At 45.4% G+C, this 121,896-nt stretch overlaps 2 protein-coding genes and 1 non-coding gene across 6 annotated transcripts; 2 read left to right on the top strand and 1 right to left on the bottom strand.

Annotated features, from left to right (window-relative positions):
* The first annotated feature begins 23,583 nt into the window (after nucleotides 1-23,583).
* Nucleotides 23,584-85,979, top strand: LOC129540089 (two pore channel protein 2-like). Of its 4 annotated transcripts, XR_016038664.1 has the most exons (21): nucleotides 23,584-23,838; nucleotides 33,680-33,768; nucleotides 34,755-34,869; nucleotides 37,397-37,525; nucleotides 46,952-47,068; nucleotides 47,884-48,002; nucleotides 48,974-49,075; nucleotides 50,997-51,123; nucleotides 55,879-56,080; nucleotides 63,054-63,198; nucleotides 65,223-65,408; nucleotides 66,726-66,787; nucleotides 68,240-68,327; nucleotides 69,724-69,793; nucleotides 71,077-71,296; nucleotides 71,503-71,593; nucleotides 75,025-75,138; nucleotides 75,368-75,492; nucleotides 79,664-80,867; nucleotides 82,368-83,066; nucleotides 85,588-85,979. XR_016038664.1 is itself a non-coding variant. In XM_088841685.1 (19 exons), the coding sequence occupies exons 1-19, from the start codon at nucleotides 23,764-23,766 to the stop codon at nucleotides 79,792-79,794; spliced, it is 2,307 nt and encodes a 768-aa protein (XP_088697811.1). In that variant the 5' UTR covers nucleotides 23,584-23,763; the 3' UTR covers nucleotides 79,795-82,342. The 4 variants fall into 4 exon arrangements, 1 of the variants encoding a protein (XP_088697811.1); XR_016038663.1 differs by lacking the exon at nucleotides 85,588-85,979 and having other exon boundaries at nucleotides 82,368-83,819; XR_016038665.1 differs by lacking the exons at nucleotides 82,368-83,066; nucleotides 85,588-85,979 and having other exon boundaries at nucleotides 79,664-80,038; nucleotides 80,413-82,343.
* On the top strand, nucleotides 74,317-74,425 carry LOC129540185 (U6 spliceosomal RNA). Its single transcript, XR_008682633.1, has one exon. It is a non-coding gene; the product is annotated as a U6 spliceosomal RNA (small nuclear RNA).
* A 134-nt stretch (nucleotides 85,980-86,113) lies between the features above and the next one.
* Nucleotides 86,114-121,643, bottom strand: BUB1 (BUB1 mitotic checkpoint serine/threonine kinase). Its single transcript, XM_055400581.2, has 25 exons — nucleotides 121,530-121,643; nucleotides 117,003-117,062; nucleotides 116,787-116,925; nucleotides 115,528-115,724; nucleotides 114,545-114,588; nucleotides 113,774-113,874; nucleotides 112,257-112,309; nucleotides 111,979-112,163; nucleotides 110,625-110,773; nucleotides 108,433-108,689; nucleotides 106,309-106,367; nucleotides 104,706-104,834; nucleotides 104,503-104,607; nucleotides 103,553-103,652; nucleotides 102,594-102,675; nucleotides 101,504-101,678; nucleotides 96,523-96,610; nucleotides 94,893-95,128; nucleotides 93,533-93,676; nucleotides 90,943-91,058; nucleotides 88,274-88,435; nucleotides 87,948-88,105; nucleotides 87,671-87,845; nucleotides 86,840-86,946; nucleotides 86,114-86,468 (listed from the first exon to the last, which is right to left on the bottom strand). The coding sequence occupies exons 1-25, from the start codon at nucleotides 121,553-121,555 to the stop codon at nucleotides 86,273-86,275; spliced, it is 3,243 nt and encodes a 1,080-aa protein (XP_055256556.2). The 5' UTR covers nucleotides 121,556-121,643; the 3' UTR covers nucleotides 86,114-86,272.
* Between the last annotated feature and the right edge of the window lie 253 nt (nucleotides 121,644-121,896).

A 121,896-nucleotide genomic window follows, 5' to 3' on the forward strand; every position in this document is an offset into this window, starting at 1 on the left:
TTGGAATCTTAGCCACTGGACCACCAGGGAAGTCCCTAAATTGGTTAAAAAATTCAAAAACTGGTTCTTCAGTCATGCTAATCACATAGGCGGCTTTGCTGTTCCGTCGCTAGCTGTGTCTGATTCTTTGGGACCCCATGGACCGCAGCACACCAGGCTCCTGTGTCCTTCATTGTTCCCCAGAGTTTGCTCAACTTCATGTCCATTGAGTCAGTGACGTTATCTAACCATCTCGTCTTCTGCCATCCCCTTCTTTTGCCTTCAATCTTTTCTAGCATCAGGGTCTTTTCCAGTGAGTTGGCTGTTCACAACAGGTGGCCTAAGTATTGGAACTGCAGCTTCAGCATCACTCCTTCCAGTGGACATTCAGGGTTGATTTCCTTTCTGAATGACTGGTTTGATCTCCTTGCAGAGCAAGGGACTGAGGAAGCCATAATTCAAACAGACAGATGCTCATTGTTTATTGCGCTCACTAGGCAGGGTGCTACCTGAGAACGTTTCCAGGTGCATTCTTCCTGCTTGGTGTACTTTCCCCCTCAACACCTTCAGGACTAGCTCCTTCACCTCCTTTAGGTTTTTGTCAACTGTCACTTTCTCAGTGGGACCTATTTAAAAGTCACAAGCCCAACAAATTCCTGCTCTCTGGTACTCTGCTCTCTGTTTCCCTGCTTTGTTCTCCTGTTCCATCCTTACCGCCATCCACATGCTGTAGAATGTATTGGGTTAGCCAAAAATTTCACTCAGGGTTTCCATAATATGTTACCAAAAATCCAAACAAACTTTTTGGCCAACCCAACACTTACTTAATACAAAAACTGTTTATCTCCAGCTCCCCTGCTGCTATGTAAGCTACTTAAGAGTGGGGTTTTTTTGTCTTTTTGTCTCAGTTGTATATTGATGAGTCCCAAGTGCCTACAGTAATGGCTGGCATGTGGCGTTAGTTGCTCAGTCATGTCTGACTCTTTGCAACCCCGTGGACTGTAGCCAGCCAGCCTCCTCCATCCATGGGATTCTCCAGGCAAGTATACTGGAGTGGGTAGTCGTTCCCTTCTCCAGTAGATCTTCCTGACCCAGGGATCAAACCTGGGTCTCCGTCATTGCCAGTGGATTTTTTAGTATTAGAGGTTTGCACGTAACAGACAGTCAGTAAACATTTGGTGTTGAGTGATAGGCAGGGAGTGGTTACAAGAGGTTTATTTGTGGGTGATTGAACTAAATCTTAAGTGGGATAGATAAGTAGGATAATCCAAAGAAAAAACTTAATTTCCCTGAATCTTCATTTTCTCAGTTGTAAAATGAGGAGTTTGGTGTGATTCAATAGCTCTGAGGCATGTTTAAAAGCCAGTTTTGGCAGCCTGACATTGTGTAGTTGGGCCACTGCTGACACTGCAATTTGAACTTCACTTGGAATCCATGCCTCATCCCTAAGTGGCCCTTGGGTTAAAAATAAGCCAGATCATGTACATGGGAGCCTTGAATACGGGAGACTCTTAGACACATAGACCTGGCAGAGACCACGGAAAATGCCCTTGTTTTATTTTCATTTTTAAAAATATTTATTTTTTTATTTGGCCGTGCAGGGTTTTAGTGTGGCACGTGGGATCCTTGATCTTCATTGAGGCATGCAGAATCTTAGTTACAGCATGTGGGATTTAGTTCCCTGACCAGGCTCCCTGCATTGGGAATGCAGAGTCTTAGCCACTGGACCACTAGGGAAGTCCCCAAATCCTCTTGTTTTAGCAGGAGGTGACTCGGGGCAGAAGGATGAATAGAGCTGATGGGGAGGAGTTCAGAGGTATAAGGTTTAAATCCCTCTTAAAAAGCTAGTGTGCCCCTGCCTTGAAATTTTGTATTTTCCCCCCGGGTACATTGTTTCAGTGGGGGATTTTAGTAGACTTGATAATGGTCAACTGGTTTTGAGGTGATGATTACCTTACTGGGGATTTACAGGCTGAATAGTCAAGTGTAATGAGTTGAAGGATTACAAGAGTGTATTTTGAATGATACATTAACTACCACTGTTGAGTTTGCATTCCGAAGTGCTTGCCAAGCGAAAGATACTCCCATTTACAGTATTAGACTTGCATTTGTTGTAAGTTCATTTAATGTACGTATGCAAATGGAATTGGTTTCCTCTACAGCTCTTTCTGTCGTTACCTGTACGTTCGGTATCATCCCAAGAAATCGCTGCAAATCCCACGTCATGAAAGTGTTTCCCTATGTTTTCCTCTAAGAATTGTATAGTTTTAGCTCTTATATTTAGGTCTTTGGTTCATTTTTGAGTTACTTTTTGTGTATGGTATAAGGTAAAGTTACCACCTCATTCATGTAGATGTCCAGTTGTCCCAACATCATCTGTTGAGGAGACTGTCTTTTCCCCATTGAATGGTCTTGGCGTCCTTGCTGAACATCAGCTGATGGTATGCGTTAGGGTTTATTTGAGGCTGTCTGTTCTGTTCCATTGATCTATGTGTCTGTTCTTATGCCAGCACCACACTGTTTCACGACTGTGGTTTTGCAGTAAGTTTAGTAATCAGGTCCATACCATTTCTGTCCTTTATCGAGCCCATCTTTGCACGAAATGTTCCCTTGGTATCTCTAATTTTCTTGAAAAGATCTCTTGTTTTTCCTATTCTGTTGTTTTCCTCTATTTCTTTGCACTGATCACTGAGGAAGGCTTTCTTATCTCTCCTTGCTATTCTTTGGAACTCTGCATTCAGATGCTTATATCTTTCCTTTCTCCTTTGCTTCTCACTTCGCTTCTTTTCATAGCTATTTGTAAGGCCTCCTCAGACTGCCATTTTGTTTTTTTCCATTTCTTTTCCATGGGGATGGTCTTGGTCCCTGTCTCCTGTACAATGTCACAAACCTCCGTCCAGAGTTCATCAGGCACTCTATCTATCAGATCTAGTCCCTTAAATCTATTCCTCACTTCCACTGTATAATCATAAGGGATTTGATTTAGGTCATATCTGAATGGTCTAGTGGTTTTCCCCACTTTCTTCAATTTAAGTCTGCATTTGGCAATAAGGAGTTCATGATCTGAGCCACAGTCAGCTCCTGGTCTTGTTTTTGCTAACTGTATAGAGCTTCTCCATCTTTGGCTGCAAAGAATATAATCAATCTGATTTCGGTGTTGACCATCTGGTGATGTCCATGTGTAGAGTCTTCTCTTGTGTTGTTGGAAGAGGGTGTTTGCTATGACCAGTGTGTTCTCTTGACAAAACTCTATTAGCCTTTGCCCTGATTCATTCCGTGCTCCAAGGCCAAATTTGCCTGTTACTCCAGGTGTTTCTTGACTTCCAACTTTTGCATTCCAGTCCCCTATAATGAAAAGGACATCTTTTTTGGGTGTTAGTTCTAAAAGGTCTTGTAGGTCTTCATAGAACCGTTCAACTTCGGCTTCTTCAGCGTTACTGGTTGGGGCATAGGCCTGGATTACTGTAATATTGAATGGTTTGCCTTGGAAACGAACGGAAATCATTCTGTCGCTTTTAAGATTGCATCCAAGTACTGCATTTCAGACTCTTTTGTTGACCATGATGGCTACTCCATTGGCAAGAATACACAGAAGAACTGTACAAAAAAGATCTTCACGACCAAGATAGTCACGATAACGTGATCACTGACCTAGAGCCAGACATCTTGGAATGTGAAGTCAAGTGGGCCTTAGAAAGCATCACTACAAACAAAGCTAGTGGAGGTGATGGAATTCCAGTTGAGCTATTTCAAATCTTGAAAGATGATGCTGTGACAGTGCTGCACTTAATATGCCAGCAAATTTGGAAAACTCAGCAGTGGCCACAGGACTGGAAAAGGTCAGTCTTCATTCCAATCCCAAAGAAAGGGAATGCCAAAGAATGCTCAAACTACTGCACAATTGCATTCATCTCACACGCTGGCAAAGTGATGCTCAAAATTCTCCAAGCCAGGCTTCAGCAATATGTGAACCGTGAACTTCCAGATGTTCAAGCAGGTTTTAGAAAAGGCAGAGGCACCAGAGATCAAATTGCCAACATCTGCTGGATCATGAAGAAAGCAAGAGAGTTGCAGAAGAGCATCTATTTCTGCTTCATTGACTATGCCAAAGCCTTTGACTGTGTGGATCACAGAAAACTGTGGAGAATTCTGAAAGAGATGGGAATCCCAGACCACCTGACCTGCCTCTTGAGAAACCTGTATGCAGGTCAGGAAGCAACAGTCAGAACTGGTCATGGAACAACAGACTGGTTCCAAATAGGAAAAGGAGTGCGTCAAGGCTGTATATTGTCACCTTGCTTATTTAACTTATATGCAGAGTACATCATGAGGAACGCTGGGCTGGAAGAAGCACAAGCTGGAATCAAGATTGCTGGGAGAAATATCAATAATCTCAGATATGCTGATGACACCACCCTTATGGCAGAAAGTGAAGAGGAACTAAAAAGCCTCTTGGTGAAAGTGAAAGAGGAGAGTGAAAAAGTTGGCTTCAAGCTCAACATTCAGAAAACTAACATCATGGCATCTGGTCCCATCACTTCATGGGAAATAGATGGAAAAACAGTGGAAACATAGTCAGACTTTACTTTTTTGAGCACCAAAATCACTGCAGATGCTGATTGCAGCCATGAAATTAAAAGATGCTTACTCCTTGGAAGGAAAGTTATGACCAGCCTAGATAGCCTATTAAAAAGCAGAGACATTACTTTGCCAACCAAGGTCCGTCTAGTCAAGGCTATGGTTTTTCCTGTGGTCATGTATGGATGTGAGAGTTGGACTGTGAAGAAAGCTGATCGCCGAAGAATTGATGCTTTTGAACTGTGGTGCTGGAGAAGACTCTTGAGAGTCCCTTGGACTGCAAGGAGATCCAACCAGTCCATTCTAAGGGAGATCAATCCTGGGTGTTCATTGGAAGGACTGATGCTAAAGCTGAAACTCCAATACTTTGGCCACCTCATGGGAAGAGTTGACTCACTGAAAAAGACTCTGGTGCTGGGAAGTGTTGAGGGCGGGAGGAGAAGGGGACGACCGAGGATGAGATGGCTGGATGGCATCACCGACTCTGTGGACTTGAGTCTGAGTGAACTCCGGGAGTTGGTGATGGACAGGGAGGCCTGGCGTGCTGTGATTCATGGGGTCGCGGAGAGTCGGACACGACTGAGCGACTGAACTGAACTGAACTGAACTTAGTAATCAGGAAGTGTCAGTCCTCCAACTCTGTTCTTTCCTATTTTTGTAAATTTTATTTTATCACAAACATTCTCGTGTGAAGTGGTGGTTTAGTTGCTAAGTTGTGCCTGACTCTTACGACCCCATGGAGTGTAGCTTGCCATGCTCCTGCACTGCAGGTAGATTCTTTATGAACAGAGCCACCAGGGAAGCCCTGGTGGTGAAGTGGTGTGTCACTGTGATTTTCAAATTGCTTTTTCCTAATGATGAGTGATGTTGAGTATCTTTTCATGTGTTTACTGGTCCCTAGTATATCTTCTTTGGAGAAATGTCATTTCCCCACTTTAAAAACTGGGTTGCTTTGTGCCCTGGTTACTTTTATTTAAATTCTGTGTATGTATTTTAATATTGCAAACAGTTACTACTGTTGTTTTACACAACCAATATTCATTAAGATTCACCCACATTTTTATTGGGGTCAATAAACTGCTTTTTATTGCTCTTCATACCTCCTTGTATCTCTGTGCTTCCATGTAGAATTATTTTCATTCTACCTAAAAACTCCACTTAATATATTCTGTAGCAAATCTTCTGCTAAAGAAATTTCTCAATTGTAATTTGCCTAATTATCCTTATTTCACTTTTGCTTTGGAATGATAATTTTCCGGGCATAGAATTCTAGGTTATGGGTTATTTTTCTTTGTTACTTTGAAGGTGTCATTACATTTTCTTCGGGCTAAGAAGTCAACCATAAGTTTTGCTTTTGTGTCTTTCATGGTAGCATGAATTTTTACTTTTCTTCTGGCCAATTTTAGTATTTTCTCCTTTGATTTTTGGTAATTTGATATGCTCTTCTTAAGTGAGTTTTCTGTGACTTCTTGTTGTTTGTCTTGTTTTGGCAGTACCACAAAGCGTACAGGATCATAGTTCCCTACTACGGATTGAACCAGTACTCTTTGCAATGAAAGCACAGAGTCCTAACCACTGGGCCACCAGGGAATTCCCTAAAAAAAGTTCTTGATAATTTGAATCTTTGGACAATGTCATAATCCAGAGAGAATTTATCTTGCTTCCATGGCAGAACTTATTATTCCCTTTTCCACCTTTATTAGTTTATTAATCATGCATTCTTTTACTTTTGATTCATGGACCTAACATTCCAGGTTCCTATGAAATATTGCTCTTTACAGCATCAGACCTTGGTTCTATCACCAGTCACATGCACAACTGGGTATTTTTTTGCTTTGGCTGCATCCCTTCATTCTTTCTGGAGTTATTTCTCCACTGATCTCCTGTAGCATACTGGGCACCTACCGACCTGGGGAGTTCATCTTTCAGTATCCTATTATTTTGCCTTTTGATACTGTTCATGGGGATTTCAAGGCAAGAATACTGAAGTGGTTTGCCATTCCCTTCTCCAGTGGACCGCTTTCTGTCAGACCTCTCCACCATGACCTGCCCGTCTTGGGTGGCCCCACACGGCATGGCTTAGTTTCATTGAGTTAGACAGGGCTGTGGTCCGTGTGATCAGATCGACTAGTTTTCTGTGATTATGGTTTCAGTGCGTCTGCACTCTGATGCCCTCTTGCAACACCTACCGTCTTACTTGGGTTTCTCCTACCTTGGACGTGGGGTGTCTCTTCACGACTGCTCCAGCAAAGCACAGCCACTGCTCCTTACCTTGGAGGACGTTGCCCCTCCTGACTTTGAACACGGAGTAGCTCCTCTCGGCCTTCCAGCACCCGCACAGCTGCCGATCCTTGGACGTGGGGTTGTTCCTCTTGGCCACCGCCCCTGACCATGAAGAGATTGCTGTGTGATCTTCCACTCTCCTCAGAGGGTGAGAAAAAAGAATCAGTTCTACCCGAGCTCCTCTCTTGGTGAGCTTCTTGCTCTGGGACTGGCCCATATAAGCTGTCCATAGAGCCTTCCTTGTCCTGAAGATCCCGGATGAGCCCCCAAGATGATAGCTTATGGTGAACGATGTCAAATCCCTGATCTCTGAAGAAGAAGATTTAGCTTTGGGATCAGGGACCAGGCTTGATCACTCAGAGCTTTTGTGTGGCAGAAGTTTTATTACAGTGAAAAAGTTTCAGAGAAAGCTTCTGACCTAGACATCAGAAGGGGGACGCATCCGCTGGATCATCGGAAAAGCAAGAGAGTTCCAGAAAAACATCTATTTCTGCTTCACTGACTATGCCAAAGCCTTTGACTGTCTGGATCACAATAAACTGGAAAATTCTGAAAGAGATGCAGGTCAGGAAGCAACAGTTAGAACTGGGCATGAAACAGATGGTTCCAAGTAGGAAAAGGAGTCCGTCAAGGCTGTATATTGTCACCCTGCATATTTAACTTCTATGCAGAGTACATCATGAGGAACGCTGGGCTGGAAGAAGCACAAGCTGGAATCAAGATTGGTGGGAGAAATATCAATAACCTCAGATATGCAGATGACACCACCCTTATAGCAAGAAAGTGAAGAGGAACTAAAGAGCCTCTTGAGGAAAATGAAAGAAGAGAGTGAAAAAGTTGGCTTCAAGCTCAACATTCAGAAAACTAAGATCATGGCATCTGGTCCCATCACTTCATGGGAAATAGATGAAGAAACTGTGGAAACAGTATCAGACTTTATTTTTTGGGGCTCCAAAATCACTGTGGATGCTTATTGCAGCCATGAAATTAAAAGACGCTTACTCCTTGGAAGGAAAATTATGACCAACCTAGACAGCATATTAAAAAGCAGAGACATTACTTTGCCAACCAAGGTCCGTCTGGTCAAGGCTATAGTTTTTCCCGTGGTCATGTATGGATGTGAGAGTTGGACTGTGAAGAAAGCTGATCGCCGAAGAATTGATGCTTTTGAACTGTGGTGCTGGAGAAGACTCTTGAGAGTCCCTTGGACTGCAAGGAGATCCAACCAGCCCATCCTAAAGGAGATCAGTCCTGGGTGTTCATTGGAAGGACTGATGCTAAAGCTGAAACTCCAATACTTTGGCCACCTCATGGGAAGAGTTGACTCACTGGAAAAGACTCTGATGCTGGGAGGGATTGGGGGCAGGAGGAGAAGGGGACGACCGAGAATGAGATGGCTGGATGGCATCACTGACTCAATGGACGTGATTTTGAGTGAACTCCAGGAGTTGGTGATGGACAGGGAGGCTTGGCGTGCTGTGATTCATGGGGTCGCAGAGAGTTGGACACGACTGAGTGACTGAACTGAACTGAACTTACTTTTGATATTTTCCCTAGACATTACAACATTCATCTCTGACTTACTAAAGACTAACATAACTGTGTCCCATTAGGGACTGAGTGAAATAGAAGGTAGGCTTCAGTCCTTATAAAGTGGATCTATATCTACTTCATACTTCGTTATAGACCGTATACCTTTAGGGTCCATCCTGAAAGCCTGAGGTGTTCTTCATTTGGCAGGTCCTGACCCCGAGTGTTTGCTGGTGCACACGTTCTTAGTCGCCTCAGTCGTGTCCGACTCTTTGAGACCCCATGGACTGTAGTCCGCCAGGACCTTCTGTCCATGGGAATCTCCAGGCAAGAATACTGGAGTCGGTTGCCATGCCCTGCTCTAGGCGATCTTCCCAACCCAGGGATCAAACCCTTGTCTCTTCTGTCTCCTGCATTGGCAGGCGGGTTCTTTACCACTAGCGCCACCTGGGAAGCGTGTTTGATCTCCCAGCTCTGACACATCACCAGCTCTACCTTCAGCGCTCTTGGCTCAGCCTGTCAGTCCCCACTTGCCAAATGGCAAATGCCTTGAAGGGAGAAGTGAAGCCAAGTTCAAGCTCACTCTCTAGGTTCCTTTTTTCCAGGATACTTGCTCCCTGAGGTTCCATGCAGCTCCTTGCTGCCTTAGATTAAAAAAAAAAATTTTTTTTTGTCAGGATTTTCTAGTTATTCTCCGTGGGAAGTCTGCCTGAAACAAACCATGGCCAGAAGCAAAGTGACATATTAAAATCTGACATATTAAAATCAAATTACCATACCAATCCCTCAGGGATTCATTGGAATTCAAATACTACCATCTATCATCCACTCAAAAACTACGTGAACAAGCCCTTCAGTAACAGTGTCTTCCCAGATATTATCTTATTTCAATATGTATTTTTATGCTTATACGTAATTTGTTCCTATGTCCCCCATACATGGGGCTTCCCTGGTGACTCTGTAGCCCGCCTGCCAATGCAGGAAACACGTGTTCAAACCCTGGATTGAGAAGATCCCCTGGAGAAGGAAATGGAAACCCACGCCAGTATTCTTGCCTAGAGAATCCCATGGATAGAGGAGCCTGGCGTAATATACAGTCCATGGGGTCCCAAAGAGTCAGATACAGTTTAGGGACTTAACAGCAGCAGCAGCTGCTGCTACATGATAGGTGAATACATTTAATTTCCTATAAGAAATGTATTCTAACAAATGTAATTTTCAAAAAATTTTCAGTATATTCTAACAAATGTGTTTCCAAATATAATTTCCAAACTCACTTCCAAAATCAGCTATATTTACTCATTCTGTAAATTGTATTTGTTAGCATAGAACAAATAATATATATTGTATATATATTTATGATATTTTGCTCGGTCACCCATCAGACTCTTCTGTCCATGGAATTTTTCAGGCAAGAATACTGGAGTGGGTTAGTATTCTGTTCTCCAGGGGATCTTCCAGACCCAGGGATTGAACTCCCATCTATTGCATTGGCAGGCGGATTCTTTACCACTGTGCCCCCTGGGAAGACTCGCATACACCTACTTGCTTGCTATCAGCCTAGATCAGTTTAACGCAACCTCAGACCTACTGTTATTTTACCCATCAACACTTTGGTATAAGGACTCTGAAAAATAATCTAAACACCATTGTCACATCTAAAAATTTAATAATGCCTTTATATTACTAAATATCTAGTCAGTTCAAATGTCTGTTTCATCATTTTCTTTCTCAATTTACTTGTTAAAGAAATCAGGTGATTTATAGAAATATCCTGATATTAATACAGAAATATTAATAAAATCAGAATTTTATTAGTCACATCCCTTTGGTGTCATTAAACACATTCCTTAGTTCTTTATGCAGACATAATGTGTTTTATTGTACTTCCCTTTATTTTGCTTTGCAGAAATTGCATTTTTTACAAGTGGAAGGTTTCTGGCAACTCTGCATTGACAGATGATGGTTGTTATTTTTCAGCAATATCACATTTTAAAACTAAGGTATGTACATTTTTTAAGGAAATAATGCTATTGGACACTTAATAGATTACAGAATAAACATAAGTGAGAAACCGAAAAATTCATGTGACTTGCTTTATTGCAATAGTCACTTTATTGAGGGGTCTGGAGCCAAATCTGCCGTATTGAACTATGCCTGTATTCCTCAAAACTGATAGTCTGAGCTAGAGTTTTGGTCGTATTTAGATTCTAGTTTTAGACAAGAGTATGCCATAGGCGATCAGCTTTCTTCACAGTCCAACTCTCACATCCATACATGACCACGGGAAAAACCATTGCCTTCACTAGACGGACCTTGGTTGGCAAAGTAATGTCTCTGCTTTTTAATATACTATCAAGGTTGGTCATAACTTTCCTTCCAAGGAGCAAGCGTCTTTTAATTTCATGGCTGCAATCAGCATCTGCAGTGATTTTGGAGCCCAAAAAAATAAAGTCTGACACTGTTTCCACTGTTTTTCCATCTATTTCCCATGAAGTGATGGGACCAGATGCCATGATCTTTGTTTTCTGAATGTTGAGCTTCAATCCAACCTTTTCACTCTCCTCTTTCACTTTCATCAAGAGGCTTTTGAGTTCCTCTTCACTTTCTGCCAGAAAGCTGATCGCCGAAGAATCAATGCTTTTGAACTGTGGTGTTGGAGAAGACTCTTGAGAGTCCCTTGGACTGCAAGGAGATCCAACCAGTCCATTCTAAAGGAGATCAATCCTGGGTGTTCATTGGAAGGACTGATGCTAAAGCTGAAACTGCAATACTTTGGCCACCTCATGCGACGAGTTGACTCACTGGAAAAGACTCTGATGCTGGGAAAGGTTGGGGGCGGGAGGAGAAGGGGACGACGGAGAATGAGATGGCTGGATGGCATCACTGACTCTGTGGACATGAGTTTGAGTGTACTCAGGGAGTTGGTGATGGACAGGGAGGCCTGGCGTGCTGTGATTCATGGGGTCGCGGAGAGTCGGACACGACTGAGCGACTGAACTGAACTGAAATGCCATAGGCAGTGTTGTGTTCTCCTATAAGGATGCAAAAGACATCTCTTCTCTCTCTCTGTTTACATTAGAAGTGTGGATAATCATTGCCTGAATTCATTGACTCAACATGGGTTGCAAATGGTCATATTTTAATTCTACAGTTCTTCATTATTCAGCTGGAATACTTCAAAAAAGAGAAGCTTCCCATCAGCCACTCTTTTAAAAAATTTTTATTTTTGGTTGTGCTGGGTCTTTGTTGCTGCACGTGGGCCCTCTCTAGCTGCGGCCCGAGGGCTTCTCATTGTGCTGGCTTCTCTTGTGGAGCAGGGTGGCTAGGCGCACGAGCTTCAGTAGTTGTGGCCACAGGCTTAGTTGTTCCGCGGTGCGCGGTATCTTCCTGGGCCAGGGATTGAACCTGCATCCCCTGCATCGGCAGGCAGATTCTTAACCACTGGACCACCAGGGAAGTCCTCTGTCATTCACTCTTAATTACTCTGAGTATCATTTGACTGAGAAAGGTGAGACAGGTACTTGCATCTTCCCCTCTGTTCACCAGTTTTCTAAATAATGATTTAGTTTCCTAGCATTCTGTAGCTATCTTTTAAAAGGATCATTAGAAGCGCAGAGATTTTAACACACATAATATGTTTCTATCTATTGCATTGTATTCCTTATTAGTGTTCAGATCATTCCATTGTCGGCCAGTGGAAACTCTTCAGTCACCTGTGCTCATTGCCATGCATCACAGCCAGGAGGCCACCGTCCAGGACTCCACCAAATCAGATGACTGGAAGCTCTGCGTCGTAGAGCACTGTTCCATGGACTCTGTCCTGTGCACTCTGCCCTTGGCTGGTTTTCATCTGTATCCTTTCTTGTAATAAACCATAACTATGAGCGTAACAGCTTTCAATGAGTTCTGTGAGTCTCTACAGCAAATTATTGGTGGCCTTGGGAATGCCCCAAATTTGTGATTGGTGTCGGAAATGATGGCAGTCATGTGGGGACTCTCTCCTAGACTTGGAAATTTGGCTCACTTCTCATACCAAGAAACTAAGGAGAGAACTCCTTTTTTTAATATAAAGAAGTTGTTCTTTGTTGTTTTTCTTTTTTACAATTTATTTATTTATTGGGAGAAGGCAATGGCAAGCCACTCCAGTACTCTTGCCTAGAAAATCCCATGGATGGAGGAGCCTGGTAGGCTGCAGTCCATGGGGTCGCTAAGGGTCGGACACGACTGAGTGACTTCACTTTCACACATTGGAGAAGGAAATGGGAGCCCGCTCCGGTGTTCTTGCCTGGAGAATTCCAGGGACAGGGGAGCCTGGTGAGCTTCCATCTATGGGGTCGCACAGAGTCGGACACGACTGAAGTGACTTAGCAGCAGCAGCAGCATTTATTTATTGTGGCCATGCGGCATGTGGGATCATAGTTCCCAGGCCAGAGATTGAACCCGTGCCCCACCCACAGTGGAAGCTCAGAGTCTTAACTGCTGGACTGCCAGGGAAACCCTTCAGTTCAGTTCAATCACTCAGTCATGTCCAACTCTTTGTGACCCCATGAATCACAGCACCCCAGGCCTCCCTATCCATCACCAACTCCCGGAGTTCACTCAAACTCATGTCCATCGAGTCGGTGATGCCATCCAGCCATCTCATTCTCGGTCGTCCCCATCTCCTCCTGCCCCCAATCCCTCCCAGCATCAGAGACTTTTCCAGTGAGTCAACTCTTCTCATGAATTGGCCAAAGTATTGGAGTTTCAGCTTTAGCATCAGTCCTTCCAATGAACACCCAGGATCCATCTCCTTTAGGATGGACTGGTTGGATCTCCTTGCAGTCCAAGGGACTCTCAAGAGTCTTCTCCAACACCACAGTTCAAAAGCATCAATTCTTCGGCAATCAGCTTTCTTCACAGTCTAACTCTCACATCCAAACATAACCACTGGAAAAACTATAGCCTTGACCAGACGGACCTTGGTTGGCAAAGTAATGTCTCTGCTTTTTAATATGCTGTCTAGGTTGGTCATAGATTTTCTTGCAAGGAGTAAGCGTCTTTTAATTTCATGGCTGTAATAAGCATCCACAGTGATTTTGGAGCCCCCCTAAAATAAAGTCTGACACTATTTCCACTGTTTCCCCATCTATTTCCCATGAAGTGATGGGACCAGATGCCATGATCTTAGTTTTCTGAAAGTTGAGCTTCAAGCCAACTTTTTCACTCTCTTCTTTCACTTTCATCAAGAGGCGTTTTAGTTCCTCTTCACTTTCTGCCATAAGGGTGGTGTCATCTGCATATCTGAGGTTATTGACATTTCTCCAGGCAATCTTGATTCCAGCTTGTGCTTCTTCCAGCCCACCATTCCTCATGATGTACTCTGCATATAAGTTAAATAATCAGGGTGACAATATACAACCTTGACGTACTCCTTTTCCTATTTGGAACCAGTCTGTTGTTCCATGTCCAGTTCTAACTGGTGCTTCCTGACCTGCATACAGGTGTCTCAAGAGGCATCTCTTTCAGAATTTTCCAAAGTTTATTGTGATCCACACAGTCAAAGGCTTTGGCAAAGTCAATGAAGCAGAAATAGATGTTTTTCTAGAACTCTCTTGCTTTTTTGATGATCCAGTAGATGTTGGCAATTTGATCTCTGGTGCCTCTGCCTTTTCTAAAACCTGCTTGAACATCTGGGAGTTCATGGTTCACATATTGCTGAAGCCTGGCTTGGAGAATTTTGAGCATCACTTTACTAGCGTGTGAAATGAGTGCAATTGTGCGGTAGTTTGAGCATTCTTTGGCGTTGCCTGTCTTTGGGATTGGAATGAAAACTGGCCTTTTCCAGTCCTGTGGCCACTGCTGAGTTTTCCAAATTTGCTGGCATATTGAGTGCAGCACTTTCACAGCATCATCTTTCAAGATTTGAAATAGCTCAACTGGAATTCCATCACCTCCACTAGCTTTGCTCATAGTGATGCTTTGTAAGGCTCACTTGACTTCACATTCCAAGATGTCTGGCTCTAGGTCAGTGATCACGCCATCGTGATTATCTGGGTCATGAAGATCTTTTTTGTACAGTTCTTCTGTGCATTCTTGCCACCTCTTCTTAATATCTTCTGCTTCTGTTAGGTCCACACCATTTCTGTCCTTTATCGAGCCCATCTTTGCATGAAATATTCCCTTGGTATCTCTAATTTTCTTGAAGATATCTCTTGTCTTTCCCATTCTGTTGTTTTCCTCTATTTCTTTGCACTGATCACTGAGGAAGGCTTTCTTATCTCTCCTTGCTATTCTTTGGAACTCTGCATTAAGATGCTTATATCTTTCCTTTTCTCCTTTGCTTTTCGCTTCTCTTCTTTTCACAGCTATTTGTAAGGCCTCCTCAGACAGCCATTTTGCTTTTTTGCATTTCTTTTCCATGGGGATGGTCTTGGTCCCTGTCTCCTGTTCAATGTCATGAACCTCCGTCCAGAGTTCATCAGGCACTCTGTCTATCAGATCTAGTCCCTTAAATCTATTTCTCACTTCCACTGTATAATCATAAGGGATTTGATGGAGAGCTCTGACAGAATGTGGTCCAGTGGAGAAGGGAATGGCAAACCACTTCAGTATTCTTGCCTTGAGAACCCCATGAACAGTATCAAAAAGCAAAATGACAGGATACTGAGTAAGGAATTACCCAGGTCGGTAGGTGCCCAGTATGCTACTGGAGATCAGTGGAGGAATAACCCCAGAAAGAATGAAGGGATGGAGCCAAAGCAAAAACAATACCCAGTTGTGGATGTGACTGGTGATAGAAGCAAGGTCCAATTCTGTAAAGAGCAATATTGCATAGGAACCTGGAATGTTAGGTCCATGAATCAAGGCAAATTGGAAGTGGTCAAACAGGAGATGGCAAGAGTGAATTTAGACATTCCAGGAATCAGTGAACTAAAATGGACTGGAATGGGTGAATTTAACTCAGATGACCATTATATCTACTACTGTGGGCAGGAATCCCTTAGAAGAAATGGAGTAGCCATCATGGTCAACCAAAGAGTCCGAAATGCAGTACTTGGATGCAATCTCAAAAACGACAGAATGATCTCTGTTCATTTCCAAGGCAAACCATTCAATAATACAGTAATCCAAGCCTATGCTGCAACCAGTAATACTGAAAAAGCCGAAGTTGAACGGTTCTTTGAAGACCTACAAAACCTTTTAGAACTAACACCCAAAAAAGATGTCCTTTTCATTATAGGGGACTGGAATGCAAAAGTAGAAAGTCAAGAAACACCTGGAGTAACAGGCAAATTTGGCCTTGGAGCACAGAATGAAGCAGGGCAAAGGCTAATCGAGTTTTGCCAAGAGAACGCACTGGTCATAGCAAACACCCTCTTCCAACAACACAAGAGAAAACTCTACACATGGAATCACCAGGTGGTCAACACCGAAATCAGATTGATTATATTCTTTGCAGCCAAAGATGGAGAAGCTCTATACAGTTAGCAAAAACAAGACCAGGAGCTGACTGTGGCTCAGATCATGAACTCCTTATTGCCAAATTCAGACTTAAATTGAAGAAAGTAGGGAAGACCTTAGAGAACTACTTTTTTCAAAAGCAGCTGCTGCTGCTAAGTTGCTTCAGTCGAGCCCACCAGGCTCCCCCGTTCCTGGAATTCTCCAGGCAAGAATGCTGGAGTGGGTTGCCATTTCCTTCTCCAATGCATGAAAGTGAAAAGTGAAAGTGAATTTGCTCAGTCATGTCTGACTCTTAGCGACCCCATGGACTGCAGCCCACCAGGCTCCTCTGTCCATGGGATTTTCCAGGCAAGAGTACTGGAGTGGGTTGCCATTGTCTTCTCTGTTTCAAAATCAGAGACTTCACCAAAGAAGAAATGACTCCAACAAAATAGAACTATAAACAGCTTTTATGTGGAATCATCCACAGTGATGCTTCATTTCATCCACTGCTTTAATAACTCAGTTTTGCTTATAAAATTCTCAACTTGGAACAGATCAGCAGTTTATGCTGAGAACTATTTTTGGACTCCCATGTGGCTGCAGAGGATACCTAGGTAGTTCAGACTGGAGTTCTGGCCCTGAGCCTTCAGCCAGGGGAGCGGGGAGGGGGAAACAAGCCATCACCCCCAGTGAAGACACAGGGAAGATGCCAAACGGAGCTGTGGGTTTCCCACGGGGCACAGGGGAGGGGCCAGGGAGCCCTGAGAAAACTATGTCGTCTGGGAACTGAAAGCACGAATAACCTCCTATATCCTCTTTTCTGTGGTTAGTTGCAAGGTCTTCATGGAAGCCATTCCACACTACTTCCAGAAATTTCCATTCAACACACACTTATTGAAAACCTTTTATTTTCCAGATACTGTATCAGATGCTTTGAGAACTGTCTGTGGACAAGATCAAGATTTCTACCCTTGCGGACATTACATTACAGCATAGATAATAAACAATAAACGTCAGAGATGAGAAATTGTGTCCTAAGGTTGAAGATGATAGGGCAATGCAAGAAAGTAAGAGATGAGGAAGCGGGTCAGAAGGACAGGAGTGGGTAGAAGAATTAAGTGGGGTAGTCAGGGTCCCTGAGAAGGTGGGAGCTGAGCAAACACTTGAAGGGGCAGGGAGCTAGGCAGGTGGGTGCGGGGCAAAGAACCATCTGGGCTGAAGGAATGGGCGGAGCAAAGACCCAGAGGAATGTTTGGGAAACGGAATGGAAGCCAGCGAGGCTGGAGCAGAGCATGTGTGGAGGAGGAGATGGGTGGAGTCAAAGACAGCAGGATGGCAGCTGGGTTGTGCTGCCAGAGAAATACGTTCGAGAAGGGTTTTTGTTGTTGTTGTTGCTCTTTACAAATTATTTATTTACTTTGGCTGCATAGCATGTGGAACATTAATTCCCAGGACCAGGGATCGAACACACAGCCCCTGCACTGGAAGTGCAGAGTCTCAGCCACTGGACCACCAGGGGAGTCCTGTTTGAGGTTTGCCCCCTGCTGTCCCCGGTGGCTCAGTCGGTAGAGAATCCACCTGCCAATGCAGGAGACGTGGGTTGGATCCCTGGTCGGGAAGATCCCCTTGAGAAGAAAATGGCAGCCCACTCCAGTATTCTTGCCTGAAAAATTACATAGACAGAGGAGCCTGGTGGGGCTACAGTCCCTGGGGTCACAAAGAGTTGGATACAACTTAGCAACTAAACCACCACCACCTGCCTGTCACCCATGACCCCCTGTCAACCATGTGTCCTAACTGGCTGCCTTGCAGTGTTCAAAGTACTTGTACAAATCTCATGGGATTCTAGGGGATAATGGGCAGATTCTTTGGTTAGGCAGAATCAGGCAGACTTCTTTGGTAAAATATGAACTCTTTTCATTTTCTCAGCTGAGATTCCCCAGGAGCTCTTTCTGGGCAGAGTGGGGTGAGTGGGGTGGAATCCACAATGCCAGTAGCTCCAGGTTCGTGATCCTGGTGCTACACTTCCAAGCTCTGTGACCTCAGACAGCCTGATTCTCCTCTCTGAGCTTCTGTTTTCTCAATTCTAGAGCAGGGTGCCAGCACGCTTGGTTGCCTGGTTGTGTCCAGCTCTCTGTGATCCCATGGACTGCAGCCTGCCAGGCTCCTCTCTCCATGGAATTCTCCAGGTAAGAATACAGGAGTGGGTTGGTATTCTGCTTTCCAGGGGGTCTTCCTGACCCAGGGATCGAACTCACGTCTTGTGCATTGGCAGGCGAATTCTTTACAACTGAGCCACCAGGGAAGTGTAATCAATACCTGTATGGACCTAATTATGTCCCCCGCCACTCCAAATTCATATGCTGAAGAGCTAACCCCCCTCGGCACCTCAAAATGTGAAGTTTATTTTTTTACTGCATGATCTTTTACAGCATATGAGCTTCTTTCCAGTTGAGGCACACAGGCTTAGTTGCCCTGCAGTTTATGAGATCTTAGTTCCTAACCTGGGGCGGAACTCACATCCCCTGCATTTGGAGGCAGATTCTTAACCACTAGACCACCAGGGAAGTTCCAGAGTTAGGGTTTTTTTTTTTTTACAAAGGTAATTAAGTTAAAATGAAATCATTTTGGGTGGTTATTTGCCAAGCTTCTCATACAGTGTCTGAAAAATAAAAGGTTTTCAGTAAGTATTTGTTGAATGGAAATTTCTGGAAGTGGGGTGGGATGGTTTCCATCAACAGCTTGCAAGTAATCATTGTGGTCTTATAAGAGAGGAAAATTTGGACATGGACGGGCAGAGAGGGAACCTATGTCAAGACACAAGGAGGAGAAGGTGGCCATCTACAAGCCAAAGGGAGAAGCCTCAGAAGAGACCAACCTGCCAACACCTTGAGCTTGAAGTTCTAGCCTCAAGGACAGTGGGAAAACAAATTTCTATTGTTGAAGTTCCCCACCTCCCCAGTCTGTGGCACTTCTATGGTCACTCTGGTAAACCAATTCAGTACTCCAAAAGGCTAACGCGGTGTGCTTTGTTTCAGCTGGCCTCTAAAAGCAGTGCTTTCTAAACTGAATTCCTTCTTACCCTGCAAAGGTATGTTCTCCCTACTAGCAGAGATGCTGCCAGGAACAGGCATTTCAGACATCATCATCAGTTTTAATCTTTTCTATTACAGGAAATATTTTTTCATGAAACAGGCAAGATGGCTACTTAAGTTCGCTCGGTCACCCTTGTGAATTTTATGGTGGGCACACAACTGAGCGACTGAACTGAACTGAACTGAAGCATGTGACGGCAACAGTGAAAATGAAGCCTTGTTGAGAAGTGTAAAACGAGAGGAAAACGCGCTTCTCTCTTCATGTTTCTGTTCCCCGTTGTTTCAGTTTTGTGCTCAAAGGCAAACCCTGATTACAGTCTCCTGATGTATCCTTTCAGGAAGATACTTTATGCATTTATCAGAACATACAGTTATATGCATCCTTTTAAAACCGTATACAAAAGAGATCAAACTCCTTGCAGGGTACTACCACCCTTAACTATCTTGCATTTTTTCCCCCTCGATCAGCCATAGAGGTCTACCACATTTTGTCTCCTGGGTCCTATGATACAGCTCACATAATTCTCAGGGCCTGGGCTTCCCTCGTGGCCCAGTCGATAAAGAATCTGCCTATAGCACAGGAGAAAGACCCATGTTCGATCTCTGGGTCAGGAAGATCCCCTGGAGAAGGGAATGACAACCCACTCCAGTATTCTTGCCTGGAGAACTCCATGGACAGAGGAGCCTGGCAGGTTATAGTCCATGGGGTCACAAAGAGTGGACACGACTGAGGGACTAACACACACACACAATTCTCAGTGCAAAGGTTGGACGGTTGTTAAGAGGGAGGTACCAAAAAGCAGTCTCTGCACAAGGTCCTCAGAGACCTGGATGCCTACATGTATTTCTCTGCTCTACCATCCACAGCATCATCCTTACCCAAGCTGGCTAGAAGATGATTGTCAGTGGCCATTAGGAAAGTGTGTTTCTAGAGTTTTAAAAATTTACATTTACAGAAAGGGAGGGAAGAGAGAGAAAAACTCTTTGCTCTCAAGCCAATAGGTTTTTTAAAAAAGCATTTTCAGGCTGTGTGTGGGGTTTTTCGCTGCTGAGAGTGGGCTTTCTCCATGTGTGGCGAGCAGAGGCTTCTCTGCAGTTTTGGTGCTTCTCTTGCGGTGGAGCATGGGCTGTCAGGTGGGTGGGCTTCAGAAGCTGTGACTCGTGAGCTCCGGAGCACAGGCTCAGCAGTGGTGGCACACAGCACACGGCCTTAGTTGCTCGGCGGCATGTGAAATTTTCCCAGACCAGGGATCGAACCAGTGTCCCCTGCATTGCAAGGCGTATTCTTAACCACCAGGGAAGCCCAGGCCATGGCTTTCTCAAAATGGGTTGAGCTACCTTAAGTTACGTTCTTCCCTTGGAAACTGTTGGCAGGAAAACACCTTGTATAGATTAGCCTGTATAGATTCTCTTAGTGAGAATCCTCATTAAGGATTCTCCTCTAGTTGTGAGAATACCTCAAGTTGGACTCAGAAGGAAGATTTACCACGACTTTGAAGTGGAGTCAGGTGAGTTGGTAGATTAACCACAAAGGATCATTTCACTCAGAGTTTACTCTTAGAAAACCTACTACTTGGAGCAAAATTTTGATTTAGTAAATGTGAATTCTACATTTTTTCTCACTGGTTTTTCATCCTTTGTTCTACTCAGAAACGGGGAAGACAGGAGACTCTCAAGCAGTTTTTAGTCATTGATTTCTGAATTCAGCATTTTCATCATTATAGAGTAAATTATTTTCTGGCAACTCAGCAATATTTTTCTTACATGTCTATTTTCATTCCATCAGCATTTCAGAACATCTATGTGTTTCTTAAAATTTGATGGGAGGTTGTACCCTAACCTATGTTCTAAATAAGAATCGTGTTAACCCTGATGCATTAGTGTATAATTTGGAACACCAAGCTTATCCTGAAAAAATGAGAGATGGCTGGATGATCTGTTGGATTGACATTTGCCATTGATTAAGAGTGATTGTATTTGGTTACTGCTAGGTAGAGACCCAGGGCTTCCCTGGTGGCTCAGAGGTTAAAGCATCTACCCGCAATGTGGGAGAACTGGGTTTGATCCCTGGGTCAGGAAGATCCCCTGGAGAAGGCAATGCAACCCACTCCAGTACTCTTGCCAGGAGAATCCCACGGACGAAGGAGCCTGGCAGGCTGCAGTCCACGGGGTCGCAGAGTTGGACATGACTGAGCGAGTTCACGTCCTTCACTCACTCTGGTGAGGGTGGCAGCCTGGCCTGGTTCTGGGCTCCTGGGCAGGAAGGATGTAGATAGAAGATCAGCAGCACCCACAGGCTAGAGTATACTCTCATGTGCACAGAGCTGCACACATGTCCGTTTGTGTGCACAGGCAGACTGACGTGGAGGAGGCTGCCCGCCGACATGCACTAACCATGGTGATCTGTGATGAGCTGTTTCTGTTTTACAATACACGCATTTACACTGTGCTGATGAAAAGCCATTTCAAAAGACCCCACCATAAAACAACCATTCCATACGTCATGATTTTGGATAGAAACAGAATCACTGTCTTTTCTCAAGAGCATGTGGAGAGTTTTAGGGTAATCCACACAATAAACAGTGACAAGAACTAATTATTGCGGACACCCTTAGGCAAGAACCACTGGCCACAAGCCAGTATGGATTCTGTTCTTGCATTTGACTTACCTGCCACACGCCTGCTCTGCGCCAGGAACTGGAGATTCAGACATCACGGTTTCCAGCCCCTCCTCCACCAGGCGCCGGTAGACTAGTGAGGTGTGACGACATATTCAAATAGAAGAACTGAGGTGCCACACGGCTGTTTTCATGAAGAGCATGGGACCACAGAAAGGAAGTGATCCACTGGCTGGGAGAAGTTGAGGAAGGGCCTCCCAGAGGGTGTCAAGCTTGAACTGAGGGGGAACAACCAGAAGAGGTGGACGGTGGCAAATGCAGTGCCCAGCGTGCCTACTGAGGACCTGGGGCCACCTGCCTTCTCATTGTAGGCTAGCCTGACTCTGGTATTGAAAAGCAGTCTAGGGTCCTGTATTCATTTTATCTTGCATGTACCAAGTGCCACAAACTTGGGGGCTTAAATGAACATCCGTTTATTAGCTCACAGTCTGTGGTCAGAAGTCCAGGCAGGCATGGCTGGATTCTATGCTCTGAGTCTCAAACCACTGAAATAAAATTGCTGTGTTCTTTCCTGGAGATTCTGGGGAGAATTCCCATTCAGGCTCATTCAAGTTGATGGCAGGTTCTGTTCCTTGTAGTTCCCCTTCATCTTCAAGACAGCAGCATTCCCACCAGGCACACTGAGTCCTTCCAGGACCGTCACCCCTCCCCTCCCCTTCTGCTTTCCTCTTCTGCTTCTAAGGGCTCATGGGATTGCACTGGTTCACTTTAGACAATCCAGGACAATCTGTATTTTAAGATCAACTGATTAGTAACAGTACTGTGAAGTCTTTTTTAGAGCAGTTGTCCTCAAACTTTTTGGCACCATGGACCAATTTCATGGAAGAAAACTTTTCCACAGATAGGGTGGGGGGATGGTTTTGGGATACATTTATTGTGACTTTATTTCTATTATTATTACATCAACTCCATTTCAGATCATCAGGCACGAGATCTGAAAGGTTGGGGACTCCTGCTTTAGAGGAGTAAAGTAACAGATTCACAGTCTTAGGGATTAGGATCTGGAATCTTGGAGTGGGTGGGTGATAATTCTGCCCACCACAGTACCCTACCTAGACCTTGGCATCCATCAGTACCAAGCACAGAGTAGTCCTGATGAGCCCAGAGGAACACTGTGCCTCTTGCTAGGTGACCAGGGTCAGTCCCTGCGCTGCCAGGCTTCTTCCTCCTTTGGGAGGTGTTAGTGAATTTCATGGGCTTTCCTGGTGGCTCAGTGGTGAAGAATCCACCTGCCAACGCAGGAGACAGGGATTTGATCACTGGTCCAGGAAGAGCCCATGGAGGAGGTAAGGCCAACCCACTCCAGTATTCTTGCCTGGAGAACTCCATAGACAGAGGAGCCTGGCAGGCTACAGTCCATGGGGTCACAAAGAGTCAGACAGGACTGAGCAACTAATACTTTCTCTTTTCAGTGAAGTTCATTGGTGCGGGAGCCCAGCACTGCCTGCCCTACAAGCAACACCCCCCCATGTGAACATTTATTATTATTATTTTGAAATTCATTCCAACATTTAAAAAATCAGGAATAGTCTCATGAAAATCTAATCTGCTTTCTTTCCAAATTCAGCGGCTCTGGTAACGCCAAGTTCCTGGCCAGGCTGACACTGGGGTGCACCAGGGAAGGGAGGAGGGTTCGCACACCCCTTCTCAGAGGTATCTGCCCCGGAAGGCCCTTCTGTGGGTCCACACCCAGCTCTCCAGGGGGTTCCACTCGCAATGGGAAGGAAACATAATTTACCGGGCACCTGCCAGTGCCGGCAACTTAATACTGTAACTCCTTTAATTCTCACAACAACCCTGGGAGGAAGGTCTTGTTCCTAATTTATTGATACAGAAAGCTAGGCGCAGTCAGGGCGCACGGCTGGGACCCTTCGCCAGCTTGGCCTCTAACCCCCGCACCTCTGGCCCCTCGGATCCGCTCAGCCCCTAGCGTCCCGCCCCCTACCGCCCCCGCCCCGGGCGAGACCGCGTCCCCGCCCCCGGCTCCAGCACTACTCCGGGGGCAGGGCGGGAAGGGGCCAGAGCCGGGGACCCGCCGCGCCCGCCGCCAATCCTCCGCCCGCGGGGCCCCGCCGCAGTCGCGCCAAGGGCCGTGCGGAGCGCGCCAAGCCCCGGCCTCCAGCAGCCCGAGGGCTGAGTCCGCTGCCCCGGGCCCGGTCTGCCCCATCCCCGCCCCGCGCGTCGCCGCCGCGATGCCCGGGGACAGCCGAGCCGCGGGGACGCATCGCTCGCGCCCGTCGTCCTCCAAGGAGCTGCCCGACCTGGAGGTAAGGGCGCCCCGAGGGCTGGTGGCTGCGCGCGGACGGCAGCGCTCCCAGCCCCGCGTCCGCGGTCCTCGGGACTCCCGGGTGGAGAGAGGGCCCGGGGTGGAGATGCGGTTGCAGAGCCCCTCCGCCCCCGGGCTTCTTCGGTCCTCTGGGTCCTCCGGGTGCTCGGGTGCGGGAGGCGCACCGCCGCTGGAGCGCAGAAGCGCCCTGCCCCTGGCCGCAGCTCCGCGCGTTCGGGTCGTTACTGGAGCTGTCAAGCCCGTACCCGGAGGCCGGCCCGCAGCCGCCTTCCCCGGACCGGGGCCAAGCTGGGATCGGCGCCCCGGCTGCGTGTTGGGAGTCCTGTCCCCGTGTGGCGCGCCCCCGGGTCTGGGTGGCCCGTCCCCGTCGCACGGCGCTCCATGGCGGCAGGAAACCAAGCGAGGGTCCCGCCGCCGCAAGGGAAACGCCCGGGAAGGCTGGAGGATGTGGGGCGGGGAGTGCTGCTGTCGCCCGGGCTCTTCGGATCCCTGCGGCCGGGCAGACGCGCTGCGCAGTAGCTCAGCTCTGCTTTCACCCAGACCGCCTGAGCTTGGGAAGACCGGGAACTTGAAAGAGTTCTTCTCAGGCTGTTTCCTTTCCCTGCACAAGAACTCAATGGAGAGGCAGGCAGGGCGCCAATGGAAAGAGCCTCGGCTCTGATTCAGGAAATTGTAGCTGGAAGTCTCTGGTTTCCCACTTTGTAAGGGTGGCGGTGATAAATCACACCCTTACACCTCCGTCTGGAGAAGGTGTCGGTGAGGCCCAGGGCACCTTGCTTGGCGCATGGAGGCGTTTCCTTTAGTCCTCCAAATGTGTGGGAGGTGATGGGTGTTTCAGTCCTTTGTCTCCTTGAGTGTATGGAGAAGTCTTCCCCTTCCTCCCCCGCTTCAGCTATGTGGCTCCTGCAACCTGTTGAGGATGGTCCAAGGCGCAGGCTTCTGGGTGGGATTAAATGCCCTGTTCCCCCAGTGCTCCCTGGCCTACTGGCCTCCCAAAGGGGCTTGGCAACTTCTAACAGGCAGATTCTACCATGTCCCCTGTCCCTTAAAGGATTAAGCAGAGAAAAGCAGGTCAAGGAGGAAGAGAAGGAAAAGGATTCTTGGCCCCTGGCTCTGACCCAACCCAGGTCTTGCTGCCCTCATTCTGCAAAATGATGAAGCGGACGGTGAACCCCAGTCTTCTGAGGCAAGAAACTCTTTTGAGACTGTCAGGTGTCTCACTTTATGTTTAATGCTTCTTTGTCAAAATTAAAGAATGTAAAAAAGTAACTGGAGGCCTCTAGAAATGCCCGGAGGGCTGAAAACAGCCCAGAGTCCTGGCTGAGTCCTGAGTGAGACATAAGCTTAATGCATGCCTGCAGGGGTCAGCCTGGGAGCAGGCAGAGCGGATGAAGAGCCTGGTAGCAACAGGTCACTGTCAGCAGAACCCTAGTTTCTGAGATAACAGTATTGACTAAGTCATTAAACTGCAGCTCAGACCTCAGACACTTGGTACCAATCTGACCTGGTTAACCTTTTTAAAAGTTAGTTTGGGGTCACTTAATAAGAAACTGCCTAGTCACCTGAAATGCATTTCTGCCCTCTCCTTTCAAGCAGTTTTTTAGAACCCTTTTCTGCCTGGTGTTGCTTTTGGCTGCCAAGCCAGGCTTCAGCAATATGTGAACCATGAACTTCCAGATGTTCAAGCTGGTTTTAGAAAAGGCAGAGGAACCAGAGATCAAATTGCCAACATGCGCTGTATCATGGAAAAAGCAAGAGAGTTCCAGAAAAACATCTATTTCTGCTTCATTGACTATGCCAAAGCCTTTGACTGTGTGGATCACAATAAACTGGAAAATTCTGAAAGAGATGGGAATACCAGACCACCTGACCTGCCTCTTGAGAAACCTATATACACGTCAGGAAGCAACAGTTAGAACTGGACATGGAACAACAGACTGGTTCCAAATAGGAAAAGCTGTATATTGTCACCCTGCTTATTTAACGTACATCATGAGGAACGCTGGGCTGGAAGAATCACAAGCTTGAATCAAGATTGTCAGGAGAAATATCAATAACCTCAGATAAGCAGATGACACCACCCTTATAGCAGAAAGTGAAGAGGAACTAAAGAGCCTCTCGATGAAAGTGAAAGAGGAGAGTGAAAAAGTTGGCTTGAAGCTCAACATTCAGAAACCTAAGATCATGGCATCCGGTCCCATCACTTCATGGCAAATAGATGGGGAAACAGTGGAAACAGTGTCAGACTTTATTTGTGGGGGGCTCCAAAATCACTGTAGATGCTGATTGCAGCCATGAAATGAAAAGACGCTACCTCCTTAGAAGGAAAGTTATGACCAACCTTGATAGCATATTAAAAAGCAGAGACATTACTTTGTCAACAAAGATCTGTCTAGTCAAGGCTATGGTTTTTCCCGTGGTCAGGTAAGGATGTGAGAGTTGGACTGTGAAGAAAGCTGAGCACCGAAGAACTGATGCTTTTGAACTGTGGTGTTGTAGAAGACTCTTGAGAGTCCCTTGGACTGCAAGGAGATCCAACCAGTCCATCCTAAAGCAGGTCAGTCCTGGGTGTTCATTGGAAGGACTGATGCTGAGGCTGAAACTCTAATACTGTGGCCACCTCATGTGAAGAGTTGACTCATTGGAAAAGACTCTGATGCTGGAAGGGATTGGGGGCAGGAGAAGGGGACAACAGAGGATGAGATGCATATCACCGACTCTTTTGGTGGACATGTTTGGGTGGACTCTGGGAGTTGATGATGGACAGGAAGGCCTGGCGTGCTGCAATTCATGGGGTTGCAAAGAGTCGGACACGACTGAGCAACTGAACTGAACTGAACCGAGATGGCAAGCCATTCTGGTGCTTCGACCAATACTTTCAGTTTTGAAATAGAAATAATCCGATGCTAGTGATTCTCAGCCTTACTGTTGGGCAGAGTGACCCAGGGAGTTTTTAGAAATGTATCTCGGTTTTGTGGGAGGTGGGAGGGAGGTTCAAGGGGTAGGGGACATACGTATACCTTTGGCTGATTCATGTGGATAGATGACAGAAACCAACACAATCTTGTGAAGCAATCACCCTCCAATTAAAAATAAATTAATCAATTAAAAAAAGAAATTATCTGGGTTTAGACTCTACCTTGAGATTCTGATTTAATTGACCTGGGTGTGGCCTGGGCAATGATTTTTTCTCCTGATTTTGGCTGCACCTCACAGAATGCAGGATCTTCCCAACCAGGGATCAAACACACACCCTGTGTATTGGAAGCGTGGAGTCTTAACCACTGAACCACCAGACAAGTCTTAGCAACAGTAATTTTAAAGCTACTAAGTATTGAAAGGACAGCCAAGGCTGAGAGCCCATGTCCTAGGCTGTTTCCCTGTGACTCTATGTGATTACCTCTTGATACTTCGTGTGCTTCTTTTTTTATGTTCTTCTTAAACCTGTTCATCCAACTCTTAGATCATCCTGTCTGGGGGCTCTTGGTTCACTGGTGTTCCCTTATAGCAATTTTCAGAGCGGTTCCTTGCAGGAGGAAAGGGCAGTGACCAGGAGGTTTTGGGAGGGTGTTAATTAAGTCAGGTAGAGATCAACTCTGGAGAAGGCAATGGCAACCCACTCCAATACTCTTGCCTGGAGAATCCCATGGATGGAGGAGCCTGGTGGGCTGCAGTCCATGGGGTCACTAAGAGTCGGACACGACTGAGCAACTTCACTTTCACTTTTCACTTTCACGCATTGGAGAAGGACATGGCAACCCACTCTAGTGTTCTTGCCTGGATAATCCCAGGGATAGGGGAGCCTGGTGGGCTGCCGTCTATGGGGTCGCACAGAGTTAGACACGACTGACGCGACTTGGCAGCAGCAGCAGCAGCAGAGATCAACTCATGCATGTGTGTAGAGTCCTGTCTCGTTTTGCGCGACCCCACAGACTGTAGCCCGTCAGGCTCCTCTGTCCATGGGATTCTCCAGGCAAGAATCCTGGAGTGCGTTGCCATTTCCTCCTCCAGGGGAACTTCCCAACCCAAGGACTGAATGTGCATTTCTTGGGTCCTGAACTGGCAGGCAGATTTTTTACCACTGCATCACCTGGGAAACTCTAAATCAGGTGTGGTCACAAGCTGAAATGTCCACAGGGGCCAGGGAGCAACATAAAAGTAGTGACCTGGATGGGAACAATTCAGTTGGGGAGGAGACTGGGGCTTGTGACCCGGAGGGCACGTCCTCTGGACAAAGACCACAGCTACCCACCTCCAGCTGGTTGTGCCATGTGGGCTGTCAATTGCAAAAATGGCCACACACTCCATCTTGGATCTGTTCCCCCTCTGCAGTGGGCCTTTGCAACCCCTTACATCAGGAGGTGGAGTCCATTTCTCCAGCCCTTGAGACCACTGGCCATGAAACTTACTCTGGCCAGTGGGAGGTTGGCACATGTGATGCAAGCAGAGGCATGAAAATTACTTGAGCGTTGGTGTGTGTCTCCAGATGCTTTGGGGACCCAATGACCATTTAGGAAAGGCCCTTTCCAGCCTGCTGGGTGGTGCACACGGCCGAGATGTGTGAGTGCAGCTGGTTCCAGACCATCTAGCCCCAGATGACCATAGAGACCAGCTAAGTTGACCCTGACTGGAAGGACTGCCTGGCTAACCCATAAAATTGGGGAAAATACTAAGCGTTCCTTCAGGTGACCAAGTATCAGGGCGGGTTGCAAAAACTTACTGCAGTACAACCCAACATGGCCAGATGTTATGATCTTTTGAAGAGAAACCAGAAGTTCACATTTTTGTGTTGGCTCCAATTTTGTAAAAAAATTGAAACAGTAGCCAGCATCCAGAAAGCACTCTCTAGGCCAAACAAAACATATCTTCAGGCTGCCCTTGGCCTTTAGGCTGTTGCTTTCTACTTGGAGGCACACGATTTGTTTATACCCACGCCAGTGGTCACTGATATTCTCGCCCTTCCTGCCCAGGCTGCCATGCCCAGGTTAGCCTCAGAAGCCATTTCTTTGTATGGAACACTCACCATAGACTTCAAAAGCATCCTTTGGCTCTCTTCCCACGTGGAAATGGAATCTGCTGGCATTCGCAGTCCTCAAGGATAAAGTGAAATTTGAGATGGCTCCCCATGGATGGGGGTGGAAAGGATATTCCTGGCTTTAGGCATGCAAGAGATCAGGCGTGGGTATGGAGCTGGGAGTGGGACAGTCAGTCCATCAATTTGGGCCAGAGAAGGGGATTCCTGTAGGGAAAGTAAGGGAGCCAAGGCAGAAGGGAGAGGCCCTAAGGGCTAAGCCAGGGAGTTGACGTTTGATTCTGTGGGCACGCCAGGCAAAGTGTTGTTGACTGAAGGTTTGAGTGAGGTGCATGGGGAAGCAGTGATCTGCTGTATTCTGGACATCAGAGTGCCCTATGGGAGGAGAGAAGGGAGGCAGAGAGAATGACAGAGAGAGGGTATAGTGTTTCTAATGGCACAGGGGAAAACTGACGAGGGGAAGCACTTTGCTTGAAATTTATGGGACTTCTCTTCACCTTAAGTTTTATAAACTTTCTTCTATATCTAAATAAGACATATTGGCTTTTTTATCTCTTTGAATTTTTTTTTTAATGTGGACCATTTTTAAAGTCTTTATTGAACTTGTTGGGGCTTCCCTGGTGGCTCAGTGGTAAACCACCCACCTGCCATTGCAGGAGACTTGGGTTCGATCTCTTGTCAGGAAGATCCTCTGGAGAAGGAAATGGCAACCTGCTCCATTATTCTTGCCTGGGAAATCCCATGGACAGAGAAGTCTGGTGGGCTTCAGTCCTTAGGGTCACAGAAGAGTCAGACACCTGACTTAGATTTAGCAACTAAACAACGTTTAACTTGTTACAATATTGTTTCTGTTTTTATGTTTTGTTTTCTTTGGCTGTGAGGCATTGGGATCCTAGCTCCCCAAGAAGGATTCAAACCTGCAACCCCTGCATTGGACGGTGAAGTCTTAGCCACTAGACTGCCAGGGAAATCCCTTGGCGTTTTTCAGAGCACGTTTATCAACAGCTTCGGTTTTATCAGGGTTTCTGAACTTAAAGGTATCTGGAGCTTCCAGTTGTTGGTTCCACCACAACTTCTGGACTCTGTCTCCCCCTCCGTCCAGGACACCCTCCTCCCTCTTGCCTGAGGGATTTAAATTATTCACCTTCCTTAGAATGAAGGCTTACAAAGTGGGGAGGGTAGGAGGAGAAAATGCAAAACTCTTACATATGTTTTTAAGTCTTGGGGAGTGGAAAGGAAATGTCATGGCTCTGAGAAAAGGGAAGAAAAAAAAATCAGAAGTCAATTATTGTCCAAGTGCCATGAAAATAGAAAACCTATGAGAAACAGTAGTAAAATGGCCATATTTAGACCAGTGATGTTTTGATCTTGACTCCACATTGGAATCACCTGGCAGCTTTAAAAATTCAGTGCTGGGCTGCTTCTTTACAAGCAAAAGCTCTGAAGGTGATTGTATTGTGCCTGGGAGGTGAGATCTATTGTCTGGGCAATCAGCAGTGTCTCCCCTAGACTGGGGCTGCTGTTTTGAGATATGAAGCCACTTTTCAGCTACGTCTGGAGGAATGCTTGATATCCAGTCTTCTCCATTTTCACAGAGACATGGGCATGCATACATGCTAAGTTGGCTCAATTGTTTCCAACTCTTTGCAACCCTATGGACTCTAGCCCACTAGGCTCCTCTGTCCACGGGATTCTCCAGGCAGGAATACTGAAGTGGGTTGCCATGCCCTCCTGCAGGAGATCTTCCCGACCCAGGGGTTGAACCCACATCTCTTACGTCTCCTGCATTGGCAGGCAGGTTCTTTACCATGAATGCCACCTGGGTAGTGATTCCCATGTAAACTTGAAAAGTATATGCAGTTTTGGAATGGCATATCTAACATAAGCCACATTTTTGGGTTGGATGAAAAGTCATTCATTTTACAAGGAGGATCAGTTCAGTTCAGTTCAGTCGCTCAGTCATGTCCGACTCTCCGCGACCCCATGAATCACAGCACGCCAGGCCTCCCTGTCCATCACCAACTCCCGGAGTTCACTCAAACTCATGTCCACAGAGTCGGTGATGCCATCCAGCCATCTCATTCTCTGTCGTCCCCTTCTCCTCCCGCCCCCAACCTTTCCCAGCATCAGAGTCTTTTCCAGTGAGTCAACTCGCTGCATGAGGTGGCCAAAGTATTGCAGTTTCAGCTTTAGCATCAGTCCTTCCAATGAACACCCAGGATCGATCTCCCTTAGAATGGACTGGTTGGATCTCCTTGCGGTACAAGGGACTCTCAAGAGTCTTCTCCATCACCACAGTTCAAAAGCATCAGTTCTTCGGCGCTCAGCTTTCTTCACAGTCCAACTCTCACATCCATACATGACCACGGGAAAAACCATAGCCTTGACTAGACGGACCTTGGTTGGCAAAGTAATGTCTCTGCTTTTTAATATGCTGTCAAGGTTGGTCATAACTTTCCTTCCAAGGAGTAAGCGTCTTTTAATTTCATGGCTGCAATCAGCATCTGCAGTGATTTTGGAGCCCCCCAAAATAAAGTCTGACACTGTTTCCACTGTTTTCCATCTATTTCCAAATAGGCTTAATACAAGTGAGAATGCTCATGTACCATCACTCTGCCTGTTGAGAGTACTTCTTCCCAAGCACAAACGAGCAGGAGGCTTGGAAGTCGTGCACATATCGGGTGGAGGGAAGGAAGATAAGAAGAGCCAGAGGACAGAGCAGATGGGATCCTAAGAAGAGACAGATGTCAGAAATGGAACAGCCGTTAAGAATGGGAGAGCTTTGAAACATTCATGCAAGTTAGCTGTTAGGAAAGTGTAAGCGTAGTTTTAAATGACAGGCATGAGTTTGGCTGGCAAGGGGGCGTTTGGATGGGATGCCATGATGCTTACATATTCAATACAGGGAGTCTGGGTGTGGTCTGAGGGAGGGAGCCCCCAGGGGCCAGCTGCCTGAGAAATTACTTTGGCCACCTGATATGAAGAGCCGACTCATTAGAAAAGATCCTGATGCTGGGAAGGATTGAGGGCAAGAGAAGGGGATGTCAGAGGACAAGATGGTTGGATGGCATCACCAACTCAATGGACATGAGTTTGCACAAACTCCAGGAGATGGTGAAGGACAGGGGACCCTGGCGTGCTGCAGTCCATGGAGTTGCAAAGAGTCGGACACAACTGAGAGACTGAACTGAACTTTACTGAGAGACTGAACAGCAACAATGTTTTTTTTTTTTCCATTCTCCACTTGGCGGCTGTGTGGGTGATTGCCCTCAAATTCGTAGCTGTCAAACTGTTCATATTTGTGGGCAAACCGTTTCCCTGGGACTAGAAAGATTTTCTTGTATGTGTGCGTGTGGCCAAGTTGTGTGGCATGTGGGATCTTAGTTCCCTGACCAGTGATCACTAGAGAACTAACCTGAACAGTCAAAGTGTAGAGTCTTAACGCTGGACCACCAGGCAGTTCCCTCATCATTTAAAAAATTAATTAATTAATTGATTGATTTGCAATGGGTCTGAGTTGTGGCATGCAGGGTCTTAGTTGCTGCATGTAGAATCTAGCTCCCTGAGCAGGAATCAACCACGGTCTCCTGCATTGGGAGCACAGGGTCTTAGCCACTGGTCCATCAGGAAAGTCCCTCCCTCATCATCTTTAAAAATTGGAAACAGTAATGCCTTTAAGAGATTTCACTTTAAACATTTTCTTTTAAAAAACTTAGGTATCAGAATTCGTTGCTGTCCCAGTGTGATCCTTTAGGAGCTTAATGTAATTTTCTTAAAATTAATGTGTGTTCATTAAAAACAAAATCAATTTTTGCTGATGCCAACTATTTTATAACTAAAATATTATAGCTGTCTAAGCATGTCCTGGGGAACTCTAGTGTTCCTGAAGATTCAAGGTATTCCACAGAACAACAATTGATATTAGGTTTTCTACTAAAGTATTTTTTAACTGCGTAAAAGAAAATATGTAATAATTGCTTAACGCATTTATATGATGTTTCTTAGGCTTTAATGACCTGTCTTTAAGACCCCGAGACCCCTGAGAATGCATGTGTATCAGTAGATGATATATTCTTATAGCAGTTAATCCACCTGTGAGATTATTGTTTCACATCAAATTTTAATCCAATTTTTTTTTGGGGGGGGGAGGGCAATTTTTAACAACTTCATTGAACTATAATTAATATGCACCAAACCATACTTATTTAAAGTCTATAGTTTGAATCTTGGTGTATGAATGTGCTCAGATGCTCAGTCATGTCCAACTCTTTGTGAACCCATATTCCGCAGCCTGCCAGACTCCTCCGTCCATGGGATTCTCCAGGCAAGAATACTGGAGTGGGTTGCCATGCTCTCCTCCAGGGGATCTTGCTGACCCAGGCATTGAACCTTCATCTCTTATATCTCCTGCATTGGCAGGCGGGTTCTTTATTACTAGGGCCACCTGGGAAGCCCATATGAATGTAGAAATATACCATTTAAGTACATTTATTAATATATCTGTGTGGCTTCCCTGGTGGCTCTGACAGTAGAAAATCTGCTATATTACCCAAGTGGTTTTCCTTTCCTCCCCCGAGAGCCCACATTTGAATTCTCGTTGCCCAGAAAACCCCTGGAGGTGAATATTCGGCAGCATCAACGCTAGCTCCTTCCTGCGAGAGTGGGGGCAGCGTGGCAGGGGAGGTGGGGGGAGAAGAGGACTTTCCTTTCGTACTCAATACTTACAGGCAAAAAAGCCAAGTGTCCTTTCTGGCTCTGATTTGTTCTCCCCTTTCCTTCTCCCAATGAGGATGAGGAGCTTCTCCTGGCAGCTGCCTATGTTTCGGACGCCCAGTACAACAGAAACGTTCATTTTGAGACATCCCCTCAGGCCATCAGGTAATTCAAGTGTTCAGCTGTCACCTAGAGTCACCTGTCCTTTAGCACTTCATATTCTTGAAGTTGAACCCAAACTAAGCACTGTATCAATTAATATTTTGAGAAGTGTTTAGGGCATGGCACAGAGAGTCGGGCAAAACCCAGTGCTGTTGTTTTTCCACATTTTAAGAGCAGGTGCCTCACGGGTAGGGAGGCGTTCAGCAGATATACTAAGGTCGGATAACTGAGTAAGCGACACCCAGGACAGGGGAGAAGACATCCAAGTTGGAAACATGTCATCTTTTTCTCCTGGTTATCCTCTTAGAGCTTCCCACGTGGAAGGAAGACTTGTTCTTTTACTTTCTATTACCTTTTGATGGGACGCATATGTTTGTTCTTTTCATGACAATTCAGTTTTTTCTCCCTAACCCCCTAAAGGTTGAACTAAAACCAAAGATTCAGCTCAGAATAAGAGAAAAAAAAATTCTTACCATCAGGACTGAGGTGTCAGTACCTCCACAGGCAGCAGCAGATGCCTCTTGCCTGGATGCTGTCTGGCAGGTTTGGGGGAAGAGAACCATGTGACCCCAAGATCTCTCTGGGCCCACCATGCCGAGATGGGCTGGTACACACTGTAAATCAGTTAGGCTCGTGTGCCATGTAATATTAATAACAGGTCACTCTGACTGAGAGTTTGCTCTGTGTCAGCCCTCCAAAAGTACATCTCAGGGTCACCAGCACCCCATCAGGAGGGTATTCGTCCTAGCTTGAGACTGTTGAGAGAATGCACTTTGAGAGCTGGTAATACCCTGAGTTTTTTCCCTGTGGACGTTTTGTAGCGCGCACTCAGTCAGACAGCTGCCCCTCACTCCCTAGGACTGAAAGGAGAGGGTCAGAGCCTGGACTTTGGAGTTTCCCTCCCATTCCTCTTCTTCTGATGGGGCTCGGGGTAGCTGTGTAACTCCTGCTCCTCTCTTGTAACTTCCTCTGTTCTTTCTGCGCTGCAGACTTTACCATTTCTATAACCACTGGACGATGCGGGCAGCCACCTACTTCTTCATTTGGGTCGACCTTGCGCTTGCCCTCTTTGAGGAACCAGCCGTGTTCCCGCTCCCTTTCTTGGTAAGCTCTCAGCGGAGAATGGCTAATCAGACTTTGTCATAGATGAACTCAGATTTTCAGTACGTATGAATTTGGTTTCATTTTTGTTTCTGGGGGAGGGGTTGGAAGAATTCTGCCTCCTCCCTGAGGTGACGCTTTTCCTCACTAGACATTGGAAACAAAGTGGCAGTTTTGGGTCTTCTATGCATACAAGGACACATTGGACAGACAAGTGATGTTTGAAGGCATGTTTGTTTAATATTGAGTAGAAAATGTGAGCATATAGTGTAATACGCGTTTTGTACTTGCCACACTTCCAGCTTTCTTCATAGTCATGTCATTATTTATAGGTGCTTTGAAGTAAGCCATCAGATTACCCAGCTACTGCAGACGGATTCCAAGTAATAAATTGATGACCTGCTCACATTAATTCCCGACTCACACTGCGCTCGCCTCTCAGTGTAGGTGTGACAGAGACTGTGTGACTTGCAAAGCCTAAAATATTTCCTGTCTGGTCCTTTGACAGATAAAGTTCATTTGACCCTTGCCTTAAAGAACAAGGTTTTCCTGCCTCCCATGAGTCTGCGGGTGACTGGCTCACCTGGGCGGATTTCTCTCTTGGCTGGGGTGGTGGACCTGGTGGGCAGCTGGGGGCTCATGTGGCTGGATCCACGGACTGGAGTGCCCTGCTCTCTTCTCGGCTCTCTCTTGGCCTCTCCCCATGGCTCAGGCTTCTCCCTATGGATGGGGGTCTAAGAAGGAGCTGCGTCCTAACATGCAAGCACCGTCAACCTCCGCTCGCACCATACTTGCCAATGCCCAGGTGCCCAGAGCCCATCACATGCCCAAGCCCTGAGTCAGCAGGGGAGGGCCCTGCACAGGGAGGTAAAAAAGCAGAGCCATGTTTGTTGGGGGCCATCAAAGTTGGCAGTCTTCCGTAGGTGCTTCCAAGGTTGGTGGTATTCAGTTGATGAGCATCTCACAATTAATGACGTCTCTGGGCAGAAAACTTTTAGCCCAGTGTCTGTCAAAACAAGCACCAAACCTGAAGAAGCAGATCTGTGTGTTCACAGACCCGAACAGAGCCGGTCCCCCTGCCCCCCACGCCCGGCACTGGACGAGGTGCGCTCCCGTGGACCTCTCCTCAGCCCCTTGCCTCTCCGCTGTGTCCCCGCCCTGCTGTTTGCTATTGCTCACACACAGCTTGGGCTGGGCTGTGTGTTCAGCCAGTGTTTGTACCTCACGTCTCTAAAGTCGATTTACGGGGGATGGGGGTGGGAGGGGACGGCAGAGGATGAGATGACTGGATGGCATCACTGAGTCAGTGGACAGGAGTCAGAGCTAACCCAGGAGATAGTGAAGGGCAGGGAAGCCTGGCGTGCTGCAGTCTGTGGGGTCACGACTTAGCGACTGAACAGCAACAACAGCATTACCAAGAAAAGCTCGTCTTGAGCCAGGGTGTCCTGGAATGCCCCAGGCCCTTTTGTAAACCTGGTCTTGGCAGTAAGTCTCTATAGCCCCTCAAGGATGAACAGGCTGAGAGCTAGAACGTTTGAAGGGGCTGAAGCCCATATCTGAGCTCAGGACTCATGAGGGCTAGGGTCAGGGATGGAGAAATTGTGCTACCTGCTGCTTTCAGGGCCCAGAGCCAGCCCCTTCCTCCTTCCCTTGAGAAGTTCATTCCCTCCACCCTCACTGAGCTCTTCTCTCCCCACTGATGGAGAAAAGTACTCTTGTTAGGAAGGATTTACTGTCTCCTGGCAACCGCAGGCAAAGTATTAATATGAGTTACACTCACAGACTGCAAAGCTAGCTGCCTTTGGGAGTTTGGAATTGATACCCATAGCTCAAGGAGGAGATGGTCAGGACATCGAGGTGGGTCTGGTAGCATCCAGCCAAATCCAGGCAGCAGGGTGGGAGGGCAGTGATCTAAGGAATGATCCGGCATTTCAAAACACATCTCTGGAGTGTCATTAGAGACACTGAACTTCTAGATGTCTATTCTGAGTATGAACACGGGGAATTTGAGAGTATAGCAGATGCCCATTTCTCCCAATCCCTGAGCCCCACTTTTCTGAGGAAATGCCTTCTGGGGGTCCTCTGCATGCTAATTTACCCACCCCCCACCCCCGCCCCTTCCAGGAAACCCTGTCAGCTGGGTCATGGGATTTGTGGTTGAGAGGCAGGTTTCATTTTAAGAGAAAGAAAACATTCCAACCAGCTAAGAATTTTGCTGTAAATTTCAATAATGTAATCTAAGTGTTAGTTGCTAAGTTGTGTCTAACTCTTTGTGATCCCATGAACTGTACCCTCCAGGTTCCTTGTCCATGGAATTCTTCAGGCAAGAGTACTGGAGTGGGTTGCCATTGCCTCCTCCATGGGGCCTTCCCGACCCAGGGATTGAACGCGTCTTCTGCATTGCAGGCAGATTCTTTACCATCTGAGCCACCAGGGAAGCCCAACTAAAACTGAGGGACACTGCTGATTTTCACAGGGTAGCGTCAGGGAGTAAGAGAGAATTAAGCCATAGCTCTGTTTTTTGCCACAGGTTACCTCCATAGCAGAAGTGTTCTGCCTGACTGCCTTCTTTGGGAGACTTGTGCACTTTGCGAAAGTCACTCCTCAGAACGTCTTCTGGAAGGACACAAAAAACATCTGCGTCGTGGTAACCATAGTGGTGAGTGCTCGTTACAGGGCCTTCGAGAGGCTGTGGTCAAAGGCAGAAAGTATGAAAAGACTCGGTAGGTTTGAGTGGGTTCAAGAAAATGACAGATGCTGGTAGAGCAAGCACAGCTGCACAACTGCCAGGAAACCACAAGGGAAGCGCAGACTGGGCAAAATGTGACCGTGTGAATATTTTAATGTTTCAGGGGCACTTCCAAATTAAAGGAAAAAGAAACGGAAACTGCATTTTTTTAAAATGTGCTGCAGGGCAGCCTCAGAACAGAGTGCTAGTTCCACCTCCAGCATATATCCTTCCATTCCTTTTTCCCTGAATTGCATTTACACATATGAACATGATTGTTTTGTTCCCTGCTGTATATTCGTACTTAAGTTCAGGAACATAGTACCTGTATTATATCTACCTATACATAGTATATCTGTATGAATGCTGCTCAATCATTAAGATTGAAAGATTAATGTATCATTTGACTCTTTCTTAGCTTTTTCATAGTTCGGTGTAGCATAAAGACCAAATAGATGTTTAGATTTTTTTAAATAAAAATGCTCAACTTTTCTATGAAAAATATGTGCTGAAAATTGGTGATGGCATCTCCTAAAAGAGGAAGTAAATATTAGCAGATATGAAAACAATGTTTAACTTGACTAATTAAGAAATATATATGGGAGGGCATGGTTCTGGAGGTGCTAGCCTACTGTGTTCCCCTTTTACTGGAAAAGAAACAAAACCACTCTTTATACCCTCCCCATAAAAGAACTATACATGAAAGCAACAATAAAAGACTGTGTGTTTGCCTGTAAAACAATGTTGGCAAGATTGAAAACATTTCAGTACTTTCATCCCTTCAATCTTGTCATCCTTTACTCGGGGGAGGAATCAGTTTTTTTTTTTTCTGGAAGGTTAGTTGGCAATTTGTTTTGAACAGCCTTTTGTGTGCAGGTGCTTGCTCCCATATTTCCATTCCTGGGACTTGATCTTTAGGGAAGAAGGATGTGTTCAAAGATTTATCCACAAGATTGATCATGGCTGAGCTGTTCTTAGTATTGAAAAATTGGAAACAACTGGATTTCCTGACAGTCAGTTCAGTTCAGTTCACTCAGTTATGTCTGATTCTTTTTGACCCCATGGACTGCAGCATGCCAGGCCTCCTGTCCATCACCAACTCCCTGAGCTTGCTCAAACTCATGTCCATCGAGTCAGTGATGCCATCCAACTATCTCATCCTCTGTCATCCCCTTCTCCTCCTGCCTTCAATCTTTCCTGGCATCAGGGTCTTTTCTAAGGAGTCAGTTCTTCTCATGAGGTGGCCAAAGTATTAGAGCTTCAGCATCAGTCCTTTCATTGAATATTCAGGGTTGATTTCCTTTAAGGTTGAGTGGTTTGATCTCCTTGCAGTCCAAGGGACTGTCAAGAATCTTCTCCAACATCATAGTTCAAAAGCATTAATTCTTCGGCACTCATCTTTCTTTATGGTCCAACTCTCACTTCCATACATGACTACTGGAAAGACCATAGCTTTGACTTGATGGACTTTTGTTGGTAATGTTTTTGCTTTTTAATAATGTGTCTATTTTGTCATAGTTTTTCTTCCAAGTGTCTTTTAATTTCATGGCTGCAGTCACCATCTGCAGTGATTTTGGAACCCCCCAAAATGGATGTGAGAGTTGGACTGTGAAGAAAGCTGATTGCCGAAGAATTGATGCTTTTGAACTGTGGTGTTGGAGAAGACTCTTGAGAGTCCCTTGGACTGCAAGGAGATCCAACCAGTCCATTCTAAAGGAGATCAGTCCTGGGTGTTCATTGGAAGGACTGATGCTAAAGCTGAAGCTCCAATACTTTGGCCACCTCATGCGACGAGTTGACTCACTGGAAAAGACTCTGATGCTGGGAAAGGTTGGGGGCAGGAGGAGAAGGGGACGACAGAATGAGATGGCTGGATGGCATCACCAACTCGGTGGACATGACTTTGAATAAACTCCGGGAGTTGGTGATGGACAGGGAGGCCTGGCGTGCTGTGATTCATGGGGTCACAAAGAGTCGGACACAACTGAGCGACTGAACTGAACTGAACTGAAAATAAAGTCTGCCACTGTTTCCATTGTTTCCCCATTGATTTGCCATGAAGTGATGGGACCAGATGCCATGATCTTAGTTTTCTGAATGTTGAGTTTTAAGCCAGCTTTTTCACTCTCCTCTTTCACTTTCATCAAGAGGCTTTTTAGTTCCTCTTCACTTTCTGCCATAAGGGTGGTGTCATCTGCATATCTGAGGTTATTGATATTTCTCCCTGCAATCTTGGTTCCAACTTGTGCTTCATCCAGCCCGGCATTTCACGTGTGTACTCTGCATATAAGTTAAATAAGCAGGGTGACAATATACAGCCTTGACGTACTCCTTTCCCAATTTGGAACCAGTCCATTGGTTCTAATTGTTGCTTCTTGACCTGCATACAGATTTTTCAGAAGGCAAGTAAGGTGGTCTGGTATGAAGCAGAAGTATGTGTTTTTCTGGAACTCTCTTGCTTTTTCGATGAGCCAACAGATGTTGGCAATTTGATCTCTGGTTCCTCTGCCTTTTCTAAATGCAGCTTGAACATCTGGAAGTTCCAGTTCTTGTTCTGTTGGAGCCTGGCTTGGAGAATTTTCAGCATTACTTTGATCGCATGTGAGATGAGTGCAATTGTGCAGAAGTTTGAGCATTCTTTGACATTGCCTTTCTTTGGGATTGGAATGAAAACTGACCTTTTCCAGTCCTGTGGCCACTGCTGAGTTTTCCAAATTTGCTGGCAAATTGAGTGCAGCACTTTTACAGCATCATCTTTTAGGATTTGAAATAGCTCAACTGGAATTCCATCACCTCCACTAGCTTTGTTCATAGTGATGCTTCTTAAGGCCCACTTGACTTCGCAGTTAGTGAGTGATCACACCGTTGTGGTTATCTGGGTCATTAAGATAATTTTTGTACAGTTCTTCTGTGTATTCTGCCACCTCTTCTTAATATCTTCTGCTTCTGCTTAGGTCCATCCATACAGTTTCTGTCCTTTATTGTACCCATCTTTGCATGAAATGTTCCCTTGGTATCCCTACTTTTCTTGACGAGATCTCTAGTCTTTCCCATTCTATTGTTTTCCTTTATTTCTTTGCATTGATCACTGAGGAAGGCTTTCTTATCTCTCCTTGCTAGTCTTTGGAATTCTGCATTCAGATGGATATATCTTTCCTTTTCTCCTTTGCCTTTTGCTTCTCTTCTTTTCCTGAAAATAGAAGATGAATAAAACATGGTACATCCACATCCATTAAAATGGCCTTATATACACTTATGTGTCTATGATCAAGGAGAGATTGTTTCTTGTTTATTAGGTCAAAAGAGCAGGTTACAGTATAGTTGGAACACATCTTTGTTAAAGGAAGAGAAGAAAGAGTAATAGAGCTTCATAGAATGATCTGGAAGGACACTAGCTAAGAGGGTATGCCAAGTGAGGCAGGGTGATGTATTCTGAAATGCTGCTGTGATGAGAGTGGTCCCGGGCGGTGATTAGCTGAGGGCACTTTATAATTAGCATCTCAGCGCAGCAGCCAGCCTGCCTCAACCTAGAGTGTCCACTGTCTTTTCTCATCCTTTCTCAATTTGTTTTGACTTCCTTCATACATCTGCTGAACTCCTGAAATACACAGAGTTATCTCTCTGGTCTCATTGTTTTAGAAGTATCTTCACTTCCTATTATTAAAAAACAAATACAGTAAGTCCCCTACATACGAACCTGCAACTTGCACACTTTCAAAGATGTGAGCTTGTGTTCACATGTCCGATCGTGTGAGCTGGTTTATGTGTCTGGTATATATTGTCATGTGTGTGCATCCTCTACAAGTCACTGTGCTTTTGTGTACTTTACTGTACAGGACGTATAGAGTACATTTTCACAGTATCTTTAGTTCAGTTCCAAGATGCCCATGAGCAATCATATAGGCAGCAGTACTGGTAACTGTACATGTACTTTTCAAGGTACTGTACACTAAGATTAAAATTTTTTAAAATTTTTTGTGTTTGTTTTATGTAAAATATATTTTATGTGAAAAGTATTATAAACTGTCACAACTGTAAAGATGTTGTTGTTTAGTCACTGAGTCATGTCTGACTTTTTTGACCCCGTGAACTGTAGCCCGCCAGGCTCCTCTGTCCATGGAATTCTCCAGGCAAGAATACTGGAGTGGGTTGCCATTTCCTTCTCCAGGGGATCTTTCCAACCCAGGGATCGAACCTACATATACTGCATTGCAGGTAGATTCTTTACCTCTGAGCCACCAGGGAAACCCCATTACAGTAAAATACTATAAAGTAAAGTACTATGTATAATTGGGTACCTAGGCTAACTTTGAGCATGACTTTACTAGCGTATGAGATGAGTACAATTGTGTGGTAGTTTGAGCATTCTTTGGCATTGCCTTTCTTTGGGATTGGAATGAAAACTGACCTTTTCCAGTCCCGTGGCCACTGTTGAGTTTTCCAAATTTGCTGGCATATTGAGTGCAGCACTTTCACAGCATCATCTTTCAGGATTTGAAATAGCTCAACTGGAATTCCATCACCTCCACTAGCTTTGCTCATAGTGATGTTTTCTAAGGCCCACTTGACTCACATTCCAAGATGTCTGGCTCTAGGTGAGTGACCACACCATCGTGATTCTCTTGGTCGTGAAGATCTTTTTTGTACAGTTCTTCTGTGTATGCTTGCCACCTCTTCTTAATATCTTCTGCTTCTGTTAGATCCATACCATTTCTGTCCTTTATCGAGCCCATCTTTGCTTGAAATGTTCCCTTGGTATCTCTAATTTTCTTGAAGAGATCTCTTGTCTTTCCCATTCTGTTGTTTTCCTCTATTTCTTTGCATTGATCGCTGAGGAAGTCTTATCTCTCCTTGCTATTCTTTGGAACTCTGCATTCAGATGCTTATATCTTTCCTTTTCTCCTTTGCTTTTCACTTCTCTTCTTTTCTCAGCTATTTGTAAGGCCTCCTCAGACAGCCATTTTGCTTTTTTGCATTTCTTTTCCATGGGGATGGTCTTGATCCCAGTCTCCTGTACAATGTCACGAACCTCTGTCCATAGTTCATCAGGCACTCTGTCTGTCAGATATAATCCTTTGAATCTATTTGTCATTTCCACTGTACAATCATAAGGGATTTGATTTAGGTCATATCTGAATGGTCTAGTGGTTTACCCTACTTTGTTCAATTTAAGTCTGCATTTGGCAATAAGGAGTTCATGATCTGAGCCACAGTCAGCTCCTGGTCTTGTTTTTGCTAACTGTATAGAGCTTCTCCATCTTTGGCTGCAAAGAATATAATCAGTCTGATTTCGGTGTTGACCATCTGGTGATGTCCATGTGTAGAGTCTTCTCTTGTGTTGCTGAAAGAGGGTGTTTGCTATGACCAGTGCGTTCTCTTGGCAAAACTCTATTAGCCTTTGCCCTGCTTCATTCCGTGCTCCAAGGCCAAATTTGCCTGTTACTCCAGGTGTTTCTTGACTTTTTACTTTTGCATTCCAGTCCCCTATAATGAAAAGGACATCTTTTTTTGGGTGTTAGTTCTAAAAGGTCTTGTGGGTCTTCATAGAACCGTTCAACTTTGGCTTCTTCAGTGTTAGTGAAAAAGGGCATAGGCTTGGATTACTGTATTATTGAATGGTTTGCCTTGGAAACGAACAGAGATCATTCTGTCGTTTTTGAGATTGCATCCAAGTACTGCATTTCGGACTCTTTTGTTGACTATGATGGCTACTCCATTTCTTCTAAGGGATTCCTGCCCACAGCAGTAGATATAATGGTCATCTGAGTTAAATTCACCCATTCCAGTCTATTTTAGTTCACTGATTCCTAGAATGGGAACTCATCTCACACGCTAGTAAAGTCATGCTCAAAATTCTCCAAGCCAGGCTTCAACAATATATGGACTCTGAACTTCCAGATGTTCAAGCTGGTTTTAGAAAAGGCAGAGGAACCAGAGATCAAATTGCCAACATCCGCTGGATCATGGAAAAAGCAAGAGTTCCAGAAAAACATCTATTTCTGCTTTATTGACTATGCCAAAGCCTTTGACTGTGTGGATCACAATAAACTGTGGAACATTCTGAAAGAGATGGGAATCCCAGACCACCTGACCTGCCTCTTGAGAAACCTGTATGCAGGTCAGGAAGCACCAGTTAGAACTGGAGATGGAACAACAGACTGGTTCCAAATAGGAAAAGGAGCACGTCAAGGCTGTATATTGTCACCCTGCTTATTTAACTTAAATGCAGAGTACATCATGAGGAACGGTGGGCTGGAAGAAGCGCAAGCTGGAATCCAGATTGCCGGGAGAAATATCAATAACCTCAGATATGCAGATGACACCACCCTTATGGCAGAAAGTGAAGAGAAACTAAAAAGCCTCTTGATGAAAGTGCAAGAGGAGAGTGAAAAAGATGGCTTGAAGCTCAACATTCAGAAAACTAACATCATGGCATCTGGTCCCATCACTTCATGGCAATAGATGGGGAAACAGTGGAAACAGTTTCAGACATTATTTTTTTGGCTCCAAAATCACCGCGGATGCTGATTGCAGCCATGAAGTGAAAAGACGCTTACTCCTTAGAAGGAAAGTTATGACCAACCTAGATAGCATATTAAAAAGCAGAGACATTACTTTGCCAACCAAGGTCCGTCTAGTCAAGGCTATGGTTTTTCCAGTGGTCATGTATGGATGTGAGAGTTGGACTGTGAAGAAAGCTGATCGCCGAAGAATTGATGCTTTTGAACTGTGGTGTTGGAGAAGACTCTTGAGAGTCCCTTGGACTGTAAGGAGATCCAACCAGTCCATTCTAAGGGAGATCGATCCTGGGTGTTCATTGGAAGGACTGACGCCAAAGCTGAAACTCCAATACTCTGGCCACCTCATGCGAAGAGCTGACTCACTGGAAAAGACTCTGATGCTGGGAAGGACTGGCGGCGGGAGGAGAAGGGGATGACAGAGAATGAGATGGCTGGATGGCATCACTGACTTGATGGACATGAGTTTGAGTGAACTCCGGGAGTTGGTGATGGACAGGGAGGCCTGGCGTGCTGCGATTCATGGGGTCGCAAAGAGTTGGACATGATTGAGCAACTGAACTGAGGCTAACTTTGTTGGACTTAAAAACGCGCTCTTGGAACATAACATATTCTTATATGAGTGTCTTACTGTACAAGAACCCTCGATCTGAGATGGGACTTACAACGACATCTTCAGTTCAGTCCATAACAGAGTATTGCCTGACCCAGGAAGGTGGAGGATGAGATGGAAGGGAAAACTTAAAAACCAAAAGAAAAAAATTGGAAGATCATGTATGTCTTTCATGGCTGTGTTTGTTGCATGATCCCCTCCTGGGACAGGGTCGGAAGTCCATCCTCATCTCCTCAGACTTCCAGCATGGAGTCTTGACTATGATGGACACATGAGCACTTTTCAAGCCCAAGTCCTACCCGGTCGCCGTGCTCCCTTCTTTAGAACATCCCGAATCCCACCAGAGAAAAGCCAAAGTCCGTGTGGGAGGCTCTGTGTCCCTCCCTCTGGAGGTCCTCTCCTCCTAGACCTGCACGGCCATCCCTCCCATGCCGCCTCCTCAGAGCCCCGCCCCGCACACCCTCAGCCCCTTGTCTCAGCCATGTTTCCTCCAGAGAGTGCTGAGCGCCTTCTCTCTCTGGAGCTAGGACAGTGCCTTGCATGGAAGAGGAACGCCTCAGATGTGTATGGCGTGAACTGGATGAGGGTACAGGGTGCCCCGTCCAGGTCTGTCCTACATCTGTAACCAAAAACGTCTCACTCCTTCACCTCCATCACCCTTATTTGAAAGACTTTCTGGGCTCTCCAGGCTCTGGGAATAAGACTTATCTTTTTAGCCTGATCCTCAAATTCACCTGCCCTCAGTCTGAGGTCTTGTGACTTCCTGCTCCCCTCTGCCTCCACTGCCAGGAATCCCTGCTTCCTGAGCATCCCTTTGCTGTGTCTGCCTGCCACGGCTCTTGACTTCTCAAAGTTGTGTGGTTTTAAAGCTTTTATTTGCCTTAAGATTACATCAACGGGGACTTCCCTGATGGTCCAGTAGTTAAGAATCTGCCTGCCAATGCAGGGGACCCAGGTTCGATCACTGGTCCGGGAAGATTTCACATGCCATGGGGCAACTAAACCCACGTGCTGCAACTACTGCACGCCCTAGAGCCTGTGCTCTGCAACTGGAGAAGCCCTTGCAGTGAGAAGCCCCTGCACCACCATTAGAGAGTAGCCCTTGCCTGCTGCAACTCGAGAAAGCCTGAGCACAGCAATGAAAACCCTGTGCAGCCAAAAATTTTAAAATTAATTAACCACAGCAACAAAAGATTGCATCAGGGAGTGCTTTCTCCGGGAAGCCTCCCCGGATACCGTGACCCTTGGTGAGCTGCCCGTCCACCCTTGCTGCCCTGGAGTAACCCCCCTGACTCCCTCCAGGGGGCGCCCTGTGCAGCCGCCAGCACCAGCCTCTTTCTGAGTCTGTATTTTCTCTCCCACCGTGATTGAGCTTTCTCAGTCCTCCATGCCTTCCCTCCAAAGGGACTGATCTGACGTTTCTGATGATGGTAGATTATTCTTTTTTATTTTATATTTTTCTAAACTGCTCTGGGTCCTTCTTCCTTTGTCCATCGTCCGGATCACAGACTGACCTTTATAAGGATTGATAAGAATTTTCTGTAATCTGGATGTTTTTATCCTATTGTGTGCGTGCATGCTCAGGCTTGTCCAGTTCTCTGCGACCCCGTGGACTGTAGCCCGCCAGGCTCCTCTGTTCCTGGGATTCTCCAGGCAAAGTTGCTGGAGCGGGTTGCCATGTCTTCCTCCAGGGGATCTTCCCGACCCAGGGATCGAACCTGCATCTCTTGTGTCTCCTGCATTGGCAGGCAGATTCTTTACCACTGGTGCCACCGGAGAAGTAGGCTAGAAAACCTATCTCACATGTGGAACTGAAGAAGAGTACCACGTGGTGTGGACACATGTGGTGGTGCTGGTAACTGCTGAGGCTCTGCTACCAAACCTCCTGGGGCCCAGTCCCAGGTCTGCCCCTCTTGCTGGCTGTGTGACTGGGGCCTCATGACTTCCCTCTCTGTATGTCAAACATTTCCATCCAGGAGTGGCCCCCTCTGGAGGGGGCATGGAATAGTCTACGGAAAGCTTATTAGAGGCCATGGCACGTAGTAAACTCTCAAACGACAGCTGCTGTTAATGTTCTGTTATGAAACTGGTTTATACTGTTTGTGAACATGTTTTTTTTTCCCATGATATATTGTGACCTTCCTCCTGGGTCAGTGAACATGCATCTATATGGCACTTCCTCAGTGCTCTAGCAGTACTGACATCTCTGCCCCATGTCTGTCACAGCTGACCTTGATTGATCTGGTCATCTATGGGTCCCTGGAAGCTGTTAACATCCGCGGAGTTCGATGGTCAAGGGCCTTGAGGCCGGTCTTCCTCATTAACTTCCCTGAAAGTCGTCAGGTAAGGATATGATTTAGGATACACAAGAGAGTGTTTTATTTATTTATTTTATTGAAGTGTAGTTGAATTACCGGAGAAGGCAATGGCAAGCCACTCCAGTACTCTTGCCTAGAAAATCCCATGGATGGAGGAGCCTGGGAGGCTGCAGTCCGTGGGGTCGCTAGGGGTCGGACACGACTGAGCGACTTTACTTTCACTTTTCACTTTCACACATTGGAGAAGGAAATGGCAACCCACTCCAGTGTTCTTGCCTGGAGAATCCCAGGGACGGGAGAGCCTGGTGGGCTTCCGTCTATGGGGTCACACAGAGTCAGACACTACTGAAGTGACTTAGCAGTAGCAGTTGAATTACAGTGTTGTGTTAATTGCTGCTGTACAATAAAGTGACTCAGTTATACATTTATGTGTACATTCTTTTTCGTATTCTTTTCCATCATGGGTACGGGATATTGAGTATAGTTCCCTATGCTATACAGTAGGAAGGACCTTGTTGTTTCTCCATTCTCTGCACACCAGTTTGGCTTCCCTGGTGGCTCAGTGGTAAAGAATCCCTCTGCCGATACAGGAGACGTGGGTTAGATCCCTGGTTCGGGAAGATCCCCTGGAGAAGGGCACGGTAACCCACTCCAGTATCTTTGCCTGGGAAATCCCTTGAACAGAGGAGCCTGGCGGGCTACTGTCCATGGGGTTGCAAGAGACAGATATGACTTAGCGACTAAAACAACAACATCCGCATCTGCTAAGGGAGTGGGGTTTCTGTTTTAGCAGAAAATTAGCTGATTGTGTGTAAAGGAAATGAGATTTTGTTTTCACAGATCCGAAGGGCTTTCCGAAGCATCCGGAACACCCTGCCCGACATCCTCTACGTCTTCCTCCTGTTCCTCTTCAGTATGATGATTTTCTCCCTCATGGCCTTGAAGCTTTTCGGGGACAGGTGAGCAGGCTGCTCTGGAGGTTGCTAGAGAACAGCCTGCCAGTGGCAGAGCTGGTCACCAGTGGCTGTCTTCCCTGTTCAGACACTCCAGGAGGGCCCAGCAAGGGGAAACGGGTGCCGGAAACTACAGCTTCATTTATGTCTGTGCGTGGTTTTTCGCCCTGTGTGGGTGCCTTTCGCCCTGTGTGGGTGGTTTTTCGCCCTGTGTGGATCTTCTTTCACCCTGTGTGGGTGGTTTTTCACCCTGTGTGGGTCTTTTTTCACCCTGTGTGGGTGTCTTTCGCTCTGTGTGGGTAGTTTTTCACCCTGTGTGGATCTTCTTTCACCCTGTGTGGGTGGTTTTCGCCCTGTGTGGGTGTCTTTCGCCCTGTGTGGATCTTCTTTCGCCCTGTGTGGGTGTCTTTCGCCCTGTGTGGATCTTCTTTCGCCCTGTGTGGGTGTCTTTCGCCCTGTGTGGGTGGTTCTTCGCCCTGTGTGGGTGTTTTTTCACCCTGTGTGGGTGGTTTTTCGCCCTGTGTGGGTGTCTTTCGCCCTGTGTGGGTGGTTCTTCGCCCTGTGTGGGTGTTTTTCGCCCTGTGTGGGTGGTTTTTCACCCTGTGTGGGTGTTTTTTCGCCCTGTGTGGGTGGTTTTTTCGCCCTGTGTGGGTGGTTTTTCGGCCTGTGTGTGTGTTTTTTCGCTCTGTGTGGGTGTTTTTCGCCCTGTGTGGGTGGTTTTTCGCCCTGTGTGGGTGTCTTTCGCCCTGTGTGGGGTGGTTTTTCACCCTGTGTGGGTCTTTTTTTGCCCTGTGTGGGTCTTTTTTCGCCCTGTGTGGGTGGTTTTTCGGCCTGTGTGGGTGTTTTTTCGCCCTGTGTGGGTGGTTTTTCGGCCTGTGTGGGTCTTTTTTCGCCCTGTGTGGGTGTCTTTCGCCCTGTGTGGGTCTTTTTTCGCCCTGTGTGGGTCTTTTTTCGCTGTGTCGTTGCTTCCTCTTTAGGGGTCTCAGGACGGTGGACGGGCGGCCGTACTTCACCAGCATCCTGGACACGGCGTTTGAGCTCTACGCGCTGGTCACCACTGCAAACAGCCCTGACGTCATGTGAGTGAGCCACCAGGTCACAACCACTGACTTCTCTTATAGAACAGAATCCGCTTTCTTAAAAGCAACTGTAAGACAAAAAAATGGCGATTTTCTGTTTATTCATATTTGCTGTAAAATTTTTTTTGTAAAATTTTTATACAGTATTTTATTTTATTTTTGGCCACACCATGAGGCATGTGGGGTCTTAGTTCTCCCACCAGGGCTCTCTTACCCTCAGGCATAGAAGCGCAGAGTCTTAACCACAGGACTGCAGGGGAAGTCCCTATGTCAATTTAGATTTAAATAGAGAGGGTAGGCTAGTGCCAACACTTTGCACTCTTCAAAAATTTTATGAGGGACTTCCCTGCAGTCCAGTGGTTAAGACTCTGAGCTTCCATTGCAGAGGGCACTGGTTAGCTCCCTGGTTGGGGAACTAAGATCCTGCATGCTAAACAACATGGCCAAAAAGAAAAAATATAGGTTAAATTAAAACTAAATTTAGATGACCTTTTAAAAAAACCCAAAAGCAACAGGAGACATCTCTGGAGACACAAGTATTTGAACTCAATTCTGTTCTGGAGTGTTCTTTGAGTCTTGAGTTGAAACACCTAAGCCATTTTTGTAAAGGAAGCACAGCTTTTCTCCTAAGCATTGATGTGGTTTTCTGGCTAAATGAAACAGGAAATAAATGTAGATTAGGAGTTGCCCCTCCTCCTGTCCCCCAGTGCCAATTCTCCACACATGTGGACATTATTTAGGAGAAAAGCATCAGGCTTTTTTTCCCCCTAATATCCTGTTTATTATGGATTTGTCTTGTTTGTGGAGGTAAGATTATTCAGCGGTGCTCCCTGAGTGGATGACTCCTGGGTTCTAGACTGTGGCTGGGGCTCCTCCCATAATGGGCTGTGGGGGAAGGGCGGGCTTCTTGTTGTCTAGTTGTATGTAGGACCATTGTGTCAACTTGTCCTGGGTTCTTGTTCGCTCTGAGGCCTGTCTCTAGCAAAAAGTGAGCAAGGTGAAGCTCCTGGCCCTCCTGTTTTTTCTTGGCTCTTCCCCTCAGCTGACTCCCTCAGTGTCCCCTGCTGTACAAAACCCAGTTCCCATGAACAGGGGTGTGAGCATGCATCCTGATTTATGCCTTTTGTCCCGGCACTATTGTTTTTTAAAATCATTTTTTACTTATTTCTGGTTATGCTGGGTCTTTGTTGCTGCATTGGGCCTTCTCTAAGTGTGGTGAGTGGGGTCTGTGCTTCACTGGGGGACACGGGCTTCTCTTCGCAGTGATCCCTCTTGTTGTGGAGCACTGGCTCTAGACTCACGGGCCTCGGTAGTTGCAGTGCACAGCCTCGGTGTCGTCCTCCACAGGGTTAGTTGCTCTGTAGCATATGGAATCTTCCTGGGCCAGGGATTGAACCCGTGTCCCCTGCATTGTCAGGCGGATTCCTATCCGTTGTACTACCAGGGGAGGCCCCAGTGCCGTAATTAATGGTACTTCTTTCACTCTCATAGTACAAATGTGGATAGAAAATTATCTGCCTTCCCCGCATCCTGGCAAGACATTCTGGTGTCCCTGAAAAGCCTAGCATGTAAACCCAGGTCACAGTTCAGATTCTTTCTATAATTCTGGGCAAGTGGATCTCCTTTCTGGGCTTTGATTTTCTCATTGGGAAGGGAGGGAGTGTGATGGTGGCATCTCCCAGGTCTCGCCTGCTCTGGAAGTTGGCACCTCTCTAAGGCAGGTCTGGAGTGAGCCACTGAGCATGAAGCGTAGTGATGGCTTTGAGGCCCCGTGCACTGTCTGGGGGAGACTTAGACTGAGACAGGTTTTCCTTGCCCCATGTACGTGGACTGTCCATGTGCGGTGTCACCTACGGTCAGCCTTCTGTGCACTGTGGACCTAGGGCACGCAAAACCATGACAGATAATTATTTCCTTCTAGGATGCCTGCCTATGAGCTCAACTGGTGGTATTCTCTGTACTTTATAACCTACATCATCATCAACACCTACATCTTCATGTCCGTCTTTCTGGCTGTTGTCTACAACAACTACAGGAAGCACCTGAAGGTAACATTCCTGACCTGGGGGTCCAGCCGGGGGTCAGGCGCCTGGCTGGTGTGGTAGCAGGGAGGCTAGCCTGTGCATTGCTAAATATTTGAACGTACTCATTTTCTTTTTGCTTTGATGAATCTGAACATTCATTTGCCTTGCTGAACCCTGCTGGGCCAGGTGGTTCTTTGTCAGTCTGGCGTGGGTCTGATGGTGTGTCCCAGCTTCACGGCAGATCCCGAATTTGCTCCTCACTCTGGTTTTTTTTTCTTCTCTTTTTGATCGGGCCACTTGGCATGTGAGATCCTGGTTCCCGACCAGGGATTGAACCCTGTAGTGGAAGTGCAGAGTCTTAACCCCCAGGGAGGTCCCTTGTCCCTCAGTCTTAGTACATCTGATTGTTCATGGCTCCTTGAAATCTTTTCTTATTTTAGTGTTTTTATTTACTTATTTTTAAATTTTTCTTGAGTATTAAAATCTTTATTTTAGTGTTTTTATTTTTAAATTTTTAGTTGATTTACAGTGTTGTCTTAGTTTCAGGTGTTCAGTGAAGTGATTCAGTTGTACATATACGAATATCCACTCTGTTTGAGATTCTTTACCACAGAGGCCATTACAGAGTATTGAGTAGACTTCCCTGTGCTATCAGTAGCTCTATTTCATTATCTATTTTATATGTAGTAGTGGGTATATGTTAATCCCAATCTTCCGATCCCGGGCTTTCCTCCCTGGTAACCATAAGATTGTCTTCTATATCTGTGATTCTATTTCTGTTTTGTAAATAAGTTCATTTTTACTATTTTTTTTTAGATTCCACATATAAGCAATATCATGTGATATTTGTCCTTTTCTGTCTGACTTACTTCATACAAAGTATGAAGGAGCCAAAGCTGATGAAGACATAGCTGCACCCATTAAAAATTTAAGGTCTTTAATAATAAATGCTAGAGAGGGTGTGGAGAAAAGGGAACCCTCCTCCATGCTGATGGGAATGTAAACTGGTGTAACCACTATGGAAAACAGTGTGGAGGTTCCTTAAAAAACTAAAAATAGAGTTACCTTATGATCCAGCAGTCCCCCTCCTGGGTGTATATTCAGAGAAAGCTCTAATTCAAAAAGATAGCTGCACTGCCATGTTCGTTGCAGCACTATTCACAATAGCCAAGTCATGCAAGCAACCTAAATGTCCATCAACAGATGAGTGAATAAAGAAACAGTGGTACATACCTACAGTGGACTTACTATAAAGAGGATGAAATAAGCCATTCGCAGCAACTCGGATGGAACTAGAGATGATCGTACCAGGCGAAGTAAGCCAGACAGAGAAAGACAAGCACCATATGATGTCACAGAAATGTGGAATCTAAACTATTACACCAATCAACTCACTTACAGAAAAGAAAGACTCACAGAGATGGAAAACAGACCTGTGATTACTACAGGGGGAAAGCAGGGAGGGCACTGTTCAGCTCAGTTCAGTCGCTCAGTCGTGTCCGACTCTCCGCAACCCCATGAATCACAGCACGCCAGGCCTCTCTGTCCATCACCAACTCCCGGAGTTCACTCAAACTCATATCCATCGAGTCGGTGATGCCATCCAACCATCTCATTCTCTGTCGTCCCCTTCTCCTCGTGCTCTCAATCCTTCCCAGCATCAGAGTCTTTTCCAGTGAGTCAGCTCTTCGCATCAGGTGGCCAAAGTACTGGAGTTTCAGCTTTAGCATCAGTCCTTCCAATGAACACCCAGGACTGATTTCCTTTAGGATGGACTGGTTCGATCTCCTTGCAGTCCAAGGGATTCTCAAGAGCCTTCTCCAACACCACAGTTCAAAAGCATCAATTCTTTGGCGATCAGCTTTCTTCACAGTCCAACTGTCACATCCATACATGACCACTGGAAAAACCATAGCCTTGACTAGACGGACCTTGGTTGGCAAAGTAATGTCTCTGCTTTTTAATATGCTGTCTAGGTTGGTCATAATTTTCCTTCCAAGGAGTAAGCGTCTTTTAATTTCACAGCTGCAATCACCATCTGCAGTGATTTTGGAGCCCCCCAAAATAAAGTCTGACACTGTTTCCACTGTTTCCCCATCTATTTCCCATGAAGTGATGGGACCAGATGCCATGATCTTAGGTTTCTGAATGTTGAGCTTTAAGCCAGCTTTTTCACTCTCCTCTTTCACTTTCATCAAGAGGCTTTTGAGTTTCTCTTCACTTTTTGCCATAAGGGTGGTTTCATCTGCATATCTGAGGTTATTGATATTTCTCCCAGCAATCTTGATTCAGCTTGAGTTTCATCCAGGCCAGTGTTCCTCATGATGTACTCTGCATAGAAGTTAAATAAGCAGGGTGACAATAAACAGCCTTGACGTGCTCCTTTTCCTATTTGGAACTAGTCTGTTGTTCCATGTCCAGTTCTAACTGTTGCTTCCTGACCTGCATACAAGTTTCTCAAGAGGCAGGTCAGGTGGTCTGGGATTCCCATCTCTTTCAGAATGTTCCACAGTTTGTGGTGATCCACACAGTCAAAGGCTTTGGCATAGTCAATAAAGCAGAAGTAGATGTTTTCTTGGAACTCTCTTGCTTCCTCGATGACCCAGTGGATGTTGGCAATTTGATCTCTGGTTCCTCTGCCTTTTCTAAAACCAGCTTGAACATTTGGAAGTTCACGGTTCACAACCTGTTGAAGCCTGGCTTGAAGAATTTTGAGCATTACTTTGCTACTGTGTGAGATGAGTGCAATTCCATGAGCATTCTTTAGCTTTGACTTTCTTTGGATAGGAATGAAAACTGACCTTTTCCCATCTTGTGGCCACTGCTGAGTTTTCCAAATTTGCTGACATATTGAGTGCAGCATTTTCACAGCATCATCTTTTAGGATTTGAAATAGCTCAACTGGAATTCCATCACCTCCACTAGCTTTGTTCTGAGTGATGCTTCCTAACGCCCACTTGACTTCACATTCCAGGATGTCTGGCTCTAGGTGAGTGATCACACCATCATGATTATGTGGGTCATGAAGATCTCTTTTGTATAATTCTTCTGTGTATTCTTGCCACCTCTTCTTAGTATCTTCTGTTTTTGTTAGGTCCATACCATTTCTGTCCTTTATTGAGCCAATCTTTGCTTGAAATGTTCCCTTGGTATCTCTAATTTTCTTGAAGACATCTCTAGTCTTTCCCATTCTATTGTTTTCCTCTGTTTCTTGGCATTGATCACTGAGGAAGGCTTCTTATCTCCTCTTGCTGTTCTTTGGAACTCTGCATTCAGATGGGTATATCTTTCCTTCGCGCCTTTGCCTTTTGCTTCTCTTCTTTTCACAGCTATTTGTATGGCCTCCTCAGACAACCATTTTTGCCTTTTTGCATTTGTTTTTCTTGGGAGTGGTCTTGGTCACTGCCTCCTGTACAATGTCATGAACCTCTGTCCATATTTTTTCATGCACTCTCTATGTCAGATCTAATCCCTTGAATCTATTTGTCACTTCTACTGTATAAGTCATAAGGGATTTGATTTAGGTCATACCTGAATGGTCTAGTGTTTTTCCCTACTTTGTTCAATTTAAGTCTGAATTTCGCAATAAGGAGTTCATGATCTGAGCCGTATATATATATATATATGTATTATGTGTGTGTGTGTGTGTGTGTGTGTGTGTGTGTATATATATGTATATACATATATGCAACTGTGTGTGCTGAGTTACTTCAGATTAACTCTGTGTGACCCTATGGATTGTAGCCCCCCAGGCTCCTCTGTTCATGGGGATTCTCCAGTCAAGAATACTGGAGTGGCTTCCCATGCCCTCCTTCAGGGGATCTTCTCGACCTAGGGATCAAACCTGCATCTCTTGTCTCCTGTATTAGCAGGCGGATTCTTTACCACTCGTGCTACCTGGGAAGCCCTATCTGTCTATCTACCCTATCTATCTATCTAATTAAATCGCTTTCCTGTACACCTGAAACAAACATGACATTGTAAATCAACTGCTCAGTTTAAAAAAGAGAATTTATGGTCTAGCTATGTTATCAGCTTACAGGGAGCAGTAGGGATGGGCATCCACATGGCCCATTATAACATGAAGAGGGGCTCTCCTCTTCTGGAAGATTCTCTGTGCAGAGTCAGGCTTCATGGCAGCCCTGGACCCCTTCCTTCCAGACCAATTCTAGCCTCATTTTACTCCCCTGCTTCCCCCCGGCTCTCCTTCTCTGTCTTCGTCGACTTAATGGCAGACCTATCTTCTCCCTCCCCCGTGGCTCCCTCTCTCTCAGCAGCAAACCTCGTCTCCTTCCTTTCTGGAATCTGCCTCGCGGGCAGAGCGGACTGTGGGCCTGTCTGCCTCCCGCTACTTTGTTTTCTCAGCGTTCTGATTATCCTTCGTGGGTTCACTCATTGCACGTGGTAAGCGGAGTTCTGCTTCTTCAGAGGCTGATAGTTACCCATCCCCGGAGCGGGGGAGGGATTCTGTACCTTGCGAGTTAACGGACTTACCAGGGACTTCTCTCTGTGATCGCTCCTGTGGCGTGAGCTCCTGGGTTGCTATTACAAGATGAGATGTTGTAAACACGGGAGCAGGAGATATTAGGAGTCTTCGTTAGGCATGGTGAGACCTTTACACTTGGGTATCTCCTGCTCATCCAGAAAGGATACACGTGGTCCCCAGGACGCACTCATCTCAACTCTTCCATTACCTTGAAATGTTTAAGGCTGAGAAATGAGGCTTCCTTTAAGAGGAAGCTCTTAAAAAAATGCACACACTTCTGTTCTTTTTTCAAGAATGAGATTCACACATTGGCATACCTGAAGCGTCACAAAATGACAGAAGCTTTCAACATCCTGAAAGTCAAGGTGGGCACAGAGTTTGTGGTGAAGGAGGCCCGGTGGAGGCAGCTGGTCAAGGTTGTGGCACCAGACATCAGCAGTTCCCACCTGGAGCTCCTGTTGAGGATCTCCGACGAGGGACAGACGGGGCACGTGGGTAAGAAGCCTCAATGAGAAGTGGGGGCATGGGATTTTTTTTCATTTTCTTTTTTAAAAAGATACGTATTTATTTGACTGAGTCCCATCTTAGTTGGGACACATAGGTTCCTCTCTAGCTGTGGCATGTGGGCTTAGTCGCCTGAGGGATCTTAGTTCCCTGATCGAGGATCGACCCCTCAACCCCCGCAGTGGGAGGCAAGCTCCTAACCACTGGGCCCCCAGGGAAGCCCCTCGCTTTCTCACGCTTGCAAGTAGAGGTGTGTGTTGGCGGGCAGTGTTGCGGCGCAGTTAGGGGCCTGAGCTGTGTGCTGACGAGGCTGCATGTTGTCAGCATGTGCTGAGTCTTCCGGACACCCTTTACCTTGTAACATGGTCATTCCCTGTCCGGGATTCTGCTGTAAGGAACACATCTAAACCATGGAAAATGGCTGTATAAATAGACGCCTGAAGTGCATTTAGCATTTACAAGTGAGAAGTTGAAAGTAACCCACGTGTTCATGTGTAAGTGGTTGATAGCGGTTGTCAGTAACGCTTGATATTGGTAGCGTGCTTGCCATGTGTGTGCCCTGGTTGTGGTTGTTGTATGAGGTCTTCCCCAGACTCGCTGAGGTGGGGTCTCGTTATCCTCTGTTGTCAGTATGGGAACTGAGACTCAGAGAGGTCGAGCCATCTGCCCAGGGCCACGCAGCTGCAGTGTGGCACAGGCCATCTGGACTCCAAGGCCCCTGCCTTTTATCATTACTCTAAAGTGCCCCAAATTCTAAGGGTCGCTTAACAGGAAAGGTTGCTGACATCAAAAATGATCATGAAGGTACTTCCATGGTGGGCCAGTGGCTATGACTCCATGCTTCCAAGGCAAGGGCCATGGGTTTGATCCCTGGTTGGGGAACTAACATCCCGCATGCCTTGGTCACATAAATAAATACATTTAAAAACATACTTTTAAAAATGACCATAAAGATGAGGTAGAAATGGGGAAAGATATGCGATGACTGCAATACACCCGGACTTCAGTTCACCAGTTTCAAGAAAAGTCTAGAGGGAGATGCACCCAGATGGAGTGGTAAGTCTGAGAGGATGTAAATTTACCTGAGACAAGGAGTCTCAAACCAGTCCAGCAGAGCCAGGGCTTTGTTAGGATTCATTGCCTGTGTGAGAAGAAGGAAACAGCCACAGTGATCCTCTGGAACTTATGAGAGTGTCCAGGGGAAAGAGGGAACTGTGTGGCAAGACACTGTTAAACGGGGAATGCCAGCATCCTCCAGTGAAGGTTTTGGATCCAGAAGGCAAGGTCAGCAGGGTTTGACAGGCGTCTTCGCTGAGCCATGGGCATCTGCCTTCAGCCACCCAACTCGATGGCTCAGAAGCCAGGCTTCTCAGACCCTGAAGAGTCGGCTTTGGTGGCCCTGTTAGGGATCGGCAGTGATACACTGTGGGTCCTCATGTCACACTAGGGTTCTGGTAATGATGGGGAGAGGGTGGCTGCGCAACCCTTGAGCACCAAATTTTCCAAGTTCTTTGGAAAGTGCATGAAGCTTCTACATTTCTAGGCCGCCGTGGATCTGTATATGTGGGTAAAATACAGCAAAGGTGAATGACTAGAAAGGTGGAATGAAAAAAACATGTAAAATTCAAGTCCCAATTTTTCATTATTAAATTTTCCTTCCTGAGTGGATTTTTTTTTTTTTTTAAGTTTTTTTGTCCACACTGTGCTGCTTGTGGGATCTTAGTTCCCTGACCTGGGATCGAACCTGCATCTTATGCATTGCAAGGTAGATTCTTAACCACTGGGGTGCCAGGGAAGTTCCTCCTCTTCTTATTAAGGGCACAGTTATATGAGATCAGGGCCCACCCTAGTGACCTCCTTTCTGCCTAATTACCTCATCAGAGGCTCCATCTCCAAAATACAGGCACATTCAGAGGTGCTGGGAGCTAAGCCTTCAGCATGTTAAATCTCAGGGGACACAGATCAGCCCATAACTCCTGTTTGGCTGATTCTGGCCTCAGACTGTTGCCTTGTCTAGAACTTTCTTCTATCTCTGGTTATCATCCCCCATGCCCTAGCACTGCTAATCTTCGAAAGTTTGTGTCAGATTTATAGCCTTAGGTTATCAAAACCTCAAACTTGAACATTTACTCAAAGCACAGCACCGCCGTGGTTCTGCTTCATCCGTGACTTTCCCTCACATGATGTGAGTCCACCTGGTCTGAGGCTGCAAAGCTGCAGCGTGACGAAAGCGCCAGACCTCACCCAGGCAGTGCCCTGACTTTCTGATGCCCTGGGGATGTTCAACAAAGGGCATTGCACGGCCTTCTGAGCAGGTGAGGGGGTGAAGGAGGTCGGCAGATGCCCTTGAGACATACACACCCATGACCTTGGTTGCCACTGGTGGGTTCATGACTGGAATCAGCAGGCCTCAGTCCTCAGCTCTGAGCCCTGCTCAATTTTTTGTTTTTAAACTTTTTATTTTGTATTGGGGTATAGCTGGTTAAGCATGTTGTGACAGTTTCAAGTGGACAGCAAAGGGACTCAGCCATCCATATACATGTATCCATTCTCCTCCAAACTCCCCTCCCGTCCAGGTTGCCACATAACATCAAGCAGAGTTCCTGTCCTTATTGGCTGTGCATTTTCATTATAGCAATGTGTACATGTCTACCCCAAACTCCCTAACTATCCCTCCCCCCAACCTTTCCCTCCAGCAACGTTTGTTCTGTAAGTCTGTGAGTCTCTTTCTGTTCTATAAGTTGATTTGTAGCATTTCTTTTTAGATTCCACAGATAAGGAGTGCCATATAATATTTCTCCCTCTCTGTCTGACTTACTTTACTCAGTATGACAATCTCTAGGTCCACCCGGGTTGCTGCAAATGACATTATTTCATTCTTCTTAATGGCTAAAGCAATGGCAACCCACTCCAGGGTTCTTGCCTGGAGAATCCCAGGGACGGGCGAGCCTGGTGGGCTGCCGTCTGTGGGGTCGCAGAGTTGGACACGACTGAAGCGAGTTAGCAGCAGCAGCAGCGCAGCAATGGCTGAGTGATATTCCATTGTATACATGTGCCACATCTTCTTTATCCATTCCTCTGTCGATGGGCATTTAGGTTGTCTCCACTCTTAGCTGTTGTAAACAGTGCTGCAGCGAGCACTGGGCGCTCATCCGCTGGCTGCTCAACAGGATGCAGGTATCCTTTTGGATCACATTTTTCTCCAGATATATGCCCAGGAAGCTCTGCTCAGTTTTGCCACCTGAGTCATGATCCTATTTGTAAATTAAATGAGACCAGAACTCATCTAGTTTGAAAAAAGGAGTCGGTCCGAGTCACAGATTTTATTAGTGCTCCATGGAAGTGGCAAGAAGGTGCCCATGAACTCATGGCTTAGCAGATTTCCCCAGTATTTTGCCTTTCACAAAACAGGGATGCCAATTTAAATACTGTTACCAGGGCAAACATGTCCTGAAGGAAGACAGCCAATTAGATTTGTTAACTTCTAGGGATCGTAGGTCTTCTTTTGGGGGAGAAAGCAGTTATTTCTGATGTCTGGGTGTGCAAAGACTCCTTTGGTTAATCAACACTTTTCTTTTTTAAAATTTTTTAAAAGTTTTTTTGATGTGGATCCTTTTTCTAAGTCTTCATAGAATTTGTTACAATATTGCTTCTGTTTGATGTTTGGCCTCAAGGGATGTGGGATCTTAGGCCCCCTCCAGGGATGGAACCCCAACTCCCTGCATTAAAAGGTGAAGTCTTAACCACTGGACCACCAGGGAAGTCCCTAACCAACACTTTCAAAGACAGTTTTAATAACAGAAGGACAAACAGAAATTCACACTTCACTGTAGTCTCCACTCAGTTCAAGAAGGGAGACCACTAGTTCTGTGAGGCATGCTCGCTTCCTCCCTTGAACTATAACTATGGGCATGTGTGGTTTCCAAGGTTAAATGCTGGAATTCTGTTAGTGCCAAAAGTGTTAGACTTAAATCTGGTGTTAAACTGAGAAAGATGAAACTTACAGATGTGGAAAGAAAAGAGCTGAATAGAATTGTTAACAGAGAGTATAGAGAATAATGTGTCTACAACAAGAGTTGGTAGACTGTGATCCACAGGCTATATGTGGTCACTGCCTGTTTTCATAAACACATTTTACTGGAACACAGCCAGGCTCATTCATCTGTGTTTTGTTTATCGCTGCTTTCATGCTAAAGTGGCAGAATTGGAAAGTTGAAACAGGGATCAATTGGTCCACAAAACTTAACATATTTACTCTTTGCAGAAAAGAATGTGCTGACCCCTAATCTCCAACATATAGTACCAGATGGGCACAAATTTCTTGACACAAAATTACCATAATTTGGATTCTCTTTGTCCTTTCTTGTTCTTTTTTTTTAATGTTAATTTATATATTTGGCTCTGCTGTGTCTTAGATGCAGCATGTGGAAACTTTAGTTGCAGCACATGGGATCTAGTTCCATGATCTGGGATCGAACCCTGGCCCCATGCATTGGGAGCACGGAGTCTTAGCCAGTGGACCACCAGGGAAGTCCTGTGGTGGTCTACAGAATCTTCTGGATGAAAAGGTGTGAGCCCAGTGATACCGATAGAGTCCCTGTTGGTTGAGGTTATTTGACAACTGAGGTTTTGGCTGGATTCTGTACACACACACACACAGAGTTTTATTTGTTTATTTGATTTGTCAGGTCTCAGTTGCGGTACGTGGAATCTTTAGTTGTGGCATTCCAACTCTTAGTTGCAGCATGTGGGATCGAGCTCCCTGACCAGAGATTGAACCCCAGGCCCCTGCACTGGGGTCTCAGAGTCTTAGCCACTGAACCACCAGGGAAGTCCCTTGGCTAGATTCTTATCAGTAGGTTCCCCTAAACCCTATTTGTGGTTGTCATGTCAGTGTCTCCCTGCCCTCTGATGGCGGAGCTCACATAGCCCAAGTCTCTGAACTCAAGTTATCACATCAGCTAATCTTCCCAGGCTGCCCTTCCCCCTGAGTAGGTACTACATGCCTTTGTCTATTAAGACAAATATATGTGTTTTGGTTCTAACTCTAAAGACCCAGAATCTTTAGAGTTAGAATCTAAGAATAAGCTATTCTTAGATATCCTAAGATATATAAGAATGCTTTTATCCAACTTGATGTTCTTAGGATCGTTGAGTGTGTAGTGTTAATCTCTTAGTCATGCCTGATTCTTTGCAACCCCATGGACTATCACCCGCCAGGCTCCTCTGTCCATGGGATTCTCCAGGCAAGAATACTGAAATAGGTTGCCATTTCCTTCTCCAGGGGGTCTTCCCAACCCAAGGATTGAACCCGGATCTTCCGCATGCAGGCAGATTCTTCACTGGGGCACTCCTAGAGAATATAAGCAACATGACTGTTGAATATCACTCAGTGTTTTGTCTAACTCAGGCTCCTCACTCAGATGAGGCCGCACTTTGAACATGGCTGGGGCTTTCTCTTTGCCTGGGTGTCTGTTGATAGCAGTTCACTGTCATCTTTCTCAAATTAATCATTATGGTGACATCTGTAGAACCATGACTGGTTGTTTATTTCTGAAAACTAGGAGACCTGGCCATCATCTAGGCCTCTAACCGAGAAGCATTCTAGAATTTAAAAACTCTATCCTAGGACTTCCCTGGTGGTCCATTGGCTAAGACTGTGTGCTCCCAAGGCTGGGGGCCTGGGTTTCACCCCTGGTTAGGCAACTAGATCCCATATGTCGCAACTAGGAGCTTGCATGCCACAACTAAAGGTCCCACATGCCACAACGAAGATAAAAGATCCCGAGGGCCACAGTTAAGACCCAGCACAGCCAAATAAATAAATATTTTAAAAAAATAATTCTTAAAAAAAAATCCACCCCACTCTTTAACAACTATCTCAGCTATACCTGAATCTGTACCTGCAATTTACAACTTTCTTTAAAGCTTAACAAAGCCTTCAACTTGGTTTTCAAAGAAGCAGCAACACTCTGTGTACAATCTGATTTCATCCATTGGTGTGATGTTTCTTCAAGTTGTATGTAACAGGAAGTTCATGCATAAACAGTGGACTCCGGTCAGTATCCCACATGCCTGGTGGGGGAGAGTGCACGGGATGATGAGAATAGCCTACTTGCCCTGGGCATCCAGCAGGTCCTGAGCACACTGGCCCAGCAGCTGGGCGGGTCCAGGCTGGTCAGGAGAGTGATCACTGTGGACCTCCCTGGTGGTCCAGTGGTCAAGAATCCACCTGACAATGCAGGAGACACAGGTTCTATTCCTGGTCTGGGAAGATTCCAAGACCCATGCCAAAGGGTACCCAAGCCCGTGTGCCACAGCTACTGAGCCCGTGCTCTGGAACCCATACTCTGTAAGAAGAGAAGCCACTGCGGTGAGAAGCCCGCACACTGCAACTAGAGAGTGGCCCCTGCTCCCCGCAACTAGAGAAGGCCCTGCACAGCAGTGAAGACCCCGTGCAGCCAAACATTAATTAGCGAATTATTTCTAAACAGAAAGCGATCACTGTACTGCGGCCTGGGGTGATGCTCCAGTGTGTTGAGGAGGCTGTGGGTTTGAGTGAGTCCCTGAGAGGGGGCAGAGAGGAGGGTGGGCCGAGAAAGGGCAGGGGTTGGAGGGTGCGGGTTATGCCTGCCGTGGAGGTTTGGGGAGGACAGGGACATGGGATTGGGGCTGGAAACGTGGGTCTGGCGGGCATGGGGAGCAGTGCCTGTCTTCACTGAGGGGGAAAGCGAGGCGGGAGGCAGGGAGTGAGGCGGCGGCGTCTGTGAACCAGCAGAGTCACATGCCGGCTCAGGGTCTGCGTGAAGACAGGTGGGGGGCTGGGCCGCTCGTTAGCCCCTTGGCCTTTGAGGCTTCAGACCTTCATCTGTGAAATGCAGATCCAAGAGTGCTGTCTTGATGTCACTCTTTGGACCTTAGTGTCACAGCGGCCCCGTACTGGGGGGCCATCTTTTCATTGCAGACAAAATGAACTTTCTGCGCTTGGCTGACCTCCTCAACATCCGGGTGGTCGCCATCAACATCAAGAAACACCCACTGGAAACTTGGATGCCTCGGGTATACCAGTCGTCCACAAGCCTCTTAGTCCAGAAGATGGTTCAACACAGGCAAGTAGGATGGAGCCGGTTTTCTCTCAAGTTGCTTTCAAAGTAGTGGAATCAGTTAGTGCTGTCTGGACTGAATACATTTCACCATTGAAGCTATAAGTCACCCCCTGCTCGCTGTGTTTGTTTTTTCAGGGAGGCATGGAAAGGGTTTTGGACAAGTTGTGTTTAACCTTAGCCAGAGGCCAGGCTTTTAGATGACGCTTCCTTCTTCGATTTTTTTTTTGAAATGCTCAAGGGCCACAGACTGGCTGTGCTTTCTGAGTCAGGGAAGTGAATCACTCTCTGATTTCAGAAAGTTCCAGCCCTATCAGAGTCATTAGGAGGTTGATGGCAAGTGTGGTATTTTGACTCTGTAAAGTTTGTGGTAGGAGGACGTGAGTTAGCATCACTGTTAAGAATATCAGTTGAATCTTTTATTCTCAAGTAGACGGACTTGCGGAAAAGTGACTGATTGGAAAAGACCCTGATGCTGGGAAAGACTGAGGGCAGGAGGAGAATCGATACGATGGACGTGAGTTTGAGTGAACTCCAGGAGATGGTGAAGCACAGGGAAGCCTGGAGTGCTGCAGTTCATGGGGTCGGAAAGAGTCAGGCGTGACTGAACAACACGATGAACTCCAGCTAGAGTCCTTTATCCTGGTTGGAGACCTTATTTTTACTACGTGTTGCCTGGAATACTCCTATCAGCAGAGATTCCCCCTCTTGCAGTCTTTGAATTTATTGTCTCATAAAGTGGATGATGGGACATCCCTGGTGGTCCAGTGGTTAAGACTCCACACTCACAGTGCAAGGGACCCAAGTTCTGTCCCTTGTGGGAACTAGATCCCACATGCCATGACTAAAGATCCCGAATGCCAAAACAAAGATCTAAGATCCCATGTGCCACAGCTAAGACCTGTTGCAGATAAATAAATATTTTTTAAGAAAGTAAATGGTTCAGAAGTCCTTGAAAGTAGCCCAGCCCATGATGTAGGTAAATACCCCTTTCAGTGCCCATATTCTATGTTAACCAAAACCCTTTATGTAAAGGGTCCTTTCCATTCATCTCCACATTGAGCTACAGATGTGTTTCACACGATGGATGTTTGTGTGTCCATATGTGGCATCCAGGGCTGGCCCCTAGAGTCTGAGGCTTCCCCAGAAGAGTGGGCTAGGACTCTTATCTTCCTGTGGCTACATCCAGGATTCACTGAGGATTCACCTAGGATTCACCCAGGATTCTCTGGAGCACAGAGCACAGATGCCTACTTTGGGCAGCCCGCTCTGTCATTGAAAAGTTGAGCCTGAGCCCAAATACCACATTTTTTTCATCCCTTTTCACCCCTGACTTGGTGAGAAAATAGGACATGTTGACTCCCTGGAAGTCTCGTGTGTGTGTAAAGTGACTATATCCCAACATACACACACATGCCGGATTTCAAAGACTTCATACCAAAAAAAGGATGCCAAATATCTAGCTTATAATTTTTATGATCATTACATGTTAAGCAGATAGTAGTTTGGATGTACTGTGTTAAATAGAAAATATTGTTAAAATAATCTTAACCTGTTTAGAAAAATAAAAGAGAATTTGGTTTAAAAGAAAAAAAAAGTTTTCAGGAGCTTTGTTAGCAAAGGACCTCAGTCATCCAGGGACAAGCAGTGGAGACACAGTGGTCCCTAAACCTTCTTCTTGCCCCCTGGTTCTGCTGAGCCTTTCCTCTGACGTAGCTGCTGTGCCAGGACGGCGAACCTGGGAACACTAGGCCTTCGTCCTGCTCCCTCCCTCTGTCTTCATTTTCTCCTTGGCAGGAAAACCTGGGAGGCAGGTGCATTTCAGGGCCCTGACCATGCTGGAACCTTTCTTTCCAGGAGGGGTGAATGTGTGTGTGTGTGTGTGTGTGTTGGTGGAGTCGGAGGTGGTGAGTATATCACATTCATCACATTGACAGGAAACACATTTGTCCCTGTAAGGCTCTAAATCTGCTTTTTTCTTTTTTAACTGCAATATATGACAGAATCTCTTCTTTTTTTCCTCCTGCCAGGATTTTTGTCTGGGTTTATGATGTCATCATTCTAATAAATGCCATATTCATTGCTTTGGATGAGAAAGACTCCTTAATTTCCTATGCAGAATGGCTTTTCCTTTCTCTGTATATCATTGAGATTCTCCTGAAATTGTACACGTATGAACCCAGCGCTTACTTTGGAAGGAAGCAGTTCTGGAACTGGTGAGTCTGTGTGTTATTTTTTTGTGGGTGGTGGGGGGACCAGGGGTGAAGACGGACTTCCTGTCGTGCTGTGGGAACACAGCTGTGGAGTGTTTCAAGCTCCATCTGCCTAGTTTTGAGGTATCCTTTTTGTTGCTTTTTGTTCCTTAGTCTTGTTTTGTATTTTTGACCATGCTGCAGAGCATGAGGGATCTTGGTTCTTAGTTCTCCCAGGAATCGAACCTGTGCCCCCTGCAGTGAAAGTGTGGCATCTTAACCACTGGACATCCCCAGGCTTCTTATAATGAAGTCTTGAGGACATGGGAACATCTGGTTGTCAGAGCTGTGATTTATGATGTCAGTTCGAATGACTGGCTAAAATTAGAATCACAGATCGTGGCATCTTGAATTTGAAAAGGAATCTTAGGACACACACCCAGTGAGACAGTTCCCTCCAGAACTGCGGGGCCCCACACTCATCTAGTCTCATTATCAGCAAACATGGCCTGCATGGCTGGCTGATGAGGACCTTGGCGTGCTCTTTTCTGGGCTGGATGTGTCTCTTGTGACCTTCTGTCCTCCAGACTGGTACCTCCCGGCCTCACACCGTCGCCTGCGTGCTGCACACCGTCTCAGGCGCCACTGAGTGTCGGGCATCACGGAACACCAACTTCAGGAGGACACAGCTTGGAGAGTTGGGTCTCTGTGGTCGCTGCTTGCAATGCCGAGAAACTCACCAGAGTTCTTGTGTGGCCCAATAGGAGGGACCTGAGCAGTGTTGTCCAGGACCATGGCACCTTTGTCAGAGAGAAAAGTAATGGCATGATGAATTTCATCTTTAATTAGAAAGTTGCAGTACCTTCCTGGTGGTCCAGTGGTTAAGACTTCATGCTTCCAATGCAGGGGATGTAGGTTTGATCCCTGGTCAGGGAACTAAGATCCCACATGTTGCTCAGTGTGGCCAAAACACAAAAAGAAAAAAAAAATTAAGTTGCAATGCATTTAGTAAAATTAATGCCAAGAAAGATTATACTGTGTATTCTGAAAATGTGTCAAAGTGTTCTTGCAAGTATGTAGCTATGTTGGAAGGCAGAGTGATATGAATTAGTTGATTTCTACAGATTTCTGGGAATGGTTCATTGGAGCAGCCAGTCAGTGATCAAACACAGTATTTCTTCCTTTGTATCTGCTGTCCTAAAAATCATGGAAATGAGTCTGATGGCTGGATCTTGGCTTTCCCTAGGAGATTGGATTCAGCATTTTCTTAGGATTCACTGTATCCTGAGCTTGACAGACCTTTCTCTTGATTCCTTACTGATGTTGCTTCTTCACTGTTAGGTTCGATACGTTGATCATCATCGCAGCCCTGCTGGCCACTGTGGCCAACACCACCATTCAAGGTCAGTGTCATCACCGACTCCCAGCTTCTCTGCTTCCTGGATCATAAGTTCAATCAGTAATCTTTGTAGAACATCCACAGTGCACTCTTAGGGTGTTTGGAGCAATGCAGAGGGAATGAAAGAGAATCAGTGAACATGTCCCATGTTCTGGAGAAGGATGGTAGCTTTGTTTGTGTTTAGCTGTATGGGTGTTGTTCAGTCGCTCATTCATGGGCGACTCTTTGCGACCCTACAGACCACAGCACGCCAGGCTTTCCTGTCCTTCACCGTCTCCTGGAGTTTGCTCAGACTCACGTTCATCGAGTCAGTGATGCCATCCAACCATCTCATCCTCTGTCACCCCCTTTTCCTCCTGCCTTCAGTCTTTCCCAGCATCAGGGTCTTTTCCAGTGAGTCAGTTCTTCACATCAGGTGGCCAAAGTACTGGAGCTTCAGCATCAGTTCTTCCAGTGAATATTCAGGGTTTATTTCCTTTAGGATTTGCTGGTTTGATCTCCTTGCAGTCCAAGGGACTCTCAATAGTCTTCTCTAGCACCACAGGTCAAAAGCATCAAGTCTTCGGTGCTCAGCTTCTTTATGTAGAGATTCATTTGTAGGCATCATCGTACCAAACACTCACCTGGTTATAGCTCCAAAACTCCCCTTGGTCTCAGGGCTCACCCTTGACCTGCCCATGCTGGCCCCTGACCCAGGATCCAGCTGTAGCATCAGCCTCTGCCCACCAGTCTCCCACCCTCTTCTTTCTACCGTCCTCTGGCTTCCCCACATGTGCCCTCACCACCCTGCACACTCCTTCCTGTCAAAGGCAGAGGGGATTATTTACAGATAAAGCAGGTTCTCTTGTTTGTTTTTCAGATTTTTATTTCTTTATATTTTGGGCTGTGCTGGGTCTTCATTGCTGCGCGTGGCCTTTCTCCAGTTGCAGTGCGCAGGCTCGTGGGTTTCTCATTGCAGTGGCTTTTCTTGTTGCAGAGCATGGGCTCTAGAGCGCAGGCGCAGTAGTTGTGGCATGGGCTTAGTCACCCCGAGGCACGTGGGATCTTCCCAGACCAGGGATTGAACCCATGTCCCCTGCATTGGCAGTCGGATTCTTAACCACTGGATCACCAGGGAATTGCAGACAGAGTAGCTTCTTAACCTGACTGTGAAATGAATGCTGGGGGAGAAGGGCTTGCTGAAATGTGTTCCGTAGAACGGGACCCACAGTCATTTCTTGATGATGGTCTGAAGTCTGGTCCTGCACTCATGAGTCTTTGCTCTAGGGCTGGCAGGGCTGCTCACTCAGCTCTGATCAGCTTGGGGAGGTCTCCCTTCCTTATTGCTTGGAGCCATCACCCTGTTCTTGAAGTGAAGTGCATATTTCCCCAGGACCCAGAGTCTCAGGTGTTGTTGAATTAAGGGACAAGCTGGAGGCTCAGAAAGAACAATGAAAGTTGACTGTTCTTTTTCCAGCGAGAAAATACAACAGTCAGCAGGTACTGGATATTGTCTTGATTTTGAGAATACTCCGGCTCCTACGGGTCATCATCAGCATTCAGAGGTAAGGATGAAACCATGGGGAACCGCTGCACCTGGGCGGTTTCCCCTCTCTGGGGCTCGACAGAGCCATCCTGCCTGGGAGCTAGAAGCACTCCCAACTGTGTACCCAGGGTGGAACGTGTATGGAAGACTGGGGGGTTCTCCAGGGGCAGTGGGTGGGGGCAGTGGGCAGGGGCATGGAGCCTGTGAAGATGGTGAAGGGTACCTGTGGCAGCTCCCTGAGGGTGGGAATTCAGTCCATCACTTTCAACTCCGTGACCTGGTCCCTCAACTGTCTGTGCTCGCATGTCATGATGGCAGCTGATGCTAACAGTGTGATAACCATTGTCTTATTGTTGCTCAGCCCCTAAGTCGTGTTTGACTCTTTGTGACCCCATGAACTGCGGCACTCCAGGCTCCCCTGTCCTTCACTGTCATGTGCCTTGAGTCGATGCCGTCCAACCATCTCATCCTCTGTCACCCCTTCTCCTCCGGCCCTCAGTCTTCCTCAGCATCAGGGTCTTTTCCAATGAGCCAGCTCTTTGCATCAGGTGGCCGCAGTATTGGAGCTTGTTAAATCCTTCCAGCAATGCTTGGTGTAGGGCTTTAATGGTCCTGAGCTCATGGGTCATGACACTGAAGCCCCGAGAGAGCAAGTAGCTCCCCCAGTGACACACAGCTAGAAAGAAACAGGACCAGGACACAGCCCTGGGCGTCTGATCCCCAAACCTGGAAAAGCCCACTCTGTTTTGGATAGGCCGCGTTCCTTTCTAGAGTACCGGGGGATGCCTCCATTCGAGGACTGGCCTGCTACCCTGCAAAATACTCACTCTTTCAACCTAAGTCTCCAAGGAAGCTTTAATACAGACTAGGTTTTTGATGAAGAAAAAGTTGGAGGAAAAAATCAGATGAGACTGTATGGTTTTTCTTTTTTTTTAAGTTTTTTTGTTGTTGTTGTGGACCATCTTTAAAGTCTTTATTGGATTTATTACAATATTATTTCTGTTTTATGTTTTTTTTTTTTTTTTTGGCCACAAGGCACATGGGGTCTTAGCTTCCCAACCAGGGATCGAACCCTCACCCACCTGCATTGGGTGGTGGGTCCACCAGGGAAGTCCCAGGATGCATGGGTTTTCAGCCTCATACCCACCTTTGTCTTACTGGTAAAACTGATTATCTTTCTCTTGTTTTTTGTTTTTTTAAACTGCCTTGCTTTGCTCTAGGTGAAATACAAGTTAACCACCTTCTGCCCCTCCCACCCAGTTCGGTAGATGGACTGACACTGACAACATTGTAAAGGCATTTAGAGAACAGATCCAGGACAGGAGGGAGAGGCATTAAACCAACGGTGCTAGGATGGTGTCAGTTTTGTTCCTACCTGCCCTTTTCCTTGTGTCAGAAGCTTCGTTTTCTCCCAGGTTCCGGGTGATCGTGACCACCTTAATTAACATTGGCCCCACAATGCTGACGTTCGGCGGCCTGGTCTTGGTGAGTGTTCTCTTTCTGATCCATGTGAAGCAAGTGCAAGATATTCATTTTTTAAGCAGAGAAGTGTCCGTCTGTGGAAAAAAAAAAAAAATTACTTATTCATTTCTGGCTGCAGTGGGTCTTTGTTGCTTTGCCTGGGCTTTCTCTAGTTGCACCGAGCAGTGGCTACTCTCTGTTGCAGTGGGTGGGCTCCTCATTGTGGAGGCTTCTCTTGTTGCAGAGCGCAGATTCTAGGGCTTCAGTAGTTGCACCACCTGAGCTGGTTAGTTGTGGCACACGGGCTTTAGTTGCCCATGGCATATGGAATCTCCCCGGACCAGGGATCAAACTGCATCCCCTGCTTTGGCAGGCAGATTCTTAGCCACTGTGCCACCAGGGAAGTCTAAGAGATACATTCTTAGCAGCTCTCTCTGAGCCTTTTAAGTGAGGGAAAGAAAGAGAGGTGAAATCAATGAGTTCAGTGGTTTCTAGGAGCCATTTTTAGAAATATCAAATGTGTATAAACATCAGGCATTTATACATGCAAACAGTTCAGGTACACTGGCTGCTGTAATAAACACCCCAGCCTCACTGGGTTAATTGCGTCACAGTTTTTCTCACCCACAGTCCAGGGGGTATTCCTCGCCCTAACCACCAAGTGGTTCTCAGGGATTTAAGTTCCTTCCAGTGCATGGCTCTTGTATCTGGATTGTTTTTTAAACTCCACTGGGAAATCACTATACAATATGACACATATATACAATATGACACATATGCACAATATGACAAATATTCGAAATCTAATGAGTCGGGCTTTCCTGGTAGCTCAGGAATCAAGAATCCGCCTGCCAATTCAGGAGACGTGGGTTGGATCCCTGGGTCAGAAAAACCCCCTGGAGAAGGAAATGGCACCCCACTTCAGTATGCTTGCCTGGAAAATCCCATAGACAGAGGAGCCAGGTGGGCTGCAGTCCATGGGGTCACAAAGAGTCGGACAGGAGTGACCAACAATAGCAAATGTGACCCCCTGACTTGTTGGCAGCATCACTTTGGCTTTGTAAATGGAGACTGTGGGAGAGGTCGAGGCGTGGCCCAGCTGGTGTGTCTCGGGCCCCTGACACCCCAGTGTCTGGCGGGCACGCCTCACCCCCCTTTTTCCTGATGTTGCTGGACCTCATGGTTGGGGGCAGCCCTTCCCGGAATGAGGGTGGCAACCTTTTCTGCTGGGGGTTGTCACCTGGCCCGCCCGTCCTCCTGCCTCCCCTTGCCCCACGTGCCGCCCCCTGACCGCTGCCGCCCCCCAGGTGGTCTACTATGCATTTGCCATCGTTGGGATGGAAGCGTTCCACGGCAAAGTCCACTTCTTGGACCCCGGTTCTGGCAGTCCTGATGCCCCGGTGTGTGGGAACCCAGCCTTAAAAGACTCAGCGTTTGCCCAAGGCAGGTACTGCAAGAACAACTTCAACGACCTGGCGTCCTCACTCATCCTGCTGACGGAGCTGACCGTGGTTAACCAGTGGCACAATATCCTTTCTGAGGAGGGGGTGTGGTGGGGGATCCTCAAGCAGCTTCTGGGAGGGGAAGGAAACGGGAACCCGCTCCAGTATTCTTGCCTGGGAAATCCCGTGGACAGAGAAGCCTGGCAGGCTACAGTCCGGGGGTGGCCAAGAGTGGGACACGACTGAGCAGCTGAACAACGACCTCGCGGGTTTGGTGCCTTAGCTTTGCACTCCTCGCGGACGGCTTTGCCCTCGTGACACACCAGGCAGCAAAGCTGTATTTCATCGGCTTCCACATTGTGGTCGTCATTCTCATTGTGAAGTGAGTTTGCTCCTGCCAGTGGGCCTTTCCAGATCTGCTCCTCCCACCACCCTCAGACCTACAGCCGCTTGCACCTCCCTCCTCCCTGGCTCCACCCTGGAGTTCCCTGTGGATGGGTCACGTCTCCCCTGCTAGATGCCCAGGACACCAGAAGGGAGGCATCTAACTTCTACTCACACTTGTGTTCTTCAGTGTCAGCCAGCCGCACATGTCAGTATGTCATATACATCTCACAGCCTCACAAGCTGTTCGGGTCAGAAGGGCTCTGGGGTCTCCCTACCCTTCCCCACTGGGATGAACATCCTTGTGAACTGCAGCCACCCTCTGCTGAAATCTGCCCAACTCCTGGGACTCGTTAGAACCTAAATGAGTTAGTTTCCTTGTCGTCCAGCTCTGGTCCTCACCTATCCTTGCACAGGTAGAATGGAAACGTGCCACTGGCTAATTCTCTTCATTGGTTCCAGTTCTGTCCTGATCTGTCTTCCTGGGGGGAGGGAACTCAGCCACTATTTGAGAGCAATTGTGACATCTCAGCGCTTCAGAGGGCTTTCCTTCCAGCTTGCCGATCTCTGATTCTAGTTCCCTTGTTCCTTGTGGGAATTTGAGTTCCCTTGACCACAGGTTTTTGTTTTTGTTTTTTTTTTAATAATTTTGGTTATTTATTTGTTCGTTGGCTGTGCTGGGTCTTCGCTGCTGCTCAGGCTCTTCTCTAGTTCAGCAAGTGGGCACTACTCTCTCTCATGGCGTGTGGGCTTCTCGTTGCAGTGGCTTCTCTGTTTGCAGTGCACAGGCTCTAGGGTGCATGGACTTCAGAACTCATGGCCCATGGGCTCTAGAGCACAGGCTCAGTAGTTGCTCCGCAGCACGTAGGATCTTCCCAGATCAGGGATCAAACCTATGTTCGCTGCATTGGCAAATGGATTCTTTACCACTGAGCCACCAGGGAAGCCCTTGTTCGCTGAGTTTTTTCCCAAAGGTGTTTTCTGGCTGTCGTACCCTTCTCAGCACCCAGGGCACACAACTCTTGGCGTGACAGCCCAGCCCCGGGCCTTGTTACCTCAAGGCTACTTTGGCCACCAACCTGCTGGTTTTGGCTGAAGAACGTCCCAGTAGAGAGAGGGGAGGGGAAGAACCGCTCAGCGCTGCTGGTCCTGCACAGTCTGGATAGAACCTGCAACAGGAACAAGAGAAAAAAGCCTCTGAGTGGCTCTAAGAGAGGTTTTCAGAATGCTGGAGTGGGCCGGGGCAATGTGAAAAGCTGTAGGGGTTCTTCTGCTGCTCTCCTTCCCAAGGTACGTGGGGGTGGTGACAGCCGGGGCTCTGACAGCACTGTGTCAAGTCCAGGTGGTGAAGGGGCTGGGATTCCCGGCTCACAGATTGACGGGCCACTGTGCGTGTGTGTCGTGTGTATGTAACGACAAAGTGTGACACCTAGTCCCAGACAGAGACGGTTTATTCCTCACGGCAGACGCTGTAGCCACAGCAATACTTGGGTCCATTCCCTGAGCCCTAATCCCCACTAAGCAGAGATGAGGGCCAGCTGGACGGGCTAGATTGTAGAACGAGAAATTCAAAATGAGGAAACTCTAATCTGTGTATCTGGGAAGACTTGCCCATCCTCACCTCTGGAGAGAGAGAGAAAAAGAGAAATACCCTATTTTAAGAACTTTTTTACTTTGTATTGGAGTATAGCCAGTTAACAATGTGATAGTTTCAAATGAACAGGGAAGGGACTCAGCCATACGTATACATGTATCCATTCTCCCCCAAACTCTCCTCTCCTCCAGGCTGCCATGTGACATTACATAGAATTCCCTGTGCTAGATGCGTAGGTCCCTATTGGTTTTCTGTTTTATTTTATTTTTTAAATGTTATTTATTTTAAATGAAACAAAGTTGAAAATTTTTAATGATAAAAGGTACAATTCCCAAAGAAGATAGACATCATAAACTGTTAGACGCCTTAACAGCAAAGAAACAAAGATACATAAAGCAAAATCAGAAGAAATATAAGGAAAAAGGAAAAATATATAATCATAGAGAGACATATTAACATTTCTCTGAGAATATTTTATTAAGTGCAGAAAAAATAAGAATAGGAGCATCTTGAATGATGTCATTAATAATTTAAATATAATAGATTTAAATTTAATTTATATTAATCATATCCTACACAAACATATTAAAAATTTTGTATCTCATATGTTGTTAGATGTCCAGAGGACATTTAGAAAAACTGGCAAAAAGATAAACATTACTAAATTTCAAAAAGTTTATCTATTTTAAGTACAGCAGTGTGTACATGTCCATCCCAGACTCCCTAACTGTCCCTTCCCCCAGTTCTTCCTCTCTGGCAAGCATAAGTTCATTCTTTAAGTCTGTGAGTCTGTTTCTATTTTGTAAGTAAGTTCAAGAAAGACCGTATTTTTACTCTTGAATGTAAGCAGGTCTCTGAGGAGGAGAGGTCTTTGCTAGCCACAGTGATCTCTGGGGAGGAGGCAGTGCCAAGATTTACTACCAAGGGACATCTCCAGAGGCTAGTGCACTGGGTTGGTCAAAAAGTTCGGGTTTTCCATAAGTGAATTTTTTTTCCAGTTAATGCATCCCTAAATTGACTCCCAAGTGCCTTTGCTCCGGGACCCACACTGCAGAAACATGAGACATTAGTGGAGTGTTGTCTGTCAACCATTATTTGGCCTAAGCTTCCCCTTAAACTGTGTTTTTGTGCTTGGTCTGGCAACACTTGTAATAAAATTGGAACCATATACGAAGAAGATTCACATTGCACCTGCGCAAGGATGACACACAAATTGGTTAATCATTTCATACTTTTGCGATATTAGGGGATTAAGAGGTACAAGCTGTTACATATAAAATAAGGTACAAGGATGGGCTTCCCAGGTGGCGCTAGGGGTAAAGAACCTGCCTACCAGTGTAGGAGATATAAGAGACTCAGGTTCGATCCCTGGGTCAGGAAGACCCCCTGAAGAAGGGCATGGCAACCCACTCCAGTATTCCTGTCTGGAAAATCCCATGGACAGAGGAGCCAGGCGGGCTACAGTCTATGGAGTCGCAAAGACTTGGACATGACTGAAGTGACTTATAAGCTACAACACAGGGAATATAGCCAGTGTTTTATAATAACTATAACTGGAATATAACCTTTAAAAATTGTGAATTAAAAAACCCTCTATTTTCTTAATAGTCACTGTTTAAATAGGATGTAGAGGAAGAATGATTTTCCAGATGAAAGAAAGTTGTGCCCAATGCTTTAAAGACACATTGTCATTTCTTCTTCATGTTATGTTTTCTTTGCAAAGATGGACAGCCTTTTTCTCATTTGGGCTTGAAAACTCTTTGGCATTATGATTTCCCATCACCTAGACCATGGCCGACTCAACATACTACCCTCTGCCTTTTATTCTTTCTCAGTATTTTCATAGCGTTCATCTTGGAGGCGTTTTTTGTGGCATATTCGTTAGAAAAGAGTGAAGTGGAAACTGCCATTGAGAAGAAGATTCAGGAGCTTGGAGTGGGGGTCCAAGAGTGAGTAGCTGTTCCTGACATGGCTTGTGGACTTTGGAGGTGGGATGTTCTTGGCAGGGTCCTGACCACCTTTAACCCTCGAGGTCCCATGGCAGCCATCTGGCTCCTGGGTTCCAGTTCTCAGAGACCCTCACCAGCTGCACGGGTGACATGGGGCCACGGCTGGGAGGACAGAGAGGGACTCAGCTGAGGGACTCGGCCGTGTTCATACATGTCTTCCTCCCTGAAGGGAAGAGGTGCAGGATGGGGGGCTCATTGACAACATGGACACCAAGGACAGTGGCTTCAGTGCGGATGAAGGAGACAACAGAAAGAAGGCCTTGAAAGGACTGTACTTCAGAATTGCATCAAAAAGTAAGTTTTAACCCAACCTGAAACTTCTCTGATCCATCCTTCTCATAGCAGCTGGTGTGATGTGTCCAGAATGCAAACCTGACCTTCAGGGGCTTTCTGTGGGTCACGGGTAAAGACCTGCCATGGGCTCGGGGGCCCCATATCTGGTTCCCTTGAATATCTCAGCCCAGGACCCCCTGAGCCTTTGCCCTCCAGCCCTGCTGGTCCTAATTCCGTGGCTCCCCTGCTCCATCCTGCCACAGGCCCTTTGCACATGCTGCTTTCTCCCCATGCTCTCATCCTACGCTCCCCCCTTGCCTCATCAAGGCCTCTCCTACAGGTCTCTGCTCAGGTAGCACTTCCTTGGGGAGGCTCCCTGGGCTCCCCACGAAGTCAGGTGCTCCTGTGAGCTCCCCGCAGCTCGCCTCCCCCACCTTTTAGCACAGGTCGGCTGCACATTCGTTGCTGAGTGACCTCCTGGTCACTGTCTATCTTCTCTGCAGACTTAAAGCTCCACAGCTGAAGGGCTGTATCTTTTTTGTTCTCCATTGTATCCCCAGGAGATCAGTGGAGAAATAACTCTAGAAAGAATGAAGGGATGGAGCCAAAGCTAAAACAATACCCAGTTGTGGATGTGACTGGTGATAGAAGCAAGGTCCAATGCTGTAAAAAGCAATATTGCATAGGAGCCTGGAATGTTAGTTCCATGAATCAAGGCAAATTGGAAGTGGTCAAGCAGGAGATAGCAAGAGTGAACATCGACATTCTTGGAATCAGCGAACTAAGATGGACTGGAATGGGTGAATTTAACTCAGATGACCATTATATTTACTACTGTGGGCAGGAATCCCTTAGGAGAAATGGAGTAGCCGTCATGGTCAACAAAAGAGTCCAAAATGCAGTACTTGGGTGCAATCTCAAAAATGACAGAATGATATTTGTTCGTTTCCAAGGTAAACCATTCAGTATCAGAGTAATCCAGTCTATCCCCCAACCAGCAGTGCTGAAGAAGCTGAAGTTGAATGGTTCTGTGAAGACCTACAAGACCTTCTAGAACTAACAGCCAAAAAAGATGTCCTTTTCATTATAGGGGAATGCAATGCAAAAGTAGGAAGTCAAGAAACACCTGGAGTGACAGGCAAATTTGGCCTTGGAGCACAGAATGAAGCAGGGCAAAGGCTAATAGAGTTTTGCCAAGAGAACACACTGGTCATAGCAAACACCCTCTTCCAGCAACACAAGAGAAGACTCTACACATGGACATCACCAGATGGTCAACACTGAAATCAGATTGATTATATTCTTTGCAGCCGAAGATGGAGAAGCTCTATACAGTCAGCAAAAACAAGACCAGGAGCTGACTGTAGCTCAGATCATGAACTCCTTATTGCCAGGTTCAGACTTAAATTGAAGAAAGTAGGGAAAACCACTAGACCATTCAGATATGACCTAAGTCAAATCCCTTACGATTATACAGCGAAAGTGACATTAGATTCAAGGGATTAGATCTGATAGAGTGGCTGAAGAACTATGGATGGAGGTTCATGACATTGTACAGGAGGCAGTGATCAAGACCATACCCAAGAAAAAGAAATGCAAAAAGCCAAAATGGTTGTTTGAAGAGGCCTTACAAATAACTGTGAAAAGAAGAGAAATGAAATGCAAAGGAGAAAAGGAAAGATATACACATTTGAATGCAGAGTTCCAAGGAATAGCAAGAGGAGATCAGACAGCCTTCCTCAGTGATCGATGCAAAGAAATAGAGGAAAACAATAGAATGGGAAAGACTAGAGATCTCTTCAAGAAAATTAGAGATACCAAGGGAACATTTCAAGCAAAGATGGGCACAATGAAGGACAGAAATGGTATGGACCTAACAGAAGCAGAAGCTATTAAGAAGAGGTGGCAAGAATACACGGAAGAAATATACAAAAGAGATCTTCACGACCTAGATAACCATGATGGTGTGATCACTCATCTAGAACCAGACATCCTGGAGTGCAATGTCAAGTGGGTGTTTGCATCACTACGAACAGAGCTAGTGGAGGGGATGGAATTCCAGTTGAGCTATTTCAAATCCTGAAAGATGATGCTGTGAAAGTGCTGCACTCAATATGCCAGCAAATTTGGAAAACTCAACAGTGGCCACAGGACTGGAAAAGGTCAGTTTTCATTCCAATCCCAAAGAAAGGCAATGCCAAAGAATGCTCAAACTACCGCCCAAGTGCACTCATCTCACACGCTAGCAAAGTAATGCTCAAAATTCTCCAAACCAGGCTTCAACAGGACATGAACCGTGAACTTCCAGATGTTCAAGCTGGTTTTAGAAAAAGCAGAGGAACAAGAGATCAAATTGCCAACATCTGTTGGATCATCGATAAAGCAAGGAAAAAGCATGTTTTTCCAGTAGAAAAACATCTGTTTTATTGAATATGCCAAAGCCTTTGACTGTGTGGATCACAACAAACTGTGGAAAATTCTTCAAGAGATGGGAATACCAGACCACCCCTGGAATGCTGTGATTCATGGGGTCACAAAGAATCGGACACAACTAAGCAGCTGAACTGAACTGAACTGACCTGCCTCCTGAGAAATCTGTATGCAGGCCAAGAAGCAACAGTTAGATCTGGACATGGAACAACAGAGTGGTTCCAAATCAGGAAAGGAGTACGTCAAGGCTGTATACTGTCACCCTGCTTATTTAACTTATATGCAGAGTACATCATGAGAAATGCTGGATTGGATGAAGCACAAACTGGAATCAAGATTGCTGTGAGAAATATCAATAACCTCAGATAAACAGATGATACCACCATTATGGTAGAAAGCAAAGAAGAACTTTAGAACCTCTTGATGAAAGTGAAAGAGAAGAGTGAAAAAGCTGGCTTAAAACTCAACTTTCAGAAAACTAAGATCATGGCATCTGGTCCCATCACTTCATGGCAAATAGATGGGGAAACAATGGAAACAGTGGCTGACTTTATTTTTTGAGGCTCCAAAATCACTGCAGATGGTGATTGCAGCCATGAAATGAAAAGATGCTTACTCCTTGGAAGGAACGTTATGACCAGCCTAGATAGCATATTAAAAAGCAGGGACATTACTTTGCCAACAATGGTCCATCTAGTCAAAGCTATGGTTTTTCCCGTAGTCATGTATGAATGTGAGAGCTGGACTATAAAGAAAGCTGAGCGCTGAAGAAGTGATGCTTTTGAACTGTGGTGTTAGAGAAGCCTCTTGAGAATCCCTTGGACAGCAAGGAGATCCAACCAGTCCATCCTAAAGGAAATCAGTCCTTAATATTGGAAGGACTGATGCTGAAGCTGAAACTCCAATGCTTTGGTCACCTGATGCGAAGAACTGACTCATTTGAAAATACCCTGATGGTGGGAAAGATTGAAGGTGGGAGGAAGAGGAGACGACAGAGGATGAGAGGGTTGGATGGCATCACCGACTCAGTGGACTTGAGTTTAAGCAAGCTCCCGTAGTTGCTGATGGACAGGGAGGCCTGAACGTGCTGCAGTCCATGCAGTTGCAAAGAGTCAGACACGACTGAGAGACTGAACCGAACTGAACTGTATTCCCAGGGCCTCAGGATGTGCCTGGGACACGGGGTCATTAACATCAGCTGTTTAATTACTGATTTGCAGTGAATTATGGATTGACTGAGTAAACCCAAGGGGGCTTTCCTGGTGGCTCCTTGGTGAAGAACCCGCCTGCCAATGCAAGAGATGTGGGTTTGATCCCTGGGTTGGGAAAATCCCCTGGAGAAGAAAATGGCAACCTGCTCCAGTATTCTTGCCTGGGAAATCCCATGGACAGAGGAGGCTGGTGGGCTACAGTCCATGAGGTCACACAGAGTTGATAATACTTAGCAACTAAACGACATCGAGTGGTGAACGCAAACCTGTCTGAATTCCAGCTGGGGCTTTGGTGGGGACGCCGTACCGTGCAGTTAAACACAGCACAGCGTAGATGCAGGGAGGAGTGGGCAGGCATGCGCCCCAGAGGTGGCCCTCCTGCCCCCTTCAAGGAGGGCCTTCTCCTTGGTCTCCAGAACCTCTGAGGGGGTTGGGAGCTCCATGGGATGGGCCCCAAGGTCCTCCTTCGGGAGAGCCCAGCTCTGAGGGGCTGGGTGCTCCCCTCCTCCCCCCACAGTCGGGTTCCATGTGCCCTTTCTCCTTCCTCCCAGAGTACAAGACGGTGGACACTTTGTTGCAGCAGATGTTTGAGTCTGAAATAGCTCCAGAGGGTAAAGACCCTTCCTTGGAAGAGATTCTGAACTTTTCACCCAAGAAGCCCAATTTTGATAACCTTGCCTGATCCCGAGCCTGGAATCGTCCACGACTGGAAACCAAGATAAGCTATCGTCACTGTTCGCGTTTCCTACCTAGAGGTTACTTTCTCAGCCCAGGTTCCCATGTGTGTTTTGATAAGATTGTGAGTCGCCCTGCCCGTCCTGAGTCGCCAGCTCTATGTGGTTCCACTGGGGTCATGCTTAGAGCTGATCACAGAAGTAAGGAGAGGACAATCTATAAGGAGTTTGTGGAGGGCATTGCTCATACACGTAAGTCCTTTTGATGGATATGGAAAAGATTTCCTTTATTTTTATAGGATATGTTGCTATTTTACTAAATGCATACTGTGCCATGGTGTTAGTGAATGGATTTAAAATACCAAAATATGCTAAAGGAACACATCCTAGTATGGTAGCTGTTAGATGCAGTGTTTATTCGAAATGAAGAACAATATGAATGTGAAGATCAAATTCTGTCACAATTGCTTCTTTTTCAAGGGAGGCTCTCAAAGTTTCTTGAATTAAATTACAGTTATAGCAAGATTTTGAGTCAGTTGCTCCCTGAGGCCACTTTCCACAGTTTCAAATCTCAATACGGCAACCTACTCCTTCTGAGAAATTAAAGGGATTTATTTTATTTAAAGGGCTTCCCTGGTGGCTCGGATGGTAAAGAATCCACCTGCCAAGCAGGAGACCTGGGTTCGATCCCTGGGTCAGGAAGATCCCCTGGAGGAGGAAATGGCAACCCACTCCAGTATTCTGCCTGGAGAGTCCCGTGGACAGAGGAGCCTGGTGGGCTGGAGATGGAGTTGGAAAGAGACACAACGGAACGACTAATGTTTTTCATTTTGAACATTTTTAATTGTGGTAAAATAGACAACATGAAATTTACCATCATAACCATTTCTAAGTGTGCAGTTCAGTAGTTTTAAGTATATTCATATCATTGTACGACAGACCTGCAGAACTTCTCATCACCCCGAGGGAGGCTCTGTGCGGTAAAGCAGTACTTCCTCACCCCTCCTCCCCAAGCTCCTGATGGCGCCATTCTGTTTTCTGTCTGTGAACCTGACTACCGCTGGCCACAGCTGCATACTGAGTAAGTCAGTCCTTTCCAGAGGTGTCAGGGCAGGACCCCTGGTTCTTTTGCGCCTTGTCACTGGCCCTGTCCTGAGCAAGGGGATTGGCCAGCGAGCAGTACGGCTTCCTGACCTGAGGCCTCTGAATGCAGTGAGGCCTTGGTCACGTGTCACATGTCAGGGTGGCAGCTGAGCCTGGCCTGGGAAGGACCTTTCCTTGTTCTGAGGGTGACCTGGTGCAAAGTGAAGGCTTCAGGGCCGGGATTCTTGGGCCGGACTGGTTTCCTGCCTGGCTCCCCACTGACCATGCCACCTAAACTCTCTGGGCCCTGCATCCTCACCTGCAAATCTGGGCAGATGGCACCTCCCTCCCGGATTCTGGACTGGGGAGGAGGACCATGGCTGGAGTGCTCAGTGTGTGCTCCAGATGGCATTTAACCCTCTGGGTTAAAACCCAGAAAACTGGTGTTAAGTGTTGGTACTTGGAATTCCATCACCACCACGATTCCCAGAAGATGGGGGCCTCGCTGACCCATCTGTTGGGATTTGTGGAGTCCTGCCATCCATCCAGACCTCTGTTATTTCTTCGTATATTTAACATCTATCATTATGTAAAGGATTAAGCTAAATGTGCTTAGTGGAAACTTAATTTTTTAAGTTGGAAAATATGCTGGCCATTTCTTTTTTTAATTATTTAGAAATGATGCAGTCATTGTAAAACATTCAATACAGAAATATAGCAAAAAGCCAAAAGTCGCTCTTTTCTGTGTTATGAAGTTTTTATTTTGTGTTGGGGTGTGCCCGATTAACAATGTTGCGATAGTTTCAGGGGACAGTGAAGGGACTCAGCCTTCTCTCCCAAACTCCCCTCCCACCCAGGCTGCCGCATAACGTTGAGCAGAGCTCCCTGTGCTGCACAGCAGGTCCGTGCTGCTGATCCATTTCAAATACAGGCGTGTGCACAGGCCCACCCCCGAGCCCCAACCATCCTTCCCCCCAGCCCTCTCTTTCCTTCTTCCACTGGCCCCCTTTTCCAGGAGTAACTGCCGGGTGTGTGCCTATCTTCCTGGATCTCAGTCTCCCCATTTACAGTCATGGTGTCGTGTGCGTTAACACACCATTGCGTTTTTAAATTTATCTTTATTTGCTTAGGCCGTGCCCGATCTTGGTTGCAGCACACAGGATCTCAGTCCTTGACCAGGGATTGAACCTGGGCCCCTGCATTGGGAGTGAGGGGTTTTAGCTACTGGACCACCAGGGAAGTCCCTGTATCATTGCATCTTTTATCCTAAATGGGATGTCATGACATTTATCATGTTTAATTCAAGATCTTGCTTTTTTCCCGTACTAGTAATTGCTTCCTGTTGAAGTGTAGACACAAATGACACACACAATGCTGCCAGCTGTTCCATACTATTTGTTTCCCTTGATTTATTCACCTACTCATGGACCTATACGTGTGCCACGTGCTCAGTATTAATAGTGGAGGAAACTTTGTTATGTAACTTCTTTTCTTCAAGTGTGAGCCCTACAGGAGGAATGGACTCGCAAGAGTGACACGACTTAACGACCCAAGCACCACCACCTCGGGAGGAAAGCAAGTCTCAGGGTCAGACGCCTAGGATCGGATTACCACTTTCTTACAGCAGCCAGGGGGGCACCATCCCGCCCCAGCAGCTGCCTACAGTGTAAGGCAGGGGACAGGGGGCAGGAGTGGTGGCCACTGTGCCACTTTTCTCCAGGTCTTTCTTCTGCCTTTTAGGGGACTAGTCACCCCCACATTTTGGCACCTGGGCTCCCAGCTGGACGTGTCATTCCTCAGCTCCCTGGAAAGAGACACAACCAACTTGATTGTGTCTGGTCTGTGGGCTGTGAGCTCAGCTGGGGTCCACAGCTTGCAAAGCTTGCCCCTGGGAACGATGTCCACCTCTACTGGGAAATGGCAACCATCAGAACATCCTGGAAGCCTCATGTCCAGCATGGTCAGCATTAGCACAGGATTGCCCACCCCAGACTAACGAGAGGTCATAATCACCTCTGTCTTCTCTAAGCTGCCTTGTGTGGGTTCTCTGTTACTGGAGCCTAGCCTGCCTGCAGCTGGACCGATGCAGAAATGGGTGCATCGGAACCATTGAGAATAGAACCAATGGGACAGATGGATTGACTTGATGAGGGAAGAGGACCAAGGACACTGACTCCTGGGACCAGAGACGGAGAAGGTGTGGAGGAGCAGCGCTGCGGGTGTGTTTGTCTATCATGCCGGTGCTCAACCGTCTCTGAGCGCTCATTTCTGATATGCCTGGGCCACACTTGTGGTTTCTCAGGTGCATCTTAGGAAACAGTACCTTTTAGAACTATTGCCTTAGACACAGATGTAATCCAAAGCGAAAAGGCACTGGTACGAGGAATCTCTGCGTCTCTGGAGTAACCAGGGTTGTTCTCAGCTGGGACTGGGAATGTGGAGCAGGTGGCGGCAGTAGGGAGTGCGAATGAGTGGAAAGACCTTGACGCAAGTGTAAGTTAAGCGTGAGTCACTCGGTCGTGCCCGGCTCTGCGACCCCATGGCCTGCAGCCCGCCAGGCTCCTCTGTCCATGCGATTTGCCAGGCAAGGATACTGGAGTGGGTTGCCATTTCCTTCGCCAGGGAATCACCCCAACCCAGGGACTGAACCCGGGTCTCCCGCACTGCAGGCGGATTCTTTACCGACTAAGCTACAAGATAAGCCCAATACATATTAAATCTGAACCTTGGTGAATCCAGCCCATACCTGGGCACTTAGGATGAGCTGGGCCCTTGCTCAGCTCGAGACATGGGGTCAATGGAACCCAGTTCTGTCCCCAGGGAACTCGTCTTTGTCAGTGAGTTGGAGGTTTCTTTGCCCCCAACACTGCTATCTGTGGCATCCATCTCAGTTGCCCCCCGCCCCCTTTAAGATTTTTTTTTATAAGGACCATTTTTAAAGTTTTTTTTTTTTTTTGCATATTAGAAGGTTGGGAAAAGCAGGTGAGAAAAGAGGTTGGGGGTCTTTTGCAGAGGGTGATTGTGGGAGGGTGGGCTACAGAAGAGGTGTGTGGGAAAAGCCAGAGCTCATTCAGGGAGACAGGGGTGTATGTGGTCCTTCATTCCGCAGACATTTATTGAGCATTTGCTGTGGGCCAGGTAAGCACTGTCTTGTGCAAACAAGACATGTCCAGTTGCAGCACCATTCCCCATGGCATTGCTTGCAAACATTCAGTCACTCAAATTCTACCTTCAAGATTGTTGCCATTTCTGCAGGCTGGTTTTTCTATTATTTGTTTAACCATTTAATTTAAATTGACTTACTTTTTAAATGTAAATACCAAGCTGAGTCTTACCCATGAAATCACACAGTGTGGGCTCTATTTTCTCTAGTATACATTAAAATGAATACATAATCCTAAAAAGAAAGCATTAATTCAGACAAGCATAGGTCTTAGCATTTTTAAAGTCTTTATTGTGTTTGTTACAGTGTTATTCTGTTTTGTGTGTTTTGATTTCTTTGGGATCTTAGCCCCCTGACCAGGGGTCGCACCCTCACCCCCTGCACTGGGAGGGGAGGTCAACCACTGGGCCACCAGGGAAGTCCCTCAGTTGCCCTTTGGAGGCAGAGCTTTTGTGCTTGTGCAGATAAACCGTGTATGTGAGCCAGACAACTAATTTATAATGAAACAGATAACTGCTGCAGTTTGTACTGTGAAATGGAGAAAAACAAAAAACCAGAAACCCATCAGTATCACCATCACCAGAAACGATCTGCTTTCCCAAAGTGCATATTTAATAAAATGACTCCTTTTGTTTCGATGGAGCCTTCCTCCCTTGGGACAAGGCTGTAGCTAGCAAAGCTGACTCTGCAGGTGGGGAGCGGAGTCCTTGGCACAGACTGGGCACCAGATGGGCGGCAGTAGCGCTGAGATGACGCTGGTCAGGTTGCGGTTGCTGGTGTGAAGGACATGGAGGGTGTCTTGGGTGTGACGGGGCTGAAGATTCATTAATAGCAACTGGGCTGGCAGGGAGGCAGGACATGTTGACGGGGGCTGGTCGCGGAGGCCAAGCGTCCTCCCTGCCCGACAAGAAGGCGCCGCAGCTGTTCTGCACAGGTGGATTCAGCTGAGTCTAGTACAACAGGGGTCTTTCCTGGTGGCTCAGACGGTAAAGAATCTGCCTGCAGTGCAGGAGACCTGGGTTTGATTCCTGGGTCAGGAAGATACCTTGGAGAAGGGAAATGCAACTGACTCCAGCATTCTTGTCTGGAGAATCCCAAGGACAGAGGAGCCTGGCGGGCTACAGTCCATGTGGTTGCCAAGTTGGACATGACTGAGCGACTGACACTCCCACTTTAGTAAAACAGCACCCTTATCTGGTTTCCACTGAAAACATTTTCAAGAGGAAAGAGAAGAATCCCACAAATGTCTTTATTAGTGCTCAGCTGTTTTGACAGTGAGTAAATCTAATGTTGGTTTCCTTCTGAGGATATGTTTAATCAATCATATAGGTTATATTATTTTTAATATTTGCAGGACTTCCCTGGTGGTCCAGTGGTTCAGACTTCACCTTCTAATGCATGGGCTGGTCAATGAATGATGTTGGCTGCTGTTATTTCAGAGCTAATTAATGATGTATGGGGTTTATATGACTATTTTCAAGATCTGGGATAGTCTTTTTTATGGTACTTTTAAAAAACAGATGCTTAAGATTTATCTCTGCATTATTTCCCACAGATAGCAATGAAGAACAGGTACGACAAAGGTGTGACCCCAGGGACTGTAGCCCGCCAGGCTCCTCTGTCCATGGGATTCTCCAGGCAAGAATACTGGAGTGGGTTGCCATGCCTCCTCCAGGGGAGCTTCCCGACCCACGGTTTGAACCCGTCTCTTATGTCTCCTGCACTGGCAGGCAGGTTCCTTACCACTAGCGCCACTTGGGGAGCTATACATACATATATATGTGTGTATATATACATACAGTTATATATATAAAGGACATGCACATTTTATTCATAAAAATGTGAAGTCCGCTGGATATATTTGGGGAAATTTTGCTTATTTTACGCAAATGTAAACCTTTAAATTTAAATGTAAACCTTTAAATTTGGGTGAAAAAACCTGACGTGGCTCTTTTATGGCTTAAGGTAAACAGGTCAGTGTTTTAAAAGTGCTTTCAAAGATTGTTCCTGTGCAGACTGTTCTCATAAATGCTCACATCCACCCCAAAAGCAGTGAAATCAGCTGCTAGGCAGGGACCGTATCCTGTTGTGCATTTTATTAAAATATCTGTAACACCTATGTCACATGGATATACTTTGCGGGCTTTTAAGAAACATTTACAATAATAGTAAATGCAGACATCGAGGCACTGAGTGAACGGGCAGGTATTTACAAGGTGATCTCCGGGAGTGTCCATATTTTATTTCCGAGAACGCTTATATTCTAAGAGCAGTACAATTAGCCTATTACACAGGGTCTTGATCTTGCTGGCGTAGTGTTCTTGAAATATTTTCTTTAGCTTCTGCCTTAACAAATCCAAAGATGGAAGATGATGACAATCGGGTATATTCAACATTATATGAAAAAATTCATTCCACATGTCCAAGTGAGGAAGTCTGGTAAGACAAAGCCATAAAAGAAGGATGAAGTGTAGCCTTCAACATGCATGGCAACCCCACTCTTGCATCTGACTTCACTCTCACCTAAACCCAACTTAATGCATCAAGAATGGAAATGTTGACTCTGTTATTAAACTAAGAGAAATTGGAGATTCAATTAAATGTCTACGCACACCTTGTTGAACAAAAGTTACGAATGGAGAAACAGAACCGCTTAACTGTCTCAGTGCATGGAGGGCCAGGACTGTGCCATGCCACCCTGCTTCCCAAGGCGTGGATGTTCGTGGCAAAGACCCATCCCCCACCAGGCAGAGGCAGCATTCGCCTCTATTTACCCTTTCCGCAGTAGCGCCAATGCTGATACCCACCTTCTAAACAGACCTTCAGGCTTCCAGATGCCCCCTTCACTTTTCACTTTCATGTAAGTGCCAAAAAGCATGCAGTATACGGTTGCAGCAACTCCAAAGTAATCAATCTATAAAGGAAACATGGGTATCAACAGGGACCTCCTGTGCAGCACAGGTAACTCTGCTCAGTGTCACAGGGCAGCCTGATGGGAGGGGAGTTTGGTGGAGAAAGGATACACGTGTATGTATGGCTGAGTCTCTTCGCCATCCACCTGAAACTATGACCTTGTTGTTAAATTGACTATATTGCAATACAAAATAAAGTTTTCTAATAAAAGAAAATGAAAATATGGGTATGTATCAATGATTAAAATAGTAATTTACACGTGAGTATATTATGTCTGTCCAAGTTATGCAGCAAATACAATAAATCATAGGGAACAGTCACAGGATTTCAGTTTTAAAGAATTTTGGAAGCCACGTGTCAGCCCTCACACTGACACGCCCTATCAGTGGCTGTCTAGGTTTTGCTGGAGGCTTCCACAGACGGCGGATCACCCACCCCCCCCTGCTGGAGCATCTCAGGAAGTTCTGTTCTAGAGCCACCGTGTCGTTCACTCTGTTGCGAGGCCAGTGCTACATTAAGCCTGTGGACGGTCCCCTCCTCCCCAGGGGCTAGCTGTCGTTTCTGAGCTGCACCCCAAGCTTTGCGAAGTGTGACGTGCCCACGACTGAAAACAGCTCTGCAGTGTGGTCTGTCTCCAGGGCTAGAAGAGGACTACAGCAGCTCAAGCTACCAGGATGCCCAAATGCACGTCGCGGCTGCGTTTCCAGACCTCTCTAGTTCTCTACCTGGTAGTTCCACGGCTTGTTACTGAGCATCTCAATACACTGGAAACCAGAAGTTTCACACCTTCCTGTAAATGCAGTTCCTTTTGGAAAAAGTTTCATGTCTATACTCTGACCCAGGTCAATCAGGACCAGGGCGGCAGATAAGTCATCGTCTTTGCTGTCTTGTTCCAAAAATCTGTGTTAAACACAAACAAGCACCAGGCTGCGTAAGCACAGAAGATGAAAGGCCGCTGGGGGAGATGGTCAGAGAAGCACCCGTTCAAAGTGCAACACTTGCCTGTTTCCGAGAATGAAATTGTCTGGCTTGATGTCTCCGTGGATGATTTCGCAGTCATGGACTTGCTGGATCATGCAGAGCATTCTGATAGCAAAAGCGAGGACTAGCGCCTGAGGCATCACTTTTTCAGGGGTATTTTTATAGAGATTAATGGCATTCTAGAAATAATGGACAGTGGAATGTTCTGAGTTGACTGCCCACGATTAATGAAATTTCAAACCAAGAGCTTTGCCCCACCCACCACTCCAATAAAAGCTTCAAGTGCAAAAAGGGATGTGCAAAAAAAACGGTACTTCATGCTTGTGTCATCAAAGCGTCACACTTACTAATAGCGTGCCGTAACTGTAGAGGTCTCCTACTAACACGCTGCCATTCTGGAACAGGTGGGCCGAATAAAATTTGATAAACATGTGTTGCATACTTGGCTTCACTCTCTCCATCAGCTGGGTCCCAATGTAGAATTCCCAGAGGTTGGGAGGCTTCTGGACCTGCAAACCAGGTAATGTAACATTCACATCCAGTTCATGTTCTGGAAAATGACCGCAAGGAAAGCAACTTCATCCAAAAAAAAAAGTGGGGGGCATGGGGTAGAAAAAGTGACAACAAGGTATGAATCGCTGCTGCAGCAGGGGGGATACAACAAGATAATTCCAGCGGCAAGGCAGTTCTGAATCCCTGCGGGATAGTTTTGTTTTCTAAGTGCTGACAACAGATCTAAATGAAACCATTACTACCTTTTTTAAAAAGACTATTTCTTTTAATATTTATTTGGCTATGCTGGGTCTTAGTTTCAGCATGCAAAAGCTTAGTTGTGGCATGTGGGATCCAGTTCCCTGACCAGGGCTTGAATGCAGGCACCCTGTGTTGCGATTTGATTTCAAAAAAGGAAAGATTTATCCATATGAATGCAGAGTTTTAAAGAATAGCAAGGAGAGATAAGAAAGCCCTCCTCAGGGATCAATGAAAAGAAACAGAGGAAAATAACAGAATGGCTAAGACCAGAGATCGCTTCAAGATAATTAGAGATACCAAGGGAACATTTCATGCAAAGATGGGCTCAATAAAGGACAGAAATGGTATGGACCTAACAGAAGCAGAAGATATTAAGAAGAGGTGGCAAGAATACACAGAAGAACTGTACAAAAAAGATCTTCATGACCCAGATAATCACGATGGTGTGATCACTCACCTAGAGCCAGACATCCTGGAATGCAATGTCAAGTGAACCTCAAGAAGCATCACTACGAACAAAGCTAGTGGAGGTGACGGAATTCCAGTTGAGCAATTTCAAATCCTAAAAGATGATGCTGTGAAAGTTCTGCACTTAATACGCCAGGATATTTGGAAAACTCAGCAGTGGCCACAGGACTGGAAAAGGTCAGTTTTCATTCCAATCCCAAAGAAAAGCAACGTTCAAACTACCACACAAAAATGTTCAAACTACCACACAATTGCACCCATTTCACATGCTAGCAAAGCAATGCTCAAAATTCTCCAAGCCAAGCTTCAACAATACGTGAACTGAGAATTTCCAGATGTTCAAGCTGGATTTAGAAAAGGCAGAGGAACCAGAGATCAAATTACCAACATCTGCTGGCTCATCGAAAAAGCAAGAGTCCCAGAAAAAAATCTACTGCTTTATTGACTACACCAAAGCCTTTGACTGTGTGGATCACAACAAACTGGAGAATTCTTAGAGATGGGAATACCAGGCCACCTGACCTGCCTCCTGAGAAATCTATATGCAGGTCAGGAAGCAACAGTTAGAACCGGACATGGAACAACAGACTGGTTCCAAATTGGGAAAGGAGTACGTCAAGGCTGTGTAGTCACCCTGCTTATTTAACTTATATGCAGAGTACATCATGTGAAATGCCAGACTGGATGAAACACAAGCTGGAATCAAGATTGCTGGGAGAAATATCAATAACCTCAGATACGCAGATGACACCACCCGTATGGCAGAAAGTGAAGACGAACTCAAAAGCCTCTTGATGAAAGTGAGAGTGTTCGCTGGCTTGAAGCTCAACATTCAGAAAACTAAGGTCATGGCATCTGGTCCCATCACTTTGTGACAAATAGATGGGGAAACAGTGACAGACTTTATTTTCTTTGGCTCCAAAATCACTGCAGATGGTGACTGCGGCCATGAAATTAAAAGACACTTCCGTTCCGTTCCGTTGCTCAGTCGTGTCCGACTCTATGCGACCCCGTGGACTGTAACCTACCAGGCTTCTCCATCCATGGGATTCTCCAGGCAAGAATACTGGAGTGGGTTACCGTTTCCTTCTCCAGGGGATCTTCCCGACCCAGGGATCGAACCCAGGTCTCTCGCATTGGAGGCAGACACTTTGGAAAAATAACTATGATCAATGTAGACAGCGTATTAATAAGCAGAGACATTACTTTACTGACAAAGGTCTGTCTAGTCAAAGCTATGGTTTTTCCAGTGGTCATGTATGGATGTCAGTGTTGGACCATAAAGAAAGCTGAGCACCAAAGAATTGATGCTTTTGAACTGTGGTGTTAGAGAAGACTCTTGAGAGTCCCTTGGACTGCAAGGAGATCAAACCAGTCAACCTAAAGGAAATCAGTCCTGCAATATTCATTGAAAGGACTAATGCTGAAGTGCCAAGAATTTGGCCACTTGATGTGAAGAGCTGACTCACTGGAAAAGACCTGATGCTGGGAAAGATTGAAGGCGGGAGGAGAAGGCGATGATGGCAGAGGATGAGATGGTTGGATGGCATCACTGACTCGATGGACATGAGTTTGAGTAAGCTTCAGGAATTGGTGATGGACAGGGAGGCCTGGCGTGCTGCAGTCCATGGGGTTACAAAGAGTTGGACACGACTGAGTGACTGAACTGGAATTGGAACTGTGTTGGGAGTGAGGAATTTTAACCTCTGGACCATCAGGGAAGTCCCTGAAACTACCACCATCTTAAAAAAAAAAAAGTTCTAAAATTCATTTCTATATTGTTCAGATCATTTACCTTCAAAGCAAATTTCTCCTTATTTTTGCTGTTGTTCACATCTCCATGGGTAACTTCATAGACTTGGGCGAAAGCCCCTTCTCCAAGAAAGTGATCAACGTAGACGAGCAAAGAGCCTGAGGACAGAGAGACGTCAAAGTGAAAAGACAAAAAAGAAGCTTAAAACACTAAGACTATCAAAATCAAGTATTTGTAAATTCTTCTTGGTGCTTGAGTTGCTTTAATAAATAGACATGGGTACAGCTCCCTTAGGAAGTGTTTTGCCAGTCTTCCCTGGAGTGACGGGGGAGCCGGGGCCCAGGCCCGTCCCGAGCGGGTGGCCTTGGGCAGCCATTCTCGTCACCCATGCTCTCATGTCTAAAGGGGAGATACCTGTGCTGCCTAGTTGGCAAGACTGTTGTGATATCAAAGAACACATAAACATCATCCGCAAAGTGCTAAACGAAGGTCTAACGCGCCCATGAAAAACACACGCGTTTTAACATCAGAATGAAAGGGACAGAGTATAATTGTACCAATATTTCTAACAGGTAATTTAAAAATTTTTATTGCAGTAAACCTTCTGTATTAGAACAGTTTTTGATTGATAGAAAAGTTGCAAAGATAGTAGAGTTTCTGTTTGTTCTGCATCTAGTTTCCCCTATTGTTAACTTTTACATAACCAAGGCACACTGGTACAAACAGCAACCAACACTAGTAGGTTACTGTTACCTAACTTCACACTGTGCTCAGACTTCACTAGTCCCCTAATGCTCTAGGACGCGCTCAAGTCCCTTCGGCCTCTGGTAGGCTGTGACAGTTCCTAATTCTCTGTTTCTGACAGCTGTGGCAGCTCCATGGAGCACTTGTCTGATGAGCTGTAGAATGCCTCTCACCCGGATTTGTTCTGATATTTTTTAGTGACATTGGAATTATTTGTTTTGGGAGAAAGACCACAGAAGTCAAGCTGTAATAGATTAAAAAAAAAATCACATGTTTAAAATCAAATATAAAAAAATTGTTTTCTGGTTTCTAGCTGGCATATAAGGAGTTTAGAAGGCATCAGTGTATGAGCCAAAGAACAGGGCATCAAACTAGTGACGAAAAAAACTGACAGACTTCCAAGGAGAACACATTACTTCACTATCACAGTCAGAGATTTCTACATCCCTCTGTCAGCAACTGACAGAGCCAATAGGCAGAAAATCAGTAAGCGCATGGCTGGCATGAACAGCACCACCAATCAACCGGATCTAATAGACATTTATGAAATAATTTAACAACAGCAAAATATACATTCTTTTCAAGCTTAGATGGAATAGTCACCAATAAAGACCACGTTCTGGGTCATAAAATACAATTAAAAAAAAAGAAATCATACACTCATGGAATTAAACTAGTAATCAATAACAGAAGGAGAGCTGGAGAGCCCTTAAACATTTGGAGCTAAAATAAAACACTCTGAAAACATAATTTATTGAAATTGTGAGATGCATGAAAGGCATGCTTCAGTCAGTCAGTTCAGTCGCTCAGTCATGTCCGACGCTTTGCGACCCCACGAACCACAGCACGCCAGACCTCCCTGTCCATCACCAACTCCCGGAGTTCACTCAAACTCATGTCCATAGAGCTGGTGATGCCTGCTTAGAGAGAAATTTATTGCACTGAATGTATATGTTAGAAAAGAAGATCTAAAATCAATAATCTTAGTTTCTACCTTAGAAATCTAGAAAAAGAAGAGCACAAAATCCAAAGTAGGCAGAGAAAATAAATAATAAGAATTACAGTAGAAATCAATGAAATTTAAAAGTAAAAACCAATATAGAAAATTAGTGAAAACAAGTTGATTCTGTGGGAAAAAAAAAAAAAGTTGGTTCTTTGAAAATATCAATAAAACTGATAAGCCTCTCCCAGGCTAATAAGTACCCCTTATTAGGAGTACACCTATCACTAACAGTAGAAATGAAAGGGGGTGTCACTATAGATCCTGTGGACATTAAAAGGATAATAGAGCTTCCCTGGGGACTCAGTGATAAAGAACCCGCCTGCCAATGCAGGAAACACAGGTTTGATTCCTGGGTTGGGGAGATCCCCTGGAGAAGGAAATGGCAACCTACTCCAGTATGCTTCCCTGGGAGATCCCATGGACAGAGGAGGCAGGTGGGCTGCAGTCCATGGGGTCACAAAGAGTCAGACACGACTGAGCACACATGCATGTTCCATCATTTATTTAAGCAGTCCCTACAGCTGTCTATGTTGCTTCCAATCTGCTGCTTTACACACACACATCACTTTGAAGGTATGCAAGTGTTATCTGTAGGAATTCTTAAAAGTGGGTGTCTGGGTCTAAACGTATATGTGCTTTTAATTTTGATAGCTAACTGCCCAATTGCCCTTTATAGTCACAGTCACAGCAGAAATCAAATCCTATAGTTATGCCTTAACAAGATGTTCTCATCTTAATACTACAGGTGAAACTACAGATGAAACCTATTATTGGAGGGAGGGGCAGGGAGGTGACAGGAGGAGACACAGAACACACACACACCAGTCAGCATCAACTTCCCATCGAGAAAAGAGTTTAAAGTGTTATTACCCATATGGTTCTTACCTAATTGGAATTCAGTCTTGGGCTTGATGGCTGGAAGCTTACATGCCCATTCATAAGTATTTGGATAGGAACTCACTGGTTTAGAAAGCCTGGATAAAAGTTTGAGAATCAACTCCTCATCCCAGGGATTCTCAACAATGAAGTCTTGAAGGAATGGGAACAAAAAAAGGAAATGAATTCAGTAGGCAAGACTTACCAAATAAATCATAAGACAAAGCAAGTGGAGACTTTTGTTAAATAACCTTTTAAGTCTTATCTCTAAAAAGCATTGATTCAAATAATAAATTATCATTTCGAAAGTCAAAACTGGTAGTTCTGCAGTTCATCGTCTGTCATTTTCAGATTTACAAGTTTGCATGTTCAGTTGTGACAAAGGAAATCAAAATCAGGAGCATTTGTTCATGATTCTGCCTTTACTAGAACTGGGGGTACACATCTTAAAGGCAGACTTGGAGATTCATTATTGACATGCTCAGCTATGTACTCTTTAAACCGCTTTTCCACTTCCATCTGGAAAACATGCTGCCTTTTAATACTCATACTGTTGCTTGTTCGGTTGCTAAGTCATGTCCGACCCTTTGTGACGCCATGGACTGTACTATGTGCAGTTTATCTGTATGAGACATACTTTGGATCCACAAAGAGAAACCATTTCTAAAGGGGAGAAAAAAGTTTCTGCCCAATTTAGAATGCTCTAAAAAATTCTATTAGTGGCAGTTATCAGTCTAATCCGACATGACTGACACTTACTAGTGCTAAGCAGATGCAGGACACTGTTCTGAGCCCTTCATGTTTAGTAACTCACATGGCCCTTACAGTAAGATTCTAAAGGAGGTACTACCACCCCCTCTACTTTATGGAAAACAGGGTCACAGAGAATTGAAATGATCTTGGCCAAGATCAAGTGACAGCCTATGAGTGGGTGGCTAAGATTAGAATCTAGCTAGTCTGGGGACTTAATCTGACACTGTTAGCTCCATTTTACAGAAAAGTTAACAGGCTCAGGATCAAGTCTTGAATAGTAGTTAAGAGCACAGACTCTGAAGATAGACTAACTAGATTTTTTTTAAAAACATAGTTACTCTTCAGATTAAATGCCTGGCACATAGTGGGCTCCCCAATTCCACTTGATTCTTCCAACAGTAGTTATTTTGATATTTTAAAATTAAAACAAAATTAATTATTCCTTCAAGGTGGCTACTATTGTATGCACAGTGAGATAAACTGTAAGTTTGTCTGAATTTGTGTTTTACTCAACGGCACTCAAATTCCTACTCTTTTGAGTTTCTCTCATGAAACAGCTTTTCCCAGGCTAGTGTCCTTAGTCAGGGAATAATTAAGATTGAGCATCTGTTCATACTTGGAGCGTCGACATTCCCAAGCGGGCCAGCCTGCATCAGTTCAGCCTGGAGCCCAGCACTGGCTTCTGCCGGATCCTCTGCAGTGGCAAAGTCGGGGTCTGTGACTTTACAGGCCTTGAGGCCCTGCTCTGCCTTGCTCGTCAGCATGGCTGCAGCAGGCTGGCCCAGATGGAGCAAGGACGCTGAAGGGCCATCTGCGGGGCACACTGGGTCTGGGTTTGTCTCTTCAACTGGACTGGATATGATAAAGGGATAGAGGAAGCAAAACACGTGATTACAAGCTTATTGGGTTTGATCGCATCAAAGACCCACAGGACAGTTTCCTTTTCATTCTATAAAGGACATTTCAAATCTGCTTCACAAATAGTTGATTAAAGCACTTCCTTCATACAAATATATGCAAATACATGGTTCATACAATATGAACAGAAATAAAATAAAAAACATGGTAATATATTAGATAAATAGGTGAGGTGAGACATTGGATATTCTTTAGCAGGATATGCTGGGAGGTTTATTTCCCTGAGTTGCCCTTTAAGCATCAGTACTGTAAAAGAGGTTAAATATTTAACTTTATTCCAAAAATGGCTTCTTTTATGACACTGAAACAGAAAATGTCAGCCATAATTCGATAACCTAATAGCAGTACATTTAAACACACACACACACACACACACGGAGACACGCACACATGGACACAGTTACTCACAGATTCCATATTTGTGAATTCACCTACATGCAAATGCTAATTCTGGAGTAATTTTAGGTTTAATCATCTGTTGCAAAGATAACAGAGAATTCCCTTAAGCTCCTCATCAATTTCCTCTACCATTACCATCTCACATCAAGGTGGCTTTCTTGTCAAACGCAGTAAAGCAGCCTCTGTGGTACGACCACTGACAAACTCCCGGACCTCGTTTGGACTTTGCCAGGTTTTCCACAAGATACCGTGCTTGCTCCAGGGTCCAGCTGTGGACACCGTGTTGCATTTAGTTGTCACCTTCCTTACTCTCTTCTCCTGTGGGTTTCTTGGTCTTTCCTGGTTCCCTAAGACCTTGTCAGTCCAGCTGTTTTGTAGTCTGTCCCTTGATTTGGACCTCTCTGTTTTTATCATAATTAGACTGTCCTGGTATGGGAAGACATGCCCTTCTCTCCTCCCATAAAGATTTCACCATGCAGTTCTACTCCCCCAGTCAGCGGAAGTCAGGGATTCTCTGCTACCTCAGCTGCTTCTCTCACTCCCTGATGTATTAAAACCAAGCGTTCAGGTTAATCATTGTATTTAAATGTTTTTTATCCTTTCATAGTGTTTATTGAATTTGTTACATTATTGCTTCTGTTGTTTTATGTTCTGGTTTTTTTGGCTGCAAGGTCTGCGGGATCTTAGTTCCTCGACCAGGGATCGAACCTTCATCCTCTGCGTTGGAAGGTGAGGTCTTAACCACTGGGCCATTAGGGAAGTCCCTAACCATTGTACTTACATCTGCAGAGTACCTTCTGACTTACAGCTCTCAACTAATAAAAACTCTGGCAGCCCTTAAAGATAGGAATGGGGTATTCCTTCACAGCTTAAAAAGCAATGCTACAATGACAATGGAGAGAGACAGAACCGCACACACCCCACAATACCTGAGCTTTCTCTCTTTCAAGGGTTCCGCCTTGTTTCTTTCACAAGGATCCAAAGCCACATGGGTGTGCTGGTTTGCTACCATATTTTCTGAAACACACGAGAAAGTAGAGATGGACACTATACACACATGTATGATTTTAAATGGTTTATGAAGTGCGGGATTCCTTTTTTGCACTGACTTTCATTACAGTTTCAAAATAGTGTTCCATGGTAAAAAGCAGTATATTTTTTAAAATGGGGGGAAGATCACTTGAAAAACTTCTGTTATTATATGTGAGCTTTTCAACCTTATACATCTAATCCATATAATCTTTTAAGAGAAAACAGTCCAGATGGGACTTTTCCGGTGGCTCAGTGGTAAAGAATCTACCTGCTAGTGCAGGAGATGTGGATTCGATCCCTGATCTGGGAAGATTGGATATGCCGAGGGGCAAACTAAACCTGTGAACCACAACTACTGAGCCTGTGCTCTAGAGCCCAGGAGCCACAACTACTGAGGCCCGTGCACCCCAGAGCCTGTGCTCTGCAGCAAGAGAAGCCACTGCCATGTGAAGCCCGCACACGGCAGCCAGAGAGTAGCCCCCGCTCACCGCTCATCACCCTCATGGCAATGAAGACCTGCACAGCCAAAAACAAATAAATAAAATTATTAAAAAGAAAAATCTACAGAGAGGTAAACGAGATAGGGTAGAAACACGGAGACTACTTCTACCAAGTGATGCTAACACAATATAGAGCCAGGTGTTAACACAGGATTAAACTTTATTAGCTATTGCCTCACTGAGCAGGTGCTAATAATAGTCTTCAGTACTAGAACATTAGCTTCTCTTCATATGACCAAAGTGGCAAATAGACTAAGGCCAATACTGACTTTATGAAAGATGCATGACTTAAAACAGATTAAGTTCTTCAAATTGAAACAAGTTTTAAATTAAAAAAAAATTAAAGTAGCAAGTCTGTGATAGCACTTGGCAATTGTCCAAGTTTCAACTAAATCCTCCTTTAAAATTCAGGTAAGAAATATATTTGGTTAGTACAGTAAGAAAAGATTTTTACTGCTTAGTTAAAAATGTTTAGGCCTATACGCTCAGACTTCATGTTAAAATAAGTTTTCATCCTTTCATCCAGGGGAATGGAATTCTTTGGCATCTGCTTCAGTGAACAGCTGCTATTAAAAAATAGAAAAAGTGCCAGCAGTGATTATTTGGCTAGTGGTCCCAGATCTTACAGCACAAGTGTGCCTCTGAGACACTGTGGGTTGGGATCCATTCCACTGCAATAAAGCGATTACACAAATTTTTTGGTTTCCCAGTGCATGCACAAGTTACGTTTACACTGTATTGAAGTCTTAAGTGTGCAACAGCATTATGTCTAAAAAAACAATGTGTGCACCTTAATTAAAAAAGACTTAATTGCTAAAAAATGCAAATGAGCACTTGACCTTCAGTGAGTCATAATCTTTTGGTTCGTAGAGGGTTTGCCTCGATGTTGGTGGCTGCTGAATGACCAAGGTGGTGGTTTCTGAAGGCTGTGTTGGCTGCGCCCATTTCTTAAAATAAGACAACCATGAACTTTGCCATGTCAACTGACTTCCTTTCATGAACGATCTCTGCAGCAGGCGATGCTGTCTGATAGCGTTTTACCCATAGAATTTCTTTCAAACTCGAGGTCAATCCTCAATCCTCTGCTGCTGCTTTAGATAAAGTAGATACTAAGTATATGGGATATTTTAAATCTGTTCTTGTCACTTAATCTTTACAGCCTCTGTACCAGGAGTAGGTTCTGTCTTAGGAAACTGCTTTCTTTGCTCATGCATGAGAAGAGGCTCCTCACCCATGAAAGCTTTACCACGAGATGGCAGCAAGTCAGTCACACCTCCAGGCTCCACTTCTAGTTCCCTTGCTGGTTCCACATCTAGTTATTTCCTCCACTCAAGTCTAGAACCCCTCAAAGTCATCCATGAAGGTTGGGATCAGCTTCTTCCAAACTCCTGTTTGTACTGATATTTTGACCTCTTCTCATGAATCACAAATGTTTTTAATGGCATCTACAAGGGTAAATCCTTTCCAGAAGGTTTTCAGGTGACTCTGCCCAGATCCATCAGAGGAATCACTATCCATGGCAGCTATGGCCTTATCACATGTTGCTCTTAAACAATAACAAAGTTGAAAGGACTCTGTGGTCCATGGGCTGCAGAATGGATGCTGTGTTAGCAGCCACGAAAATAATTTCATTGTATATGTCTCCATCAGAGCTCCTGGGTGATCAGGTACCCTGTCAGTGAGCAGTATTATTTTGGAAGGAATCTATTTTTCTGAGCAGTTGTTCTCAACAGTGGGCTTAAAATACTCAGTAAACCATGATATAAACAGATTTGCTGTAATCCAGCTTTTACAGAGCACAGCCAGAGCAGACTAAGCATAATTGCTAAAAATCTTAGGGCTTTTGGAATGGCAAATAAACACTGACTTCAACTTAAAGTCATCAGCTGCATTAACCCCTAATAAGAGAGTCAGTCTGGCCTTTGAAGCCTAAAAACCGGACCTCTACTTCTCTGGCTGTCAAAGTCCTAGACGGCGCCTTCTTCCAATAGAAGGCTGTTTCGCCTACACTGAATATTTGTTATTTAGAGTAACCACTTTCATTAATGACCTAACTAGATCTGTGTAACGTGTTGCAGCTTCTCCATCAGCACTTGCTGCTTCCCTCTGCACCTCTGATACAGAGATGCCTTCTTCCCTTAAACCCACGAACCAACCTCTTTTGGCTTCAGACTTTTCATCTGCAGTGTCCTCACCTCTCAGCCTTCATAGAACTTCATAGAACTTTTATGAAGTTAGAAGAACCTAACTTCATAGATGGAGAAGGCAATGGCAAGCCACTCCAGTACTCTTGCCTAGAAAATCGCATGGACAGAGGAGCCTGGTGGGCAGCAGTCCATGGGGTCGCTACTAGACGGACACAACTGAGCGACTTCACTTTCACACATTGGAGAAGGAAATGGCAGCCCACTCCAGTGTTCTTGCCTGGAGACTCCCAGGGACGGCGAAGCCTGGTTGGCTGCCGTCTATGGGGTCGCACAGAGTCGGACACGACTGAAGCGACTTAGCTGCAGCAGCAGCAGCAACTTCATAGAACTGAATTAGGGCCTTGTTTTGGGTTCAGCTTTGGCTTAAGGCAGTATTATGGCTGGTTTGATCTTTTCTCCAGACCACTCAAACTTTCTCCATTATTGGCAATAAGGCTGTTTGGCTTTCTTATCATTTATGTGTTCACTGGAGGAGCACTTTTAATTTCCTTCAAAAACTTTTCCTTTGCATCCATAACTTGGCTAACTGGCTAAGCCACCTGGCTTTCAGCCTAACTGGACTTGAACGTGCCTTCCTCACTGCTGCCGCTAAGTCACTTCAGTCGTGTCCGACTCTGTGTGACCCCATAGACGGCAGCCCACCAGGCTCCCCCGTCCCTGGGATTCTCCAGGCAAGAACATTGGAGTGGGTTGCCATTTCCTTCTCCAATGCATGAAAGTGAAAAGTGAAAGTGAAGTCACTCGTGTCCGACCCTCAGCAACTCCATGGACTGCAGCCTTCCAGGCTCTTTTGTCCATAGGATTTTCCAGGTGAGAGTACTGGAGTGGGGTGCCCTGGCCTTCTCCGGCCTTCCTCACTAAGCTTAATCATTTCTAGCTTTTGATTTGAAGTGAGAGACATGACATTCTTCTCTTTGCTTTAACACTTAGAGGCCACTGTAGGTTAGTAATTGGTCTAATTTCAATATTCTCCTTTCTCAGGAAGAGAGAGGCCTAAGGAAAGTGAGAAAGACAGGGAACAACCAGTTGGAGCAGTGAGAATACACACAATATCCATTAAGTTTACTATCTCCAATGGGAGAGGTCTGTGGCACCCAAAGACAGTTACAATAGTAACACCAAAGATTACCCATCACAGGTCACCATAACAAATTTAACAATAATGAAAAAGGTGGAAATACTGCAAGAATTACCAAATGTCAGACATGAAGTGAGTAAACGCTGCTGGAAAAATCGCGCCAGTAAGCTTGCTTGACATGCAGTTGCCACAAATCTTCAATTTGTAAAAAACCCAATATCTACACAACGCAACAAAGTGAAGTGCCATACAACGAGGTACAGTGCTTAGTCGCTCAGTTGTCTCCGACTCTTTGTGACCCCATGGACCCGCCAGGCTCCTCTGTCCATGGGATTCTCCAGGCAAGAATACTGGAGTGGGTTTCCATGTCCTTCTCCAGGGGATATTCCCCACCCAGAGATTGAACCTGCATCTTCCTGAGTCTCCTGCATTGGCAGGTGGATTCTTTACCACTGTGCCAAAAATGAGGTATGTCTATATTATTTTGCAGGTTTGGTATTTAATAGGTAATAATTATCTGTATTCAATAATTATGTCATTTATTAAGCTTCATTTCAGGTATATAAAGATCTTTTATATGAGAGTGTTATGTCTGGGGAAAATAGGACTGTGAGTTTTATCACACCACTAAAAAAAGTTTTAAATATGATTTTCTGAGTATAGTATTTGCTACATCTCTAAAGTAATAAAATTTGTAGATACACATCAAGGGTTAAAACTTGCTGTTAGTTATTCTTATCAAATTAGAAAATGTTCACTATTTTAGCATTCAAGTAGTTTAATCTGTCTGTCCTGGCTATTTTATTTACTGTAAAACGTGAAATAAACCTGTCCTGTGCAAATGGTAGATACTTGCCCTTAAGTACTTCTGTAGTCTTTTCTTCTGTTCTACTCGTAACCTAAACTATTGAATTTGAAAAGGCACCGAGACTTTATAAGGACACTGTATTTATGTAATACTACAATGAAAGGATTTTAAGTTTCCTCTGTATGATTTCCCAATGTCCCAATTAGAATTTTCAAGAAGATGACTATCGTAGTAGTAGAACTGAAGTTGGCAGAAGACAAGACACTAAGAGAGTATAATGCACACCTTTATCTTCCAGTGGGTGCACGGAGTCCACGGGAAGCCTATGGAAGGGTGTAGACGCTAGCTGCGCGGCGGACCTAAAGTCTCCTGGGCTCTTGGGGCTGGGTGCTAGGCTTTTGTTGCAGCGGACACCCCACACCGTTGAATCATCCAGAAACTCGTCAGCATGAGGCACTTCCTGCAACGGAAGACAAACTGAGAAAAAGGCAGCAGGCTCCCTGTTTTGCAGATGAAATTTAACACATTGATACTTTTTTTAGATTAAAAAAGATCAGGAATTTTGAGTCTTTCAAAGGAATGGATGTAACCCCTGGCTAACATGCAGCCATGTTAGAAGCAGAACATCACGGGTCTGGTTCTTCTCCCCAGAACTGGGACACTTCACCTTTCACACACACCAATGGAGTTACATATCACAAGCAAGAGTCACAGTTTATTTTCCAGTTTTTTAAAAAAAATTTGAAAAATCTGGATTTACAGAGGAATAACAAAGATATTATGGAGTTCCCATTTAGCCTTTATCAAGCTTCTTAAGTCTGGGAACAGAGAAGGCAATGGCAAGCCACTCCAGTACTATTGCCTAGAAAATCCCATGGATGGAGGAGCCTGGTAGGCTGCAGTCCATGGGGTCGCTAAGGGTCGGACATGACTGAGCGACTTCACTTTCACTTTTCACTTTCACACATTGGAGAAGGAAATGGCAAACCACTCCAGTGTTCTTGCCTGGAGAATCCCAGGGACGGGGGAGCCTGGTGGGCTTCTGTCTATGGGGTCGCACAGAGTTGGACACGACTGAAGTGACTTAGAGTAGGTCTGGGAAAAATATATATGCCCCCAGTGGTCCTCTTGTCTACAGGGAAGACTCTCAGAGGGTAAGGATCATATCCAACTCATTTTTCAATTTCCACATCTGTCAGTATGTATTGTGCATACTGCAAATAATTATAGGATAGTATTTTAAAAACATGATCTTCACATAATATTGTTTTTCCAGAACTGCTTTTTAAATACATCATCTCACTCGGCACAACTGTTTGGTAAAAGAAAAAGAAAAGGGTTGCACAACCATTTCATAGATGAAACAGAGACTCACATTTGGTTTTGCAGGAAACCTGCTCACAGAACGTTCTCCAAAGGTCCTGGCTCCTGCAGGTTTATTTTTCAGCTGTGGTAATCTAAGGAAAAATTGGCAGAATTATAAATAGTAAAATACCCTAAGGAAATAAATTCTACCACTTAAGTCACAGTGTTAAAAACATCCTCCCTTATCCTATTAGTTAATATTTATATACATATTTCTTACCTTTATAGCAAATCTGAGTGCGAGCTGAATTAATTTGAGTAGGTATATAGATCTACAGTTACTTTATGTGAGGGTGGAAAATACGGAACTTCCTATCGCACTGAGTTTAAGTTTTAAGGACAAAAGAGTGAGGGCTGTGACCAACAGAATGGCGTGGATGCCATGTTTCCTCCTTCCCCAGTGCATGGTCTAGCTACGGAATACAAATCTCTTCCACACCATGACACTTTAGTTCACACCTCTCTTTCATGATTTAAATTACTAACAGTGAAACTTCCTGGTGCTACCCTACTCTATCCTAATGCAGCTCAGCCTTAAAACAAATGTTCTCTGCAGCATAAGCCAATGTAAGCCACTTCCCTTTCTACTTCATCAATCCTGCAAATACATACAGAACATGTATGGATACCTGTATTGATGAATTCATTTACAACCAACACAATTTCAAATCTATAGGATACCTCAGCTCTCTGATGCTTTATAACCATACTGTTTCCTCTCATAATACATGCTTTTGTCATGGGAGGACTGCTTTCTTGTAATGCTATAAATGTGGAAAAGAACTTCAGCCACAGTCTCCTGGTCCTGTGGTCACAAGGCTCGTCCGTGGCAGAGCTGGGGCTGGAACCCAGCCCGTTTGATGGGCAGGTGCTCTTCTCTCAACAGCCCCACCTAGACCCCTAGACCACCCCTGCCACTATGGCAACATGCTTTTCACTCAGCGTTATCTTGTCCACATATGTCTTTACCCATAATTTTCTTTGTTTCCATCTTCAAATACAGGAAAAGCAGATGACAAAGAAGAGATGATCTTATTGACTCCCCAAGCCCCAGAAGATGGTGCATTTTCTGCAAGAGTACAAAAACTATAGTTAATTATTGTAACAGGACAAAAAACTACCCTTTAGTCGAAACTTTGACTATAAATAAGAAAATGGAATAAGAGCTCATAGGAGATAACTGATGTCAGCTTTGGAACTCTAGGCCATGCGGTAGCCCCTCCGTGCTGACAGGAAGGGACTGACTACTGTCACAGGCGCCAACACGTGAGCTTCCAGGCCTCGAGCCCCCGCCACATCCAACGCGGCAATCACGGGGCTCCTAACACACAGCCATGGGGACTGACACTGAACACAGCTCTCCACGGCTTTGCTTTTCTACCATTAAGCTCTTAACTCGATGTCTTCATTGTGATCTCTCTCTGGCTTCCAGCAAAAATCCTGGCTCGAGACAAATGGGGGGTGGGATGAGTCCTGGTCCCCAACGCTCCGCCCTGAACACCCCTCTGCCGAGCAAGGCTCAAGTTCCCCTCAACCACTCAGTCCTTCCTGGCCACTCCTACCAAGGCCTATTTTGCCCTTCCTTGGAGAAGGAAATGGCAACACACTCCAGTGTTCTTGCCTGGAGAATCCCAGGGACGGGGGAGCCTGGTGAGCTTCCTTCTATGGGGTCACACAGAGTCGAACACGACTGAAGTGACTTAGCAGCAGCAGCAGCACTTACTATTTTCTAAGAAACAAGCCAAGTCTATGACACACACTGAGTGCCTGGCAAAACGCTTATATTTTATACTTCACAACATGCCCTTATCTGACAAGCTAACCAAGGGCAGGCCTATTCTTGCATAATCTGCGCTTTTTCCATGGGCAACCACCTGCTATGTTATCCATTTAGTAGCTATTAAATAATTTGTTATTACTTTGAAACTGGGCTTCAAACGCATTTTGACTTAGAGATGGCCATTCCTCTTTGTCATCAGAAATATCAGGAAGTGTAGGAGCCTGAAACATATTCATGATGAAACCTTAAAAGAACAGAAGAATAACCGTAAACATGATTGCAAAAGAGCTTTCATTAAGTCACTGTCAGACGTCACACATTCAAACAACAGGCTTTACGTACCGAGAGCTTCCTTTGTGTGCACAGTGGGTGATGGCTGCGCTTTGGATGGTGTTGCCTGAACCAGTCCCAGAGATGTGTTTGGAGTTGTGTGAAAGGAACTTGTGTTAACAATCTTCTGTGTTTCACACCCTTTTAAAGAAATGGGGACAAACTGCCATGTCAGTAGAGAAATCAGAATAATTCAGAAGACACACAATTTAAGAAACTTATTATACATTTTATTATGGTTGATAATTCTCACTTGCTGTTGCCTAGTCACTAGATCGTGTCCACTGACCCCATGGACTATAGCCCGCCAGGCTCCTCTGTCCATGGGATTTCCCAGGCAAGAATACTGGAGTGGGGTTGCCATTTCTCTCCAGGGGATCTTCCCAACCCAGGGCTGGAACCCAAGTCTCCTGCATTGGCAGGTGGATTCTTTACCACTGAACCACCTGTGAAGCCAATTCTCACTAGGAATTTCCATTATTCTAGTATTCTCACGTCTTTTTTATTTTGGTCTTTATAACAGTCCCACAAGGTAGGTAAAGTAAGAATTATCTGTAAACAGAAAAGGAAATGAAAGCTCAAAAGAGTTAATTAAGCGGCTTGGTCTAAAACCATATCAAATGAGCAGCCTAGTCATCAATAGCACCCTTTGCTCCACTGTATCTCAAGAAAGAGTAGCTACGCTGTAAATCTTAGGACTGGTTTTCCATCTCACTCAGCTGGAGTCCAGGCACAGCCCTGCACAGGCTGAGCCCTCCTAGCTCTGACCTCATCTTCCTCACCACCACCACCCCTGGTGGCCACTGGCTGCTCTGCTGTGCTCAGAACACATCAGGGAAATCAAGGACTCTGCCCTGCCTGGCACCTCTGCCTGAAACAGGTTTTGCAAGCTGGCTCTGTGGGCCACTTCCTCTGTCAGGTCTTTACCCAAATAGCACTGTCGTTGTGAGCATCCTTCCTGGTTCCCTCTGAAATTTCAGTCCTCTCCCTAACAGCCACACTTCCTTTGCCCCTCCAAGTGGGTGGGGATTTCTGTCCTTTCTGTTTGTGACCACACCTGTAATCACTCAGAACAGCACTCGGCATCCGCTCGTGCTCAGTTTGGTCCTGGTTAAATGTAGGTGTCACCTGCTTTTTCAAGTAGCTCTGCTTCCACTAAACTGTCATTGGAAAGAATGTCACGGTACATGGGGGTGGGAAGTGAATGCCCAATCCATGTCCTATTTTATTTATAAAACTTACTTTTATGTAAGTACCTCTAATGAAGTAGTACAAAACAGAAATATTATACATCACTCCCAGCTAACCACCAATGTTTCCTCACAACATATTAAAGACGACTCTTGTTTTAAAGTAATCTGCTGGGAAATTTAAGAGGAAACTTTTCAGAAATCAAGTTTCCAAAGGATTCTAACTAATAATCAAGTAGATTTCCCCCTTTATTGGAAATGGCCCAGGGCTTATCTAACCCCTGCGTTCTGAGAACAGGAGAGCTGACAACCAGGTTCGTTAAGGCCTAGAGTCCCCATAAACTGTGGCCAGCTGACAGACCCCTGAGTCACTTGGAAGAGTCTGGGCAGAGATCAGACACAAGTGTATTACAATTAAACTTTACCTTCTTTTATCTCTGCTCCACTCTGTGGCCTGAATTCAAGAGTACTTTTGTTCACGCACCTGGAAGAGAAAACTCTTGAGACACACTAACTCTCAAGAACAGTAAAAAAATGTTGGCGATTACCAGCCTGTTTTTAAAATACAGATGGGGGACTTCTCTGGTAGTCCAGAGGTTACAAATCCACACTCCCAGTGCAGGGGGCACAGGTTTGATCCCTGGTTGGAGAAGATCCTGCATGGCACGTGGCACGACCCAGAAACACAAACAGGTGGGACTGCCGAGGTCGGCAGCGTGAGTGACTTTACTGTTCCTTTCACGTCCTTTTGAGGACAATAATTCTTCCAGATAAAGGCCGGGTATTCACGTTTGCTTGACAGTGCTTATACACGTGAACACCTGATAATCACTTGCACTCGTGGAAGGGAGGTTAAGGGGCTCCTGACTCACACACCAGCAAAGGGGCTGACCGGCAGTTCTGCGTCTGGGTACCCAGCGTGGCTCTTCTGAGCTATGATGCGGGAAAGCGCTGGTGCCTTTGCTGTGGAGCCGTAGTGCCTTGCCCTCCACAGTTCTCAAAAATGGAAACAATGCTACAGAAGACACTTACATCACAGTCTGGCTTAAGTCCAGTGGGGACAGTGGACCTCACTGTCTGTTTCACACTGCTTCCCTTAATGACCCTGTGAGGATGGCACCCCTGATCTCACAAATCCCCATTAACTGCCGTAAAAACCCGAGTTCTGTGTGCAGTACCGGAGGAGGGTGCCCGTACTCTGCCACAGCCAGCTGTCCAGGCCACTGAGACTGTGAGGGCCCCTTGCCAGGGCCAGGGCCAGGCCACAGTGCTCTGAGACCCGAACGTTCATTAGGTTAAAGAGCCTCATCCTTTTGTAAGGGAAGGCTGGACGCGCAGCATGTCTACAGGGTCTGTCACTGCTGTTGTGACTATCTTATGGTCACGAGAATTAACTATGAAGAGCCAATGAAGTCACAGCCCACACACAGCAGTTCTCTTCTTAAAAAAATTTATTTTGCCACATCACACAGCTTGCAGGATCTTAGTTCCCAGACCAGGGATAGAACCCATACCCCCTGCACTGGAAGGGCAGTCTTAACCACTGGACCACCAGGGAGGTCCCAGCAGTTTACTTTTTACATACATGGTTCAATGCAGGACACAGGTCTGATTATTATCCTAAGGTGCCTGCAAAAGCAGGATCATTTTAAATCTTATTTCGACGCATAAATTTTCCTCTGTTCATTTCTTTGCATTTGTGCTTTTTTAATAAAATTCTTTTTTAGATATTAAAAAATAAATAAATAAATAAATAAATAAATCTTATTTCCAAGGGAAATCACTGGTGAAAGTTAACCTCAGACACCAAGGAGAACCAGTCCTTAAGAACCATAATCTGTGCTAAGAGTTTTAGCCCAAGGGAAAGATGGGAGCCTCACTTTCATTTTTCCTGAAAGAGCAAGAAAAATTTTTATACATTTCAAAAAAGAGACAGAGCACCATAGTGACTAAAGATAAAAATATAAACAGAACAAGTGATATGACAATAATTATAATCTCTGCCATCTAGGAAAACTGCTCAGAATTGGGGGGAGAAACCTCCACAGCAGTGCATGAGACAGATTTTGGTATACTGCATAATGGATATGAATCCCAACCTGTCCCAGTGGGAAGACAGAAGGAACGTGAGAAAAACACACTATCAAGTATTTCAGTAACAATCCAACAGTCAAGTAACTATCTGGACTGCAATAACCCCTACATTATGTTCAGTCGGAGCTGGTAAGCAGAGGCAATTTCAGTTTAACAGCTGTATGTTCTTCAGTTACACAAAGACTGTTAAGTTCCAGGGTATCAAAATTTTTAATTCAAGAGAGAAGTATGAAGTAGAACAAACATTCTTAAAAGAAACAGAGTAAGTGAGGCTGAATGATTTGGTGCTAATGTTTTGGCAGTCTGGCTTTTCCACTACATGCCCATCTAAAAATTATTTTGAAAAACAAGCCTCACCCATCAATTACACACTGCTCTCACTATTGCAAGTCACAGAAAGAAGCCATCGGACACCATTCCCACTACCACCGTCTCTAGGGTTACCTTTGGCTCACCTGGCATCTCTGCTGGCCCCTGAAAACATGGCGTCCATCACTGGCTGGCCTGCTAAAGGAACCGGGCAAGCTGCACTCTGGTTGACAGCTGGGGACACCAAAGCAGTGGTGACAGCATTTGCCATAAGAGGAACAGAAGACGCCTCTCTGGGTTTCTCGTCCACATTCTTCGAGGTCTGCTGAGAGATGGCTGGAAGACCCAGAGCTCTTAGTTCCTGCTGGGAGTCTGTGTGTGGCTCCAAACACGCTCGACTGACCTTTCACAGTAAGCAAACAGACAAAAAGCTATGAGGCTACCAATCAGGTCTCACAGCTTTCCAAAGAAAGGCATCTGTCTTCAGGAGATGCCTTGCCTGCCGAGGCAGCCTCTTACCTCCCTAGGTATTCTGAAATGAACAGTCAACAACAAGGCCACACTACATGCCGGATGCTTCTGTACCTTACTTAACCACAGATTCAACTGGTGGTTCATATTTCTAACCACTAAATACCGCCGCGACCATTCATCAGTAGTTAAGAACTGGTACATTTTTCTTTACTTAGGGAAAATACTAACAAATCAATGTCGCCAAATGCTCATAATGGTGTTCTTCCCATTAAAATACCCTTGGTAACCATTTTCTCTTCAATGAATAGGAAACATGAATATCAACTGTACTAACTGCCACAAAAGCATGGCTCATCATGGGAAGGACATGGACACAGGCCTTTAACTTAATTAAAATCTCTGCTTTTCTACTCATATGTACTTAGACTGCACATGTACACTCTTATATTACCAAGTTAAAAGACAAACAACTAATTCCTCAGCATGTAAAAGTATTCTCACAGATTGTTAAGGAAAACACTGAATAGCTAGGGCAAGAATAGTTATTTCACAAACAAATGGACAAAATATAGTTTATTCTCAATAGTCATCAAAAGAGATAATTTAAATGACCTATACCATTTTCTTATCTACTGAATTAGTAAAGATCAAAAATAATCATAACATTCATTTCTGAAGAAACATATTAAAAAATAACCAGAATTTCTCCACAGATATCAAAACATACAACAAAGTTATACTAAACACACAGCATGGAATGATCAAGAAGAAACCTATTGACCAAAGCAAATAGATGGTTATTTCAGAAATGGATCTTTTACATATTAAAAACTCAGTCTATGATAAAGATATTTTAAGGGCTTCCCTCATGGCTCAGCGGTAAACAATCTACCTGCAATACAGAAGATGCAGGTTTGATCCCTGGGGGGGTAAGATCTCCATTCGGAGAAGGGAAAGGCTACCCATTCCAGTATTCTTGCCTGGGAAATCCCATGGATAGAGGAGTCTGGCGGGCTATAGTCCATAGCGTTGCAAAGAGTAGGACACGACTGAAATGACTGAGCATGCACAAAGATATTTTAAACCAATAGAGGAAAGCTGAGCTGGTAAATAAATGACTCGGGGACAACTGGAGATCCGTTTGGAAAATACATCCTTAGACCACTCATATACAGAAATAAGTTCATTAAGAGAGGCTTCTGGTTAAAGACAGCGGCTCAAACAGGTGCTTAATCATCCACATCCTCGCAAACCTCACTAAAATGACAGTAAAGGAATCCTAACAACTTAAACAGCAGTCAGAGGAGGTGATCTCCAGAGAAGCGCAGAAACTTGGAATGTGTCTCAGAACGGAAGTGAAGGTGGAGCTGAAAGGAATGTGGCCACAGTAGTTCTATAGGAAAAGCAAGCTCTGAGACCCATTCCTGCAGGTGTTGCCAGCTTCTCAATACAAATTAATCATTATATTTAACTTTTCATTCTGTAAGTCATTGTACCTCCCCTAAAAAAAGAAAATCAGATAAAGGACTATACACACTAATGTACAGACGCACACACACTACACACTCTGCTCTGTAGCTTTCTCATTCTGCATTGTGAATGTCCTTCTGGGCTGGTACTGAGAAGCCCAGTGTCACTCTGACTCCTGGCTCTTTAAATGTGACTTCCATCCTTGCTGGAAGTGTGCTGGATCGTCTCCCTGCCCGCCCCCGCCCCCGCAGTTCTCGATGGGGCGGGGGGGAGGAATAATTCGGAAAGCTAGTAACTAAACTGACATCAGGATTAACTCTAAAAACAGAGCATGGAAGGGACAAACAGAAACCACGCAGTGGGCGTGGGGAGCGGCGGGGAGGAGCCCACACACCTCAGACGTCCCCCGGGGAGAGGGCAGGTTCTCCTGCGACATCACCACTTGGTGCAACTTCTTATGAAGCTCATCCATTTTCTGTTTTAACAGTTGTTCTTCCAAAGCATTCGCTTCTTTCCTTTTCATATAATGCCTCTCTTCATTTACTTTAAGAAAGACAAAGTAGTTTGCACGTGAGATTTTAAACTCAGGTCAACAGAGGAATCCGTGCAAAATCAGCAAAAGGTTATTTTTAAGCTGGCAACTATTTTTTACCAGTCTTTTTCCAAGAGTATTAGGTTTTTAGAACTGAAATACTATCTACTTTTCAATTATAATTTTTACTTATCCTCAGCACAGTTACTTTTAAGTTCAGGGTGCGTTAAGTTATAAAAATGTACACGATGAGCAACAAAAACATTTGGTAATAGCATGGTATGAAACTAAGCACTTTTAACAATCATGACTGTGCAAATCATTTGAAAATGGAAGTGTTTTTAAAAGACAGAAGTTTCTCGGTGCTTCCTAAGGAGTAAGAGTAAAGTGCACTGAAAGGTCAGTATGTCAAGGACACTGCTGTTGGTCCCATTCCCAGCAACTGGTTAACAGAACCACATCACATGCCAATTGAAGTGTGCAGCTCAGATTTACCATCTGTGCAAGGCACAAAAGGGCCCTCCCCGAGTGTCACCTGACTGTCCTCTCGGTTGTTAACCAAACGAGAAGTAATGAATAAACAAAAATTGGCCAACACAGCGGGCACAGCACAAATAGTCAGATGATGTCGAAGTCCTGAGAGAAACAGAGGTTCATTTTCCTCTGAGGCCCATGTTGTTACAGCAAACACATGCTGTAAAACTGAAGTGCTGACGTTGTTAACATTGTTTTCCCTGAAGAATCGTGATCCACTGTACAGCACAGCCACGAATAACACAGCTCTTTGATCAGAGAACTCCTGAATGTCTTATTTATAATAGCTGCAGACTTTGAAAAATCTCTTCTCTAGTTCTTAATTAATCCTTCACAGTATAAATAACTGACCCAGGGGTTTAGAATTGCTAGATACAGAAGCTCAAATCCATGCAGATGTTATTTGAAAGCTTAAAAGTATCTACTGCATTGGCATGGACACCTCCTTTAGTGCTGTTTCAGCTCTAAGCTTTGCTGTCAAGACATCAATTTAGGCTTTGGACAAACGTGGTTGCTACACTAGTATTTAACAAAGGTTTTAGGCTTCTGATGGAATGAGCTAGAGTTTTTTTTTTTTTGAGATTCTTTCAGTACAGTGAATTATCTACTACAAATGTAATTACTCAGAGATGAGAATCATATTAAGTGACGTAGGCTATCTCAAATTTAAGACTGCAAGTACCCCACTGTTCATGCTTTCTCCGTAGATTGTATTTCTGGGCTCTCAGCTCTTCAAAGGAAAACTCCGATTCTCCGCGAATAAGCTTCTCCTTGCAATACATGACAACCTGCTGAACATCAGCTTTGTCTACCACAGATGGGTGTGCAGAATATTCTGATTTAGAAATCGTGATCACCCTTTGTTCCCTAAAATGGGAAAAAATACATCATTTATGACAGTGTACTGCAACGACTCTGGAAGGAAAATCAGTCACAGATGAAGGCACCAATTGTACTTGCATGTTCGACCCTTTATCACCAGCTGCAGGTGTTGCTCCAGAAAGTTGTGGAGCCTAAGAAGACAGAAAAGAAACACAAATAATTACTTATCTGAGAAGAATCCGTCATCCAGATGACTGTAGAAAACAATATGAAAACACTTGAGGGGGTCTCTGAATCATCAAGTAGATTTATATGTGTTCTTTCAAGTTACCATTAATAGCTGAAGCCTTGGTTTGCATGATCACTTTTATGATAGGTTTTACAACTAGAGTCCAATAAGAAAATGTTTGGACCTGTGGGTCTTCTTCCCATAAGAAAGACCCACAGTCTAGCGGCTGAGCCACAGGGCCTAAGTGTAATGAGATTAATATTCCAAATAGCTACATCAGAAAAAAAATTCTTAACATTTTCTTCTGGTACTGTTCTCTGCCCAGGAGTGTACAGTGCCAGCATTCATTCACTAGACAAGTATTTACTGGATGTCTCATCTGTGTCGTGTCAGGTCCTGAGCAGTGACTATGAACAAGATCCATCTCTGCTGCCTAGACACTGAGAGCTGGGGCAACAGGAAACAAACAAGGTGGCACGCATGGGCAGGCTGTAAACTGGGGCAGTGTGAGGATCTGCCAAAGGTGGAATTCACAGTCTCTGTCTAAGAATCTGTCACATTAGCGAAACCTAACACATGTGCACCTGGAACAGAGGCATTTCCATAGGATTGAGCTTAAAGCAGGTCCAAGGCAAACTCTGAAAGAGCACTGGTGCCCTGAGGGGAAAGATGCTGGGAGAAAGGGGCGAGCGTGTGCACGGAGGTGAGCCATTAGGGCAGGAGAGCCGCCTCGGCCCCTGCCGTGGCAAGCAACGGTCCAGTCTCTACTGCTTGGCGGCAGACATGGGGCTGTCATCTGAGGGCTTTTGCTGTCTCACTGAAACAGTGCGTTTGCCAGTTCCTGGCAAAGAGGTTAGAGACAGTCAGGCCCCAAGTTTGAGGAGAGTAAAAAGCAGTTAAAAATTATCATTTGGCATTAGTGAGTAGAAAAGGAAACACAGGCAATGTGGAAAACATAAAGTGTGAACGGGAAAGCTGGAAGCATAACTGCCAGGAAACAGAAAAGCTCTGGTTGAGGTGACAGTTCCAAGATCAGAGCATTTGAAGTAAGCTCAGGAGTCTGCAGATGGGTGTGACCTAAGCTAGAGAATCCTGGGCCAGGGAAGGGAGCCCCACAGAGCAAAGAAGGACAGAGGCTGCTGGGGGGGAGCAGGAGAAGACAGGAGGTCATGCAGGGGTGTCACCAGGTCAGACAAGTACAGGAAGTTACGGCCAGAGAGTGAGTGATTTTCCATTTAATACTGGAAGTGAGCAGTGGTGGGTGATGACAGGCCCAGAAGGGCGCCACAGCACACGTGGCTGACGTGGAGGTCAGTCCTGGGAGACAAGGGCATAGGAACGAAGTGCCCGAGTGACACGAATGGCAGGCGGGCTGACCATTCAACACCCTTCCCGGTTTCCACGCAACTACAATTGTCATTATTACCTGATTCTTAGAAATGCAGGCTGAGTTACTTCCTGGATTTGAGTTTGATGTTATCATTTGATTTAAAATCTGAGCATCGTGCAGAGGTTCTGAGGTTCTCACTGTGACATGAAATAAAAATAAATAAGGGTAATTCCATATTAAATGAACACAATACAAATACATTCCCCTGATCTTTCAATAAGTAGCACTGAAAAATGAACTCACTCACACTATCTCAAAAACATAATTAAAACACCTTATAAATAAAAGTAGTGTTGTAGAAACAATTTTCTAATCAATGCAAAATGCCCAAGAAAGTCCCTGAAAGAAATGTAAACTCTAGCTATTTTAGACAATAGGAAAAAATAGTTGGTGCTTAATGCTGAAATGTAATCTTTATTTCTTAAAAAAAAAAAAGAAAAAGAAAAAACTCAATTTCTTTAAAAGTTGCATTAAATACATTTAATTCAGAACAGATGTACTCCAGAATAAGTACCGTCACTCAATTTGGGGTAATTTTTACTTTTTGAAAATCCTAAAACTACAATGAAATTACGAAGCTTTTATGTTTTTTTTGGTGAGTTTTTCTTTTAAAGTGCTAAGACAGAGTCCCTGCCATGCAGGGCTATGAAGCAGGCACTATTATTATCAGAGGGTCTTCCCTGCTACCTAAGATAATATAATCAGTAAATACTGGATGGATTTGTTTTTTAAGGGGAAAAAGGCATTGCAAATCAGAGACTAAGTTACTGATACTTTGGATATTTTAGAAAGCATTCATTATTTTACCTTGAGCAGGCAAATGGGTTTCAGTGAGGCGTGTCTGAAACATCCTAAAATACAACAGTAAAGGTATCAATATAGATTACAATTCAGTTTAATATGCATTTATATTAGAGTGAAAACTAAACATGACAGACAGCTTACTGTGATCTAATAAAGACTGAGGTTAAGACAAATGGCAAAGCTGAATTTTAGATTTGCTTCAAAATTAGGAAAAATAAAACCTGGGCTTATTTTCACACCCAGTGCACTTAATCAGAAAAATTCCTCCTTTTGCCTCATTTGTGTCAGTATTTTATAAATTCACATAACAAATGTGCCCTCCTCTGTGGGTATCAATATGCACGTTACAACATGCACATATTGCAGGCTTTCGCTGGTGGCTCAGCAGTAAAGAATCTACCTCCAATGCAGCAGACTCGGGTTCAATTCCAGGTCAAGAAGATCCCTTGAAGAAGGAAATGGCAACCCACTCCAGTATTCTTGCCTGGAAAATCCCTTGGACAGAGAAGCCTGGTGGGCTATAGTCCATGATGGGGTCACAAAGAGTTGGACACGACTGAAGTGATTTAGCACGCAGCATGTGCTGATCTTTGTGAAAAAAACAAAATGTTGGAAACAAATGTTCCATTCCAGAACAATGAAATTATGACACTGCTCTGGGACAGACTTCACAACCACTTTCTAAGTGGTATAAAAGTCCACAATTTCTTAAGACCAGTATAAAGCTCAGCATATACAACCAGACATACAGCACAATTTACTACCGTAACACACAGACTCTAAGGCACACACGCAGGCATCAGAAAAGACACTGGAAGGAAGTGCTCAAAACTATTAATGGTAATATTGCTGGACAGTTTTTCTTTACACTAATTCCACATTTTCCCCAATGAGAAGCATTTCCCTGTACAACAATAAAAATCTTTAAAGAGCAAACCACTACCTTTCAAGGTAGGAGTCACTGTGGAGTCTCACTGTCAAACTACCTGTACTGTTGTTGCAGCAGCTCTCTAGGTTCGGCCTGGTTCTGAATTCCTCTCCGAAAAACGGCATTGGCGTGCTGCCGCTCCCCCTGGCCTTCCAGATGCCCGGCCCAGGCTACATACAGAGGAGCTGCCTGGGTTCCAATACCATGGTTGTACAGAAACTCAAAAAACTGGTGAAGGTCACTGTTGCACTTGGCCTGCAGAAATCCAAAGCAGACAGACATGAGAGAAGGGCACTTGCCAGGCGCGGTGTGGTTCGCAGTCCAAACAACACTCAGTTTTCGTCTTCAAGGAGGCAGCACGATGTACTTGGCAGGGGAAGGCCTGTGTGGTCCTCTGATGGCAAGCCTCAAAGTCAGCTCATCCCCTTCCCTGATATTCAGCATCCCCCACCATTTCCCAAGACAGTAGGTTCTGTGCCGTAATATTAATATATAAAGTACTCATTCAAATTCCACAATGTCTAATCCTCACATTCTGAAGCTTAGTAAAGATAGATAACAAATTCCTGTTTACTTTATCTATTCCATTCATCATTTTATGACCACAACTCGTGCCCCAAGCCTTTATTTCAAGATTGAACAGATCCAACCTTTGAAAGCCTAACCTGAGGCAGCCTTCTCCTTTTAGCACTAAATTTCATTTCTGAGAGTTAACATTTTCTTAATTATTCACAATGGATTTAATTTACTCAAGGAACCCTCTTTAGCACTAGGGAGTAGCTGTTTATCTGCTCTTCCCTGAACACACTTCTCAGTCAACAAACCTTCAAGGTTTCTACCTTGAAAAGTGAAAGTGTTAGTTGCTCACTTGGGTCCGACTCTTTGTGACCCCATGGACTGTAGCTTGTCAGGCTCCTCTGTCAATGGGATTCTCCAGGCAAGAATGCTGGAGTGGTTAGCCATTTCCTCCTCCAAGAGATCTTCATGACCCAGGGGCCGAACACAGGTCTCCTGCATTGCAGGCAGATTCTATACCACCTGAGCCACCAGGGAAGCCTGGTTTTTACCTTCTGTTGTCACATTTCAGACTTTACAGAGAAGGAGGATTTTAAAATTCAATCACTGATTCCACAAGACAGAAGCCAAAAGATTGTAAAATACAAATCTCTGGCCACACAACTTAAAAAGAAAAAGTTATGACTTACAAACATAAGAAATGAAATAAAAAACACCCCAAAAATGATCCTAAAATCTGGGGTAAAAAGCAAAAGTACAACATGACTAGGGATGTGATTATACCTCTGAAAGTATACTTACAAATTGTAGACAATAATTGATGAATCTTGGGTCATTGTGATATCTCTTCTTATCTAAAAATTCCTTCATTAGATGCTCTAATAAAGTTGTTAAGTATTCTTTATTCTCAGGAAAATTCTCTTCTACCCATCGCATGTAACTAGAAAAATATGAATAGTATTAATTTTTCAGGGCAGCATACAGTTTGTTTATAGAAAAAATAAACGAAATGCTAACCTTTCCCATTCACCAAGTGGGTCATTGCCCTTGTAGCTCTGCATATGGGCTTCAAACATTCTAGAACAGAGAAAGATAGGTACATGGGATTATTAGGAATACTTCCTAAACGCAAAAGTTATATTTCATATTTATCATGAATATACCTTAAAACAGAAATCTTAGACATCAATTCAAATGCTATACTAAAAATGAAAACAGTATTCACTCAGAAGTCAGAAACTCAAAAGCAGTCAGCGTTTTTTTGAGAAGAAAGCAAGACACAAGGCCCCTGAGGTAGCTCTATTCAGTTCAGTTCAGTCACTCAGTCGTGTCCGACTCTCCGAGACCCCATGAATCACAGCACACCAGGCCTCCCTGTCCATCACCAACTCCCGGAGTTCACTCAAACTCATGTCCATCAAGTCGGTGATGCCATCCAGCCATCTCATTCTCTGTCGTCCCCTTCTCCTCCCGCCCCCAATCCCTCCCAGCATCAGAGTCTTTTCCAGTGAGTCAACTTGTAGCATGAGGTGGCCAAAGTATTGCAGTTTCAGTTTCAGCATCAGTCCTTCCAATGAGCACCCAGGATTGCCAAATAGGAAAAGGAGTACGTCAAGGTTGTATATTGTCACCCTGTTTATTTAACTTATATGCAGAGTACATCATGAGGAACGCTGGGCTGGAAGAAGCACAAGCTGGAATCAAGACTGCCAGAAGAAATATCAATAACCTCAGATACGCAGATGACACCACCCTTATGGCAGAAAGTGAAGAGGAACTCAAAGGCCTCTTGATGAAACTGAAAGAGGAGAGTGAAAAGTTTGGCTTGAAGCTCAACATTCAGAAAACGAAGATCATGGCATCTGGTCCCATCACTTCATGGGAAATAGATGGGGAAACAGTGGAAACAGTGTCAGACTTTATTTTTTTGGGCTCCAGAATCACTGCAGATGCTGACTGTAGCCAAGAAATTAAGACGCTTAGTCCTTGGAAGGAAAGTTATGACCAACCTAGATAGTATATTAAAAAGCAGGGACATTACTTTGCCAACAAAGGTCCGTCTAGTCAAGACTATGGTTTTTCTTGTGGTCATGTATGGATGTGAGAGTTGGACTGTGAAGAAAGCTGAGTGCCGAAGAATTGATGCTTTCGAACTGGAGAAGACTCTTGAGAGTCCCTTGGACTGCAAGGAGATCCAACCAGTCCATTCTAAAGGAGGTAGCTCTATAGGAAGCAGCTATTAATAAAAGGTCTCCAGTTCCAATGTCACTGCCACCATGAGGGGCATTTGAACTTTGCTGTTCCTCCTTCTAATATTGGCGCCCCTCGCCTCGCTGCCTAGGAGCTTGGCTGGAGATGTGAAGAGAGCTCTTGAAAGGTGCCTGACAGCCCACGGTTAGTTACTCTCATGTCCGACTCTTTGCAGCCCCATAGATTGCAGCCCGCCAGCCTTCTTTGTCCATGGGGTTCTCCAGGTAAGAATACTGGAGTGGGTTGCCATTCCCTTCTCCAGGGGATCATCCCAACCCATGGGTCAAACCTGGGTCTCCTGCATTGCAAGCAGATTTTTTTACCATCTGAGTCACCAGGGAAGCGCCTGACAGCCCAGGGTCCAACAAATCGGGACTTCAGGACACAGTTTGCTTTCTGGGCCTCAGTGGGACACCGGATTCCTGAGGGAGACCACCCGAGGACAATGCTCAGAAGTCAGTGGCTGTAGCTCCCTGAGGACCTGCCCCTACTTCTGCATACTCAGCCACAGCTTAAAAATAAACCAGCCAAGCCAAGAAAGTTCTCCAAGAGGCCCCAGGTGCTAGCAGGATGAAACCAACAAAAAGAAATCTGTAAAATAAGGACACAGAGGGGGAAAACAAACAAACCCAAAGGACAGAAGGGGTAAAAGTGCGACAGGACTTACTATTTTCAGGTAGGGTGGTCAGGGAAAGCCTGCCTCTCTGAGAGGGTAACGTGTGACAGGGCCAGAACCAAGCAGCCAAGTTAGGAGAAAGGTGAGGGGTGACAAGATCTAAGACAGATTTAAAACTGTCTCTAAGTGACGAAGCGGGTGGGGGATGAGAACAGTCAGGAGCTTTGCAGAGTCCCAGCCAGTATGGGAACTGTTCAAATGTGGAGCTGGGGTGTTTTGGAGAAAGAGACAAGACTTGTGGATGGGGCTGAACACTGGGTAAGAGAGAGATACAAAGTAAGGAAGACTTTCAGGTTTTTTCAAGGGGAAAAAAAACTGAAAGTAATATTTTCTTCTAGCTGTCACCTCACAATACAAATAAAATCAAAGTTTCTTGCAACTCAAAATCCAGAAGCCACAAAATAAAAAGCTAGGTAAGTGGACTACTTATAAATAAAAAGCTTCTCTATGTTAAATAAACAAAACACCCAGCAGAATTAAGACAGAAATGCTAAATGGGGATGACGAAAGAGCTTCTAGAAATTGGGGGGCAAAAACAAACCCAATCCAATTTAAGAAATGAACAAAAGGCATTTCACAGAAAAATATTCAACCTCTCTCAGGAGAGAAATTTGCCTCACTGAGATAACTTCTCATCTACCAGACTCCAAAAATATGACAACAATGTAGAGGGGAAGTAATGGAAAAAAGACACAACTTGCTTGGAGGTGGGAGTGTGCTCAATCCCTGCCAAGGGAACTGGTAATAATATCACCAGAATTACAGATGGATTTCCTTTTGATCTAGCAAACCCACTCCTAGGAATCTAGAGGACAGATACATGAAAAGCACCATGGGTACAAGATTTTTCACCATGGCACTATTTGTTACAGCAAAAGAAGGTCCACATGCCAAGTGTCCATCAATGGGGTACCTTTTTAAGTCAATTATGGTACATGAACTATCATGCAGTTGTAAAAAAGAATGAAAAAGGAATCTATGGAATGACAGACTGAAATCTCCAAGGACAGCATTAAGCAAAAAATAAAAAAGCAGTGCATATGCTTTTGTACACAGGAATTGTACACAAACGCATATATGTACATACATATGTTCATGTTATTCGGAGAAGGCAATGGCAAGCCACTCCAGTACTCTTGCCTAGAAAATCCCATGGATGGAGGAGCCTGGTAGGCTGTAGTCCGTGGGGTCGCTAAGGGTCAGACACGACTGAGCGACTTCACTTTCACACATTGGAGAAGGAAATGGCAACCCACTCCAGTGTTCTTGCCTGGAGAGTCCCAGGGACGGGGGAGCCTGGTGGGCTTCCGTCTATGGGGTCACACAGAGTCGGACACGACTGAAGTGACTTAGCAGCAGTAGCATGTTCATGTTATTATAAATATTTACATTCTTGAAAAATAAACTAGAAAAATGGTTACATACAAGGCATTGGGAGAGCCGTCAGATAAAGATCTCAGTGAACACTTTCCTAAATCTTTTTTAACCACATAAACATAGTACTTATTTTTAAGAGTTTAAAAATATTCCTACATCTTGAAACTCCCTCTTGTGCATCATAGCACATAAGTTCCCACAATTTATAAGCAGTATAAAAGTTCCTATTTTATGAAATAACTTTCTCCTGAAACATATGTAATAGGCTGCCCAAAGTAAGATGCCCATCTGATACCAATCACACTTCCCTAGTAATATGGTCTAAATACACTGTAAAGCAATAGTAAAACACTCAGCTCATTAGTGCAAATTAGCCTTTGGAAAGTCAAAATAAGGTCAGAAATATCTGGTTTCTATTTTAAAATGGGGGAAGAGGAGTCTGTAAAATTGAAATCCTTTGCAGTCTGGGCTACAGAATAAGTCTGAAGGCAGAGTTAAGGATCTGAGTCTTTTGATCCCAGAGAGTTAAAATTACACTGGTGCTAATAAAACAAACCAGTTTTACTTTCCGTAGCACAAGATTTAACTGTTTTAAATGCATTTGAAACAGTCTGGATAAATCACCTAAGTCATAAAAAGCAAAGACATGGGACTTTTAAAAATTGTTAGCAGGTGGACATAAATGACAAACAGTGGAACATTTTTTCCCTTAAAGTGCACATTACTCAACGATTCTTAATAATTGTGGGACTATGGGATAGTGCAATTTCCAGTTCTTTCCCTTTCTACTATTTTAAAATAAGCGGTTTCGAAAATTTCTCCTGAAACCTACACGCAAGTGATAGCCTTTTACTTCCACCGAGGCGGTCTGCCCAGAGGAGACTTCCTCAGACAATCAAGGAGCTCTGGCGGCCTCCGTTTCACGCAGGCCCCGCCCCCCCGCAAACTGCCGCTGCAGCGGCAGCTCGGTCAGAGGCCCGGGGTCTCGGCGGAGAGCCCGGCTACGCTGTGCGCGCGCCCCACGACCCCCGAGCGGCCCGCAGCGGCCTCACTACTGAGGCTGGGAGGGGACGAACTCCAGGGCCAAGCAAAGGGGCGGGAAGGCGAGGGACGCAGGTCCGCGGCGGGCCACGGGCCTGCAGCCCACTACGCCCGCAGCCAGGTACCGCAGCCCCTGGCGGCCCGCAGCCGGGGATCACGCCCCCGCCCGCCCCTCTCCCTCCCACCAGACCCACACCTACTGAAAAACATGTTCCGGGTTATCCATGGCGAGAGGATCAAGGCCAGCAGCAGTGCCAGCTGCGCCTTCGGGTAGTAGCCGCCGCCAAGTCGAATCTCCCGCGCAGCCTCAGTCGCCGCGACGACCGTTTGCAAGGCGCCTGGCCATTGGCCTCGGCTGCAAACGAGTTGGCCAATCGCCTGCGCCGTTGCCCGGAGACCAAGGTCCGCCTCCCTCTGGGGCTCCGGCAGCTCCTCCCACTTCCGGCAACTCGGTGGACTCAAAAGCGCAAGCTGAGCGGAGGGCGGGCGAGGTTTCAGGGTGCGGCGTGAAGGGACCACCTAGTTTGGCTCAGGAGTAGGGAATGAATTCTTTTCCTTAGCCGTCCA

Source organism: Moschus berezovskii, chromosome 11, assembly GCF_049115385.1.
Source record: "Moschus berezovskii isolate FMDL1 chromosome 11, NW_MosBer_1.0, whole genome shotgun sequence".
NCBI classification, from domain to species: domain Eukaryota; kingdom Metazoa; phylum Chordata; class Mammalia; order Artiodactyla; family Moschidae; genus Moschus; species Moschus berezovskii.

Coding starts and splice junctions, on each gene's coding strand:
- LOC129540089 (XM_088841685.1), top strand. CDS start 23,764: ATGCCCGGGGACAGCCGAGCCGCGGGGACGCATCGCTCGCGCCCGTCG. Junction 37,526..46,951: donor GCGTCGTGGTAACCATAGTG/GTGAGTGCTCGT, acceptor TGTCTGTCACAG/CTGACCTTGATTGATCTGGT. Junction 71,297..71,502: donor CGTGGTTAACCAGTGGCACA/ATATCCTTTCTG, acceptor TTAGCTTTGCAC/TCCTCGCGGACGGCTTTGCC.
- BUB1 (XM_055400581.2), bottom strand. CDS start 121,555: ATGGATAACCCGGAACATGTTTTTCA. Junction 113,875..114,544: donor AACCCATTTGCCTGCTCAAG/GTAAAATAATGA, acceptor TTCATGTCACAG/TGAGAACCTCAGAACCTCTG. Junction 88,436..90,942: donor AGGAGAAATTTGCTTTGAAG/GTAAATGATCTG, acceptor CCTGGTTTGCAG/GTCCAGAAGCCTCCCAACCT.